The sequence below is a fragment of the Rissa tridactyla genome, chromosome 4 (assembly GCF_028500815.1).
Source record: "Rissa tridactyla isolate bRisTri1 chromosome 4, bRisTri1.patW.cur.20221130, whole genome shotgun sequence".
Taxonomy (NCBI): Eukaryota; Metazoa; Chordata; class Aves; order Charadriiformes; family Laridae; genus Rissa; species Rissa tridactyla.
Window position 1 is genome coordinate 52645341 of NC_071469.1, and position 140472 is coordinate 52785812.

The 140472-nt window shown below is 44.6% G+C and overlaps 6 protein-coding genes and 1 non-coding gene across 17 annotated transcripts; 4 read left to right on the forward strand and 3 right to left on the reverse strand.

Moving 5' to 3' along the window:
• The first annotated feature begins 4106 nt into the window (after window positions 1-4106).
• On the forward strand, window positions 4107-15728 carry MAPK1IP1L (mitogen-activated protein kinase 1 interacting protein 1 like). Of its 4 annotated transcripts, none has more exons than XM_054199445.1 (4): window positions 4107-4206; window positions 11304-11331; window positions 11871-12584; window positions 13046-15728. In XM_054199445.1, the coding sequence occupies exons 2-4, from the start codon at window positions 11308-11310 to the stop codon at window positions 13055-13057; spliced, it is 750 nt and encodes a 249-aa protein (XP_054055420.1). In that variant the 5' UTR covers window positions 4107-4206; window positions 11304-11307; the 3' UTR covers window positions 13058-15728. The 4 variants fall into 4 exon arrangements, with proteins under 4 accessions (XP_054055420.1, XP_054055421.1, XP_054055417.1 ...); XM_054199446.1 differs by lacking the exon at window positions 4107-4206 and adding an exon at window positions 4374-4447; XM_054199442.1 differs by lacking the exon at window positions 4107-4206 and adding an exon at window positions 4492-4589.
• An 8174-nt stretch (window positions 15729-23902) lies between these two features.
• Window positions 23903-29827, forward strand: LGALS3 (galectin 3). The gene is made up of 7 exons (XM_054199458.1): window positions 23903-23992; window positions 26714-26768; window positions 26899-26921; window positions 27235-27615; window positions 27810-27898; window positions 28160-28328; window positions 29568-29827. Exons 3-7 carry the CDS (start codon window positions 26904-26906, stop codon window positions 29721-29723), a joined length of 813 nt encoding a protein of 270 aa, XP_054055433.1. The 5' UTR covers window positions 23903-23992; window positions 26714-26768; window positions 26899-26903; the 3' UTR covers window positions 29724-29827.
• A 443-nt stretch (window positions 29828-30270) lies between these two features.
• DLGAP5 (DLG associated protein 5) lies at window positions 30271-53345 on the reverse strand. Of its 2 annotated transcripts, XM_054201213.1 has the most exons (19): window positions 53263-53345; window positions 50085-50335; window positions 48558-48766; window positions 48004-48096; window positions 46951-47035; window positions 44806-44910; window positions 43589-43659; window positions 41864-42159; window positions 41325-41446; window positions 41113-41242; window positions 40646-40731; window positions 39867-40027; window positions 38279-38371; window positions 36869-37088; window positions 35472-35718; window positions 35085-35136; window positions 33569-33737; window positions 33134-33183; window positions 30271-32089 (listed from the first exon to the last, which is right to left on the reverse strand). In XM_054201213.1, exons 2-19 carry the CDS (start codon window positions 50323-50325, stop codon window positions 31964-31966), a joined length of 2556 nt encoding a protein of 851 aa, XP_054057188.1. In that variant the 5' UTR covers window positions 50326-50335; window positions 53263-53345; the 3' UTR covers window positions 30271-31963. The 2 variants fall into 2 exon arrangements, with proteins under 2 accessions (XP_054057188.1, XP_054057187.1); XM_054201212.1 differs by lacking the exon at window positions 53263-53345 and having other exon boundaries at window positions 50085-50534.
• Window positions 53346-53577: 232 nt separating this feature from the next.
• FBXO34 (F-box protein 34) lies at window positions 53578-98988 on the forward strand. Of its 7 annotated transcripts, none has more exons than XM_054198297.1 (5): window positions 53578-54117; window positions 57081-57185; window positions 73027-73105; window positions 86979-87178; window positions 96160-98983. In XM_054198297.1, the coding sequence occupies exons 4-5, from the start codon at window positions 87102-87104 to the stop codon at window positions 98345-98347; spliced, it is 2265 nt and encodes a 754-aa protein (XP_054054272.1). In that variant the 5' UTR covers window positions 53578-54117; window positions 57081-57185; window positions 73027-73105; window positions 86979-87101; the 3' UTR covers window positions 98348-98983. The 7 variants fall into 7 exon arrangements, with proteins under 7 accessions (XP_054054272.1, XP_054054271.1, XP_054054270.1 ...); XM_054198296.1 differs by having other exon boundaries at window positions 53578-54038; XM_054198295.1 differs by lacking the exons at window positions 53578-54117; window positions 57081-57185 and adding an exon at window positions 59451-59578.
• A 3515-nt stretch (window positions 98989-102503) lies between these two features.
• On the reverse strand, window positions 102504-122890 carry ATG14 (autophagy related 14). Its single transcript, XM_054198304.1, has 10 exons — window positions 122613-122890; window positions 117187-117249; window positions 117009-117051; window positions 116524-116605; window positions 111030-111267; window positions 110388-110617; window positions 109833-109950; window positions 108670-108760; window positions 108474-108559; window positions 102504-105593 (listed from the first exon to the last, which is right to left on the reverse strand). Exons 1-10 carry the CDS (start codon window positions 122888-122890, stop codon window positions 105287-105289), a joined length of 1536 nt encoding a protein of 511 aa, XP_054054279.1. The 3' UTR covers window positions 102504-105286.
• Window positions 122891-125657: 2767 nt separating this feature from the next.
• Window positions 125658-135511, reverse strand: TBPL2 (TATA-box binding protein like 2). Its single transcript, XM_054199628.1, has 7 exons — window positions 135461-135511; window positions 132100-132506; window positions 131000-131087; window positions 130273-130364; window positions 129215-129382; window positions 127551-127645; window positions 125658-125788 (listed from the first exon to the last, which is right to left on the reverse strand). Exons 1-7 carry the CDS (start codon window positions 135509-135511, stop codon window positions 125709-125711), a joined length of 981 nt encoding a protein of 326 aa, XP_054055603.1. The 3' UTR covers window positions 125658-125708.
• Window positions 135354-135425, forward strand: TRNAG-UCC (transfer RNA glycine (anticodon UCC)). The gene has a single exon. It is a non-coding gene; the product is annotated as a tRNA-Gly (tRNA).
• Window positions 135512-140472: the final 4961 nt, after the last annotated feature.

Consider the following 140472-nt stretch of genomic DNA (forward strand, 5'->3'; position numbering starts at 1 on the left):
GACAGTTCACTTGCTCATAATTTCACAACAAGCAGGCAGCCATGCCTCCTTCCCAGTTCAATCCAGTTTATCTCATCTCCCCGACAGGGCGCATTTGCCATCCCAATGCACTTTGAACCAGTTTTATCATTTTATCTTCATGGCAACAAGCCTCTGCCTTGAGAAAGAGCACTTATTAACTAGAGACAGCATCATTTTCAAAGTGATTTATTTCATGAGAGTTTTGAAATAAATTATCAGTCAGTGATTGGCCATAGGGGAAAAGCATATAAAAGCTTGCCACATGCATTGAACATACCATCTGGTATCCTTTAAAATCTAGCTTCAGGGTGGCTCAGTTAATTCTTCAGAGCACATGATGTTCACAGTGCACAGTGAAGCATGAATATAAAAGCCAAGTGACATCGCCCAGAAAGAATCAACGCTGTAACTGAAGCTTAATATCTTATATCTCACTGTTCTAGCCCATCATCAGAGACTGGCATTTTCTTAACTAAAACTGACATGACATTCCATAATTTTAATCTTGTCAAAAAAAATAAAACCTAATCCTTTTATTTTCTGGTTGGATAGAAAAGGGATGCCTCCACTGTGTCTCGGATTTCCTCCTTCTGACTAGCTGATGTAAAAGCAGGAGGTACAAAAAAGACAGTGTTATTGTTCCTCTGAATTTATTGTTTGTGGCATGTGCAGCCCTCTGGGTGTGATAAAGTTTCCTGCCTCTGATGCTTGTCACATTTCAAGATCTGTGTTATTGTCCCTGAAAAGTACTAAATCGAACAATTTAAGTATTGTCTGTTGGTCTTTTACCCCAAAATTAAGGCTAAGGCAGGTAATTATGTCCAATTCTGCCACTGAAAGACAAGAGAGATGTTGACAAACTGGAGGGATTCAGAGGGGGGCCACTGGTGTGATTGGGGGGCCAGAGCAATGTATGAAGACAGGCTGTGGAAATGGCATTTTTGGGCTAGGACAGAGGGCAGGAGGGACGTCACTGCAGTCTCCAGCCACCCAGAGCGGGGTCACAGAGCAGGCAGATGCTTCACAAAGGTGTATGATGAAAGGACAAGCCGCAACAGTCACGAGTCACAGCGAGGGGAAGTCTGACAAGATGCAAGTAATAATGGTAGTATTCACAGTGACAGTATTTAGGGACTGGACTGAACATCCAGACAGGTTGTGCAATCTCCGTCTTTGGAGACACTCAAAACTCAGCCGGGCAAGGTTTGAAACTAGCCCTGTTTTGAGCCAGAGGTTAGACCAGAGCTTCTTTCCAACCCAAATATTTATATGATGCTGAAGAAAAAACAAAGTGGCCTATACTTATAACATAGAGGCAACAGCACAGACCCTGCAACATGGACCTGTAATGAAGAATTGCCTTCGCATTATCACACCAAACAGCCCTGCTCAATAATTTAAGTAATACCATCGCAGGTCCTACAATGGAGACATGGGAACTAATGCCTCTTCCTAATTGGGAGCCAAATTTCTTTCACACAGCTTCCATTGTCTTCCTTAAGAGCTGCACGCAAGCTCTAAATTTGCCATTTCATCCCAACTTTTTTTCCATTACATAATTTAGAGTGCAAAGTAATGTCTTCCAATAGGATGTGGCCACGGCTTGGTGTTAGGCCCCCCCGAGCCCTAATCCTGGCACTAAGATGGATCAATTGCACACAATTTATGTAAAGCCTGCAGCTTGTTTTACAACCTTCGGCATATACCTACATACAGATGAAGAGCTATGTCTGCCTAAAGCAGGAGAAAGCTGTGTATACAAATAAATATTTCTATAAAAATTCACCATCCTTCCTGCTTCTGCAGAAAGGAGTGTACATTTATTACACATCAGGAGATCCTAACGTCAAGTTTGGCTGGTAAGGCTGTTGATTAAAAGTGCTACCGCAGCCCCAGTTTGCTATTTAAGATGAGACATCATCACCGTCATCGGCCGCATGTGTGCTCATCAATTAAGGTTTCTAAACTACCAGATTGCTCAGGAAGAAACGTCATGCTCTGGGGACTCCTGCTGTCACCACTGGCAGTCCAGGACACGGCAGCAACCACCCACAGCGAGGCCCTTCAAGTGTGGAAAGGCAAAGGTGAGCTGAATCGCTGCACCTGGCTGGGAAGAAGACTGATTTCACTCTTATTTTCTCATTTCTCCCACTAAGGCCACGCCAGAAGTGCTGTTTCTACACCAACTCCCAGTGATCACTGTACTCAGAATTGCAAAAGAACTGTGAAGTCAGCCTAAATTTTCCATGGTGTTTAATTAAATTTGGAACAAGCAGATTAACCGAGTTATCGTGCCATCACAGGACTGGGTCTGCAGCAAATACCCTTTTAGTTTTAGTAGTAATCATTTACGCAAATAAATCAGTAAAAATATTGTGGTTTTATGCCTCTTGCAGCTACCGTAGCGCCTGGGGCCTGCTCCTGCTGCTGATTTTTCCCACTCACTTCAAAAATGGCCAAATAATGACCTTGAAAAGTGAAAATAGATAGGCACCTGCAACGGGAAGGGACAAGACCATCGGCATGTGCTCGCCATCGCTCGCGCCCATGCTTCTGCTGAGTTTAACGGAATTATCTGTGTATGCAAATACTTGCAGGATTAGTGCCATAGCTCGGAGGGGCAGGGCAGGAAAATGGTGCTATATATTTAGTCCTCCTTGCCACGAGGGTCTGAGGATATGAAGGTACACAGGGAAACAGTTCTCTTATGAGAAATCCTGCCAAGTTTTCAGGCATGCTGTCCATCCTTTAGGTCTGAAGTGTGAAAACTGGCCATTTTGGGTAACGCTGAAGTAAAATTTGGTGGGATTTTGTGCTGGCTGAGAGGGAAACCAGCCAGCCAAGACAGTAAATCAGAGAATCATAGAATTGTCTAGGTTGGAAGGGACCTTTAAGATCATCGAGTCCAACCATCAACCTAACACTGACAAAACCACCATTAAATTATGTCCCTCAGCACCACGTCTGCCCATCTTTTAAATACCTCCAGGGATGGCGATTCCACCACTACCCTGGGCAGCCCGTTCCAATGTTTGACAACCCTTTTGGTGAAGAAGTTTTCCCTATTATCCAATCTAAACCTCGCCTGGAACTACTTGAGGCCATTTCCTCTTGTCATAGAATCATTGAATGGTTTGGGTTGGAAGGGACCTTTAAGATCAACTAGTTCCACCCTCCTGCCCTGGGCAGGGACACCTCTCACTAGACCAGGTTGCTCAAAGCCTCATCCAGCCTGGCCTTGAACACCTCCAGGGATGGGGCAGCCACAGCTTCTCTGGGCAACCTGGGACGGGGACTCACCACCCTCACAGCAAAGAATTTCTTCTTAAGAGCTCATCTAAATCTCCCCTCTTTCAGCTTAAAACCGTTCCCCCTCATCCTACCCCTCCAGCCCCTGATCCAGAGTCCCTCCCCAGCTTTCTTGGAGCCCCTTTAGGGACTGGAAGGGGCTCTAAGCCCCGGAGCCTTCTCTTCTCCAGGCTGAACCCCCCCAACTCTCTCAGCCTGTCCTCACAGCAGAAGGGCTCCAGCCCTCGGATCATCTCCGTGCCCTCCTCCGGCCCCGCTCCAACAGGTCCATGTCCTTCTTATGCTGGTGCCCCAGAGCTGGAGGCAGCACTGCAGGTGAGTCTCCCCAGAGCGGAGGGGCAGAATCCCCTCCCTCGCCCTGCTTTTGTCCTACCGCCTGTCACCTGGGAGAAGAGACCGACCCCCCCTGGCTACACCCTCCTTTCAGGGAGCTGTAGAGAGCGAGAAGGTCTCCCCTCAGCCTCCTTTTCTCCAGGCTGAACACCCCCGGCTCCCTCAGCCACTCCTCACAGGAATTGTGCTCCAGACCCCTCACCAGCCTCGGTGTCCTTCTCTGGACACGCTCCAGCACCTCCCGCCGCTGAGAACACCGGTGGGTGGCGGGCGGATCGCACGTTCCCTAACGCTGCCGGGATCGGGGCCCGGCCCGGCGGATCCTGTCAGCGCCGGCCCGAGGTGGGGCGGGAAGGCACCACGTTGTCACGCGGTGTGGGCGGGGCCAAGCGTGTGACCTTCCGTGCGGCGGTGCGGGGGGGTGGTAGGCGTGACCTGTGACGCAGTTCCGCTTCCGCCTGGGCGTAGCGGGTGGCGGTGGTGCTGCGGGCCGCCGCCTCGCTCCGGGCCTGCGCCGCGCCGGGCCGCGCTCCTCCCGCCCAGGTACCCGGTCTGCCGCGCGGCCCGGCCTGACCGCTGCGGGAAGGTGGGGGGAAAGGGAGGGGAGGTTCCATCCCGCACCGCCCCCGGGAGCCGCCGGGCCGCAACTGGCTCTTCCCCCTTCACACCCCCGGGAGAGGCCCTGCCGCCAGCGCCGGGGGTCGCTGGGCTGGAGTGAGGGGCTGGAGCCGGCCTGCCCCGCCCGGAGACCCGCTGCCGCCTGGGGAGGGCGTGTGGCTTCGAGGTGCCGGGGGCGGCCTGGTGGCTGGTGCCGCTTTGGGTTGCGGGGGGGCGGCTTTGCTGATGTCTGCAGGGCAGAGGGGGCTCGATCGTAGCGGATCCCGTTATACTCGGTGTAATGGTGGTAGCTGCTCTGTTTTGACTGGGTAAAACCTTTTGTCGGCTTATGTTTATTCTATATGGTCGTAATCTATAAACGACTGTATCAATGAATGTGGATCATGTATAAGTGGCTTTTTAACTCAAAGATCCTTCACTAAAGAAGGCCTCAGGCAAGTCAATTTTTTGTAGTTTATGAGAAGTTGATTCCTTTTATCAAATGTTAATATGCCTAAGGTAGCTGGTGTACTGGGAAGGCCAGCACTGTGTGGTGTCAAAGGGCACATTTCTTGAAGAGGGAACTACTCATCTGACAGGTTTTATCTCTGAGAGAAAACTTGATTCTAGGTGGATTCCATGGAAAACTCTGTTAATCTGATGCTGTTCAACCTTATTGTCAGTGGATGGAAGAACAAAGGTAGCTTTTTTTTTTTAAAAAAAAAAGAAACAAACCAAAACTGTCACACCCTGAAACTGCCCTCCCCAGCACCTGTGGAGACCAGTGACTGATGCAAAAATTTGTGTTAAATATCAAGCTAGTCCTAGAAAGCACTGTGGATATTCTTGAAGCTTGAGTTCATTCAAGCACATCTTAACAGTGCCAAATCACGATGTGAAAGATGCCATCAGTATCCATGTGGTGAGATTGTATCCCAAAAAGCAGTTATCCTGGAAAAGAGCCTTTGTAAAGGAGCAGGAAGGTGTGTGGTTTTGTTTGTCACTGTTGGGGGTGGAGCTGGAACATGACGCGCAGTTTTAATGTTTTTATTGGTGGGAAGGGAACCCAATTTGATAGTTACTCACACTCAGGGCCAATATGTTTATTTCATCCAAAAGAAATAAAAATAGTTAAGCTGGTAATTCCTGAGTATATAGCTTTCGTAGGAGGAGAACAGAGGTATTCTTTAAATAGCTTTTACAGTTAGATCAGGAAGACTTCTGAAGAATTGATAGTTAGAACCTAAAGCTATAAATGGGGAATAAAGCATACTTTTAAAAATTAAGATGACATGATGAGAACGGGCTCGATAGCTCTCAAGAAAGTTTAGAGGCAACTACGGAAGATATCTTTCAATTATTCTGAGCTGCTGTACTAATATATCTTTTGCAAGATTCACAAGGTAGGATGGTGTGGACAGGAGTAATCTTTGGCAGTGGAGTCTCGCTGTTCTCGGCTGGGATTGTATCACAGCTGGCACACAAACAAGCCACCTCAGAAGTGATATATGTCTGTCGGGTTTGGAACCATCTGGTTGTGATGTGGTGACCATCTGAAGCGATTAGGTCTAGGCTTGGTGGGGAGACAGCTGTGAAACTGAATGGCCCTGTCATGGGTGGAAAACTGGAACAGATTACAGTTCCTTATGGCTTTATATTTTACAGGTCTTGGAAACGGGTAAGATCTCTATTTTGAAGAATTACTTTTTCCGGTAGTTGATAATTTATAGCATGTGCAATGTTTTGGTTGTCAGTCTTAATTAAATCTGTCCTGAAAATCTGAAAACTAAAAATCTGACTTCTGTACTTTTTGTCTGTCAAAACAGACATGGGAAGGGGCAAAAAGATCACCAAATCTCATGTAGCTACTAATAATGTAATTGTTGTTTTTTCCCCTTCAGTCTGTTTACCAATTGTCTTTGTTCTCCCAATGAATAAATGTGTAGGTCAGACTGAATGATTGCACGATACGCAAGTGCATTGGTGCGGCTTTCAAGAAGACATTAAAGATAGGGAAAGGCCAGCTATAAAATGTTGATGCTTAATGCCTGAAGGTAGAAGCTGCAGGAATTTGCATATTTTAGAAAACATTTAGAAGCTGTCAGAGCTTTGGTCTCTTCCATTTTATCTGTATAGCTATGTTGGGTAGTTACACTTATGTGGGCAGAAATCTTGTTGTAGATGAGGTTATGCTGGTAGGTATTAGTCATGTTACAGTGACAAAAGAACCTCTTTGCTGATAGAGGCATGCCACCCAGTGGAAATGCAGCAGAGTCTGTTGCATCTAGAATGCATTTTTTCTGTGTTTGAAAGATGATCTTGGAGACAGGAACTAAATCTGGCACATCAAGTGTTCGAAAAATGTCATACAGCTCAAAAAAATATGAAAGCAGTTGATGCTTAGTTTTGGATAGCTTTAGTCAAAGAAAGAAAAAGTGTTTTGGGCAGCTCGCTAACAGGGTTCTCTAGGGACTGGTGATGGATAAAAGCCAGGGAAGGCAAGAGCATGGGAAAAAATGCTGCTACATCTGTCAGTTTCAGTTGGGCTGGATGTGATCGGAAAGGGTCTAGAGCTTAAAAAACACTGTGGAGCTGTTTTATTGTGGAAACTGATGAATTTAGTATGCCATGTGTAGCACCACGCTTCCGGAAACGGGGGTTTTCACTGACCTCTCTGAAAATCACCGCTTGGTCTTGAATGCTGCTGCTAGAATTAGCTTACTGGTGCTGTGTCAAAGTGCTTCTCAACCTTCTTCCAGCCTGCTGTGTGGACCCTGGCAGGATTGCTTGTCTCATCTACCTGCGGTTAATTTTCGGGAGCAGCTCGTGGGTGTCCGGGAGGCCTTGGACTGTGGTCTGAAGATTTTGCTGCGTATGGTTTCTGCGTAGGTGTGATGGATGGAAGTCCTCCATGCCCTCCCATCACTCTTCAGGATAAAGGATGAGAAAGATGCTGCTCCTAGATGCTTTTTTTTTTTTTCCAGACATTGGTCATCTTTCTTCTTCCCTCGCTTTAGTGTCGTGCTTCTGGCCATATGTGTTCTCAGAGGTGGCTGAGAAACGATGCCATGACCAGTGGATCTGGAGCTGGCAGGCTCTGTGCTTCTGGAAAGCAGGGGATGTTTCCAGTGGTGGCGGCCTTCAGAAAACAAAGGAAATCTTATCTTACAGCACAGTGGATGCAAGCAGGACTTTGGTTTGAATGCTGCTGGTTCTGTAGTCTTTCTACTCCCTGCCAAATTGCTTAAATTCCTGAACCCTCCTTCTTCCAGTCACTCTTTCTTCCCCTCAACTCCAGGAAAGAATAATTTGAAGTGGAGTTTAAATGTGGCAAAAGAGACGTCTGTTAGGTGAACCAGCTTTTCTCTACTCATATCAGTGCTTGTGCAGTGCTTTTCTAGGAAAGCTTCAAGAGAAAATGAGAGTCCATTTGTTAACTCTACTGACTCTAAAAATCTAGTCAAAGCACCATTCGGTACACTTTTCTAAAATCTTGAGTCCACGTGTGACCAGTGGGGACTTTAAAATGGAGTTACTTGGAGGTCTTCTGTCTGACAGTATCTCTGACTCTAATTTGTGAGTGTGTGAATGCCTCAGGCAATGCGCTTACAGAAATATCAATTATATTTTTGTAAGGTTTTGATTGAAATTCTTTATACCAGTGTTGAATGACTCAAATGGAATATACATTCTAGATTTAAGGACAAATTAGTTCATATGTTGTCTGAACATGTCTAATGGTAATTTCACCTTCTCTTTTATTAAACGAAGGTGGCAGTACCCAGATTAAATGTGTTTTTAAAAAACATCCCTGAAGTAGGCCATCCTGTCTGCAAGAGGATCCTTGACATGCTTGGCATTGACTCAGTTATGCCAAATGTTGCCAACAAATGTTGCTCTAGTCTGCTTGCCAAAGTAAAAAAGCCACTAAATCTCATTATAAGCTATGCCTAACTACACTTTTTTTTCCCACAAGCCATGCAGCAAAATTGTTTCCTTAATTTTCATGGCACAGAAATATTTTGAAATGATTTGCTGACAAATGTTTGGGATATTTGTTGATGTTTTGCAAGCAGGCCTGTTTCAACTGTATTCATCCACTGCTTTAACTTGAATTTACTACCCTGCACTTCTGTGACAGATCATGGGATTTTCTCCTGAGTTTTCCTGTAGGGCTGTTCCCTTTCTTCCTTCTCTCCCTTGCAGCATATGTTCTAACTTCTTCTCTGGGCTTTTTGTAGATCTGTTTTCAGTCGGTCTTATCCCATCTCTCCATCTAACTAAAGAAAGGATGATTCTCTTGGCCTGTTTTGATGTTGCTTTTTCTAATGTGTTGGGGTTTTTTTGTTATGAATACATTACGTGCACACTTGTGTAGAAAATTACTTTTGTACTTTTCTCTATATTAATGATTAATTTCCTGTATTTTCTGGGTTATATCAAATAGCTTCTGTGTCTGCATAGGTAAGTTGCACTACAGTGCCATTAAGAAGCACGTATCAACTTCTGATTATTATTGAGCATGGTTCATTGCAAAAACTGACAAACTCTTTTAACATAAGAGCTATCTATTGAAGAGGAATGGAACTTTTTCTGGTAGATGTCTCTTGAACGGTTGAGCCATTAATAATGGGAGCAGAAACCACTTTCCTGATGTAGTGCAGTTGGTTTCTCAACTTTAAACAAATAGTCACTGATCCGAACAGTGTACCTCATCTGGCACGAAGATTTAGGTATTTGTACTTACTTGAAGGAACTACTACTGTTATAAGCTAATGTTGGAGCTTCACCAAACCTTCAGATTCATGCAGTTAGCGCCCTGGTGGAAATCAGTGCCTAACTTTTTGGATATGTATTTCTTAAAAGGTTTATTTAAATTATTAGGGGAAACTTGAGAAGTTCACTGTGTTTCCACAGGGGTCTGGGTTGCTCAGTGCGGTCATAAATATCTTGGGAAATGAGATGAACAGTGTCTTGCTGATATGAAGCCATTCAGGAAAGTAAGGATTAGGTAATAAAATGGCAGATATAATTCAATGTCGATAAATCTGATGTAATTCAGAGTAGATAAATGTAGAGTGGTGCATATAATTTCATATATAAAATGATGGGCCGACCCTTAACACAGATGAGTGAAATATTGCCACAAAAGTGTCAGTTCCGTAGTGATCAAAATGGAGATGAAACATTAAGAAGTATTATGAAGGAAATAGAGGACAAACCAGAACATAATTATGAAACTGTATAAATCAATGGTTATCCCACATCTTGGATTCTCTGTGCTTCTTTCTTGTCATTCATCTGAAAAGATACAAAAGAATTGGCAAAGCCTCAAAGAGAGGCAGTGAGAATAATCAAAAGTATGGAATAGCTGCTGCACAAAGGTCAACAAAATAAGCTATAGCTCAGCCTGGAGAAGGAACAGCTAAAAGAAAATGGTAAAAATCTGTAAAATAATGAGCAGCATGAGCAGAGTGGATAAGAATAGATTTGCTCATTTCCTCAGCTGCAAGAATGAAGGACCAACAACTGAATCTAGTAAAATCCAGGTTTAGAATGAAAAAGAAGGTGCTTTTTTGCATAACAAATAGGAGCCCTGTGGAGTTCCTCACCAATGGATATTGTAGGTACAAGCGGGGAAACGAGATGTGTTTGTGGAGAATAAATTATTTCAGGGTTGTTATTCCATAAAAATTGCCTATAACTTAGGAAGTCTCTGAGATTGGAATCGTTGAAGTATTGGGGTGAGTGTCATCCCTGTTCTTGGTCTTCCCTGCTGTCATTGCTGAAGATAAAATGGGATGCTGAGCTAAGCCGCCCCTTGTTCTGATGCAGTACTGTCTTAAAATTAGGAAATTGTGTAGACAGTAATAAACTTACAATACAATTTCAGAGAGGACTCTAGTTGATATGATTTGCATTCTGTAATTTATAATCTAATGGAGTTTATAAGCCTGTTTGTTGGAGGCTATCTATACAAACCTCCGTCCCCAAGACCAATCTTTGTGTAGAAATTCAGATTTTCACCATCAACAAGGAAAAACAAAGATTGTTTTTCATGGGGGTCACCTTGGCAGCAGTATTTGTACTTTTGACTTATATTTTGCATTTTTTCCTCCTCTTATGATGTTCTCTGTCTCCTACGCTCTCCCCTAAAACCTTCTGGCCGCACTGAGGCGTGATGTACACCTATTTCACCTGCTCTTGATCATCCTTTCAAGAGTAGTTCTTCACTTCTAGTCAGTATTTCTTGTCAGTTATGTCATGTCAGTCAAACTGAACATGACAACTGTCCTTTTGTATGGCTAATGAAGATTGACAAAGCCAGTTTTCATTGCGATGAAGCTCTGGAAAGCAATAAGTGAAGTACTTGCCTTCATGCAAAGATAACACCTGACTTACTGGTTCCTGTTTTCAATGTTTCTTGTGTGTGTTGAGAGGTTAGGAGTTAGGTGTGCATTAATGACACCTTGGCTGTGTCTGCAGTGAACGTAAATAACAGCATCCGCTACCTTTAGTGTGTTCTGAAATGGTTGGAGGATAAAGCATCAGCAAACTATAGTTCTTTTATTTCTGACAATAAGATCTGCATGGGGATTTAATTGTGTTTTGTTTTAGATTCATTAACTTCACCTGCAAGCAACCTGCTCTAACTTTTTAGAGTCCCAGTTTAGAACAGACCTTGAATACTTTACAGGCATCACTGTCTGGGTAGGCTGCCTACTCACTCTGAATATTTGAAATATTTTTTTCCTTGGTGTAATGTGACCCATTTACATTATGTGTTGGTCCTGTCTGAGATGAGACAGGTAGAGGCTGAAGACTTTCCTTTTCATGCGGACTTTATCAAGAGGAAAGTATTTGGGTAGCACATACCTGTATGGGCCGGAGTCATTAACAAAAAGTCATTCCTAAGAAGTGCTACCAGTTCAACACTGATTGTGGTTTGAATGAGACAAATGTAGAGTTTGTCTCATGAAGTCTTGCTTGAAATACTTCTATTATTTTCAACAAATTTCACTTTATCTTACCTTACTTTTCAGCAAAATGTCTGGAACTGATGATTTTTCGGTAAGTAACAGTTTTTCTTTCCTGAAGATCAGCCAGTTTTTACTTCATTCTAAAAGCTGACGTACTTTTTCAAGAAGAAGGGGAGCTTACAGTTCAGAGGCGATTTCCTCTGTATTGCAGTTGTGATGGTTTCCTTTTGGGTGGATGTAGCAATCTGTGGACTAAGCGCATGAAGCTGATAGGTGCCTTGTGGGTTCTCTTCTGCTGTGACATTAACAAAGGAGTTGTGTTTTAATACTGTCAGAATACTAATAATAGAAATCTATGAAAATCTTTCTGTATTTGCGCTGAAATTGCTTATTGCTATGTGTGGTAGGTCGCCTTTCATCTTTGGTTTTCTGACTGCAGCATGCCAGAATGCTTCCTTCTACCTTAATGATAGAAGCTGCACAAAAATGAATGTAGTCATCTCTGTGCAGCAACAAAGAGCTCTCTTCCTCCCTTTTTGGCAACTGAAACGTAAACATGTAGTGGCTGAATGTCTGCAACTAGTGAGTCCAGTAGACATTTTATGTTCTCACTGATGCTTTATCTTTTAGTTGGCAGATGCTTTACCAGACCAGTCGCCTGCTAAAACCTCCAAAGTGAGCAGCACAAAACCTGGTCAACAGCCCGGTCAGCCACCGCAGGGTTGGCCAGCTTCAAATCCTTGGAACAACCCAAGCGCTCCCCCTACGGCACCAACCGGACTGCCACCAAATACGTCCGCTTCCAGCGTGCCATTCGGACCTCCACCAACAGGAATGTATCCTTCAATGCCCCCGGGACCGCCTGCTCCATTTCCTCCTCCTCCTACTGGACCCTCTTGCCCTCCTCCTGGTGGTCCATATCCACCCCCAACTGTGCCAGGTCCTGTCCCACCAGGGCAATATCCTCCACCAAATATGCCCTTTCCAGAGCTTCCAAGACCTTATGGTGGTCCAACAGAGCCAGCTGCACCTCCTGCTCCTGTTGGGCCATGGGGATCCATGCCCTCTGGAGCATGGGGACCAACAATGGGAGGGCAGTATCCTGCACCTAGCATGCCATATCCACCCCCAGGGCCATATTCCGCTCCTACCCAGACTCCAGGGGCTGCGCCAACAGTACCATGGGGTACGGTTCCACCTGGAACATGGGGACCTACACCGCCAGGTCCATTTCCTCCACCCACAGGATCATATCCAGCTCCAGGACTATATCCTACACCCCCTAATCCTTTTCAAGTGCCATCTGGTCCTGCTGGTGCTCCATCAATGCCTGGTGGTCCCCATGTGAGTATTTGATTTTGGTCTTGATTTACTCTAAAATGTTATACTCTTAAGCGTGGAAATTCAGTAACATAAGACCTAGTGCAAGTAAGGAATTTCAGCACATCTGTCTTCTTTCTGTAGTCAGTGGAATAATAGCCAACTTCTTCTTAAATATTTAACTAAATATATGAGGACAGTGAAATTATATCAAGTTGGAGTGTGTCTAAGCATCACATTATAGTGGGCTTCCACTACTTGGAAAGCCTTCTCTAAAAGGCAAAAAAGGGGGGAAAGCAGTGTCATAATTTCTGAAAAAGAAAATGTTCTAGTCTCTGCAGTCTGGAGAGATTGCTTCTAGGGCACATAAGGAGGGAATAACAAATTATAAAGGTGATTTTGTTTTTTAATTAAGAATTTTTGTGACTGTGAATTAACTGCTTTGTGAAAAGCCTGTATTGACCATGAATTATTGTCTCTTGCAGCCTTACCGTTGAACACATTCTGGGCAACAAAATACTGTAGCTTTCCACCTTCATCCACTACTTACAGAGATTTTTACAGTTTTTGTTTCAGTAACATTTGGGGCTATGAAGAATACTTGCCTCTTGTATGTGCATTTGAGGTATGAAGGAACAGTTTGCATAAATATACCTTGCTTATATGCTGGCATAATTGTTTGGTTTCATAAAACGAATTACGAAGAGCAGAAATAAAACTAACATCTGTGGTTCTTAACTTTGGCAAGTATTCCTTGGCAAAATGGGAGTTGCCAAGTAAGGATTATAAAGAATCAGGCCCAAGGACTAAAAAAAAAGTTAGTTCTTAAATTTCCATGAATGCTTTAAGTCTTGTTGCCAGACTTGTGCTGGTCACTGAATGGATGGATAGTCATATTTTGTCTATTTTCAGGTTATTCTAAAATGTCAATAAAAAGTGTTTCAAGATATTTGTCAAGAAACCTAATCTTTGAACATGCTACAGTAATTCAAACTATAGAGACAGAGCATGTGAACTTGAAGGTTTTCTCAGCATTTTGTATATACTCAAAACGATTGCTCAGTCTGGGACTACGGAAGAGAAGATAACGCATTTGAAATACTCGGTCTGACTTGTCAGCACACTGTTTGTGTTCACAAACAGGCATTTATGTGCAGATTAAGTAACCTGGATTGCAGTTAACTTTGGATCAACAAATGTGAGTTTTGTGCATGCAAATGAGGACATCGTTTTGCCAGTTCTCATTCTGTGGTGGTTGGAAGTTTGGCTTGATTTATGTAAAGAGAGTCTGATTCCCACTTAGGTAAGGTACTTCCCTATTTCTAACCTGGGTTCTAGTCATTTAAAGTTTGACTTTGCTGCTGGGTTATGTAAACTCAGCAGACTTTTTCAGAGTCCCTGGAAACTGAACTTGAGCTTAAAAGATCAAAAAAAACCCCAACCTGACAATTCCCTTCCTGGCAATTTTTGGCACGGCGTTTAGTTCGATCAGCTACAAAGATCCTTTGTATCGTCCTTATTGCCACAGCTGAGAACGAGGAGGTCTCATCAGGCCTCCGCTGAATATTGTGATTAGGAGAAGTCCTCTGTTCTCGGCTACGTGTCTGCATACCTCACTGAGTAAGTGTAATTAGGATTAATTGAATGTCTAGAAGCCTGCACACTGCTGTCTAGCTGTCCCCCCTCTGAAGGGGTGCTGCAGTAAGTTTTCATATTGCCATATCTGTGCAAAGAGCACGCAAGGGGTTTGCTGCAATGCTGGTTTAGCATTACCAGGACACACAGCCACGTGTCAGTGAGGAGTTCCGGCACTCTTTGAGATACTTCATAGCCTAGGCTTTGACCATGGAGAGTTTGTTTCATCCACAGCTGGGGATATCCCAGCTTAGCCTCTGTAGGTAGAATCGGGAACAAATTTTGCTTAACTTGGTAGCTCATTAGGGAGTCTTCGTATCATGGAACTGTGAAATCGATTTAATTCTCTTCCAGTATCATATCGTGGCGTCCTGCATGCATGTGATGGACTTAAAAACAAGTGGGGTGACCTGGTGGTGATGCTTGTTAGTAGTCTCAGCCTTTATGGCAAAGTCTTGCAATCTTTTTTCCAGAAGAAAGCGGGCAGCCTAGCTGCGGCTGTTTTAATCTAATGTCATGAAAGCTAATAGCAAAGGTACGTGTATCTTTTGTTTTAGGAAGACAATACTGGAGCTGAACAAAAATATGTAACACTTCAGCTTAAAGCCCAGCATCTGTAACCCCAGAAATAGGAACCGAAAGTGCACATTTTATTAACCTTAAACAAGCTCCGGTTGCCCCTCCAAAGAACAGACTTGGCTTAGAACTTGGCAAGACTGATGAAAAATAAACATAGAAGAACATTGACTACATTTGTTCAAGTGCTTTTTTTGATACCTGCAGCCTTAGATTACAAATTGATGTAATGAAAAAAGCCCGCATTTATTCCAAATGAATGGATCATGCAGTAGCAGCCCTCCAGTTTGGAATTGCACTGGCCGTATGTCTTTGCAGGGAATGGGAAGAGGTAGGAAAGGATACAGCAAACGTAGCAAGTAATGATTTTTGGAAAGGGGGATTTGTAAAAGTAACTAGACTTCTAGGTTCTTCCTGAAATAGGCAGGATTTATTACTGGAACATTTAGGCTAAAATTCAGTATATATGGGATGTTTTTCAGTGTATATTCGTATTTCTTGAAGTCATGAAAACTGTTTCATAACCCCTTTGTTTTTGTGAGCAAAGTTCTTTGCATAGCAGTGAAAAGGATATACCTGTTAATCTATTGTGTAAAAACTCAAGTTGTCACTATATACCGTGTAGTAACTTTATCACATGTTATGTCAAGTGTGAGCAACTTCTGGCCTGAAGCTTTTGCAATGGAATTTGTACATTTCTATGCATCATTTGAGTTAAATTGCTGAGAAGTTCGTTTTGACTTGTGCTTTGAGATTGACATACTGCATTTGTTTACAATATGAAATATAAGCAATCACATCTTTAAAGTATAGATTATCACCTGCTGCTGTATTTTCTTTAGATGAAACAAATATTGCTGTATGATAGTGAGAAGCTATAAATACAGGATTTGATATTTTTTTGAAAATGCTGTCACTTTTGTATAAGATTAGACATTAAACGTATTTTCAAGACTGTGGTGTTTACTGTTTTTCAATTACTGCTTTTTGACATGCTTCTGTAGACTTTTGCCTTGAATGAATAGTAAAAATAGGACATCCTTGATTTGCAAAGACTGAATATAAAATCAGAATTATTTGACTTCTGTGAGTGTTTTTCCTCTTCCTTTTGTGATTTTTGCAGCCTGTGCATAAGGCATATTAAGTGTGGGTGCGACTACTGTTGTATTGTAGCACATCAGCCTCCGTTATTGCCTGTTTTCAAACCGCCTTGCTAATTAAGAGAAAAAAAAGATCAGATCTTGCTTGTTCTAGCAGAGGAATGGGACTTATTTTTCACCTGTGCAGAGCGTGGTGTGGGTTTTTTCCTGGCTCTGAACAATTCCTATGCTAGATTGACACATATGGATGTGGTAAGTGACCCGCAAACTGATGTTTTTATATGCTTATCAGGAGTTTGATGGGATAAGGTGTATAATAGCATTTGAGAAACTCTAGGGCTTGGCAGTGGTGTGAACTACAAAGTTTGGGCATCACTCATCGGTACATTTACATTCTGCCTATATAGTGGTTCACACTGAGCTGGCCAATGCTGCTGCCTCTGTTCACACCTTCACCCTTTCAGGAAGGTAAAAATGGCAGCAGTGAGCAGTAAAGAGTGGAAACAAAAATATTTATGCACTTTAAGGCTCAGAAAACAAGCACTTCTTAGACTGTGCACCGAATGTAATCCTTGTGTCTGTTAATAGAACAATGCAATGCGTGGCTAATGCTTTGTCTTGACAGTGTTTTGACTGAGCGATCGTCTGCTTCTCTGGGTTCCTCAAATGAATTGTCTTATGCAACTCTTGCATTGGTAGAGATGAAGCCATGGGTATGCTGATCCAATTATGTTAATTGCTGACTGCCCTGCAGACCCAAAAAACTGTAATCAAATTTTTGGGGAGCACCTGACAAGTGATACCTGCCTAACTCTTAAGGGAGTAGTTTGCAAAATCTCTTCCAGGGATCTTGCAGGATGGTGAGTATGTGCCTGGTTAGATCCGTGGTGCAGGAGATGTTAGTTCTGGTCTGTGTTTGTGAAGGCAGATGCCCAAACTCTCTTCAGGCAAGTTCGGACCCATTTCTGTGCACGGGCATTGATTCACTGCCCAGCCTGTTCAAAACCACCTCCAGGCTGTCTGGAGGGTGGGATGTTGGTGTGAAGGTTTTCTCTAGCTTCTGTGTAGCAAGAGCCCTTTGGCATCTAAGTAAGGACAAAACTTTTCATACATGTTTTTCTTAATAGTGGTTTTCCTATTTCTGAAGTGAAGCACAAAATTCCAATTATTAGAATGCAGTTCTGTACACTTCAAACAGCCGTTATTCACCGGGCATGTTGTAGATTACTGTGTTGTGTCATCTGGCACATCAAGAAATGCAAGTTTCAACTTTAGTTTAAGCTTCTAATCGCCAAGTACGGGCTGCGAGATTTAACTGTTGCTGCATTGCACGATGTGGTGTGCTTACCCTGGGACAGTGGGAGAGGACTTGGGTCGGGTGGTGCTGCGTGGGTGGCCATAGGTGTTTGTGGCGCGGGGAGCGGCGAGCTCCGCACTGGCTGGGCTCTGCCCGCAAATCACCGCTGCTGGGCTGTACGTGCCGCCGCTTGTGCACGGGCGGAGGTCATGGTCTGAAGAGGGATAATGGCTTGATAGACATGATGTTTGCATACTTCATCGTGGCTTTCCGAAATAACATTTTCAAGGTAGTCGCAGTGGGAGGATCAACTGTCACTTGCCCTCTGCCCTCACAGTTCAGCAGAATTTGAGTTAACTTGGCCTAAAAACATGCACACACCCACTAAACTGATAGCAGCAAGGTAAAAACTTTCTTTTTTTGCTCACTCTTGCCTGCAGAATCTCTCAGGTATGTGGGAAGTTGGTGTGGACCGAGGCTGTTGAAAGCAGGTACTCTTGTTTCGGAGATCTGCTGATCAGGTTGACCTGTTTGATGGCAGTGAAGATGGAAGAATGGGGACTTTGTGTCCCTGGTGAAGCAGATCATAAGTTACGGTAAAGTTAAGTTACAAGCTCCACCTAGATAAATAAAAAGGGATAGTCAGTGTAATAGTACAAAGCACTTCAGTTCTGTAGTATGACTTTCCAAAGGGTACCCTACCTGTTAAATGAGAGATTAAGAGATAAAATAGCAATACCAGTGTTCCCTGTCCTCTTTCCAGCTTTCTCATGATGCTCAGCCAGGAAGGGCTGTGCTGTGAAGTCAGTTGCCATTGACACACCTCTGGGTTTACTCCCAGGCCCTGGTTCTGTTGTCTGCACAAGATCTTACCTGCTCTTGCAGATTCATGTTCTTGTGGTGGAGATCAGGGGAGGGACGTCTTGTAGCACTTAACCCTTAAACCCTTGCATCAAGCTGTCCCATCAACCACTGAACTTGTTTCACTTGGCAGTAACGATGGCTTAATATACATCTCCCCATCTCTTCCCTCTGCCACCACCTCAGTTGTCTTTAAACCAGTTATTTCTCTGATAGAATCCCATGTACACCCCACAGACTCTGCTAGTGAATGGGGCAGGGTGGTGGCAATGGGACTGTGACCTTGGTGAGGAGACACTTGTCCTGGGCTGTTGGTCAGTGGGAGGAAGCTTGCCCAGGAGAGGAGCTGGAGCTCATGTCCATTGGACGCTTTTAATTTCATGGTCTGCAGAGGAACTAATTTCTCTGAGCTAGAGGGGGATCCTGAGGAGGATGAGCCATTTAAATTATTAAATGTTGGATCTTTGGGTAGAAGTTGGGTACGCTGCTGTGCCTTACCCTGTTACTAGCTGTTTCTGAGTGAGGTTTAGGCTGGAGCTGGCATTCTCGCGGTGAAATGGAGGCAATTATTTAGGTTTAAAGAGGAAAACTTCCTGCTGCTGGTGGTGGAGACCATATTCCAAAGCAAACACCAGCTCATGTTGCTGCAAAACTGGATGATGGGGTGAATTTAATCAAGAGAGTGTCCTGGTTTGAGGTAAAACAGAACCAATTTTCAGTTCAGTAATTTTAGTTTGCAGCTAAGCCTCTTCTAACTAACAGAATCCAGATCTGGAATCCAGTTCTTGTCCATCACCCAAACCACAACAGAGCCAGACCACCAGCAACAAGGAGAAACTTTTTCAGCATGAGGGCAGTCAAGCATTGGAGCGGGCTGACCAAACTCTCCATCCTTGGAAGTCTTGAAGGCCAGCCTGGATGAAACCCTGAGCAGCCCAGGCTGAGCTCGGAGCTGGTCCTGTTCCGAGCAGAGAGTAGGAACCTTCTCATGTCCCTTCCCACCAGAATCACCCCATGACTCATAAGAAATTCATGCTGTTCCATGTCTGATTAAAAGCAAACATGGAAAATAAATTCAGAAGGTGACAAATGACAGCAGATTTCATTTGTGACTTCTTGGCCTTGCTCTGGCTCATTAATGCAGTGTTGTTCTGGGGTAGATCTATGGCTTCTGGGGGGAACCCAGTGCGTGCTAATGGGCCGATCTCTCAGGATACTCCATTTTACCAAGCTGTTAACGGATAATGAAAAGTAAAACTGTATTATGGTGACTTTTCAAAAGAACGGGCTTAATTTCCATGATGTGAAGAGCTTTATATAGTGCTCTGTACGATAGGAATTGTTTGGAGGGGTTTTGAATCCTGTGCTCTCATTTGCGCCTGCGTTCTCCTCAGTTACAGGGCAATACTCTCCAGCACAGAGAAGGTGGCAGAATATCCTATTTTAAGTTTGCTTAGAAGTGGGAAGAATTAATTCTTTAATATCCTAGTGCTGCTTCTCTCTGTGTGTTGGGCTGTTTAGCGCTGGAATTGGTTGGTGCTCCCCAAGGAGACCACATCAGGGTTGATTATCTTGCAAGCTTTTTAATGCAGGCACTTCTAAGTCTTACCAGCTTCTACTTCATGCTTTCACATTTGCATTTCAACCTTGATGCTGTCCCCATTTTCCTGCTCGGAAAGCCAAGCACAAGCAACACCGTGTCACCTGGAACACAGGGACGATGGCATGAGTGGGTCTTGAGCTGCCGCTGCCACCCTCCTCGCCTTGGTGCTCCCCTGTCGGTCTGCACCGGCTGTCAGAGTGAGTAGCTGCTAAAAAGAGAGCGTCTGCAGAGTGACACCGAGGAGAAAAACGCCCTGAGTTGGTGAAAGAAAAATGAGATGCTGGAAAAAATGAGCTCATGGCTGGTGTGTACAAGCAAAGCCTGGCGCCCTCCCTCTGGTTGCTCTGAGCTGGTGGCTGCAGATCCGCTGTCCCGCTGCCATCAGCAGAGGGCAGCGCCGCTGCTCCCAGCCCTTCCGCCTGCTCTCCTTGCAGATCCTCCCTGCCAGGGGAGGCTGGGTCTGGTTTGATTATTTTTAACATTGAACTTGATTAAAAAAGTGGGGGAAAGCAACCACATTTTAGTGATGTACAGTGCCCTTTGGAGATGGTGTTGTCACTTGCATCCTTGCACAGACTGTGTGAGGTTTGACTTCTACAGGAAGACCGCAAATGCCCTGTACACGAGATTTAATTCTGAGCCCTGTTTAGCGTAAGGATTCATAGGAGAATGAATTTTGGTGCTCTGCAAAAATCTAATATCAAACCCCATGGAGCAGAGAAGGAAAGTCTGCCAACCTGCCCGGGACTCTGACAAAACTCTTCCCTTTCCCACCTCCTCTGGTTTCCTGAGCTACGGTAAAAGCCACCCATTGCGGCTGGACTCAGTGATCTTAAAAGTGTTTTCCAACCTAAGTGATTCTATGATTGCTGTTGTAATAAAGTTATTTTAAAGTAAACTCTCAGAGTGGTTGGTGTTGCAGCTGCCTTGCTACTGGATCGGGCCGAACTCTCCTGTCTCTCTTTGGCCTTCACCTTCCCTTTCCATCTCCCTGTGTTCAGTGCGGTGGTATCACACAGGGCTTCTTCTCTCCTTATCGAGCATCTTTCCCATGCCAAAGCTGTGCCTGGGCCAGCTGGAGGCAAGAAGCCGCCAGGGCTCTCCACCTGCCTGGTGCATCTCCTGGTGCTACACCCAAAGAGACACCAGGATCCCACCTTGGCTTTGCTGCGGGTAGGCTTGGACTGATTCAACCCCTTCCTGCAATGCAGCACTGCTCCTTTTGGATTTTTAGGCTGGATTAGTTTTCTGTAAGGTTGAATGAGTTGGCTGTGTGTTTGGGGAAGCACTGAGCATGGCCAAGTAAAGCACCGGGACCTCGTCTTTTTGGTGGCAACCAAGCCATGGGGGTCCTTCACCCCATCCGCACAGATGTTTGGGATCACTGTAGGCATTTCCCATGCAGTTATTTAATAACATGAGGAGGAGGTAGCTACTATGAAGTTTGAAGCCCAGGGGGGTTTTGAGGGCTTTTGTTGGTGTTAGAAGCCATGTGAAGCTTTCTGGGGGGGGACTTGCCATTCTCCTGGCACTGTCGGAGCAGGAGGGAACTGGAGGAGCTGCCCTTTCACACCAGCTCTGTTTTCTAGGAGAAGGAAGCTGCAAAGGTAGGAGTTTTGCTTTGGCCTTATAAAGAGAGACTAAAAGGGAGCTGCTACAGGACAAAGGCAGCGAGTCCAGACTTGCTCGTACTCGTGAAGGTACATGTGAGCAGCAGGGATGGTGCTGCGAGCATTGATGCTCTCTGTCTGCTGCTTTTGCTTTCTTTACCATCCAACTTGAGTTCTTGAAGTTCTCAACCTTCCTCTGCATTGAATTTTTCACTAGCGCTAGAGCAGGGCCATGTTGGGGGGGGTGTTGGGCAATGCAGCCAAGGAAGCTCTCGGATGGGCCATCTCCCCAAAAAGTGCTGGTTGAGGAGGAGTGGGGCTCCAGTTCTCTGCAGGAAGCTGGTTTCCGAAGTCCTGGGAGGACATGGCAGAGCCTGGCAGGCCATGGAGGACAGTCCCGTTGCCTGCTTTTGCTGCACTGCCCTTTTTGATTGCCGTGGTGAGTCGGAGGTGACTCAGCCACTGGCACGCAGGGCTGGCACCGCAGTGACATCTCGGGGAGGTGCAAAGGCGGCTGGGGCACTCAGATCCTCCTTCCTGTGTCTTGAGAAAGGGAGGTGACATTGTGGCGGTTCCTTTTCCCCCGCCTGGGAGGTTGCAGAGGGAGGAAGGAGAGACAATCGCTGAACTTATCCCCGTGGGATTTGGGGTAGATCTGCCGCCCAGACGTTGCACGTGGTGTTTGCTACCAACCCCACGCACCAGTCAGGCCACAGAAATCACGAGACTGGTAAAATCATCACGCGGGTGTGCGTTGTTCCGCTCTGTAAAGGGGAGCGGATCCCTTGTGCCATCGAGCTTCTTGCTCTCTGGTTTCATTTCCTTCCTGTTAATTTACTGTCAAGAAGACAGTATTGTATGTCAGGGCCCCGGAGATGCTGGGAGGGCTGGAGCCCCTCTGCTGTGAGGACAGGCTGAGAGAGTTGGGGGGGTTCAGCCTGGAGAAGAGAAGGCTCCGGGGAGACCTTGGAGCCCCTTCCAGTCCCTAAAGGGGCTCCAGGAAAGCTGAGGAGGGACTCTGGATCAGGGAGGGGAGCCATAGGACGAGGGGGAATGGTTTTAAACTGAGAGAGGGGAGATTTAGATGAGATACTAGGATGAAATTCTTGGCTGTGAGGGTGGTGAGCCCCTGGCCCAGGTTGCCCAGAGAAGCTGTGGCTGCCCCATCCCTGGAGGTGTTCAAGGCCAGGCTGGATGGGGCTTTGAGCAACCTGGTCTGGTGGGAGGTGTCCCTGCCCAGGGCAGGGGGATGGGAACTAGATGGTCTTTAAGGTCCCTTCCAACCGGAACCATTCTATGATTCTGTGACAAGAGAGAAGCAGCCTTCCATTTATTCATTTCCAATAAGCAGTTTGAAATGATTGCTTTAAAGTTATTTAACTTTATAGAGACACATCACCCACTGGGGTGGGGCCTTTTGCCTCAGAGCCTCGATGTCCGCAAGAACAGAAGGTGCACAGAACATTAACTCCTGACATAAGTCAGCGTAGAGTAAAGGGCAGTGGGACCAAGTACAGGGTCGATAATTCTGAGTTGTAATTGCACCCTGTCATTTTTATACATATTTTTTTGTGTGTATATATATTTTATGTGTATATAGATATATATTTATGTGTCCATATATATATTATATATCTTCTCTTCTCTTCTCTTCTCTTCTCTTCTCTTCTCTTCTCTTCTCTTCTCTTCTCTTCTCTTCTCTTCTCTTCTCTTCTCTTCTCCTCCCAGCAGCACCATGCAGAAGGTCAGAATTTCAGCCTTCAAACACGCCTTTTTCTTTTCTGTTGCTTTAAGCCGTGAAGCCAGCTGAGCAACAGGAGATGATTCACCCTTAACTTGCATGAAAACTTGTTGAAATTATAGCTGCCGCTAACAGCTTTCCAGCACCGGTCCTTTCTGCATCGAGTGAAAACCAAAGCTTTTCCAGCTTCTTTTTTTTTCTTGGCAGTCTCCGGAGAAAACCTTTAACATTTAAAACTAAATTTGTATTTTACTTTATTTTACTTAGTTGTATTTATTTTAGCTTCTAAGGAAAAGGAAAGCCTCTGATGCGGGGAAACAGGCCCCAAGCATGGACATAGACCCGCTCGAGACATAAAACACAAGAAGCCCAAATTTTTTTCCCCGTGTAGTTTTGCCCTTTGGTGAGGTCACCACTTAATAAAGAGGAATAAAATAATCTTCTTTGTGCTGCTAGTGACTTTATGAGCTGAGGGGGACCCCTGGGGATGCCCCAGGAGCCGACGGTTGGTGGTTCCCGGAGCATCCCCCGGAGTCCCCCCCAGCTGCATCTCCTGGGGCATCCACGGGGACCCCACGGCTGCAGCTCCCAGAGCATCCCCCGGGATCCCCGTGGGCAGCATCTCCGGGAGCATCCTTCGGGGATCGCCCAGCTGCATCTCCCAGAGCATCCCTGAGATCCCCCCGGCTGCATCTCCCGGAGCATCCCCTGTGGTCCCCGTGGGCGGCATCTCACGGAGCATCCATGTTATCCCCCCGGCTGCATCTCCCAGAGCATCCCCCGTGGTCCCCGTGGGCTGCATCTCCTGGAGCATCCATGGTTTCCCCCCGCCTGCATCTCCTGGAGCATCCCCCGGGATCCCCGTGGGCGGCATCTCACGGAGCATCCCCGAGGTCCCCGCCCCGTCCCCGCCCCGAGCAGGCGGGGTCCCCGCTGCCGTGTCCGGGCCACCCTTTTCCCGTGGGTTCCCAGTCCCAGGAGCCACCACCGAGAGCCGCCGCACCGCAAGGTGAGTGGACGCATCCCACCCACGGGGGTCCCGAGTGGGAACAGAAGGAGCAGGAGCGGGGTTAAGGCATGTATTGCCTTGCAAAGAAAGGGTTAAGGGTGGGCTTGTCCCCACAGCGCATCACCCGTTGGGGGGTCCCGGGTGGGAGCAGGGGGATAAAGCATGTATTGCCGTGCAAAGAAAGGGTTAAGACTGCGCTTGTCCCCTTTGGCGTGGGAGCGGGAGGTGGGACACCTCCCGGGGCAGCTGTGCCACCGGCTCTGTGGTTAATAACAGCAGCCAGAGCCTATATAAAGCACTCGCTGGCTTTAGGGAGTGCCTGGGTGGATATTCAGGAGCTATTAAGGCTGTTGGCAGCTCACAGGGTGCCGGGGTAGCCCTGCCCGTGTCCCCAAAACCACGCAGAAGCGCCTGGGAGGCTGGAGACATCACAGAAAGTCACTGCAGAAATAGCGCCGAGGGGAAGAAAACTTCTATTTCTTTCCCAAACAGAAGTTCTTCCACTTTGCGTGAATATAGGAAATACTTGGGGTGCTCTATAGACATCTGCCATGGGGTTTTCCTCCGCGGGGTCGGTGAGAGCTCAGAGAGCTGGTGGAGGAATAGCATTTTTTCAAGAGTTTGGTTATAAATATTGGATCTGCCATCCCGGTCCCCACAGGGAGACTCCTGCCACGCCGTCCCGAGGCAATAAAAAACCCATGCAAAGGTGCGAAATTGCTCCAGGGCGAAGATGTGGGGCTGTCCCTTGGCTGTGCCCCCTGGGAGCCGGCATTGCCCCTCGCCGGGGCACCACAAGCCCTGGCAGCCCATACCTGCGGCTCGACCGAAGGCCACGCGGTGGCATCTGTCCCTGGGGCGCCCGCGGGAGCTGCGTGCCCACCCCTGGCTTCACCCTGCCAACAAACCACACACCCAAGGGCTTAAAAATACCCCAGAAGGCAAATAAAAGCTTTGCAAAACACTAGCTGTTCAAACCGTCTGGGCTGCTCCGGCTTAAAAATCCGGCGGGCTCAGCAGGATGAATATTTGCTGGTTGTGAAAACTTGGGAGGTTTTTTTGTTATTCCTCAGGCAGGGCAGCCGGATTTGCTGTGACCTTTGTGCAGACAAATGTTTCTTTCGGAGACAATTTTACTTCTCTGTTTTCAATTTGGAATTTTCCTTTTCTTTCCCCGCTTCTGCCTCTCCCTTTTTTTTTTTTTTTTTTTTTTTTGTGTGGTGTTTTTTCCCCCCTCTTATGAATGCTCTCTTTGATGGGCGGGATCCAGCTCAGGGCCGCGGCTATTCCTGCACGCAAGCGGGTTTGTGGCATGTGGCCCTGCCACGGCCGAGTGGCTCCACAAAACTTTTAAGGCAGCTTTTATCGGCTGGCCCGGAGCAGCTGGTGGCACGTGTGTTGTGTGTCCCTCCTGCCGTGCCCTCCAGCCCACGGTGGGGGACAAAGGGGAACCCCCACCCGGGGGTGCCACCCTTCTCTCGCCTGCTGCAAGCGTCCGTCCCGTGCGTCGTGGGGTGGCTGTGTCCCCCCCGACGTGCTGTGCCGGTTTTGTAGCCCCTCATTTTTTTAGTGGAATCTTCTCCGGGATGACCTTCTCCTGTTCTGGCAGGGGGTTGGACTTGATGGTCTCCAAAGCTCCCTTCCAACCCCCACCATTCTGGGATTCTGTAGGGACACAAAGATGATGAGGGACTGGAGCCCCTCTCTGCTGAGGAAAGGCTGAGAGCCCTGGGGCTGTTCAGCCTGGAGAAGAGGAGAGGGGATCTCATCAATGCTCAACAATACCTACAGGGCGGGGGGAAGAGGATGGGGCCAGACTCTTCTCAGTGGTGCCCAGCGACAGGACAAGGAGCAACGGGCACAGAGTGGAACACATGAAATTCCATCTCAACATGAGGAAAAACTTCTTTACTTGGGGGGTGGCAGAGCACTGGAACAGGCTGCCCAGAGAGGCTGTGGAGTCTCCTGCTCTGGAGATATTCCAAACCCGCCTGGACGCGTTCCTGTGCAGTCTGCTCTGGATGACCCTGCTTTGGCAGGGGGTTGGACAACATGATCTCCAGAGGTCCCTTCCAGGCCCTGTCATTCTGTGACTCTGTGATTCTGTGGTGCTGCCTCGGGGAGGGGAAGTGAACAACGCCAGCCATCGTGCAGGACAAAACCACTACGTGGGTGCGTGCGTCACCCAGTGTCCCGCGCTGGCAGCCAGCACTCCCAGCCAGGGCAGGGAGGTGGCCGTGTGTCTGCTGGAGGCAGCAAGAACAGCTCACCGCTGCCCTTTGGGTTTTTTTTTTCCTTTATAAAAAGTGGTTTAAAGCTGGAATAAATCTTCCTGACTTGGGAGCAGAGCAGACCTGGCACGGGTGGGGTTTTTTGGGGGTAGATCAAATGCGGAGCTCCATGTTGAGCCGTGTTTCTTGGAGGAGGAGAAGGGTGCTGACGTGGTTTGCGATGCAGCGTGAGCAAAGAGCAAAAACCTGGTGAAAAGCCCATGGGGAGGCTGGTGGGAGCCCAGGGGGCTTGGGGCAGAGCAGCCCCAGGTCCCCACAGTCCCGTGTCCTCTTCCATCTTGGCACTGGCGGTGTTGTAAGGTCAACGATGGTGTTGGGTCAACAACAACCCTGCAGCGGCCCATTTCATCCAGGGAGGGGTTTTGGGGCTGGATTCACTCCAAGAGCTGTCCAGGTTGCTTGCGGCAGTGACCCCCGGTTTCTCCCGCAGGTCTCGGACGAAGGTTTGTCCCACGGCACCGGAGCTGTCGGCTCCGCCTGGGCAGGTACGTGATGGGGACTTCCCCGTTTCCAGCCTGTTGCTGCTGTCACCTGTAACTCTTCTACAAAATCTCTATTTTTCGGATGGTGTATGTTAAAAATGACTTCAGCATCTTTTGTCTTTTCCTTTTTCAGGAAAAATGTCAGACGGTTTCTCTGTAAGTATGGCTTGCTTTAGAAAGAAACCCCACACACATATGGGGGCTGTGATTGTTTAATTGCCGTGAAGCAGGGACCTTCAGCAGGGGTGGGAGCATGGCGGCGCCAACCTGCGTGACTCCCCAAATCCCTCCCCCCAGTTACATGGGCGCTTACTGGTTTTCTGGAGACCTCAGCCCAGGTACCCACCTGGGGAGCAGCTGGGGCCTCGGCACGGGCTGTAGGACACAAAAGCTGGGTGTTGGAGGGCTCAGCCTGACCCCAGGGTTCAGGCCACCCACCTAACCCTCCTCCTCTCCCCTCTCTCCCCAGTTGTCTGACGCCTTGTCCCCCGGCAACAACCCGAACCCCTCTGCCCCCCCACCCCAAGGCTGGCCCTCCTGGGGGAACCAGCCGCCGGCTCCGGGGGGGTTCCCGGGCTATCCTGGTCCTCCAGGCACCTATCCTGGCTCTCCAGCAGCACCAGGCGCATACCCAGGAGCACCGGGAGCATATCCTGGAGCACCAGGAGCATACCCTGGAGCACCGGGGCCATATCCCGGAGCACCGGGGCCGTATCCTGGAGGACCAGCAGGATCAGGACCATATCCAGGAGCACCAGCAGGATCAGGACCATATCCCGCCCCCGGGCAACCGCCCAGTGGCCCTGGATTTGGGCCCCACCCTCCGCAGGGGGGACCGGCTCCTCCCATGGTAACGGCTCCATCATATCATAAGGATTTCTGTGTCTTCGCTGCCTGATTTTGCCCGTCCCTGGGAGGACCTGGGGCTGGCTGTCCCTGTGGGGGGGGGGTGGCATGGATGCTCACCGTGTCACGGGGGGCCCCCGGTGTGTTGTCACTTTGGAGGTGGCTTTCTGCTAATAGCAAATCCCCGTTGTCTCCCAGAAAGTCCCCTTCGAGCTGCCCCTGCAGGGAGGACTCGTCCCTCGGACGCTCATAACCATCACAGGCACCATCAACCCCAACCCCAACAGGTATGTGGGGGGGGTGTGTGTGTCCATCGCTGAGGGCAAGGAGGTTCCATCGGGAGCTGGGATGGAGCAAGCGGGGGCTGGAATTTGCTTTCCCTTCCTGAATAACACCTGCCTGGTGTAAAATCAAGTATTACGCTAAATAAACGTGTAAACGCCCTGCTGTCGCCCAGCGGGGCCTGGGGGTTTCGGCAGGTCCTGCAGCAGAGCCCAGGGCTTTGGTAGAAGGAAAAAAAAGCAGCGGATGCGTTATTGCCATTGCAGGTTTTCACTGGATTTCAAGAAAGGGAATGACATCGCCTTCCACTTCAATCCCCGCTTCAAGGAAGACAACAGGAAAGTCATCGTCTGTAACTCCATGTTCCAGAATAACTGGGGAAAGGAGGAGAGGACGGCTCCCAGGTTTCCATTCGAAGCTGGAAGACCCTTCAAGGTAACAAAAAAAACCAACCTTAAAACTCCGTCTTAATGGAGCCTTAATGCCGGGAGGGTTCGGCCAGGGCTGTGTGACAGGACTCGCTGGAAGGACCTTGATGCTTTTGCACAGGAATTGGCTCCCAAAGGTGCTTTTGGGGCAGTTCCCAGCTGTTTCCCTGGTTTCCAGCACAGCAGGTCCCACCGCCCCCCCCCGCACTTCTTACCCCCTCCGGCAGGTCCGGCTCCTTCCCCCCGCTTCTGCTATTCCCATTTGTTATTAAATCCTCCATGTTTACGCTGCAGCTGCAGTTGTTGGGCAGGTTTCTGCACCGCATTTCCCCCGTTAGCAGCTGTTACAGTTTGAGGAACCCACAACTATTTATTGTCGTTTAGACCATTATTCTCTCACCCCATGAACCCTCCCCAGCTGGGAAGGGGAATCGCGGCAAAAGAAGGAAACCTGAGGGCTGAAATATAAACAGATTTAATAGAATAAGACTAAATAATTAACATTAATAATACAAAAGAGCCCATATGTGCAAATGTGGGACGCTGGGAGCACTGTGGCTTTGGGAGGAAGGGAAGGGCTCAGGGCTCTGGTACCGGGGCAAGGAGTGCTCAGGCTGGCAGCCATCAAGGGACAGAGAGAGCGAGGGAGAGAACTCCTCAGCAAACTTTGTAATTTATACTGAATGGGCCATTCGTGGTCTGAAATAATCCTGTTGGCAGCTTGGAGCAAGTGCCCGGGTCTCGCTCCTCTTGAGCGCAGGCTGAGACCTTGGAACCCGCATCTCAGAGCTGGCTATAATGTAAATATTTTCACCATTTCAGACACTTGAGTCTTCTAAAAATGCAGTTTTCCCAAGCAGTAGAAGAGACCTTACTGAAAAGTAAAACTACTGAAAAAGAAGTGTGTGTCTCAAACCAGGCCAGCAGCCCAGGTCTCTTCACCAGCTTTTTCTCCTGCAAAGTAGTTTCACAGGTGGCGAGGACGCAGCGCTCGCCCTCTGAACCGTCAGTCACGAGGAGGCAGAAACCCTGGGCTAAAACACGAAGGAGAAAGAGTACGGCGGGGCTGTGGGGAAGGCAGAGCTCACCCGTGTTTTTGCAGCTGGGAGTCGCTGCGCCGGCTCCTCCACATGCCACCGGGCTGGCAGCAGCCTTTGGCCAGTGCCAACCTGCTCCAGTCCATGGCTTAAAACGTCTTCCTAAAACAAAAACCTGATGGTTATCTTCGGGGGACGTTGTATTTCAGCTCCAGATCCTGTGCGAGGTGGATCACTTCAAGGTGGCGGTGGATGACGCTCACTTGCTGCAGTACAGCTTCCGCGAAAAGAAGGTGAACGAGGTCACCAAACTCTGCATCGCGGGGGACATCACCCTCACCAGCGCCGTGGCCACCACGATATAGCTATGGCGGCCCGATTTTAATGCAAACTTAGTGCTCTTAACATGGCTTAAGTGCCTTCTCACAGGAGTAATTGGAGGTAATAAAACGTACTTTCACAAGTAAAATTTGTTTTCAGTAAGATCTCAAAAGACGCGACCTCCTCCAGCAAGCGGAGCTCAAACATGGGATTCTCTGAATTCTATTTGTTCTGCTCGGTAGAGCAGTTACTCCTTTTTCACTGAGAAAAACAAAATAGCGCAGCAAAAGACTTAAGCTCATCCCTCCAGGGAGGAGCAGGAGGTGCGTGATCAGGCTGTGAACAGGTTGCACGTAATTCCCAAAAGTGTCACTGCACTGGAGGTGTCCTCTAGGGAACACTGGAAAATGGGGAAAACACCAGCCTGCGATCCTGAACCAGAATTAGGTATTTCAAGAGGGGCCTGAGAGCTGGAGGAAGTAAAATCTCTCCCCTAGAGCGTGGCTAGAAAAGTTACCCCTCTCCTTCCTTTCAGAGGCCCATTTGGCGGCACAAATCGGCGTGTCCTGAACACGCTTCCCTCCCCAGGGAGATCCAGTTTATACAAGCGTTATATGCGTTATGTCCTCCGTGGAACGAGTCACGAGCCTTGTGCCTCCCTCCCTTATCGCTTCTGCGTGAGTCAGGACCGGTTTCAAGGGTGGGGAGGTTTATTGGCAACTTCACCTCATGAGTCAGGCTGGTAAAAAAGAAAAAAATAGATGTTCTTTTGGCTGTGAGTCACTCTCCTGGTCTCGTCTGCAAAACAAGACCAGCACAACAGCATCTCTTTGTCATGTCTCATACTCTTTTATAACAGTCGCTTCATTTGTACTTGGAGACGCCGAGTTACAACAAGCAGAGTGTTGAAATTCCCAGCAGACACAGTAGCCTAGACCCCGCACACTGCTAACATCGGCTTAAGTGTATGTGTCAGAAATCCCTCGTTAACCATGATTTATCATGCAGTGTTGAAGGCTGAGCAGAGCAGGCGAGTCGCTAAGAGCTATCTGCTTGAAACGATCCATATAACTGGAATTTAGTGATGAAGAAAGTTGATTCCAGCAAGAGAGTAACACCACATCACATCAGCTTCCTCTGTTTATTTGTCTGCGATCGGCACACAGCTTCCAGGTTAAAACTGAAGGCAGAGGAGCTGCCCCAGCCGCAGCGGCAACGCTTTCGGCTGAGGGATCTGAATTACCTTTGCTTGGTTTAAAATAAACACCAGTGGAAGAATGGGCAGCATTACAAGAAGCAGGCCAGTCAGGTATTTGTTAAAAATATAACTGGAGGTACTGTAATACTACTACTTAAATATAGAGTACATATAATTGGCATGCTTCTTATGCATAAATACATTACAGTCCACATAAGAGAACCCAGAAGGAACAAGATGTGAGAAGAGGCCGAGGTTAACACAAGAAGAAAGGCGGCAAGAGATTTTCACATGAAAAAAGCAAAGAGAGAACAGGGATTGTCTTGAAGGACTTAAAATACTCAGTAGATAACTGTGTCCTTAAACGAAATAATAATCAATGCCTATTTCAATACACTGCCAGGAAAAGATGTTATCTGATTTTGAAATCCCTGTTCTGAGATAGTTCCTACTATTACAAAGCAAGTGGTTATTAAACATCAGCAAGATTCCCACGGGGAAGAATTACACGGACCGAACCCTCCTGTGGCTCAGGCAGAGTTGTGAATGCACAGAATACAGGAGCCCCGGCCTGCAACAGGCCCCCCCCAACAGTGATGGAGCATGAAAGAGTGCTTCGGGGGGGGGGGGCCCTGCAACAGGCCCCCCAAGAAGGCACCCTCACATCAGAAATACGGCACAGGTACAGCTAGTCTGATAGGCATCTTATTACTATTATAATAATTCATGAGGTAAGAACAGGACAGAAAAGCTCAAAGATTAATAGTTTTATAACTTGAAGTAGACAAGAAATATATGAAATGATACAAAAATAAAAATATCTCCAGTTGCAGTAAGAATATGCAATCACTGGATACAGCAGGTAAAACCAACAAACGCTCTGCTACTAATATACAGCGGTACTTGCAGTGCATAATGACCGCACCATAAAACATTACAAAATATTTTAATAAGCTCCATTACAAAACACTACAGGTATTCACGCACTCAGAACACAGTTCAAGGGTAACAGACCGTATTCCAGATAATCTCTGCGGGGTTTTTTTTGTTAATATAGTTTACACATTTTAAATTTCAAGTCACTTTTCATTTTTCCCCAGAGGGAGAAAGGGGAGAAAACACAATCAGGTCACTGAGCGCTTCGGCTGCTGCGAACTTCTGGGCTTGGCTCCTGACCGGAGTGAAGGGAAGAGGCTCAGCATCCAGCATCGGCTGTTGGAGAGATCAGAGTAGGAAGTGAGCGTTCGAGGAACAATCACCCGCTCTGCAATGACACACGAAATAAGCTAGTAGCAAATTCCCCTTTCCCTAATGACATCTGTATAAACACCGGACCGACAGCAATTACTGTCAGGCCACTGCTCACGTATGTCAGGTGCCTGCCTGCTTCAGAGGCCACTGAAACATCACGAGACAAAAGCTAGCAGAAAATGCTAGTTTTGACAAGGGCCAGGAGAAGTGTGTTGTTCTCTTGCCTCTCACTCAGCACTGTGGAGGCATCGCAGCTTTAGAATAAGCAAAGCACCGAGCGATCCGTCAGGCAGATGAGGCAGAGATTCAGCAGATGTAGTAAATATATTAAGATGTGCTCGCTTACATACAATACTGTTTCAAAGCAGCAGCCACAGTTCAAAATCACGTACCACTCTAAGCACCATGACTTTCCTCAGGGAAATTTTGCAAGTTTATTTCCAAACATAAAATAAGAAGTGAGTATGTGGTCCATTTCAAGCAATAATCCATATTTTAAAGAGGATTTTCCACATGAGACCAAGGAAACTGTACACCCAAATTCTTTTAACAATTTGAAAGGTTTTGCACGCCTGCTTTTCCCTGGTGAATCTTACTTCCAGCTCTAAAAGATAAAGCTATAAGAAAAAAAGGGATGGGACAGACCTGGAAAACTCCAAGAAGAAAACAGAAGGAAAAGGCCAGGCCATTCATTATGTTAGTAAATATTTACAGGGAAATTCACCAGAAACATAGTTTAAAGGATCAATCTGGTAGGAATCAGATATTGTTCTGTTACAAATGTCTTGATTGATCCCACACTCATCAAGTGCAATAAGGAATGACAGTGTGAGCCCGAGCAGGGAAACAGGAATCAGGGCTTGGATTTAGAGTAAGTTGCATGAACTGGCTTGATAACATCTTAGAGTTTAATTTACTCTGTGCAGTAACTGATTCTGTAGGAAAGGTTAACAGTACTGTAACGTGCAGATTGTCTTAGTCAAACAAACCTGAAGGTCAACTTACCATATCAAAAGGATTTCGGCCAATGGATGTCAAATCACCACATGAAACATCTGAAAAATAATATTTCATTTTTTTTTAAAAAAGCTAGTCTGATGCTGCCAAAGCTGAAAAAACCAGTATTGCTTTCTGCATTTACTGAAAAAACCCCAAACCCTAAACTGTCTGTATTTCCTTCTACTTCAAGCCTTTTATATTAGCTTTTCTCCTTCACATATGCCACAGAAACTATACAAAAAAATCTGGGGGGCGCTGTTTGCTCATGTGCAACATGTCCTACAGGTAAAGCAGGTGTTGCCAACAGCATACATCGATCAACCAAGCTACAGTGATGGTGATTTCATAAGACTACTATTTAGACTATCATAAAACTTTAGAATAATCCTAAGGCCCCAGCAATCCCACCCAAAATATACAAAGCAGCTTTACGGTATGCACCTGTTTGATGTATTTTTGGTTCTCCAGACTCAGCAAAGTCAGTCTCTGTGCCAGTCTCCTTCTCCGGACTGCGCATGACAATATCTTGTCCTTCTTGTTCTGCAGCAGACAATTCCATCTCTTCCATGCCATCCATTACTTTTAATTCACTGCTAGAATTTTCCAGCACCTGAAAAAGAGGAATTTTAACTGTTCCTAGTCCTCTGAGAAGCCAAGATGTCTGCGGTAGCTACATTTGCTTCCCAGAGAGGCAAAAAGAAAGCATCAGTGAAATCGGACGGACATGAGGCAGCACCTATGACATTAGGAAGTTTCTTCTTTTCTATTTGGTCTGCGGTAAAATTATTATGTTATGTCAAACCAAGTCCATACATCTCATCTGCAGTTTTTATAGACAATTCAGGAGAGATGGGCTTTTAACTCCAGACACTGCACAAAGGACCGGCAGGGCAAGGCTTGCAGCTTAACACAGTGATCCATTTCGCATTAAGTATTTCCCAACCACCCTTGAAAGCTTGATAATCTCTTAGAGAGTATAAAGGAAGTCCTTCCACGTGACAGAAGATTTTGAACTTAAAGTACCAAAAAAACATTCTGAGGATTTTCTCTAGTGAGACTTTACCTCAAGGAAAACCTATCAGCAATACTGAAAGTTAAAGATTACCATAGTTGTCCCCCAGAGAGCAACATCAGCTACAAGCAATTTCTCATTTGACAGGGAAAGGATGAAGTAAAAGGTGTGAGAACAATTTAGTAACCAAGATTATTATTATTATCTTAATATATATTATTATACAGGGAGGTGGAGGGAGGAGACGACTGCCGTAGTCATGCACAGATCCAAGCAGCAACAAATAAAATTAAGATACTCCATTTCCAATGAAAGGCACTAAAGGACGATTAACTGCGAAGCACAAGCTTTCACTGAGTAGCAGTTTCATGTAATCGTAGAATCATCAAGACTATTCTAAACTAAACAGGCCGCATTCCTGTTTTTTTAAGGCTGCTCAAAGATAGGAGTGTCACCAAGTACTCAGAAGTTTCCGGGCATGAATTCCTGAACTCCAATACAAGTATTAGTTACACTCTGCTCTTGCTATACCTTTAAACAGCTTTAACAGCCCAATGCGCTGCTATGGCAGCTCTCTGGGCCCTCCTGCTAAATACTACTGTTGCCTTTAGTCATGGTCCCCAAATGCAAAAGCATTTTAAAAAAATTCACACCAGAAAACAGGTAGTGGACTTTAAAGGACCATTGTTTGCCCAAGCGACAAGTGTCCTCATACAGCAGCCAACAAAAGATAGCTCCCAAAGAGCTGGACGAGGTCCCCAAACCGCAGCAGTCCCTATCTATGTTTATACGGAGAAGGAAAAATGACCAGCCTGAGGAATACAGAAGATACCACAATGGGGATTTTATCAGAAATCCAAGTGTCTGGGGCTAATAAAAAGAACTTTTTTTTGTTAATAATAAATAAAATATTTAAAGCACATAAATGAACTATGCATGAATTACCTTAGTTCCCTCTGCTGTGCCAGCAACAGGACTGTGGTGTTCTACAGAAATGCTGGAAGAGAAACCAAAATGTTTTCATTCTTCTCAATCACCTTCAATCATCTTCCGACTTAGCCAACTGATCATACAATTTGTTCTGCAATCTTGCTTGTTTGGCACTGGTCAGCTACATCGTTTTCTGGGTAAAAAATAAACTTCTACCCCTGCAGCAAAATTACATTTGGGCAAAGCTCTTAATATTTGCTTGAGGGAAGGAAAAGACACAAGGACTTTGCAACCTTTATCACTGTCAAATTGGAAGGTATGTTTAATGGGTATTAATTCTTTCAGTTAAAACTATCAAATTATTTGTACAAAGTGAATTAAAAGCTGCCTTAACGTGTCTACCTTTGTTCAAGAAAAACACCGGGGAGTTCTTCCAGTGGGGGAGTTTTTTCAGTGGGAAATTGGTGCATTTTCAAATTTTGTGCTGGGTGGAAGCCTTTGAGCACTGGCGTTTGTTTCACAGTTGCATCCTCAGGGTTACGAAGCATAGAAGGCGTGCTCTGAACCAAAGCTCTACTGGATGATTTTGGAGTTGCCAGTTTTTCAGAAGTCCGCTGGGAAGATCTGTGAGGTGTCTTTGAAAGCAAGCCTGAAAAAGTGTGTTTAATATTTCATTACTACAGCAGTTTCCAGAAGATGAAATAAACAGTTTGTTTGGATTCTAGCTAGGAACACTATTGCTTTCTGCTTGCTGGATCATTATACAAATATTATATTGAAATCTTATATACACTGCAAGACGAATTTCAAAACAGGTCACAAGAGTACGTCAATTTAAGCTAAGTAATTTAGTAATGACTATCCCTTCACAAAGAACCTGGAATAGCGAGTCTTGCTGTTCTTATTAAAAAGTCCAGCTGGTGAAAGCTGTCATTAATTTCCATCTTTCACATCAGATAATTTTAATAGAATTAAAAGGACACAGATTCAGAATCAATTCTTACAAAAGATTCTCTGCTAGCGCTTGCTTAAGCCCAGTCTTGCTCAAAGCTTTTCAGAAGGTCTCCTCTAACAACATGAGACATGAAAAAACTGCTAGTATTGTGATGAAGAAAGAGATCTACACAAAAAAATAAACTGGGAAATTCAAAGTCAAATTATGAGCTAGAAATGGGAGAGAACCCGAATGGCTCCCAAAGAATCAAGGATTAGTGGAAATACTGGCTTCACATAGATTGCAATAAGATAGGTACTGAAAATAAAGTTTTATTTTGAACGTCTGGTCAAAAAAACCCTAATAAACAGCTTTTACAGTAGACTGAAATTATGTTACAAACTTGTTGAACACAAATACAGATTACAGGTCTACTTTATTTGCAGCTTTGAAGACAGCACTGCAAGAGATTTAGTTTAAAAAAAAAACCAAAACATAAAATCCCAGTTCCTGTCTTACAAGCAGAGGCCATCAGCCTGCGCTGACATTGAGCACGTTTGCCAGCTAAGCCTGGGAACAGTCAGATTAAAACTTCATTGTTAAACACACGCTGAAAAAACATGAACCAGCCGCTTTTACCTCTCTAAGCAGAGATTTCATGTTGCCATTATCATTCAAATCAGTACATTCATGTAGAACAGTTTACTTTGGATCCCCGATGTAATTAACCACTAGTTGAAATATTAATCGTGTCCAGTACTGGAGGTGTATCCATATAAACAGCATAATTCCCCTCCTCATTGGGATTGGTTAAACTCTCTTCAATGCTTTCAGATCACAGAAATCATGATTAAGCTTCACCCACCTGCAAAAGTTTTCACAGGGCTTTCAATTCTGAAAAATCCTGCGTCAAAAACCACTTTTTCTACTTCTGGCAGTTTCTCCTGATGTGTACAATCGTCATCTCCGTCATGCTTCATTTTATCCCTCATAGCTGCTTTTATAGCAGCAAGCCGGCTTCGGGCAGCAGTTCTTCCAGCTGCTCCCAGCTTTGGTTTAGACACTCCATTTGAAATAGTCTTTTTCTGAAATTTAAGAAAGTCTCGGTCGCATCTGGAAGCTTTGGACAGATGCAGCTGCACAGGAACATCAATGCCGCTGGTGGCCACGCACAGAGACAGCAACAGGCAAGAGACATGCTGGAGACAAGGTCTCCCTTCATCTCCAGAATCTCTTGGACTACCACTCAGCTATTAAGGTTAGTCTGTTATGACCATATTAAGGATTTTTCATATTAAGTCTGCAGCTCAGAAATACTCAGTACAGCTTTTTTCTACCAAATACAGTTGATGTTTTAAATAGTGGGATACAGGGACTCCTAGTGGCAGGCAGATAAAGTAACCGCAGGACAGACGCCAGTTAGCCAGTGAAATCTCCCCTGGCATTCAGTTTTTCAAAGGAAACTCTGTGTCTTGGACCATCTGTAGGGTTCTGACATTTATGGGCAGCTCACACAGACTACGTTCCCTCCAGTTTCCTGTGCGTGGAGTTTCTTACTGACCTTCATATCGTTTTTATGATTAGTTGAACAGCCTCGAGGAACTGAGAGGAGTTTAGGCAATGCGAATATGACTTGATACTCAGTCATTGGAAGCAATTCTATATTCCAAACCCAAGAGTAGATAACATAGCTTACATTAAAGCTTATTTTAAAATAAGCAATAATTTCTTTTGGATAGCGTCAGACCCATTGATGCTTAGAGAATTAGTAGTTTAATGCTACCCATGATTCTGTCTTAATGGGACACCATTATAGTTTAGCACTCAAGGCTCAAAACTGGCAGTCACTGCCAAACTCCTGTGTAGTTTCCTTTTCCAACAGCAGTGGCCCAGTGAAAATATTCTACATCTGACAGGTAAGCATCTCTCCTACATTTAACAAACTTGCCTTACTAGCAAAGAGTCCAATGACTCCAAAAGAGTCATTGTTAATTCTTAGTTCTAATCTTTCCAGCCAAAAGAGGTAACTAACATTACAAAAACCAACTAATACAAGCGCACTTGGGAGAGGCAAGGCAGAAGGGTGCATATTGAGAGGAATTTCACTGAACATTTAAACATTAACATCTAAAGAAGCCAGATGAGTGGGGCTTTAGAAGGAATTGCTGCTTAAGAAGAGTATTCATTACTGCAATAGCAGCTTACTATTTTCGATATCTCAACACACTGTTTCATCTAGATGCCTTAGCAGACAGGCTTTAGGGGCTATTCATACCTTGACAATTGCTTTGCTTGGGACATCAAGTGGTTGCCACTCATTGTCTTGAAGCTTCTTCAGATTATCAAATTTTTTATTCACATCTTCTATCTATTGGAAATCCCAGAAAAGTACAGGTTTAATTTTGAAGACTTACCAAATTCACAATAGAACAGTGTTTCATAAAATCAAGTACTAAATTTAAGCAGAGCTATGCATTTAGATATTTCAACGGATATTGAGCACTAAACATTCTCATACAGTTGAGATGAAGGTTACACTAACATACCCAAGCTTTGGATTAGATGACAAGGCTGGTCTCATTTCTGTAGTTTAAAGGTTAGTAGGGGAGGTACCAAATCATTCGGTAAGATTTAACATCTAAAATGAAGGAGCTGGTTCTTGTGCTGAACTTAAGCACTTTGACAACGGTTGCATTTCAGGAATGCAAAAGAACACATTGCGTAATAGTCTTTATGCAAAAAAAGCACAAGTCTTCCATTATGTAGGAAACACGTCGTGCAAGCTTGTTTGCTCTTTTAAACTGCTGGCCTCAACAGCTTCCTGATGCAGTCTGTGCTCGTTCGGGACAAACTAGCTGTGCAGCATTGCCTCCTCCCTGACTGACACTCAATACAACAGCTCTCCTTAGGGTTTGTAATGGGGAGTCTTGCCTCGTTTACTGGTAAGGCCACAGAAGGCTTCATTACGCACAGCAGACCAGTCACTGGAGTGACAAGTCCTTTCCATCCTCCCTGAAACTCAGAAGACACAAACAAAAAACAAATGCAAAAAGGGGCAGAGTTAGCAATTCTGCTACTACAGGTTTATCTAAAGCAAAAGGTGGGGATGCTCAGGAGAAACTAGGAGCTGCTCCCAGGTAAGCATAGGTAAACCCTGTTTTTCAAGTTACTGGTTCTAGCAAAGTTCCCCTCAAATATCTCTGATGTGTAAGCTGGTCAAATCCTTACGCTTTATGGAGGGAATTATAGACCTATGACTAGGGCTTTAACAATAAATCGATCTTTGTGTGTGATTTAACTAGTTATAAGTCCTTTTGCTGAATCCTGATTTACAAATACTGTTGAGAGCTATTTTGATAATTTAGAATATTATATTTCATTCTGAAACCAATGGAAGCATCAACAGAGAAAGGGAGACGAAGGTTTTCTACCATCTAAGCTCACCCCTACATAAGTTTATTGTAGTTTCTGCATTATTCTCATACTGAAGCATGGAACCTCTACTTTTCAGGTGAGCTCCAGGAATTTTCCAAAAGCTCCCAGCTTTTGGTCCAGGTAGACATCGTGACTGTATCCCCAACTCCAAACCAAAATAAGACTTGGCTACATGCCTTCATTCCAGAGAAAAACAAGATGCAGAGAACACAAGAAGACACAACAGATGAACGCATCCACCAATTACAAATTGTAGTATACCAGCTGGTACTATTCAGTATCAGAAAGTGTTAAACAGGGACCTGAATTTTTTATGTAAAAAAAAAATCAGACGTTGAATATTCGAAAAACAGAAGAGAAGTTTCAATCCATTGCTTGTAAATAGCCCCATCAACTTTATTCTAGTAGGTTAATATGCAAGTACATACCTGAAAATTAACCATGTCCCAAAATCCATCTAAGTCTGCACATGTTGTTTCTTTTTCACCCCGTTTAAATTCACAATTATCCACCAGTCCTTCAAACTGCTTAAACCTTTCTGCTATGAGCAGTCTTGTCTGACCAATTGTGGTGCGAATAAGATCTTTAGCTGATAGCAACAAGAAAACAATAAAGAAAGTACATCTTTGAATAATCCATCATTTCACAATTGATTTAAATAAGTATTTGGAGAGTCTGGAATTTATTTATTGATTGAACTATGTTCATCTATTGCAGATGTGCAATACAATTCAGATGGAGAACAGCTATCCATTGAACTGCTCTAAACTTGCTTCTTTCAAAAAAATAAGTGCTACTGCCTCTTTAAGTCTTTAAGATAAGCACTGATGACTGATCTTAATTTTCCCAGCTAAGGACACATATTCTATGCTAAAATCTAATTTTATTTTTTAAAATCAGCTTGTTTAAAGTGCATACATGTAAAAACACTTAAAACTGACAACAGAAAAACTATTTCAAGATGCACTTTGTTCACTTCAGTGTCAAGGACTATCACGTCAAGTACTACACTTAAGTTTTAGTATTAGGAGATAAAGCATGCCTTTTTGTCTTCAGGCAGACACAACTCCAACCTTTATCTAATACAATTTTTAATAAGTGCTGTAGACAGTGCTATTTTGCAAATATATTCAGATACACCTACTTCCCTCTGCCCCCTTCAGTTACCATAACACCCCTTCTAGTGCCTATTACAGTTCAGTCTTACCATCCTCTGGAATGTCCAGCTTGAATTTTCCATCCCACTGGAGGCACTGAGACATCAGCCTCTCTGTCTCAGACCGAACAATATTTCTAAACATAAAGGAAGAGTGAAAAAATATGTTTTTGGAGAATATTCTAACTGCTGTCACTGCTTGTGACTGTAAATGATTACTATCCTTTTGCTTTCAGAAAAGGTACACTGTCTTTGAGGAGAAGCCATGAGACTGTTAGTTTGCTGACTACCCAACGTGTAATTTCTTTTCTACTGCTTTCAAGCTTGTGTTCCTTAGAATAAGGTGTTAGTCTCCAAAATTGTATATTCTTTACTTGCACTAACAATACAAAAGGGAAGATAGGAATGTGTGCCTACTCAGGTCACTGCTGCCAGACACCAACCATCGTCAGTTAATCTTTACAAGATGTCTCTTAACTCGTGTTAAGGACCTCTGAATGAAACAAATGAACATAAACCTGAAATAGGGCACATCATGCTCTTTCTCTCCTATATCATCTGACTTCGTTTCCAGTGCTGTTGTATCTGTAGAGACAGGAATTGTTTCACTTGATCTCTGAATGGAAGTTTTCTCATCTGATTCACTTGCTGAAAAATATGAAAGGCATTTGTTCAGAATCTGGTGAAAACTAAAAACATTAGAACAATAAACTAGATGTGAACTTCCTACCTTTTTCTCCTTTCAAACTTGTAGTGGTTTGCTGTTCTTGAATATCTTTACCAGCAGGTGAAACCGGACTTTTTAAATTAAGCTCTTGTGCCTTAGTTTCATTGGGCTTCTCAATTACATTTCTGGAAACAAACAAAAAAACACATTAAGAGTTAAGATACATTGAGAAACTGACATCAAATACAGCCAGATATACAGAAATGCCCCATTTGGTAGGCTATCTTACATTCAACACTAGATAATGCAAGCAATTCCTATTAAAATTAATAAATCTGTGTATAGATATATATGCCACAAGTCCCTGATATCTGGAGCTGCTTTACTTTAAAGCATAGACAGGATTATAGATCATATAGCTTTCTTCGCTGTTATATTAAGTCCACATTTGATTAAGCAATGGTAACAACCACAATGATCTGGTGTTTCAACATCACAAGAGTTTGTTACACAGGGCATCTCTCTATAGAAAGATGATGTTTTTCTCTATCATGACAGAGAGGTTCACTTGCATTTTAGGCCATTAGAAGAAAGAATCTTACACTGGAGATTTCGAAAAATCCCAGAAGGCATCAGGTGTCAAAAATGCATTTGCCCTAGAAGGAGTCATGGGTGTAACTTTGTAGGTCGCTAATCCACTTAATGGCTGAAACACAAAGTTTTGAGGTGCAAAAGAGCGTGTTCTGGGTCTCCCTGAAGCAGAATTGGTTTTGTCTTCCACTGAGGTTTGGTCCTGCTGAAGTTCTACTAAAACTGAATGTTTAGAATCAGATGTGGAATCTTCCATCACTGGATCCAGTTGAGCATTTTTATCCACTTCATGTTTAGAAGGAATTACCTATAACAGCACAAATAGACAAAACAAACGCTATGTTACCAAATCAGTAAAACATTTGCTATTAGGCATGGGCTGAATTACAGCATGACTCTCTGAAAGCCATCAGGAAGGGAACAGTTTCAGGTAAGTTGCTTTCTACAATAGTATACATGTTCAGAAGTCATGATTTACCAATAAGCCCTACTGGTTTTGACACCTGCAAGCCATTGTAGCAACAGGGAGAGCACTTCACTATAAAGAATGCAACAACCCACTGATGGAGCTAAAGTAGTAGAACACCTCACCTACCAAAAAAGTAATTAAAATCAGCAAATGCTTGCTCACACTACTAGAAAAAAACGCTTTAAGGGGATAAGAGCAGAGTTACAAGCTCCAAATCCAACTAGGCCAGCTGAATAATCACAGTTTATACACATACTGTAATCCAAAGACAGAAGAACAAGCTAAAATAAGCTGATAACTGAGGAATGCAGCCCGAGACAAGAATACAAGTGCAGTTAGGACCACAGAATGTCGTTCAAAGAGGAGAAAAAGTTAATCAATACATTAAGTCCACATTCCTATGAGATGAATGACTAGATACGCGTTCTGTAGAAGTTCGAGATACCTGTAACTGAGATATTGTTAGCTCAAACCAGCCAAAACAGCCTAGAATGTTTTTCCAGAAAATATGCATCTTCAGTCCACTGAAAGTCTTGTTATAGTTTAGATATCTCTGCTTGGAATGCAAGCCTTGAATTCAACTTTTAACACACTTCTTGTAATGAGATGACTGAGGTTACAGCAAGAGTTTGCCAACTGGCAGCACAAAGCAACTCCTGCCTATGAAGAGGTACTTACCTAAGCAAAGATAAAGTGCCTCTTACCTCCTGTTAGTGTTGTGCACCATTGCACCAGTTTTAAGAGACTACTAGAGCACAGCTGCAATTACGGAAACAGGAATGGAGATGGAAGGCATGAGGGAAACATGAGGTGAGAGAGAATAGTAGAGTGCAAAGAAAGAGAAATATCATTGATGATTTTTGCACAGGACTGTCAGCGCATGAAGGCACATGCAAATTGTTTGGGAACCTGGATTGGAGGGCTGTGAGGAATTCACATGCTGCTGTCTCTATATAGAGGTAGAAAAGTTTTTTATAGCAGTGACGCTAAGAACCACAATGACTGCCTTTAATTCCCATAAATCACATCTACCTTGCAGATAGAATAACATTTTCAGCTTTATTTTTTGGTGGTTCAAAACCTAAAAATGCCATTTATTTCTTAGCTTCTAGACTCTCATATCTTTATCCCAGCAGGAAAAGGACACATTCAGAGTATGTTTCAAAAAGTAATGAACTGCACAAAATTTACAAACGCGAGATAAAAACAGCAAACTAAGCAGGCCTTTTTTTTTATTATTTTCCATTTCGACCATTAAATGACCTACCTCCGTGATGTCAGGTTTGACTGCTTGCTTCTGCTTTCCTGCATTTGCTGTCTTTCTCTGTGACTGGTTACCTAGAATAAGAGAAACTCCCAAAGGTCAAAAAGGCATCTGATTAAGACAGTCTTTCACCAAAAGATTGCTATAAAAGTCCAGCGGTTAAAGACAGGGAGAGACTGTTTTGGTTTTGAGTGGGAGGTGGCTAGAGGGCAGACAACTAATTGCAAAAGTTAATTCAAAAGAAAACCTGGCCTAGGATTTAATATCGTTTAAGAGATGTATCACCAAGAAAACAGATTAAGTCATTAGTCTTTAGATGTTGTCATACACTAAAAATAAAAGTCATCTTATTTCCTTAAAGGCTGACAAGATAACTGTCAAGCCAATTTGAGTTCAGATTTTTAATTTCTATATGGCATAGGATTTCTATGGGTGAGTTGAAACCAATACTAACACAGCTGTGCTTTCAGACTAGGGGTTAAATTCTTTCACCTATAATACAAGAGACACTCCAAAACGTTCTACAGAATATCCTGAGAGCAAAAATATATATTAAAAATTTCCCCTTCAGTATCCATCATGTTCCCCTATTCTAGTAAACAGAGAAACGTGGATGAAGAACATAGGCTCTCATCTCTTCCAGAGGTATCTGTTCCTGATCACAGGCTTAATAATCTTAAATCCTTAAACAGCGATACACCAAGGTGGCAAATCTTTACCAGCTCTCAGGTGTTGTTCTTTCAGTTTATAATTACTATATGGATATTGATGCTCCACACTGATGGATTTTATGGGAAACTGTCCAACGTTGGTTTCAATATCTTGATTTAAATATTGGAATAGAGTTCCAGATGAGAGTCTAAGTGATGTAGTATTTAGTCCTTTCCTTACATGACAATTTGGCATGATTTACCATATGGTCTATCTATCCAGAGGAGGTGGTTACACAGCAGAATGTAGTGTTCTAAGACAGTTAGAAGAAGCTGTATCTCTACAGCACAACAGAGTGCCTGAGATATAAGCAAGATCCTAAAGACAACAGAACTGTCTTAGTGTATCATTTAACAGTGAGTCTAACAGCAGCATATAAACATACATATGTTGTTTCCAGTCCTCGCTTACCCAGTACTAGATGGTATCTCTTTACAGCACACTGTTCCAAATACCTACATATCAGGCTTGAGCTACACAAGCAGGACTGTATTCACTGCCTCCCTTACCAGTAGTAACTGCAGCAGCTGTGGTTTTCAGCATCTGCCTCGCAGCAGAGGAGGCTGCTCTGGTGATTCTTGCATTTGAGGTTGTCTGGACAGCAGGCTGCAACACTGTAAGAAATGTTAATTCCAGAGATTTCAAAGCTTAATAAGAATCTGCATTCAGATGACATAATTGAAAGTTTATGTTTGGTCAAAATCAGAAAAGTGCACTAAAAATTATTAGTTGGATTAGTTCGCTAGAATTAATGTGTTGGTTTTTTTATCAGTTCAGTGCAAGCAGTGCTAAATACGAACAGAACAGCTCAGCCCTGGTGTCAAGGCAATGCTCTGAAGGATCTTGATTAAAGATGGTTTTGTTGTACAGTAGTACCTCCAGGACCTAGTACTATCAAGGCACCAGTGTGCTCGATGTCATGTACAAAGCGTAAGGAACCTTTCTCAATGTCCCCTGCAATCAGAGTCAACATCCTCCCCATTTTACATGATGAAGCTTTCTGGAGTAATAACTTGCCATGGTTATTTGCTCAGTTGGAAGCTTAAGCAAACCATCTGTACAAGAAAGTGATGCCCTGGTCATTAAATTAAAGTATTCTAAGGTCTGAATTTAATGTAATCTAATAAAGTATTCTTAAAATTAATAGAATCCCACCTGAGGTATTTTATAAAATCAGGTTAAGATGTATTACCCATCTTAATGATTTTCATCTTTGTATTTTAGTACTGGTTTTAGTACTGAATGATAGCATTCTCCTGCACAGAAAAAAAATTTAACCAGAGCTCTTTATTTCACACCCTCCCTTTCTATATCTACTTGAAATCTAGTTACTGTTAACACCATTTGCGTTTTTAATGTCATTGTAGCTTCTACAGAATTGCAGCTTGACAAGTTGGGAAAAAAATTACTAGATAAATAACTATAACATTTGATTTATCCAAACATTCACTTCCCTAACACATTTATACTAGTGTTTAAATACATACAATGTGTATTCTTGATTCAGCAAAAACCATTATCAAGTCTAGTGGATGATAATTTAAAAAAAAGTTTTAATCGTTACATCAAACACCGATAATAGATCTTTTAAGTATTCGTTAAAGGCATGACTGAAATTTATTTAAATTAAGGTCTACTGCTTGCTGATTTAATTAAGTTAACAATGCGAGAGTCATTTCACTGTAAATTACTGAATATCTTGCATTAATATCAGTATTTCACATGACTTAGCTGTATCTACTTAAGGCATGGATCTCACTGTGCTATCAGGAAGAATTTCTAATCAAAGGTATTCTACTCCCTTAAACAAAGGTGTCATGGGTTGGGATTTTTTTTTGTTTTGTTTTCTTAAGAAACATATGCAATTGTCACATCGAAGATACAAAAGGGGCTGTTGTAAAATATGAAAACAAAAGATTGTGCCTGTCATTTATAAAGAAGACAATCACACATTTACTCAGTTGCATTAGTGTGAATCAGAAGTTCGGTGTCCTATCTCACACATTAAATATATATGCTGATGTGCTTTACCAGAAGGCTATCCTTTTCCAGACCTTTTTCAATGCTGAATTACAGAAGCAGTTTTATTTAGAAACCACAGATAATAGCATGTCTGCTGATAAGACAGAAGAAAGGCTTCACTGAAAATATTACAGCTATGTTCCATGTTACCCACAATACCAAGGAAAATTCATATTTTACTTATATCAGCTATTCTTCATCTTTCCAGGTGAAGCATTTGCTCTTCTGTAACAGCAGCAGCTACTATATGTGATATTCTTCTTAGAGACATACAGGAAGCTCTGCACAGCTCCAAATGCTGAAGCATCAGCCATGTAATTCTACCTACTGACCTTTTTCTTTTCCCTCTCCTAGGGTGAATAACCAGTAACCAGGACAGCATTAAGTATCCTGCACTCTTTTCCCAGCCCATAGTGGCAACAAGTACACGCAACACTCAGAGACACACACTTGATAATCTGTCAGCTGCTGCCCTTGTCATAGTCGGTAGGAATGGCCATCCTAAGAACTCCTTATTTCGTACACCCAAAAATTTACTGTGGATCTCTCTCAAAGATGTTCCTTGCCTCCCTCCCATAATGTCACAACTACTGACTCAGAAAAACACAGATTCAGATGTACTACTTTCATACCTTTCTTGTTTTCAGCCGCTTTGTCTGTACTCATCTGTTTACGTCCTGCTTCTGTAGAGCGCACACCATGCCCATTGGCAGAGACCTACAAAAGAAGAACATTTTTTGTGAAATATCACATTTCCAGAAAAGCAGCCGCCTAATTTCTTTTCTCATCTTTCTATCTTAGGCTCCAGTAAAACAAATGGTCAAATAATTTGGCACAGAGGGCTTTAAAAAAAAAAAAAAAGAGAAATTAAGGGTAAATTAAATAGCTCATTTTAGGCGTGTGTGAACATGCATTATCCAGCTAAAAATTTGTCAGAAGAAGAACAAAGAAAAATATTTAAGAAACAGTTTCAGTTTATTATGAAACTAGGTGCCAACTACTGCCACATCTTAGTACATATTACATGTTGTAATAATCATTTTTCAGAATATTAACGTAGTTGTCCCTTTGTAAAGTTATGACTGAAAATCCCTCAAACGCATTCAAGTTTCATGAGGCAAGATTGCTAGATTCAAAATATAGCTTTTACAGATTATTGCTGGTGAAATTCCTCAAAAAAACCTACTTTTTTATACAAGTAATAGCAGAAGGGACTGCCAAGATTCACAGTAAAAACACACCAACATTGAAGAGATTTTTGAGTGAAGAAGGAACTGACTCTTTATAATCTGCATTCATGACAGATTTTCTGCATTCAAGTTCCTCCAAGCCAAAACCAAAGCACGTAAGATTCAATCTCACTACTACCTCTACTCTAATTTGCAGTCCTTGCTGACTACAACGTTTTGTACTGAAAAACTGATCCAGAAGAGCTGTGCACTTTTTTCAGTTTGTACTGACCTAATCAAAGTCTCTGTAGTTCAGCTCAGAACAATGCTCAAACGAGCATAATAAGGTCTATTAGCTTGCTGAAAGCTTTTCTCATCTAATTTGTCTTTCTCACCAGCAAAACCTCCTTTGAGGCAGCACTCAACTTATAAGCATACAATCCTGAGTTATGGTCTGAAGGATGATTGCATCCTTTTCTCTAAATTTATTTGCTGAAGTTTATATAAAGAACAAACCGTAGAGTGCTTCAATGCAGTTGGTATCACAGTTTTTTCTTCTTGGTTCTTGGCCTTTGATCGAGTAATCCTCCCAGAGTAAGCAGGAGCTGCCTGGAAACATCCCCAAGGAAACAAGAGTCAACATACTCCTTTCCCCTCACAATCACTGTTAAGAGTGGGCAAGAATCCTAAGTGTCAAAAGCAACATGCCCGTGCAAAATGCGTCAAATGTGTAATTTGAAAAACTTTCAAAGTCAAGTGTACTAAAAAGGAACAAGATACCAGTTCTAAAATAACTTAGCTGTTTCATTTGCGGCTGAATCATTCCGTTTTTTGAACTGAGAATATAGTCATAAATACAAAAATCAACATATCACTAGTACCATTTCCAGCTTTGTTTTTTAAAAAATGAGTTAAATTACTCCCTTACTGTTCCTTATTATAAAATAAATATTTATAAAGTATTTACAAAATAAACGGTTAATTTAGCATAACATACACATAATTTTGTATACAAGCAGAAATTTTAATATCATATACTACATTCCAATATTTAATATTACTCTTATCACCTTCTCTCTTGGCTTCACTATCGCTGGTTCTTCAGGTACAAGTGAAAGAAATCCAGGCGCAGTTGGTCTATATAAGCCAACTTTAAACACACCCTTTTTTGCTTTCTCTCTCTGCTCTCTCAGTTTTCGAAGTTCCTTTTCTTCTTTATAGCGCTGGAGCATTTCCTTGCGTTCATTCATTCTCTTGGTGGCTGCATTTGTAGGTTGTTCTGAAGCAAAGATGGCAGACAAACATGTTATAAAATCTTTAAGATACTTTTCAGACAAGAATAAGCAAGTTGGAAAATTTCAAAAAACTTTTTGAAGATAGAAGAGCAACATGCTAAGTCAAAGAGCAGAAGACCGCGTGGAATCTGTGCCTCCAAGTTTCAATTAAATTCTTACAATGCAAATATGTGTGATCTATTAGCTTGCTAAAAGCTTAAATTCTCTTAGTTGTTTTAACCCTTCCCACTAAAAGAGTATTCAACTGGCAAATTTCAACTGGCAAATACATCTCCCCAAATCTGCACTTGAGGGATACTGTAAATTCATATCCATTTTACATTGTACAGGCTGTTCCTGCAAGGTTACTAATACTAAAGTTAGCACTTTAACTACTTATTTAGTGTATTTGTATCAGTTTCTCTATTCAATCACATGTAATGTCATTGAAAGCCAAAGTCTAGGTCAGCTTTAGATACCAAAGTCTGCCTCAGGCTGAAAATAAAGGAGGCAGAAGTTATATGAAAGAATAAAACCTTAAGATGATGCCAAACTTGAATTATGTGTCTATCTGAAAAATTAGTATCTACTTAAAGTTAAAATTTATTGAAGATAATCAAGATATAAATTTCTTAAATTTCATATTTGACATGATTACATATGGATTGACCTCCTTCCTCCAATGGTCATCTGCTATCAAAATACTGAAGGTGAAAATATTTCTAAAGAAACCTTTTCACATTTTTAAAAGACTAACTTAATTCCCTAGGCCATAAGAATCCAGGAGGGCCAGGGAGGCAGAATTCAGTATATATGCAGGGCTTATTTTCTGTGAGGAAAGGTAAGTTGTCAAAAACCAGCAATTTTTAAAATAAAATCATACCATGCATTTAGCCATTTATAATTATATATACTCAATTATAATATACAATTACCCATTTCTAAACATATTTTAAGCACATGACAGACACCAGTTATATATTAGAGGAGATTTTTAAATCAGGGTTTTTCACTTCTTGAACGACAACGCAATCATTAAGAGACTTCCTGTTGAATATTAATAGCAAAATGCATTTTTTCCTTTAGCTGCTGCAGACAAATCAGGGCAAAGCCTCATTCTTACTACTGGAGCAATAAGGAGGATAAAGCTGTAGTAAGACTATTTTCTGGATTTTCTTAACATTTAGAACAGGTAATCATTGCTTTTTAAACCTTAAACCTTTTCTTCAAATTAAGACATTGACCACAAATAGGTTCCTTTGATAATGTTTAAAGACATTTTTAACAATTAAAAAGAAGGCTTTATAATCAGTCTTTACTTACTCTGTTTCACCCTGCTGTTCTCTTGAGAGCACGTTTCACTTGTCTCATTTAGCTGAGAAATTCCCCTCTCTTTTGGGCGCTGAACATTGACATCTGCCAGTCCAAACTGTCTGCCCTTTTCGAACAACTTGTGTCTGTTCTCCTTTTGAAGCACTGATTTTCTGCGAGCAACTTTTACTCTGAGGGTTTCTGTACTCAAATCCTTTTTGTATCGACTGACAAACTGGGAAGTTGCAGCCATCTTGATGACCCTAGACAAAAATCATCATGATTAGGAAAAAATCTGTCATGTTTTGGTTTGCCCTTTTCATTAGGATTTACATGCTAGGAACAAAGAAAGCCCTAAGTTCTTCATTTCTGTATGTGTACCAGAGCAAACACAAATGACAATTTCAGTAGAGTCTTCGTTATTTATTTTATGCATTCAAGGGACTAGTTTGTTTGTTAATGGTCAAGGAGTCTGACACAGAATTAAGTAAAGGACACTGTGTCACTGCCAGAGACTGTCCCGCTGGTCTGTTTTCAACGCAGATGTTTTTCATGTTAAGGAGACAAGCAAGTAAATGACAAGGTTGTAGGACAATACTTGGAAGCAACCTTGCCACTGAGCATTTAGATTATACCCTATCTGATGGCAAGGCATTTTTGTCGTGCATCAGAGTACTTGGCACCGCTTCCCAACCAAGTTTCCAGGATGCAACTGCAATACAATAGCGTTTATTTCAAGCAGGATTTCTCTGTACTTTTTTTAACCTGAGGAAGACTGAATGCAAACGTCAGTTGGGCTGTACGTGCTGTGCTAACAGCAATGTCAAAAGCTCCCTCCCCTGCATCCTGCTGAAGCCTGTCTTGTCAAGGGTTTTCATGCTTTCTTTCAGGAGAGAGGTCAGGAGCAGTTCTTGGAATTGGTCTTACTCTGCCATCTCAAACAGAGTCTTCTAGAAATCTCATCTTCCATTACTTATAGGAAACAGCTTTACAGTAAAGAGGGTGATAGAACTAAAACGAATAGTCAACAGTTATTCATCGACCAGTAAATTGGTCATTTACTGAGATTCTTAATTTCAAGACAGCAAGTTTTGATCAAGTTACTGGAATCATCAGTGAACTGGACTGAAAAGATCAGCCTTGATTACGGCTGTACAGGATTTCTTAAAGTCAATTCCCTCCGCCTCCATTTGCTACCAAAAGCCAAAACCACCACCAGAAGCCTAACTGAAAATTCCGAATGTCAGAAGAAAAAGAGTACCAAAATAAACAGTAAGAGCACAGAAATAAATACCAATGTACTCTTAAACTGTATATACTTATGGAAAAAGCAAGCAAGGAGACAATCTGAGACGCTGTAAGAAGGAATACAGAAGAAGTCTGTTCAGATACCACCACTGCTGTCAGTGGCAGCCCCTTGTGTGCCAGTTCATGGCAGTATTCATGTACTGAGTAATTTGCACAGCACCAACAGTACCTGCACAGCCATCTGGAAGCGCCTGGAATAGTCACTGGAGACAACATGAGTCAGAAATCTAAATGGGTGTATTTCACTTCTTTTTTCCCCAATACGTTCAGTGCTGCAGGAGAGCTAAGTCATCCGTGGAAGTGTAAATGAGCAAATGGGAATAAAAAGCTAAACTCTGCTTGAAGCACTCAAATCAGAGACAGGGGCTCTCCACAGAATCCTGGAATAGGTGGTGCATGTCAGCATCACCTGATTTGTGAACATCTCGCCTTTCATCCTGCATCTCACTTTTAAGCTTTCAGAAAGGGATTAAAGGTGCCAGTTAATAATGATTGCAAAGGATTAGACTAACTTTACCGTAGTTCATAGGTCATATTTACCTTGCTTTACATTTAAGTCGTTAAGGAAGGTAAATTCATGAGCATCTCCAATAACCATCTTTGAACTGATCTTGCTAGTAATTCCCACAGTATTACAGAAAGCCATGAAGAAAAGTTAGTGGGAATATATCTCTGTTACCTACCTCCTAGAAGAAGCGGGCTTTTTGAGCCCAGTGGATGAAAATCCTTCCTAAAAGCAGCAGCTAGCATCAAGTGTCTACATCCACCCTTTGCAGACTTGCAGGACCCTAAATTTACCTTAGCCATGTTCTTTAAATACAGCCACAGTCCTTTCAGAGTGCATGCGCAATTTTTTATTTAGTGCCTTGACAGAAGGTAACTTATCCTATACCCACTGTTATTTATGAGACGAGCTTACAGAAAGCTGCATTTGCCTTAAACACTGATAAAAATGTAACACATTTAAAGGATTTTTATGCTCTACCTTCTACTTCGAACAATATTTTCCTAGTTACTGCAGTATAAGTTCACTTAAGGCCTTCTCCCATGAATAAGCCTCAAGAGCAAGTGATCTACCTTTCAGCAAGTAATCCTGCAGCAGAATTGATCTAAAACATGAAGGCAAATATAACGTAAGCAGAGATACAGAGAGAGCTTTCTACAAAGCTGTTATTAACTCATAGCCCACATCTCTTTGGGCTCATTAAAAACGTATGGCATGCTCAATATCCTAAACATCTTTTTAGGACAAAAATACCCGTGTCCTTTTCTTTCCAGATTATGGTTTCTGAGGAGTGCCTTGCCCAAACAGGAGTCTAGAGGATTAACTGGAACTTAAATTAGCATAAATTCAAGTAAAGACGAGTAGTAGGAAAGGGACAAAGGAGTTAAATTAAAGACTTGGGACTGGCTAACATATACTACCAAAATTAACGATGAAAATTTATAGGATTGTTTTTTATAAGAGAACAGTGAGGGAAAATAACCTCTTTTGACCAGCAATACCACAAGAACTAAAGGAATAACATGGACAAACAATTAGGTGCTCGGTTAGCATTTTTGACCAAATAACAACAAAGTAGAGCAGGATCTGCAAACATCGCTATTTTTAAAGCGGGAACCCGTCGAGTTTAGGGACTGACCAAGGCCTCGACTCAGTGGTTTCGAGACGTGGGCCGGGGGTCACGATAAGCTGAACCCCACCTTCCAGCCCCCTGCTTCCCATGGCGGCTCTGAAGGGCCGCCACAGGGCTGGACCCTCGGTCCCTTCTCCGCCAACGCTGCCAGGACCAGACCCCGGGGACCGTTACCGGAACCGTTCCCACCCCGGCCGGCCGGCCGCCCCCCCCCCCCCCCCCCAAGTCCCCCGACCCCGCCATACCTGCACCAACGCTACAGTCTCCTCAGCGTTGCCCGCCTCGCCTCACTTTCAAATCTCACCCGCCAACGCTCATTGGCCACTCGCGGCCCGCCCGCAGGCTCTCATTGGCCCGTTCACGGACGACCGTTGACGGGCGGAGCCGAAATCACGGAGCGGGCTGTTTATTGGTCACCCGTATCGCCACGCTTGAGTCTCACTGGCTGCGCTGAGCATTTCTTCCCCTCTCATTGGCCGGCAGGGTGCGGGAGGCGGGGCCCGCCGGGCGCGGAGGGCTGTCCCTTGCCGTCCCGCCCGCCGCGGGGGCGCCTCTCTAAAATGGCGGCGGGGGCAGCGGCTCAGCTTAGGTCCTGGCTACACCTTGGGCCGCGGCCCAGGCCGTGGGGCCCTCACGGTGACTCGGGAGTAGGTCGAGGGGACCGCGGGCCTCCTACCGCCGTCCTGGCGCCCAGATAAGCCTATGTCCGTGCCTCAGCGACCGCGCTGTGCCGCCTCCTGAGGAACAGAGGCCGGGTTTACACAGGCCTGAGGTTGTGCCGAGGTTTGCTGCCCCTCTTCCCTCCTGTATTTGCATCGTACCGAGCCTCCGGTTTGCTGGGGTCGGTTGTGTTTAATGCGATTGTCATCCTCAGGACAGTTTGTTCTGAGTTTGTTTATAAACATCTGCCAAAATTAAAATGCTCATGAAGAGCCCAGCCACTTGGTGGCACTGCAAAAATGTCGACGGCTTTTGAAAAAAAAAGTATTGCCAACCGGGAAACTGCTGAGCAGGCATGATGGTAAGCGGTGGAGGACAGACATACCTTGTAAACAGCCTAAAAATGCAGGACCTCCATGCGGCAGGACAGTAAACTGTTGGTAAATATCTATATAAGCGTGATTACAGCAGATGATGAGGGCAATAAATGGATTAAAGACATTAGTATAGAGCGGTTTCCCCACAGCACTGATCAGTTTTGCATCTTTGGAGATCTAGCAATCGGAGAAACGTCACCCCCTGGTTCCCTATACAGACTGACAGGGGTTACAGAAAAGATTTGCAAACTTTGAACATCTGGACTAATCCTAAAGTCATTAATTTACTATAAGATAAGAGATTTGTATGGAGGTTATTGACTGCTGTCGGGTTCTCCAATGGTATGAAAAAGATCCAATTAAACAGCAGAGATACAGGAGTTTGTAGACTGCCCACAGAGTCCAATCCATTGCAGTCCTCGGTGTCTGCTAGTTTTGCCTGTTCTCCTTTTTCTCCCAAATCAGTGGAATTTGAGGGCATTCAGCAGTTCCACCTTGTGATACCGGGTTATAGTCCAATGATGTGAGCCATGCTGAACTACTCGGGGAAAAATGAGTTCAGGAGCATCTTCCTTCCAACCAAAAATATTTTTTTCTTCTTGTATACCTGCATTTAAAGGATTCCTTCATGCTGAAACAATACTTGTTTGCTCCTTGGAGCATCTAGGCTGGTGCGTTTGCTAATTTCCACTTATATGGTTGTTGATGCTGAATTTAGGAAGCGTGGCTGTACTTTAGCCAGGGCTTTAATCTCACTAGCTCAGATAACAACATAAGCAGTAACGCAGTGGTACATGCTTCAGGGCAGATTGGTAAACTGAGTACTTAACTTGAGTCCTTGGCAGGCTGAGGCTCTGCTGTGCACCGTCGTTGGCTGTTACCTGAACTAGATTAAAGCCAGAATGGGTTTCCTTAACACGCTGCAGTGACACCTTCCACTAACAGTATCTAGGTCACCGCAAGGATCTTGGTGGATTTGAATAATGCCATGATTTGAAAGTATTGCAATGTCATTTTAAGATAAAACATAGTAATATTTATTTTCAGCCAAATTCCTGACTGCTGCTGATTTTATTGCATTAAGAGGAACAAACATAACACCATTTAAGAGATAAAGAAGAAATATGAATATATAAGCTCATTAGCTGGTACAGATATTATACATGCCTGAAAGATGAACCGTGTCATTCTCATACAGTCCTGATGATTTTATGATAATATGCCTGCATTTTAACCACTGAAGCTTTGAGAACCAATTTGAATTTATCTATTTCTTGATAATACAACTGTTATTATCAGATGCATTTTGTGCCGAGGAAATCTGCTAACTTGCTCATTCTACTCTTCACTTGTTCACATGGGATATTGTTCTTTGTGAGGGTAATTCTTCCTGCCCTGGCATAAATGCACCTTACCCGAGAGCAATATGGAACATGTAGGGAAACCTATCTCCAAATTTAGCCCTGAAACATTTACAATTTCTGAATATATTTTTGGTGAAAGCTCAGGCTAATGGAGTTGTGAAGCTGTAGCCCACAGTGCCACATACTTGTATGGAGTCAAAGAAAAGCCTCTGTAGGCAAACTACTGTATGTGGAGCCTGGCATGATGCTGCAGAGAGTCCTGCCAAATTTAACTGATAACCTCTTGATCAAGTGTTTGTGCAGCATTACGGCGCATTGGCTGTCGTTCCCACTTCTGCTTACGCTTTTCATCCAAAGTGGTCGCTAGTTTAAAAACCAGAACAAATTACAGGAGCAGAAAATAGAAGCTAAATTCCTGCCTTGCAACAGCTAGGAAACACAGTTATGCCTTCTGCTGCATTTTCTTGCTCTGCTCTTCAGGTTTCATTTTGCACAGCAGCATGTTTTTAACAGGGGTGTGAGACAGCCACCCACCAAGCCTCAGCCTGTAGGCTGGGAGGAGGGCATGGGCCCAACAGGTAGAAGATGACAGACATTTGGATTCTCACCAGGATGAGCTTGGAGGGCGTCTTGCCGTTCCTTTGCTCTACCACCTAGATTAGCACATACAACAAACCACATGCAGCAGCCCACGGTGTTAAAATGAAATCGGTAACCTTGCTCTGTTCCTTCAAGGAGCACTTTACAGATGCCTAAACCCCAGATGTGTGGGCCCGGGATCCCGAGCTGATGGAAACACCTACACGCTGGCTATGCAAAGCAAGTCTCCTACATCCCTTGTTTGATGTTTCGTGCAAGCAGGTCTCTCTGCTCAGGAGGCGGGAGGTTCCACTCGCCCTTGGGAGGTGTCTAACACTCTCTGCGCTATAAATAGAAAGACGAGGTACCCGACTCTGGGTATTATATTGCACTCTGGCAGCCTGACACCTAATAGCTAGATGTTGTAGCACATTTATAAGCTCCCAGCTTTCACTGGAGCTAGTCTAAAATGCAAACTAGCAACCTTCTAATGCAAAGTACAGTTGGAAACAAAGCCTGAGTAGTTTTTCTCTCAGCATATCTTTACATCCTGTTATTTACGATGCATTTACACCGAATGTTCCCTGCTGTTACAGATTTCAGTCAAAAACCTGCTCCAGCAGTACAGGTTAAAGCATCCTGCAGCTGGTTTCGTCCTCCAAGGCCCAAAGTCGCATTCTTGAGGAATTCACATTTCCTTCCGAACAGACTCAAACCTTGCTGGTTTTCTTCCAGGGGGAAGAGGGGAGTGGGAATTAACCCAAGAACAAATGCCGGATTCAGCCATAAGCTGCTGCTGAGTTGAGAGCAAACATTTTGTTGTTTCCAGGGATTTTGGAGTGGGTTACTTTGGGTGAATTGTACTTTTACCCCCTTTAGCAAAAGCAGATGAAGAAGCACTTAGTGTGGTGGTACTAGATGATGTTTTAGCAGCATTAAGTAGGTTTCTAATAGATTTAGGCCAGGACCATTGCATTTTCATTTTAAAAGAGCATACTTTTCCCTAGCTTAGACAAGACTTTTAGTAATTTTTTTATTTTAGGGATGTAGGTGGTTTAAAACCTGTCTGTATTTTTTTCTCAGCATGCATCTCCTTTGTGTCATCATTGCCCAGAAGTAGAACATCTCGTGTGGAAGTTGGATGCGACTGCTGGAGTTAAGTGTTTCACAGCTAAAGCAAATACAAAGGTGATAAGGAACAGCCTGGTTTAGAGAATATAACACAAAGCTTTGAGGAATATGACCGTTAATTAAGATGGAAACTATAAAAGAGCTATAATGCCTTGGTTAATCCTATGTACTCTGAGAAAGTTAAACTTCTCCAGGTCTCGGATAAGATAGGACTGGTTTTCTTTATCTATTGTTTTTTTAATGTTCAAGGCTACCGAAATGCAAAAGTGCCAGATGGCCATGTAAGCTAAACAATGTGCAAAATCTTTCTTGTATTATCACTAAATGCCTCGGGGGGCTGGGGGGAGAAAGGTTATTTAATCATTAGAGTCACTTAGCAGCAAATGGCATTTAGCTGTCTTTATCAACTTGCAACAAAAGATTGGGTCCATACAGTTTGGGGCCTTTTGCTAATATGACAGGGCACATATTTCAATCCTCTTTAAGTCATCTGGCAGTATCTTGTGTGTCAGTGGGTGGTACCAGGCTAGTAAATAGTTTTGTTTTTTTTTTTTCCACGTGCACAAAAAAAATCACCATGGACCTATACCAAAATACAGAATTTTCCCCTGGAACACATGAAGCTACTGTGTCAGCAGCAGCTAAATCCTGGTGTTGTTCTAGGGTTTTGTTACAGTCCAGAGGAGAAAGTACTGGAGGGATGAGGAACTGTAGGTTCTGCTTTCCATCCTCTCACTGATCTGATATTTGACCTTCAGCAACTCATTTTACCTCTGTCTCCCCTCCCATCCTTACTTTGTCTTCACATATAGTGGTCGTAGTCAACAGGGACTGCAGAGACTTTGGGAGATTCATCTCAGCCATCTGAGACGCCATGTTAATGTGGTCCTGTGCCTTGGCTAATTAGCTCTGCCCCTGGTCAGGACTACTGCGGCACAGCGCTGTGCTGACACACTTATATTGCTTTTTAGCTGGAAAATGGTCTCAAGGATCTTCTCACTGTATTGCATTACACAGAGCAAGCAGTGTCTCCACTGCCGCTCTCCTGCAGGTCAGAGAAACCAGGCCTTTTCACTTTGCTTGCCCTGCTGTCACCCTGGGTCATCTGTGGTCCCCATGGGGACCTGCATCCCTCCCCGCTTCCCTCTCAGCAGAAACAAACTGCTGAAATCTTTTGAGGAGAGGGGAGGCTCTTCCTTGCAGAAACCCCTTAGGCTTGAGCTACCATCTGGTGCCACCACTTAATTCCCCTTTTCCTTCCCTTTGCGTTTCGCTCTTGTCCTCAATGCCTTTGGTTTTGGAGGACGTCTCTGGTGCCCGTCTCTTTCTCCCTGCAGGCTGAGGGTTTTGCGGGGATGGCATGGAGAAGGTGGCTGGGGTGATACTCGTGTGACCAACCACCACCATGTACCGTAGGGTACATCTACACTGGGAACAGCAGCTCGTGTGTTCCTCTGCAAGGGCAGCAACTGCACGGATGAAGGCAAAGGGTATTTAGTGATTGTGCTGGTGTGGCAATGTTGTCGAAAGGCTAGCTGGTAGGGCTGGCATGGCGCTGGTGGGGCTCCAGTACCCTGAACCTGAAGGACAACCCCTTCACCCTTCCAGTAACCTCCCAGCAGCTCTTCTGTCCCTGCAGTCAGGAGTTAAGTCGATTTTAAAGCCAGAAGGTCTATCAGATGGGTTTCTTTGGCCTCCTGCAGAGGTCCATAGGGATTTTTAGCCTGGTATCAGCGTATTAAATCCACTCCTAACCTGGCGGGCTGGGAGCTGGCATCCCCCTTGCTTTCAGTGCCACGTAGGTGGCTAAACCTCACAGCAACCGGCACTGAGCTCAGAGCCTTGAGACACCATGGCGGCACCGACTCTGAGCTCTGAGCCTGGAGACACCATGGTGCACGAGGCTGCGGGGCCCCCAGGCCTGACAGCGCCGGGACTATGGGGGGACCTCGACCCTGCGGCTCCCCGGCGCCGGGCTCTGCCTTGCAAACGTCCCCGGCCTTCAACCTGCCGGCCAGGACCCGCTCAGAGCCCGACCCGGCCCCGAGGAGACCGCTGAGGCCCTGAGGAGAGCTCCGGTGGCGGGAAGGGCCGTGGCGGGCAGCCCTGAGGGGAGCTGCGGGCCCTAAGGAGACCCGAGAGGCCCCGAGTCGGGCCCCCGCTGTGCCCGCCCGGCTCTGCCTGGCGGGGCGGCCGGTGCCTGGCACGGCGCGGGGGCGGTCGGCGGTGCCGCGGCCCTTCCCCGGCGGGCCCGGGCCCGTCCCGCTCCGTCCCGCCCCGGGCGCCGATTGGCGCGGCCGGCTCGGCCCCTCCCGCCGCCGCGGCTGAGGCGCTGGGGGGGGATCCGGCCGCGCCGCGCCGAGCTCAGCACGGCGGCTCCGCGCAGCTCGCCACCGCCGCCGGGACGTTCCCCCCTCCTCCCCGCGGGAGCGCGGCCGGCCCCGCTCCGGGTAGGCTTCTCTCGGGGCGGCGGGGCCGGGGCTGGGAAGGGTGAGGGCGGCCACGGGGTTCGCGCAGGTGGGCGGCGAGCAGGCCCCGCACGCACCGCCCGCTCTCCTGGCCGGCCATGGCGGCGGCGGGGGCCGCCGAGGGGCCGCTGGCCGCCCGCCGGACGGGGCTGCGCGGCGTCGGGCCCTGCCGAGGGCACCGGGCCTCCTCGCTACCCCGCCGTCGCCTCCTCTCGGGTTTATTTAATTTGATTTTATTCCCGGTGCTCCCCTCGCTGAGGCCGGGGGGCCGCCTCCCCGGGGGGTTCCCCCGTCTTGCCCCCTCCGCGGCGCCGCTGGCAGCGCTCCCCCGGCGGGTCTGACAGCGGGGCCGGGGCTCCTCCGCACCGCCCCCGCCTGCGGGTCTCCTCCTGGGCCTGCGAGCAAGCATGAAGGGTTTTTCTCTAAAAAAACAACCCCAAAACATGTTTTTCCCCAAATTTTGTTCTTCTGAGCGCTGTCACTTCTGACGGTGTTTTTCTGCACGGCTTACCCCCTGCTTGCTACATCTGAGCCTTTTGGAGGAGGGGTTGTGAAGCTCGATAAACAGCGATCCGAAAAGAAACCTTTAATCATTATTAGATATTGTGGATAATACTTCTACTAATGTGCTCATGCGGGGATGGTGTAAGAAGCTAAGGAAAGGTTAAAAGTACAACGACAGTGGAAGTGATTTCTTCTCAAAATTACTTCCTCCAAGGCCTTACTCGAAACAATAAGCGTAGCTTTTAATTTCTTCAGTAAACTGAGGTTATTGACTTGTGCCGTGTGGCTTCCAGTTGGGGAAAAAATAAATCTTCTTGTGTCAGCCAGAGGAGTGGGTCCGACACCCGTCCTGCGAGGTGTTTTGTGCAACGCCCAGCAGCAGCGTACGTCTCCCTGCTCTGCTTTTAAATAACCAGGTCGGATGGGGCTGTGAAGCGCAGCCACAGCAGCTCAGGCTTCGTTTCGGGCTGCAAAACCCGCCTGCGAAGCTGTGTAAATACTCAGGTGGTTAACCCTGCTGTGCCACATGCTATCTTGGCTGTGCCATAGCTCTCGGTATCCAGTTTTGGTCGCTGGAGATATCCAGGCAAGCTTTGAAACCAGCTAACATGCGGTGCAGACTTGAGTTGCGAGTCTTAATGAGTGTTTTGCGTAGTGCTTCGTGTTTTCTCGGATGAAAGGTTTTGCATAATTGGCCATTATAAATGTCTGTCACCCCTAGGGAAGAGCCCCCAAAAAAATAATAAGTGTGGAGGTAGGCAGTTGTTTTGGAAGTCTGAAGTCTAAACCCGTAAGTGCCTGTAGGTTGTTAATGTTGTTACCGCTTAACGTGGAGGCAGCAAAATGACTAAAAAAAAAAAAAACATCTCTTGTCTTTTTGAGCCGTTTGATCAGCATCGTCTGCACAAATGACATCCTGCTTACTTTTGAGCTACTTGTTCTTCAGTGCCCAGAAGAATTCCTAATGCGACTCCAGTTGCACCAGAGTTGAGTTGGTTTTTTTTACCCTTGAAATCTTAACTGGAAGCCTTTTACAGTGTTTTGATTCCTTTTTAATAAATGGCTAATCCCTTGCTGCAGGGGATGGGAGTGTTTTTGAATGAGGCGTTTTTGGGTCCTTAGGGGAGGGGGAAGGGAGCGCCTTGTATTGCTTTCCAGCAGCCACCCGCCTTCCCTGGGCCCGAGTGAAAGAGCCTTATTGACTGGTTTTGAAGGTAACGTGCCCAATTCTCCTCTTACATGCTAAAACCCATAAATTTGCTGTAGCGCAGAGCCTTTGAGGGAAAGAAGTGGTATGTCAAGGAGCCTGGGCTTCATCACGAGCAGCCTGGTTACAAAGGCGCTGTCTGTTAATTGCATCACGCTTATCAAAATCTCCCCTTCTAATGACAAAGTTCCATTTTAATAGGTGTGAGAAGTTGTGGGCTTTGATTTAATACCAGCGTCTTAAAATCATCTTGCATGTTCTGTATGACTAAGTTGTCTCTTTCATATTTAATTGGAGAACGAGCAGAGGCTGAGGAGGAAGCTGTGTTCGTTTCACTTGCACTAAATGCTCTTTAAAATTTTTTCTCCATTTAGATAAGGACCATGAAGAAGCGTGAGTGACTTGTCAAGCGTTAAGCTGCAACTAATTTTCTTATAGGTGTATAAAACATCTTTCTGTGTCCCTTAAAATTGGAAGCTGGTCTTGTGGCGTGACGAGGACGTGTACCACAGGGTTGGTAAGCTTTCTGCCGGCTTGAATAGCAGCTGGCAGCGAGAACGTGTGGTCATAGAGACTGGCCTGTGGTTCCCTTGACAGGATAGGCTGCGGTTTTGGGGTACAGGGGTGCCAAGGTTGATTTTTGGTACTGTGAAGTTGAATACTGTGTAGTAGATACTACCTAGGTACTAACTGGAGCTTCCAGGTGTCAACATGTTCATGATAACGTGTTATTTTCACTTCTTGCTGCCCTGTAGCATAGCAAAGCAAGCAATTCAGTATAATCCTCAAACACCGCTTGCATTATTACCAGAAGATACGGCATATTTCGGTATTCCTGTTGCAGGTTTGAGATCTGGTTTCAGAGAAGATAGCAGTTTTTCTCGTAGCCGGTGGTTGAGTCTGTAAGGACAACATAGGACTGGTCTTAAACCTATGATTAAAGATAATGTAGTTCTGGAAGAATGCATCTCTTGTTCTTGTCTGCTGCTTTTTTTGGCTCTTGTGGATTATTTGGTTATTGGATGTGTTACTAGGTGTTCCTATCCATACATTTAAGCTTTTGAAGGAGATCTTAGGTTAGTGAAAGTGGCTGGTTAGAGATCAGCTTCCCAGCTCTGTAAGCTCTGCAGTAAGGAGGGCACAGGAATGCTGCTTTGGTATGTGTGGCTGCTTGGTTTTTATTTGTACCATATTTTACTGGATTTTGATGCTATTAGCTTATTAAAGTTAGAATCTATTAAAGTCAGTGTGACAGACTTTTTTTGAAGTGTGAATGTTGTCCTTTTTTTAAATGTCATTTTTCTGCCCTCCCAAAAATATGAATCGGGATAAATGCCTGTAGTGCGGATACCGGCTGTAGTTGTGTGATTTGTATTTGGAACTTGTAGTTGTGGAATTTGTGTTTATTCCCCAAATAACTTTTCCTTTTTGTCTTGTTGTGGAAGGGGAATATCTGCTGTATCACTTGCTAATCCTGCTGTTGCAGTCTTATGCCTAGAGCACAACTGGAGAGGTATTTATCACTGTAGGCATAGTGGTTAGTTTTAATCTAGCTATTTTGGGTATCAAACACAGAGAAATCACAGCGGGAATGGCTTTGGTATAGGGTGGGCTTGGACAGCCAGTTCGTGGCAAAACCTAGGTGTCTGCAGTGTCATTGTAATGGGTGTCAGAGGCAGGTAGATTAAATATAGCTCAGATATGCCTAAACATGTTGCAGTTGCACCTCCTATTGCAGTACAGACGTAATGTGAATGTTTACATAGATCACCCTCCTACACATCGGAGGTTCAACTCCATCTGATAGTGAGTTGCTGCTGGACAGCCACATGACTAATTGATACTGTTTTGAGAGGAAAAATATACTACAGAGGGATGCATAAATGGCTCTTAAGAACATGTCAGCTTTTTTTTTAAAAAAAAATGTCATTAAGAAATGGCTGATTGGTATCTTGGGGTGCAGAAAGTAGTTTTATTTTCCATGTTATTAAAAAAATAATAAAATAACCTTGCTGTGTCTGCAATTTGTAGCAAAGTAATGGCATTTAGGCAGCACAGAGTCTGAATTTCTGCCAGTTAAAATCTTGCTGTCCTAATGTGCCATTCTGCACGGTGCTTGGAAGCTAAGATGCAATGTTCTTCTGCCTTGCAGCAAAACAACTAGCGATTAAAAATTCAGCAGATGTTGTGGTTCACTTAACTACTTGTTCTTGCATCATTCAGGTCATATCACACAATTAATGTTGCTAATGTTCAATCTAGCTTTTTTTGTTCTAAGAATGGAAATTATCTGAACTACCATGGGATTTATGGAACTGTTTTGGCAGGAACTGGGCTGTGCAAAGTAAATTATTCAGAACTGTTTTCATTCTTCCCCTAACTTGGAGAATCTCCTTTTGATTTCTCAAATATTACTTGTTCGTGCCAGACAGGGCTTTCATTTTCTGCAGCTTTTCTCGCATTAAAAATCGAAGTGTTTTCTTCCGATTGCTTTGAGATAAACGAGACTCCCTGGTTGAGAAGAGGTGGGGGGAAAGAATAGTGGGGGGAAAGATAAGGATAAGTGCTTCCTTTCTTACTTATACTTCTGTGGCCAAATGAAATAGTGAGTTTTCTTGTATGAGAATTCTCATTTTGTTTCGGGCAGGGTTTCTATTGCTTTCCATACATCTACTTTTAATTTGCACAATTTTAGTTAATAGTATTCAATCCAGCGTGTCACTTACTTGATTTTTAAATTAGAGTTAAACTTTACTTCCCCTTCCTTATGTTCCTTTAATTATGTAGTTTTGGGGTTCTTTCTGTAGCACACACAGGTTCTGGAAACCTTTTCTAGGCTACTTGGAGCTACAAAAAGCAAGGCTTGTGGCTTGTTTTCACTTCTTCCACCAGTTTTCTGTTGGGAAGCTGGTGCCTGTACTGCAAAAGAAGAAGCCTATCCTCTTCCTTCGAGATCAGTGCAGTGACTGTGGTTTTGGTTGACCTCTTTCCACCTTCTCAAGACTCACCTCCTGATGCTTGCAGGAGGAGATTGATGCTCCTAGGTGGATGCCCCCTAAATTGGATGCATGCATTGATGTACATCTTTATGGATGGTGCTGTTACAAGCACGATAAAGGCAGGCTAACAATGGAGAAAAGTTGCTGGGTCTTTCAAGGTCTTTGAGAGAAACTTGCTATACTGGGGCAGCTCTTGGCTCCAGTGCTTAAGAGAAACTAAATTCAGAATGTGGAACACGGGTGGAGTATTTTGGTCAAGGGCACGCGCGAGGTTCAGCCATCGCTCAGCGCATTGCTGCAGGTAGGTTGAGAACAACAGGGCTTAGGAGAAGGATGTATCCTAAGCATGAAGCAAATGACAAATTGGTAATAGCAATGGAAAAGCTGGATTTCTGCGTTACAGTGTATGGTATACAATATGTGATGGAGACACCTGTAAAACAGCTTTTGGAGAAGTAATGGGGAAAAACTGGAGACTTCCAGTTCATGCATGTTGTTTGAACTTGCAATTTGGACGACTTTTTGCGATATGTCAATTAGCACTTCAAGAGGATGTATTTTTAGTCAAGGCAGATATTTTTCTTCGGAAAAACCTGCTTGGACTATTAATGCTAATGTACTTTGAGAGAACTTGTTTCAGCTAAATTGTCAGCAGATAGTCAATCGGTTTGAAAAATGAAGTCTTAAATATGTAAACCCTCCCCCAGCCTCCTTAGTGACCTGTTTAGAATGATGGAAAAGAAGGATTCAAATTGGGTTTTGCGTATTCCTGATACCATGTATGGATGTATCCAATATGCTGTACTAGCAGAATTGATATTCAGGATAATATGTTTAATCTCCAATTGCAAAAAAATAACTTCACATGCAGCTAATTCCATCTGCTGGAAAAATAAGAGCGAGGCTAACTTCATCACTTATTTGGGACCTGCTTTTTTCTGTGCTAATTACTATGTATGAACTTTAGAAATTTGCATAATTTTTTGGCAAAGCAAAACGGCAGCCATTTAATTTAGAATTTTATTAACTTTAAACATCCCTCGCAACTGCTAAGTTACTTCTAGTTCATTTTGTGCTTTTGGTGTTTTACATGCTTTGACTTAGTAAGCTTCAGTAACATTTTTTTTTCTTCTTGCCATGACTTTATATATGTATCTATATGAAAAACAGCATCTTGCTGTCATTTCCAGAAACTTTCAACTGCAATCTAAAGCAAAATTTCTTCTGTCATTCAAATAAAAAAAAGTGTTGAAATTAAATTCTTGTCAAATGAATACTAAACCAGTAAAATTAGAAGTAAGGTTTTGGTCTCTCTCTTGCAGTGTGAGAAGAGCACTTGAAATATTTTAAGTGTAGATGGTTTTCAGAAAGTAACCTTGGGGAAACTGGGGCGTGTCAAGTCTGGTCTTAATTCTGCTAAAAGCTGGTCTCATGATGTGAATTCTTAAGATGCAAAGAGTTTGGATATAAAATGATCATTGCAGATAGCTACTAAATGTTCTCTCTTACTAAAAGGCTGGGGTTTGACACATTTTCAGCTTCTCAAGATGCCTACCAATGTCTTTTCCACTTGGTTTTGCTTTTGTTCTTGTACACTCCTGCTTTTACTGATTTTCCTGGTTGGCAGTTAATGGAGGCGTATAATCTGTAAAATATTAAAACAGTTGGAATTTTATAGGAAAAAATACTGTCTGCTTTATTGGAATGTTGTTATTTACTGGCTACTTTTGGATGCAATAGACTGAATGAATTTTAAAATTTGAACTGTTTTTCCTTCGTTACTGCCTTAGCCTGCTTTCTGTCTCAGCCTGCTTTCTGTCTCAGTACCATAAGAAACTTCCTATTTTGCTGTGTGAAGCTGCAGTCCCATGTCATTGTCCCTCTTTCCTCCTCCTCCTTATTCTGTTGATCACTTAATGCAGTTTCTTCCTTGGGATGAACAGGGTTATATTGCTAGGCTCTTTAATTCTTCTCTAATTGGCAGAAAGCCAAGCATAAAATCTTGTTCATAAGTCACTCTAGAGATTTCTTTGTACATGCTATTATTTTCTTTGCATGCTAACATCACTGAAAAGACATTTTGTTTTTTTTTCCCCCAAGTCTAGACCAGGCATAATTATGTTCGTGTGTATGTGTAGGCTTGGGTGTTGCTGTTTGAAGTCCTTGGGCAGTTTAAGACCAAAATTTCTTGTAGCATCAAAGGCAGCAGCTATCCCTCTGCATCTGGGTAGATGAAATAATTTTCGGCTGTATCTAAACTTCAAAGACTAACTCGTGGCTTGTGCCTGTGGTTTGGCTTTCTGCAATGTGTCATACTGGAGGCTATATTTTAAAAAAAAGAGTTTGGACACTGGGTTGAAACAGGACTTGCTGTGTGTTGAGTGGTAGTAGCTAGTGTTGAATTGGGGTCTGTGTTCACTGGCTTATGCACTTCCAGAGGCAGCCCGGTTCCCTGTTGATTTATAAAGCTTTTAATTGAGGTCTTTGTCCTGAACTTTGTCTCACCTAAGTCTTTATTGCAAAGCATAAAAATCCTTTCCATCGTGAAGCCTCCATTCTAGCGTTGGGACTGCAGTCTTGGTGTATTTATGTCTTCAAACCTTCTGTGCTTCCTCGTGTCTTTGACTCCTGAGGTTGAGAGAAGCTCCCTGTAAAGATGTACGCAGAGCTGCCCCTTCTCCTGCTGCTCTTGCTTTGATATTGTGCTGCCTGTTGCTGTGACTGCGATTTTCTCATTCGTTTGCCTTCCTGATCACCCGCATACGTCCTTGTCCTGCAGAGAGGAGGGATGTTCCAGTGCAGGGCACTTGAGCCCTGGCAATCCACTGCTGAATAGCCAGGGCGTGCAAGGCGTGGTAGCTTGGGACAAAGTCAGGGACTTGGTAAGTGGACTCTAAAAAAAAAAAAAAAAAAAAAAGCCAACAAACCCTTTAAGGAAAGCCTGTCCTCTGGAAATTGTTTCTAGACCTCAGTTTAGCCATCAGGGCACCAGAGCTTGCCGTCAAGTGTGGGACGGGCTGTTGGTTTCTCACTTTTTTTTCATTTAATTTCCTTTCTAAAGAAGGATGGCACTCTACCTTCATTTTTTTTAATGAGGTAACTTTATCTTAATAAACACATGAATGAAATGATGCAAAGAGTGCTTGTTTATGCATCTGAAATGTAAGTAAATCTGCCACTGCTTCAGGAATTTGAGCTGTGGGAGGCTGACTGATAGCAATGAATCCGTCTTCCATGGTGTTAAGAAAAAATCCTTGTGTTTCTCTTAGAATGCTTGTGAATTTTTTTTTAGATGCGGTAGGACTGCAGATGTAGTCATATTAAAATGTATAATAACTTGCTTTGAATTGGTGTTGAAGCAGAAGCAGTTAGAGACGTGACTTTGGTACAGTTTACTGGGAATTCTCTTTAATGCAGCTTTACAGCCTGTGCTATGATCAGGAGCTCAGAGCCCTCTGAGTCACGCTCTTTCCATGGATGGTGCATGGGATGCCACCAACAGTGGACTAAACCAGTTTTCCTAATGATTGCTTTGTTAGGCTTTAACAGTTTATGGGATTGTTAAAATGGTGTCTGCTGATGTGTCAGCTGTAGACTTCGGGGGAAATTGTAGGATAAATAGTAGTAGTTTACATACCTTTGGAGCAAATGTCTCTGCAGCATTCTACATACTGTTCTTGCCTTAGAAGTTCTTTTTTCTTTTCCCCGTTTTCCTCTTTTGGATCGGTAGATATAGCCAGTGAGGAAAGGATTGTGTGTGGATTTTGTGAAGTTAACACAACTTCATCCCTGGCCTGACCGAATCTAAGAAAGCGAAGGCACGGGAGTGTCCTGCAGGGGTGGCCCATTCATTTATGGGAAAATATTTTTAAGAGGTTGGGAAGAACTTAACTCATAAAAAAGTCAAGGGACTTAGTCTGAGTGTAAAATTGTTGTATCCATAGCGGAGCTATACAGAGTAAGTTCATTGATATTGCTAGTTTCATTAATACTGGTTGTGTGTGTTTGTTTGTTTTAAATTAATTTTTAAGGGCTGGGGGAATCCACCTTTCCCCCAGCCCTCCCTTTCGTTACTTGGGTCACAGTGCACCAGCAAACAATTGTTTTTTATCAGGTGTCTGTCCAGACAGAATGAAGGCAATTAAGGACTGAGGAGTCTGTCAGACTGCTTTCTATTTGAGCATGGAGATTTTTAAAAAACCCCCAAAATGTAAATGTAGAAGTCGGTGATCACAGATAGAGAAACTTCACTGGGGTATACGTGAGGCAGAGGCTGTTGGGAGAGGGCATGTCTTTAATTAGACCAACTGGTATCGCTGGGGTGGAGGGGAGGATGAATGAGCTTTTGAGCATGAATAAATGTCAACATACATTTTATCAGAATTGCAGTTTGCAAGCAGGGATTTACTGTGAGTTGCCATTTGGCTTTGGAGCGTCTGGGGCCTTTCTGTGTCTTCCATGTATTAGCCGCAGTTATGGAAGAAGCTGTGTATTGTATACCACTTTACAGACATAAAGCGTGACTCTCTAAGGGAAGGTAGGGTGGAAATTGCTCGGGTAAAATGAGCCAGCGTTTTCAGGCTGGAGTCAGTAAAGCTAGACAGAGTGCCAGCAAGCGATACCTGTGTCCTGAGCTTAATATATTCACTTCACAGTGCCCAGGAGGATTAGCGAGAGATGCTTTAACTTAAAGCTAGTAGGAACAGCCATGCTTTTTTCCTCTGAAAAGTGGTGTGCTTTTACTGGAATAGTTAAATGCAGGCATGTTAAGCTTAATATATGCATGTGTGGGTACCTGAGAAAACATCCCATTAGGTAAACCAGTAATTTTTTCTGGGGAGATGCTGAGAATATCACCTTTGCTGCCTTGTCAGGGCCAAGCCAGGCTTGTTAACAGCTTGTAAGCGACAGCTCTACTTCGCTTTATAGGCATTTTAAGTGATGAGGGTAGCAGAGCCAGAGGGAGAGGTGATAACGTCTTTGCTGGGTTTTTTTTCTTTCTGGGGGGGGAGGAGGAGATGGGACTAATTGCATACCTTCCAATTCCAGTTACTTCATTACTGAATAATCATTGGAGCAGCCCAGCAATCTCCTCTGATAGCAGATAAGTGGCGTGGCTTGCAGCACTTCAATCTAAACAAAACTTAAGTGCTTTTTCCTTTTTTTCCCCTAGAGTGAAACTGTAATTTCGTTATATGAATGTTAGCCAGGACATAGTTGTTTTTGCAGCTGTCATGATGCTTCCCTGGGCTATGTGCATGTTAGAGGTGCGTCCCCAGTGTATGTAGCAAAAATATCCTAAAATCCTGCATTCCCTTACCTGGCAGCTTCAGCTGAAGGCTCTCCAAGTAGTCTGCCAGGTGAGGATCTGGTTAGCTTTGACGTTGGATGTCTCAAAGGGTTTAGATATAAACCAATGAACGTTTGGATTGTATTTCCTTTCCATAGTGATACATGTTAATTAGTTTCTTGAACAGTGAAGTAAACCAGCCTGAGCACACCTCTGCTACTGAGTCTGCTGCTTCAGAATATAAATCCCTGCGGTGAGAGTGGTCACGTTGACGAGGCTGTAGCAGAATTGCGTAGTTTCAGTTCCCCAGTGTAGAAATTGCATTATATGCAACCCATATGATGCCAAAAAGAACTGTTGGGCAGAGCTTCAGAGAGATGTTTTTTCTGTTTTTGAAAGAGGATAAAAGTGCTTTGGTGCATCAGGTTCAATCCTGATAAAATACCTTCTTGGAACTGATGTTTCTGAAAGGTGATCATTTTGAGGTACTGGCTTAAGCCCATGAAAGTACAAGAGACAAGTGCTTGGATTTTGCATAGCGTAGTGCTGGGTGAAGCTTAAACTCTTGTCAGACTAACTCTTTCTGGTCTGCCATAGAACTGTTAAACCTGATCTGGTCCTAGAAAGGCAGCTGACTGTGCAGTCTGAGCTGCATACTTTGTCTCTGCTTTTGACTTGAATGGAAAAGTAGTTTGTTTTCGCATTAAATCGAACTCAACTGTCGCTGCCCCAAAGGGGTTCTGTTCTTGCAGGCTCTGTTTGGGCTCAGGCAGAACGCTCTTGGCTCTCGCTGTTTTTTGCTGTAAACACGGTAACTCAAGCCAGGGTGATGGGAGGATGGTAACCCACTATGAGAGACAGTTGTTGACAGGTGAAACATTTTGGGAAGGAAAACTTGGGGTCTTGCCTGTATAGAGTGGCTTTCAGAGGTAAAAACCCAAACATGCTTTGCAAACTAGCCTGTACATTGTGCACTGGAGTGGATCTGTGCTTTGATAAGAACAATATGATTTCTTTTAATGAGACTAATCGCATCACCTTTTTTTTAAGGAGGTATTTATTTATTCGTATGGAGGGAAAATATTTTATTCCTGTGATAATCTAGCTGATCAGAGGAGGGGTCTGCAAAGCACAGCTCCTTCCTACAAGTGGGTGAAGCTCTTCCACCTGTCTGCTGATGGTGAAGGTAAGCACTGCTGCTTAGAGCAAGAGCTTTGCCTCTCCTGTGCTGAGGTGGACGGCTGGCTGGTAAAAAGATGTCACTCACAGATGTCTCAAACCCACAGTAATGGATTTTGCTTTGTTAGTTGTTGAACGGTTGTGTGTGGTTGTGTTCCCTTTCTCCACTGAAAAAAAGCTAATCCTACATCTCAAAATGGTCTGTTTGCTATCTCAGCACTGCACTTAGTGTTTTGGAATTGCCTTGGGGTCTGTGCAAGTTGACCAGGCTCTTGTGGCCGTTTGGGATGATGAAGTTGCCTTCCCCATGCTCTGCTTCTCCTCTTGAAGTTTGTTAGCTCAGCTTCCACGGCAGCCACCCAGCCTTGGCACTCCTCCAGCCTTTATTTACCTCTTAATACTTGAAGCGTGCCTCAATACTTCCTTCCACTCTTTCTTGAGTTTGGCCTCGGGGTTTGATCGCCCCTCTGAAGCAACGCAGGGTTGCTTGAATTGGCAGGAATGACTGGGAGGGGAGATGATGAGTGTCCACAGGTCTTTGCACTGATGTGTTCATGAGCTGGGATTGGTGCACTGGGGCTGCTCGTGTTCTACAATATCCAGTAATTAGTTATGATCCATCTTGACGGTAGAAAATGAATTGAAGACAAATTACCCAGTACTGGAGACTTTTCTGGGGAAAATGTCTAATGAGCACCTGAAGGGCCACAATCCTGTAGATTGTGTGTGGTGTAGCTGTGAACAAGTTTTCCTTATTGCAGAAGCTGGATTGATTCCTCGGGGCTGGAGAGCATCTGATCTTGGTGCAGAGGGAGGGGAAAAAGCTGTCTGACTTTAATCTGAATTTACTAGGTAGTTAATAGGAAAGACCTCTGCCCTTAGTAACTTTTTCAGCCTATGTTATGTTGCAGGAGCTCCATGGAGATGAAGCCTGCTGGCTTTATTTTGCTCTGAAATCCATTTGGCTTAAAGTTGCCTCCGGAATCGCAGCCCCTGCAGTACTTCAGGCTTGCAACTGGGTAACCTGCTGGATATTTTAATGGCTGAGGTTGGGGCAAAGCCTGGATGCTTTGGTGGTTGAGAGGTGACATTGGCATGTGGAACTTGTCATTTGGGTGTCTTCATGCTGAGTGTGGTGTGCATCTTGCCTGTTTCTTCTTCCCTTTATAATTTGCAATTTGTTTTTAAAAGCAGGGGGATTTAATTTTTGTTTTCTTTGCAGTTGTGGTCGTGGGAGCAATTAGCTGTCGTGATGTTTGGCACTGGGGCTGCCTATGGTGGCTAATTGCGTAAGCTGGTATCGCTAAAGCGAGCAAAGGTATTTGCACCAGTCATTTAGAAACTGGTATAATTCAGGTCTCTGAATCAAGCTCAGGCTCAAACAGGTTGTGGAATTTATTTATACAACGCCACTGGGGTGTGTGGCATTGCACAGACAAATAAACAATGGTTCCCAGCCCTGAGGCTTGTGTTCGGTATTAGATAACCAGGCATGGGGTAATTATAGCCAGGGACCTGGGTGGAGGGGTTAGGAGACGGTGAGGGTTACATCCGTGTAGAGAACATGAAATGTTCCTTGTTGTGCCTGCAGCTTGTTAATGGCACTGTGAAGAAATTGTGGGTGCGTCTGAGGTTATAGGATGGAGGTCAACTTTGCAGAAGGAAGCGTTGAGTGAGTTATAGGAGATGTGTGGATTAATAAGAGAAAGCGGAAGGAGATGAACTGAAACTAGTGAAGCGTACGGGGAGTGGCTGGGTTTACACAGAGGCTGAACACGTAGAAGCAATGGCACTCTAGGGTCTTGAGGAATTTAGGTATTAGAGCAGTGACTGGGAATCCGCACCCAGACCCCTAAACACGTGTGCCTGATGAGAATGGAGCAACAGGTAAAGAAGGGGTCCAGCATGGCTACTGGGATCTTTGTGGTCTCTCCTCTTTGCTGTCCCTGTAGCCTGGGCTCCCACGATGGCAAAGCAGCTTCTGCCCAGCCACCCGGCAGCGGGACTTCTTGTGGCAGGGCAGCCGCCTTCGACTGTAGTTGCTGGACTCTTTTCAGGGTGTACTCGGTCAGTCGGCAGTGACGATCTGCTGGAACTGGTGGTGCTCCACGTCAGCTGTGCATTGACTGTTGTTCCTGCATGCCCTTTGCACTGGGCAAACCGGATCTTTTGGGTTTTAAGAGCTGGTTAGTAGTTGTAACACCGTTACTGTGTCACTAATTTCCTTTTTCCTTCCCTTTTTGCCCTTCAGAAATGCCATTCTCGTGAGTGTGCAAGGAACCTACAGAACTGTAATGTCTAACCCTACATGGAATAACAACTCTTTGAAGGTACCACCCTTTTTTAACTACGTGGCTTTGTTATAGGTTGGGTTAATGATGGGTCTTTGCTTCAAAGCTCGAAATTGAAGAACCATGTCTTATGTAATGCTGTCCCTTACAAAGGGGTGACAGTGCTGTGACACTCCAGTCTCTGTTTTCCAGAAAAACTGCATGCAACCCAGCACTTGATCCGGGGTGCCAAGGGGCCATCCCTGTTTCTCTGGGAACAATCTCTGTAGGCAGGTCTGGTGTTGCCTTAGGAACAGATGGTGGTTTCTATTCAGAGAGCTGAGCTAAGCTTTCTTCATACTTGGTGGCCATCCTTGGAAACATATTGCCCTTCTTTTTAGTGACGTATGATGGCTTGCCTGTTTGTCTTCAACTTAATGACCTTCTGGATCGTCTTTCCTGATGAGAGGCTTCTAGTCAGAGGCTTTGTATTTATGAAGAATATTATGAAAAAGTGCAGTTACACTTTAACGTTTAGATTGAAAAGTCTTAGCTGTTTGTGCTGCATTAACCAGCTCTCAGCCGTTGGCTTTGCTCTGCTGTCTGATCCTGCAGTGATGCCATAATACTGAATTTTGGACTGCCCTGTACATTACCATGGCAACAGACTGATGTCACAGACTCAAGGACATGACTTCAGCGTATGATCATGCAGAGGCACGATCAGATTTGTGAAGGAGAAAGCTGAGTAATGCACATCTCAAAAGCAAACAAGGGGAATGCAGGTTACAGCTGACCAAGCAAGGTGCTTCAGTATGAAAATTCCCCTCTTAGAGGAGGGGCCGATCGTGTCTTTAAGACAGGAACAGTTGACGCGATGAGCTTCTCTTTACCGTGGATAAGCAGACATCTCACAGGTATCCTCTATCTTAAGCAGGTGGTGTTTTGGGGTGGGGAAATTTGCTCTCTGGTTTCAGAGCTTTGAAAGGGCACTTTCTCGTTCTAATTTTAAAGAACTTCGCAGTGGTCTTGTAGGCATGCTGAGAACACTTCGACTTGCTTAATGTTGTTCAAACAGTTTAATTGGTTTTCCACAGCTTTTATTTTATCCATAACATTGGAAGGTGAAAGGGGAACTCTGCATCTGCATTATGGTCACATTTTCCTATATCCTATTAGCAGATTCCAAGATTGTTTAATGTGATCTCCACCCATTTCATTTGGCTGCAACCTTTGCTCCCATGAAAACAAGGCTGATTGTTCTGAATTGCTGTGTGTATGTGCTTTGGCACAGCATGAAGGTACCTATAATAACACAACCATTGTCTGGAAAAAAAGCAGTTTGCAGTAATAACTACAAATAAAAGGGTGCAGTACTGGGGCAAGACAGATAATGGTCGTTTTCCCAGCCATTACATACAGCAGATTCTCAACATGGTCACCCCTCGGCATGACAGGGATGTGGGCTTTAGCGCAGTATGTGAATATTGGGAATAAGAGACTAAAATACTTGCATTTTGTTCCAAGTTTCTCTTTCCTGGACGCGGTTCCATTGCTCATATCTACGGATGGGGAAACTGAATGACTTTTGCACAATGCGGTATTTTATTTGCATGCTGTGAGCAGTTTAACAAGTGTGTGTGCTAAATGAAGCATTCCCACTTTCAGTTAGCAGCTGACGCACCCTTAAAATAAAAAAAAAAAAGTGCCTTTAGGTTGAACAGTGGGGTTTTGAGGGGTGACATTGTGCTGTGTATTTGAGCGGATGGTCGGTCGTGCCAAGCCTGAATGTTAACTTGAAATGCTGTGGGATTCAGCAAATCACCAACTAAAACTCCTTCGTGCTGAAGTAATTTTTGCTCATCTCTGCACTTTGTGGAATAAAAGCTGTTCTAGCACAAGATTTGGAAGTAACGTAATTGTTTTAAATGCTCAGTGTCACAGGAATTGAGGATATTTAACAGAAACTGGCATTTCTTAGAGCAGTTTGGTTGCCTCCCAGGACAGGAAGCTGCAGAGTGTTAAAAAAGAGGCAGGGAAAGAGTGTAACAACTCTCTCTTTAAATCAGGATGCTTGAATTTGGTGCCTGGCCTTGAGCTGAAAGGGCTGGAAGCTATGCAAGATGCAGTGATTAACACTGCTCTGCAGCAAACAAGAAGATAATGGTGATGGACTATCAAGAAGGCAGCCTTGCTAAAAAGAGAAGTTTTGTGATATGGTAGAGGGGAAGGAAGTCTGGAGAATTCAGAAAAGGAATAGATGTTTTTGAAGGTGGGGGAAAAACATAACTATCCATGTAGTTTGCTCTTGCAGCAGAGCCAGCAGAAGGAATTTGATACCAAACAAAAGTAGGCACACCCAGTATTTAGCACAGGGATCCTGGAAAGTTGCTTTTCGGTGCCGCGATGCTTTTCTGTCGGACAAATACATTGTACAGTGACATCTCACAGAGGCAGAAATGAGTAATATATGCACCCGTGAGTTTGTGCAAGGGTATGTAGAAAAGAGGTTGGAGGTGTTTGGTGCTTCTCTTTAACAACACGGAAAAAAACACCATAACGGATGTATAAAATGGTACTCAAGGCAGGAAGCCAAGAGGGATGCCGTTCCCTGAGAAAGAAATAATGACAGAAGATGCATTAAAAAAGAGGGAGAGGTTGCTTGTAGGGTGTGTTTATGGATTGCGATGATTTGGAAGTGCGATAAAACAGATTGCTGATCCTGTGTATCAAAGTACAAGTGGCAATGAATTTTCAAGTTGTTGAAACTTGCATCAAAAAAAAAATATATTTTGCACTTATTAATAGGTTAATCCACTGTAATTGACTGTGAAATAAACCTGGGGGAATTTTCCCATCTGTATGTGATGCACAGCCTCTTTGCTGTCTACTTGGCATCTGTACCTTCAGATAATTAAAAGCTGTTTTTTTAAATCCACTCATCTTTCAACTGTTGGGTTTTTTTGTTTTATTTTGGGTTTTTTTGCATCTTGCTACTTCTCTGAGAGCCATCAGTCACTCTTCTGGCTAACATGTAAAAAACAAGATAATGTGGTTTTAGGAAAGAAAAACTGCAGATGAATCTTTTTTACTTTTTTTTTTTTTTAAAAAACCAAATCACAAAACCTACAGAGCTAGGTGAATGTGTGAGGCTTTTTAGCATGCGCATCACTGTTCCGTTTCTAAAAAGACTTAACTTGTCCAGTATGGAGAACTGTAAGTTCACTTTGACTTTCTAAGATCTCGTGGCACTTGCCCCTCTAAAATCAATAGCGAAACCTCCATGGCTGTCTTTGCTTGGGAAGCAGTTGTAATTACCCAGAAATTACAGGAGTTGTTCAGCACAGGGATCCTCTGGTTTCAGCACATAGTTTCATTGCTCTGTAGTGTTTTGAGAGGCCGAAGGGTGGGATGCAGCTACAATGAGTTTCCAGATTCCTAACAGTGTGAGGGACTGTTTTTAATAGTGATGATAAAAACAGCTATTCCCAGTTGGAGGTTAGTCAGTGGTACAATTATCAGAGCTATGAAATAGTGCAGGGATGGCTCAGAATGGAAAAAACTAAGGCTTGAAACTTATTTTCTTGAGGGAGCTGTTTGAAACTGTTTCCTGCAAGCTCGTGGAGAATTAGTAAGAGATGCTAAATAGCGTGAGATCAAGCTGATGGGGCTTGGTTATTACTTTGGTAATTTAGTTTTCAGGCTAGCAAGCTTCATCTGGCTTTCGGGAGAGGGATTTGGTAGCAATTTGTTGACGAAAGCCAGCGTGGTGAGTAGGAGTTTGGCACGTTTGATGTGTAAGGTTATGGTCTTCGGCTGTATGGTGTGCTCACACCAGCTGCTCCACTGAGGAGACTAAAAACGTGCTGAGTGTTTTCACAGTAAAGTAACAATCCCTGGCTCAAAATCTGGTTCATTTAAACCATCCTTTTTAAAACACAGTTGTGCATACCTTACTTTACTTTCCTGCTGATTTGGTTCTTCTCATTCATATTTTGTCTTTTTTGTCCAAGAGGAAGAAACCCTTAGAATATAGATTCTACTGGAAGGGGAGCAGCAGGGAATGCTCATTTAGATAGCAGTACGTGTCTTTTTTCTTGTCTGTCTTTCCATTAGTAAATCTAAAAGTAGTGTGAAACAAACCCGAATCTAATGTTTTCAGATGAACTATTAGGAAAGGTCATACTTCTAAAACGGTCGTTAACCTGGAAGGAATTGCACCAGCACTATTTCTAGTGCTCTGTTGTAGGTCCGTGCCGCTGAATTTTGAAGATGAAACATGAAAAGGGAAAGATTTGCAGCAAGAGTTCTCGCAGTTAACAAGGCACTTGAGCGTGCAGACGCTATCCTTTACTGAAACGTAAATGCTATTTTGGTACCTTCCTTTTTTCTTTAAAGAATGAATTACAGCAGAATTCGTGCTATGCTTGGAATTTCTGAAAACTTAATTGTGTTAGTTGCTAGGCTTATCAACTACAAAGCTCTGAAAATATAAAACTATTTTTTACTTCAAGGAACTCTTGAGTTATTAATGGGAAAAAAAATCTTTAAAAATGTAGCCAAAAAAAGATTAAAGATCCACAGAATTGGTAGGTTTCAAAATCAGCTTAGATTCTAGACAGTCTTTTGAAACAATCATGCAGAAAGATACTGTACTAAGTGTGGGTCTGTGCTGCAGTTTACCTGCCAAAAACCCAAGCTTATCTGTAGCTGAGTTAGTTCAGCAGATGTTCTGTGTATGTTCTTTTAAGAATTTGTATAAAACCAAGCAGATACTTTGGCTGGGAAGGGTTTTTAGCATGTCTCTTGCCTGCCTTCTGTCTTCGTCTGAAGCAAATTAGCCTTAGCATGTCACTGGTCACACCCCTGTGCTATTGAGTGTTCCAAAGCCTTTCTGGTCTCTTTGAGCAGGTTCTGTGGTTTGCAGGCTGCAAAGCAGTTTAGTGGTGAGAAACATCCTCCGCATCCAGATGTTGTTTCCCGGATCGTTCACCTGCATTTGTGTGGCCCTGGCTCCGCTCACCGATGCACCGTTTCCTCCCTCTGCCTTCCCCTGCTGAGCTGTATGTGCTTGGATGAGCTCTGCCGTGCGATGGCTGCAAGCGCCTAGCTTTGTGTGATGGATAAGTAGGGGGTCTGCTTTGATTGCAGCGTTGTGCCAAGCGCCGTTGTGAGTCTCATCTGCATTGCTGTGTTATTCCTTCTGTCACTGGTTTGGATCACATCTTTATTTTGCTGGCTTTGACACCCTGCTGTCCTGTTTCCTTGCCACGCACGTGTATGACTTCATGCTGCAGGCCTGGAGCTGTTGGAGCAATGCTAGCACAATGCACCACGGTAGGCAAAAAATATGCTGCGGGATTGAAATGATGGGGCCTCATCCTGCCTGTAGTGAGCAAATGTCTCCGGCACCGTGACAGATTAATCTTCTAATGAAGAGTGAAGATTGGCAGCCTTTGATGTGCAGTCTAATTGAAGATACATGATTCTTGCGTGTGATGTCAGTTAAACAGCACCAGCACTTAATGGCAGAGTCAGAATAACTTTAATTTCTTTAGATTTTTGTGAAAAGCTGTGTGGTGGGTTAGCCTTGGCCAACAGCCAGACACCCACCCAGCTGCTCGCTCACTCCCCATCCTCAGTGGCGCGGGGAGGGGCAATAGGCTTCGAGAACTTAACGGCTGAGATAAAGTCAGGGAGATTACTGATTGCTGTTGCAGGCAAACCAGAAAAGTGGATTTATTGCCGGTTAAATTAGATTTGGTAGCGAGAAATATAAACATTAAACCAACACCTTTCCTCTCCCCTTTCGCTGCAGGGGAATACCTGCCCTGCCATGGTGCACCGCCTCCTGATTTTTCTCTGACCTTGGCAGGTTTTTTACCCCTTTCCTCTCTCTATCAGGTGTTTTTTGCCCTTTCTTAACTATGTCTCCTCAATGGTGCCAGTCACTTGGCTGCTGGGCTCAGCAGTGTACTGTGATGGGTCGTGGTGGAGCTGGATGGAAAGGGTCCAGGGCAGCCGTGACCACCTCCTGCAGAGGCCATGTTAGAACCTGACACTAATGGGTGATTTATGGCTTGGGTTTTTATTGGTCTTAGACTGTAGCCTGTTCTTTGTGGGCTTTTTGTTTTGTTTTATAAGATACCACTGGAAAGAGCAGTGAATCCAAAGCTTGTCGAGAGGGTGTGTGTCGTGGTGTGTCTTGTTTGTTTGTGGGTGGGTTGGTTTTAGATTCTCCTAATTAATCTGTTCTATTGGAAGTTTTCCATCTTCAGCAGATGAAATGATGCACTTTGTTATAAAATATTCTGTGAAAAATAGTTCGAGCTTCCTTTTACCTGAAATCTGTCCTGAAGTTGGGTATATTTAGTATAACTGTTTTCCCAAGTTTGAGGAGTGGATTTTTCTTGTAAACTGCTGACCTATAAATTTGAAATGTCAGAGTTGAGCATTTTTACATTATACTTGAAAGATCATTTTCTGTGAAAGCGTGACGTTGGGGCATCAGCAGTGTCCTAGTTCAAGGAAAAATTTGAAAGGATTTAAGATTTCATGACAAATCATGAAACACTGGTGCAAAAAATTGTGGACGATGCTAGTATGTGAAAACAGGATGGATTCAGGAATATAATAGAGGAACTTGGGCATTTTGAATTACAGAAATATTTGCAACTGGTGGCACAGTTATCTCTAAAATTTTTTTTTTTGACTACTGTTAAATTTAATCTAGTGTTTGTGTTGCTGAACAAGGTTTCTGTTTGTTCAATTTGGTTTTGGAGACCCTTAGGAAAAAATTAGATGCTTTAGAGATGCATAGTGAATATTGTAACCTCTCAGCTCTACAACAGATTGGCAGCATGAATCCATGTGGACAAAATTATGTTGTTCTGCTTTGAATCTTTGTCTGTGTGTGTGGTTTTTGTTTGGTTTTTTTTTTAGGGGGGGAGGGATATTTTTTGTTTTGTGTCTGTGTTTTGTTGGGAAGGTATCCACAGTGGTATGGGACAGAGAAATCCACAACATACCCTTTAACGAAAAGGGGTTAAAGTAGTAAACAAAAATGAATTACCACTTATTTTGCTAAACTCTTTAGGGCTGGACCTGTGATCAGGGTATATGGGGTGGTCTCTGAAAGGAGAACTCTTGGCCCAAAGGCCAGTCCAAACCAGTTAGAGCCATAAAAATCAGTTAAAGCCATATTTATTTCAATGAACTGAGTTTCAAAGCTGATAAATTTAGTGCTTAACATTGGGTCACCTGCTGTGGGGTTTTCCTTATTAGCAAAGTTCTAAATAAGGAACTGTATTTATTTATTTACTGGATATTTAGAAGTTAGCTGTAGGTTTGCTCTCCTGTTTTAGAAGCCATTTAATACCCCACAGGGAGATGTACAGAAGTGATTATTAACGTGCATTATATGCCATGGTGCAGGGGGACTTCTTGCCTATATAGTGTCAAGAATGAGATTTTTGGTTTCCTGCTGACATTTTACTTGGCCAGTACGTGCCAGTAAAATGTTCAGTCCTATGCTGGAGGACCTAGATTCAAAGATACACTTGTTATTACAGTATTGCAAATGGGTTTCTTTTCACAGTGTTATAAGAGCTGCCACAAAACAGGCAGAGGAAACTTTAATTTTAAGAATTAGAGTGGGTTGTTGCGCTGTGCTGCTGGATCGCTAACAAACTATTATGGGTGAACAAGTGAGTAATTACTTTCAGGCGGGCCATGTGATGGTCAGTTTATTAGCTGTCGCAGCAAAACCAAATCTACCGAATGTGTGCCAAAATGAGTCAAGTGGACCTCTGCAGCCAGGATCCCTGACATCCACAGGCGAAACAGGGTGACAAAATTAGTGTTGACTATCCTAATCTGCCATGTCAGTGTTGTAATAATAATCAGGATCTTTAGCAAACTAACATTACGTTCTTGAAAAAGATGGGATTCTTCTTGCTGGTTTTAACTGGCTCTCTCTAAAGGGGGACAGGTTGGCTTTCTATTGGCATTCAAGATGATTTCTTTCATGTAGGCTGTCTGGATTTCTGTCTGTGGTGTTTGTCCTAAAACTCCCCTTAAAGGTCAATTCTGCATCTTGTAGTCATTTCTACCATTCTTTGCATGTACAGGAGCAATCCAACGAGATCTCAGCCTTACAAAATGAGGGCACAACGTCTCCAGAGCTCTGGGAGCACTTCTCTACTATTTTTGGAACCAGCTCTATTGCTTCTATAATAGGAAGGCTTCTGGAAGCTTTCTCCTTCCCCTCGCCCCAAGAAAGTAGCCTTTCAGCTGAGCTTTCATTAATTCAGAATCTGCACAGCAAAAGAAATGTAGTTTTCTACGCTCAATAATTCAGATGTGGCTCACGGATCACGTGCCCTCGAGTTACAGTGAGTACCTTTGCCCGTACTTTGTAACCCGAGGACGCAGCAGCTGTAGCCCCTGCTCAGGGGGTGTTTCACTACCCCCTATTTATCATTCGGGGCACAGGGTGGATTATGTGGTGACAAGGAGTGCCAAAGTAGGTGGTAGCTTTCTAGAAAGCAGAGTAATGTGTGATCTGGGTGCGTTTGTCACCAGCACTGCAAGCAGCATTGGCAAGTAAGGGATTTACTGTTTTTATTTTCCTCTTGAATCAAGCAGAACAAATCTAATGAGCCAGTTCTTAACGTCTTCCCAGTTGAGCAACAGATAATGTCCCTACCCAAATTGTGCAAGACAGCTGAAACCTTTCAGGAATAGTTGAACAAGGGAAACACTTGTGATATTTTTATTTTTTCCCCCAATATTAAAATACAGGATTAACAAGGTGCAGCAGAGCTTATCTTTTCTTTATTTACTTTTTCCCTTGTGAGATTTTCCTTTCGAGGGGAGAGGGGACGATGTAGTCCTTCCAATACTAACCACACCTAGAGGAGAGAAAGAATGAGAGCTACAAATTTGAAGCATTTCATTCTTTATTGACATGATCTTGGAAGGAAGACGGGTTCTCCCTGTAGTGCTTCATTAGAATAAGCATTTCATATGCTTATTGGTACAGCAAGTAGCACTGTTTGACAGCAGTGAAGAGTCAAACGTTGCCTTGGAGCCCTACACGCTTGTTTCCCCACTTCCGAAACGCTCTGTATTTTGCACACTCTGCATTCAAAAATGTTCCTTTCCACTGACTTGAAAGAAGCTAAAAATCACTTTGTGGCAGACGCCTTTCCCAGCACGATTTGCGAAGGTGCGGCTTTGAGACAGCAGAGCCCAGCCCGAGCTGCTCAGAAATTCATCCTGCCGGGCTTTGCTAGTGCGTGACAGGACCGGGGGTAAGTGGGTTCAGGGAGCCAACCTCTTCTGGGTTAATTTTCTCCTAGTTCAGCTCCTTGAGCTGCTTCAGGTGAGAAATCAGACAGGAACCAGTGCTGATACACAGGGGAAGGGCTGGGACGAAGAAAGGGACGAGAATTACTGTGGGGCTGCACAGTGTTTCAGAGCATCCATGGTTCCCTGCTGAGATGGATGCCCAAGCTCAAATTTATGTGGGAATCTTCATATTTCAGTTAAATATCTGCTCCATCTGGTGTTACCCAGGGTACAGAGTATAGATGGGAGCTTGGGGGAGCTTTGGGAAGGGCTGGAGTGAATTTGATGGGGAAATGAGCCAAGGGCAGAGGTAGTGAGGTCCTGCTGCTCGTCCAGCTCTGATTGCCGGTGCCTCGAAGAAGTGATATCAGCAGGTTTTGATGTAGAAGTAGATATGGGAAGCTTACCCCATTTATTCCACCTGGAGCTCCTGTGGCACCTTTATTGCTTTTAGATTAGATAACAGGTCTATGCAAAGTTATACCTTTTGATCATCAAACAGAGGGGAACCTGAGCACACAAGTTTTCACAAGGCAAACGATGTCTGTGGTGGCTCCCGTAGCCTCCTGCTGCAGATGAAAAGGCCAAACTGCAGTTCAGCAGGACTAGGAGAATCTCGTCAGATTGTAGACGTTAATTTTTGCATCTCTTAATGCTTATAAGTTGGATACAGTGTCTTTACTAAATACCTAGTTTCATGTGAGGGTTTGTTGCCAGTTCAGGTGGATGCAAACACAAATGTGAGGGCACTCTGAAACTCTTTATAAAAAGATAGCTTTAGTTAAAACATGCTTGTTTTCTCTTGCTTTGCCTGAGACCGTTTTATTAAATAAAGAAGTAAAACCTAGCTGGTGAACTTAGTGCTAAATAGGTAATTTTTTAAGGTGTTTAAAATAGGTACTACATGAAGAACAGTTAAAAAGAAAGGGTTGTGTTCCTGTAGACGTCTAAGAGGCTGAGGACCTGGTGTGTCATCTCTCTGTCTAACCTAGTCTGAGAGCTGCTGCGGATCCCTGGTTGTTACCATGAAATGTGAATGTTAGGATTAGGGAAAGCTTTCTGCAAAAGCCTCTCGCCTGGGAGCGTCTGGCGCTGTTAGGGGTGTTCCAGGGTGGGTGTTGAGGGAGGGAGGACTGGCTATGCTGGGAAATGGCAGAGTTGCATGTCTGGTGGAATACACTTTTAGAGATGAGTATCATGTAACAACCTAAACTTGAGCTGAGTGGTGGGGGGATGGACATGCAACTCTGTTCTTGCAAGAAAACAAAAAAAACCTGTGGAGATTCCTATTATAAGGCCTCAGCACTGGCATTTTGTTATTTTTAAGATTACCTGTCCTTCATAGAGACTGGTTTTAGGTACTAACTCTTCCGTGTTCCCCTCTGAAATCCTTGCCATTGCTTTTTCCTGTGTCCTGGATGTGCTGGTGCTCTTTGCCCAGCTGATGCAGCGCCATGGCCCTGCAGGGCATCCTGAAGGTAGCCCTGTGTGGAGCTGGGCTGGTCAAATGTGCTTTTAACAGCAGTGCAACTGCTGCTCAGAACCAGTCCCAAGGCCACGGCCTCCTTCCTAGAAAGCAAATTTTCTGAAAGGATGAGCCCATCCTTTGAACTCATTTGTTTATCAGTTACTGTTGCTACTGTTGAAAACACACTTGCTCTTGCAGCAAAGCTTTAGCTATCGAAATATCAAAAGCTGTAGATATTGCTGCACAGATGAAGAGACCTTGATCCCGCTTCATCCACTCTGGTTGAGTTAATACATTTATTTTCCTCAACTGCAGCAGCGTTCAGAACTGCCAATCAGTTTTGTGGGACCATTCAGCTAATGGCTGCCCATTGCTGAGAGGATGTGATGCTACTGCTGCCAAAATCTGAGTTCTTCCCACATCTTATGCATAAAAGCATATGTTTGGGGGTGGTTTCAGGAAGAGAGGATGACACAATTAGGTTTTTAACTTTCTCTTCTGTTTTGTTTCTGTATGCATCTATATTTCAGTTTTCGAGCTGTACCCAGCTCTGTGCAAAATTAACAAATCAGCTGAAGCATCTGCTGATAAGGATCAGCCTTGGTAAAGAAACACAGTGGTAGTTAAAAGGCAGTAAGTATTTCTGTGCTAGCTTGGATGCTGATTTTTTTCTTTTTTAATTCTCAAGCAGAGCTTTTTACTGCTTGCACAGTAGAAATTTGTCAGTAGCTCACTGGCATTAATAGTCTATTTCAGTTCTTTTCTATAGCCCAGCAGCGTGAGGAGGGGAAAAAGCAGGCTTTGTATGGATCTGTGCTGCAGTGCCCATCTGAACTTGTCTGTGTCTATTTTGTCAGCTTTTGCTTTCCTCTGGTAGGTGCTAGTCCCTTCTTAAATGCGTGATATCCCACCATAGGATGCCTGTTGGATCTGGGTTGTGGCTGTCCCTGACCTGAACGAGTTCGCTTGTTGGTTTTACTTCTGAAGCTCTTTACTGCAAACAAGATGATACTTTGGTTTCAGTTTTTTTTTTTGTTGGGCGTTTCATTGTTTATTTCTCAATTGATCTGCAAAAGAGTAGGACTAGGACAACACATCTGGTGCTGCTAAGCAGGAATACATGGAGAGAGTTCTAGCTATTGAAAAAGTGACTGTCATTCTTGTAGTGGTATGGTTGCATTTATTTGCGTGTGGATATAATCATGTTTCTGTGATACAGTTCCTGCTGAGTCTGAAACGCTAGTGTCAGTAAAGCCAGAAGGAGAAGCCAGACAAAAGCTTGGATAAAAGTCAGAATTTCAGTGCCTCTGACTGACAGTTCATGGGAAGGTAATGATTTTGTGTTTAACTTTTGATTTTCATAAAGCACTAGGCATATGCTTTTTTCCCTCTGAATTGCTATTAGTGAATATATATTTTACAGCCCACAAAACATCAGAAATAGCCCATTTCTGTGCCTAGGTTTCACTCTTGCAGGTATACCCTTGTTATACTCTGGGCAGTCTAATGAAAGTGGTGTTTAACTACAAAGTTTTGATTTTTGCTGCCGTTAACCATGGCAGCCTAATTCCTTGTCTTCCTGAGCTCCTGGAGTAGAGGGCATGCTCTCATCCTCCAGCTCTGCCAGTGCAGTGCCTCTGTCTTCTCCATCCAGTGTGTTTCTTTGCCTTATGTAGAGCTCAGCAGAGATTTCTTCATGAAGACTGGAATGTGTTTATATAATATTTTATATATTATTTTAGGCTCCTTCTTACTCAAATGTAGGCAAATGATTAACCTCTTATTCACAATCACTAGAGGAATTGTGAGATTGCTTTAGCAGGTACCAAGTCAACTGGATCTAAACCAGTTTCTATTTTGCCTGCCTGGAAAGACATCCTTCATCACTTTCTCACCAAGTGTGGCTACCAAGTTAGAGCGGGCTTTCCAGGCCAGGAGTGTTTACTGGCAGCGCTGAGTTGTAAACCACATTGGTCAAGCACTGATTAACTGAGCCCTGCATAGGCAGGGGCTCTTTTCATGGGAGTTTTTTCTCTGGCAGGTGTTGTGAAAGGGGTGATGCGAGAGGCTCTATCTCTATGAAAACTTGGCCGCTGGCAAGCACAAGCCTCCAGTGGGTGCCTCTGCCAGGCTGTGCTCTGGAAATGCCGCTGTAGGAACAGGGCAGCGGTAAGAGCACTGGGCAAAGCTGCTGAAAAGGAGAGAACAACCTGCTGCACTAAATCACAAATCCCCTGGGGACGCAGCTCTATAGTTAGCATCTTCAAATGGCATTCCTTTATTATGGCATCATTGTGCACGGTCCTCTAGAGAGGAAGCAAACGATCTTTAAAACAATCTGCTGGCAACTCAGGCTTGAGGATTTGAGCTTTTCCAGGGCTCTTTTGCTGTGTCACTCTTTCCTTTTATGTTCCAACTCGAAGGTTGTTGTTCTTTCACCACTGAAGTACGTTAAAGCACTGGTAATAGTGTCTACTCCAAGGACAAGGCGTAGAAGGCAGCAACCTAGTGCGAACGAGAGATACTGCAGAACAGTTTTGTTTTGGTGAAATCTGCTGCCTTATCTGTATGTGATGCAAAGACGGGGCAGTTTTCACAAGGCTTGGAGGCTGCATGGTGGCATGTTTTTTGTCCTTTTTGAAATCCGCCACGTTATTTTGATTAGAACACTAACGTAACTCCTGGCAGCATCCAATCTTACTGCTAGCAGCGATTTCCCTCCAAAGCTTGATGCGGTGCTAACAAGCAGAAAGATCTTGTGCGTCCTGTTTGCACAGAACTTGGAGGACAGCGTGTTCCACAGGAGGTGCCAAGGTAGTGCTGCAACCGTATATAAGGTGAAAAAGTGTTTTATGTGCAGACAGGCTGTTGTGCGGGGCATTAATTTGTATTTTAATGGTGTTCAGAAACTCTAGCTGCAATGATGACATGATGATGTTAAGTTCTTTCATATTTTTTTATATATATTTTATATATATGTGTATGTATATGCATATATGTGTGTATATATATTTATTTTTTCTCTCATGGTAAAGACGACTTGTCCTGATCATCTGGGATTCAGTCGCTGCTGTACTTCAACATGATCTTCTTATGTACCTCTTGTTTGTTCAGTTTCTAGGTGGCAGAGGCACGGTGAAGCTCTGCGTGGGGCGAGGAAAGCTGATGGGGGAGCCTTGCGCGTAGCCCAGGATGGACTGGCTGTGACGGCGTGCCTTAGCTGGAGAGGTAGTTACGATGAAGAGTTCCTGCAGAGCTGGCCTCCACAGGGAACCACTGAATTCTGCATCCTCCACCTTCCATCAAGTCAAACGGTATGAAGGGTCGGGCTGGTCTTCCTCTAGTTAAGTATTTAGCACCTATTTAGCCTTCTCCTTTCCTATTGTCTTGCGTGTCACTCAAATGTTTGGTCTAAATTTTTACTTTTGGGTAGTGTTTTAGTGAAATGTTGTAACGGCTTAAGGGCAGACATGTTCTTTGACATTTTTATTTGATAATGACAACTACAGATTCACTGCAGTTGCTACTGTACTTGGAGAAATCTGGGGGTTTTCGCAACAGCTGTAAATTAATTTGGGAACATGGCCTTTGAAGTAAAATTTAATTGGAGAATGGCTTGTCATAGTAGGCTTTAAAACATGCAGTCAGCTTAAAGCAAGTAGAAATACTGGCAGTTGTTGCAGTTTTGTTTTACTATGGAGTAAGTAATTAGATTAGTTTAAGCTCAGATTTTGTATTGCTCACTCTCCTGTGTCTCTTATTAAGAAGAAATGCACGATTGATTTCAAACACTTGTGCTTATGTGACAATTAAGTGTATGCCTCTCACTGTGTCTTGTTATAGAAACACCGTACAGAACAACTTGTCCTTATGCAAATGCGAGAACATGCCAGTTTGTTCAAATTCGAGCTACTTGAAAATATATGGGGTTTTTTTTTCCTTTTTCTGAAACCAAGACTCTTAAACTTCCTCAATCTGGAGGAAGAGAGCCAATTTTCTGGTTTCCAAAAGCTGTGTGAGTTTAAAGCAAACTTTAACCTTTGTTCTTCGTGGTTGTGTAGACAGCATATACTTGCTATGTCAGTCTCATGGTAATTTACCGCTGGAAAAGACTTCCTCGGTCATCCGGCTCCTTGCTTTCCCAAGTGGTATCTCGTAATCCCTTTTGTAAATTTAGAAGTCCAGCCTAAAAACAATTACATCTTTTCGTCTCTCCTCCTGTAGATTAATCCATTACTGAAGATGACAAATCTATCTGTGTGATTAGGAACCTTCTTTGGATTCCCAGGCTGTAGCTGCCTCATCCCTGGAGGTGTTCAAGGCCAGGCTGGATGGGCCTTTGAGCAACCTGGTCTAGTGGGAGGTGTCCCTGCCCAGGGCAGGGGACTTGGAATGAGATGGTCTTTAAAGTCTGTTCCAACCGAAACCATTCTATGATTCTATGAACGTTCATGCCAGTTTATATACTTGTTTGAGCTTGTGTTCCTTCTTTTTGCGTAAGGACTGCTTCTTATTTTCAGTGGTTTACCTCTTTTGCTGTATTCTGTGAAATATGACTGTGTACCCTCACCTGTGGTTCTGCTGTGCTAAATGACCCAAGCGTTATCTAGTAGCTTCTCAAATGATGTCTGTCGTCATCATTCTCAGTCTGGGTGAGTCTTCTCTGAGTCATGACAAAAAGCGTATGCTGCACTCCAGAGCAGATCTGGCTTTTCACTGCTGCCTTGAATGTATCCCGGAATCACCTCTGCTTCCTTCTCTTTCACAGATGTGTCTGTGGTGGCCAATTCACCTTTCTTAGTTACCTCCAAAACTTCTTGGTGTTTGGCTGGTGTGTCACCATCTGTACTTTAAAACTCTCCTCCATTTCTGTTACTCGGTGCTTTGTGCCTCTGCTGTTCTGGAAACGCCTTCATTTCTGTGGGGGCACCTGTAGTATTTGTGCTGAGGTTATTCCTAACAAAATCAGAGTGTTCCCAAGGCTGATTCTTTGAGGCACATCTTTGGTTTCCAGGCTGGTATTTTCTTATTCAGCATCACCTGGAGCTGTCTGCTGCAAAGCCAGCTCCTTTGTCTGTTTTCCCATTCCTCTGCCAATTTGTTTTAACTGGTAGATCTCTTTCTGAAGTCCATGTGAGTAAAATACAGTACATTTGTCTAAAAAGATCACTTTTTTGGAGAATCTTCAGGTTGGTCTAGCGTATTGAACTATTCCCTCTTCCCCCTTTTTCTCTGTCTCGCCTTAATCCTCTTTGCTTGCGAAGTACCTTCCTGTTGAAGGCAGACTACCAGGTCTGGAGAGGCTGCGATCTCTCTCCCTTTTGTTTCTGCCATGCAGTGCCACCTCCAATGTGCCACATGTTTTATTAACTCATATTGTTGCTTTTCAAGAGGTTTATAAATCTTGCTTCTTGGCCTGCAGTTCACGAGCCTATCTTTTGGATTCTAAAACTGAGACGAGCCACTCCTTGCAACTTTTATGAAGATTCTTAATCCTCCCTCTGCCAGTGTTCTTGTTCAAATTAACCCCTGGGCTTTTGCCCTCGTGATTACCCTTATCACCCCTCTTTAAAAACAATGCAAAGTCAAATGTAGTATTTTGTGCTGTGCCTAGAGTACTCTTAATCTCTGCTCTGACCTTGCTTGCAGCCCTTTTTCTCTCTCTGTCCTTTCTCACAAACTGAAGAACCTTTTACTATTTCTTTGTTATAAATATCTTTGTAGGGACTTAATGCTGCACCAGTTCTCATGTTTATTCCTAGACTTTTTGATCTCTAAAATAAAACTTTCCAAGTGACTTGAAACCTGTGCCTCCTTCTTGTATTCCTTCCCCAAGCAGGAACGTGTTCAGTTGGAGTTTCTTCTGTTCTTGTTTGGGATGTGTTCTTAATAATGGAAACACCTCTTGACTCCTGGAGAATGCCTGCTGGGTTGCGCTGTCCGCAGCGAAATCCTCTGCGCCCCAGTGCAGCTGACTTCGCGAACCAGTTCCTTTCGGTCGTGGGTTTCAAAAGAACAGCCCGGTGACTTGCCTTCACATCTACTTTTGTTTATTCTTTCTTTTGAACTCCAAGTCTCTTAATGATAGTGCAGTCCAAGGTTAATTTCTACGACCTTTCATGTGTTCTCATTATGTATGCACAAAAATTAAAACTAAATAGCATCACTTTGTGTTGGTTCATTAGCTGCTTGAAGAAATTTGTTGCGCTGTGATATCCAGAAGGATCTTGGTCCTCTTGCAGTTAATAAATTAGAAAATAACTGTAAAATCAAGGAAGATAAAATGTTTCCAGAAGGAAACCTGTCACTATCTCTTTGTCTGTGCTGTTCTGAGCAGCTTTCAGCAGAAGTCCTATAAAACCACCACTCTTTGGTCTCTTTTTTACTGTCCTTCCAAATGACTTGTGTGATTCCGTCTCACCTTAGCCTGTTCCACCAGGCACATGTGCCATCCCATCATCTTTGAGCTACATGTTTTTGGAGCAGCTTAACCTTGAATACCAAATCTTTCAGTTGATTTTGTTTTCCTCTGCTTTTTGTCATCCCTGTGTCATCTGTAGTGTGGCTGGGAAGTTTGAACAGGGGTTTGAGCTTCCTCAGGCTCAACAAGAATTGAGTCTACGTCATTCGCTTCATGGTAAGTGCTTTTATACAAAAGACTGGCAAAGCAACGGGACTTCTTCCTGTCCAAGATTTAGAAAGAAGCTGAGACTGCTCTGCCTTATGCTGAAGGGTGTGTGTCTGTTAACTTGAAAATGTGTTAGAAACTTATTAATGGGCGGGAGCCCTCAAACCGGAGTAGTCTGTGCGTGTTGGGCTTGGATGTGCTATTTGTCACCCGAAACCTCTGCCTGGTGGAGATGATGGATTTTATAGCTGCTCCCGTGTGCAGCTATGTTTGGGTGTCGTCTCCCCCAAAGTCAGGTTATTTGAACACCTGACATGGGTGAACAAGCGGTGGGGGATCCAAAGTTAAGAGTTTTTAGGTGCCTACTTTGCATTTAGCTCCTCAGCTCTGCCTTATGCTCCCGCTTCCCCCCAGGCTGGCTGCTCGAGCAGAGAATGCTGCTTCAGCAGTCCAATACCTTCTGTTTACCTTCAAAGCCCACGATAATCCTCGCTTGCTCTCCAATTGATGCAAGAGGCACTTTCACAGGCGTTGGGAGGTGGGTCAGGAGCGGTTGCTTTAATCTGAAGTTATTGCTGCAAGGGAGTGGGTTTTCTAGAAATCGGATGCTTCCGCAGCTGCTGAAGTTGAACCTGCCCCTGGTCTGGAGCATCGTGCTTCCCAAGCCGCCTTTCTCCCAGCTTGGACACTTGCCACACACCAGAACAAACTCCAGTGACTAGCAGAGCATCGTCGTCCATCCCGGCTGCTCGGCTGGGACTTTCCCGCCCTGGTAGAATCCGTGGAATGCCTTTGAAGCAGCTCTCTGTCTGCTTTGCCTTGCCCCGGCAGTGCAAAGGGGATGGAAATGGTACTGGAGATTGAGCCCAAAGGACCCACCAAATCCTTCCAGAAATAACAAGTGGTTGACCATAGTTTAACTTGCATTCAGTACTGAGTCCTTTATAATTGTCAGTGTCCTTTACAGAGGAGCTAAGCTCTATAGCCAGAGAAATGGGATGCCAGGGAAGAGAAATGCCTTGCCAGAGGTTATGCTTGGTGTGTGTTTTTATTGTTGTTGGTTGTTTTCTTTTTCTTTCTTTTTTTTTTTTTTTGGCTTCTGCCTTTTGTTAGTATGTCCTGAGGGTTTTTTCAGAGTTGTAGTTGGCACTGCATGTGCAGTCAGCAATGCTAGGAACTTTTGTCGACTGGAGTTAGTGTTTACAAAAAGAAATCCACAGGAAACTTTGGGGTTTTAATTGAAATTTTCGCCTTAATAAAACCTTCCGGTGCTTTGCACAGAAAACTTACAGTGTGAATATGCTGTTTGAGCAGATTAGACTTTTTTGTTGTTGTTGTTGCTGTTCTTCCTGTCTGGAGAAAATCTCTTGGCTTCACAGGGCATCGTGAGAGTCCCTGACCTGGGTGCAGCGAGGGGCATCTAAGCTTTCTGTGGACCCTCAAAAGGAGTTGTGAAAATTGAGCCTTTTCTACCAGTTTCTCCTCCAACTTTGGAGCATATTTATTTATTTATTTATATTATTTTTTTTTTAGGCTGCTGTGACTTAGAAGGTATATAAATACAAAAGGATGCAGAAAGATTTTTGGCCAGCTTGGCATAGTAGCTTATGGGTCTTCCCTTCAGTAGGGAGGGGAGGGGTGCGTGCATGTCCGCACATGTATAAGGGTATATATTTCTATATCAATCCCCTGGGGTAACAAACTTAATAAAACAGTAGTGGAAACAAGCTGTAGTTACGACTTGTAAAAACAGCAGTGTCGTTCCAGCAGTGTAAGTATCCTGTTTTTCAGACGCGGCTGACTAGAAATAGAAAAACTGGACTTTTTATTTCATCAACTTAAGGATGGAATAACAGTGTAAAGGCAGCACTGCTAGTCGTTTCAGTGCTGATGGTTCCTGGCAGAATTATCTCTTATCAGCAATTCAAAACCACACGTTTGGGACTGAAAACCTTTTATGCTTACTCCATGAACTGCTGAAGAATCATTGTCTCTAAAGATAAAATTAGAAAGCTTGATAACTCAAAGGGTGGAGGAAAGCAAACAGAATTATGCTGGAATTAAGTACGATAGGGAATTGTCAGTGACTTCACCTTTTAACAGCTATTTTTGGTGGTTTTAAATATTGAAAAACTTACCTGCAGCTGCCACAATTCTCCGCTTGCCAGCACTGAGGTGTTGCAGAAATAAGGTAGTCTGTGGGTGGGGACTGGGCTCTGGTTCATCTTCAAAGCAGTTTCTGCTGGGAAGCCTTGTTCTAATTCTAGGAGCTAGGAATGAAATGTGCTGCTGACGTGCAGGGAAGGCACTATGTTTGCTTAAAAGTTCTTCTTTCTTAATGTTCACAGCAAAGTGTGTGTGGGGTGAGGGCTTTTTTTCTCCATTTCAGGTAAGGTCCATTACTAACATCCTTTTTAAGATGGAAATTCTCTTCCCCACTGCCCAGAAACTGGGAGGCAGGTGGCACAGTGATTCAGCTGGTCAGGTGGAGTTAGCAGGACTCCTTTATAGCTGTCTCAAGTTGTTAAATTAAGGTTTTCTTTAAAACTGGATCCATTAAAACAGTGCAATGGACTAAACACTGAATTCAAATGAGGCAATTATTCTGGCAGTAAAACTTCTGACTAAGGCATAATTTTGTTATGTAAATTATAACTTTTCAACCTTAAATGGTATTGTTGGCCGAGCCAGAGACTAACTGAAACACAGGAGGAAATATAACCTTAAACAAGAAATCCGTAATAGGTGCGGCATAACTCTACCCTTTGTCTTTCTCCATAGACGAGAAATAGCTGGGAGCAGCTGAACCAACTTTGCTGGCTAAACGTGTCCTCTGAGCATGTTGGGGTAACCAGTTTGGTCCTGTTTTCATTCGTATAATACCTGGTCTCACCTTCGTTTGCAGCTTCTCTTAATGAAGGGTGTTGAACCGATTGTCCTGCTGGATTCCTGAAAACTGCTTGAAGAAAGCCTTTTATAACCACGTCCAGCTCATCTTTCAAACACCCTGGCATGAAAACTCATGAATGAAATTCGATCTTCTGCTCCTGGCTCATGAGATTTCAACATGCAAAGTCGTGTATTTAATTGTATTCACCTCTTCTCCCCGGGGTGCGGTGGCAGGCAGCCATCGGAGCTTTTCTCTCTCTAGTCTGAAAAGCACAGCTCCAAAATGCCCTTCTGGCTGGGGAAGGGAGGGCTGCAGGCGCCGTTCTCTGCAGCAGTTTCACTGCAGTGCTTCACCTGCTGCTCTTCTGGGCTGGGCTATGGCCCTAGCACATCAGTGACCTGACCCTGCTTAGCTATAAAATACAACCGAGATGAGGCAGACCCTCTGGAAAATGAGGCTGAAACAAACTACAGCAGCCTTGATTTCCTGTATTCTCTTTCTTCATCTGTTTCAGCACCCTGAAGTTCTGTTTTTATCAGATTATTTTCGTTTTTAGCATCCAACTGAGAAGGCAAACAAAATAGCTCAGTTGCATTTTGCAGAGGAGACCTAAATTGGGAGGTGACCCAGTTCCAACAAGAGCTGGAATCAGCAGGCAGAAGGCACGGGGAGAGAATTAACCCAGGATCTAGGGTAGGCGTATCTGCAGTACGGGGAGCTCTCTTATACCTCCAGCCTATAGGGGAAGTGCAGGTGGTTTTAGCACTGTCTGGTTGGAAGAGCGAGGTGATGATCCTTATAAAATTGGGAGGGGAGAGAATGTAACAGCATCCTTGGCAGTGGCTGCCTCCTGGCCTTCAGAGCACTGCAGGGGACCAAAGGGGTCCCCTAAGTTTTATGCACACTTGTAGAAAGGTGAACTAATCCCTTTTCCTTGATCTATCTCCCCAAAACTTCTCTGCCGCCACTTCTCACCCATCCCCTCACTGGTTATCACCAGGGCTAGAAGGAGGAACCAAAGCCTCAGGGGAAGGCAATGGTTAAGCAGCATAGCTGCTTCCAGTGCAGGAGGCTTCCTCTGCTTGGACGGCGCAGGAGGTGCCTGGCCGAGGTTTTACCCTCGTGTGTGTTGTGTTGGCAGCTGGAAGTGGAGCATCTTGCTTTCAAAGCCTTCCCTTGGCTGGCTCCAGTGCTCTCTGGCTCAGCTCTCCCTTCTGCCATCAGTTACTCTGGAGGGTCTACAGCCCTGGCTCGTCCATGGGGCCGGGTCACCTGGCAGGTCCCCAGGCTGCGCTCCAGGTTGCTCATACGACACATCGATGTGCGTTCTTGGTCAGCGTCTGCTGTTAGGACTTCTTACAGTGGTCCTGTGCACTCTGGTGCGTCTGCTCGAGGGGTGGGTGAGCTGGGTGCACTCCTCCTCCTATGCCAGCCCCAAGAGTGCCCTGTGTAGCATCGGCTAGGGCGTCTCAAGGTAGTCGTGTGTCCTGATGGCACTGCAGCACGGCAGGGCAGAGACCAGTGGGACTCTGGCTGTGTCTGTCTGATACAAACCTATCGTGTGTGTTCACTGCAGGTCTTGCAGCTATAGATTTGTCCAACTTTATAGATGTTATGGCCTGAGGTTTTTAATTAAAAGCTATTTTTAGGCTAGAAACACAATAATAGAGCAACTGTTTTGGTGGTGGCTGTCAAGGGAAACATATTCAGTGTCTGAATGTGTCCATATCAGCTCATGATAAATGTGGCAGTGAACCTGCTGTTCTTAAACTAGCAAGCATGGATTATCCCCGTTTCAAAAAGGAGGCTTTTTAATGTAACAATTCAAAGATTACCATGGAAACATAATCTATAGTTAGTTCTGTAATATGCTTATGTGATACTCCTGGGAGAAGAGCCTGAAGTCTCCTGATAATTGCATCCTATGTGGCAGTGCCCTGGGCTTTTTGTGTTTTTGAGCTTTGAATTGAAGATTATTGCGAAGGTGTAAGAGAAAGGAGGAGTCGAGTGGCGGGGACTGTTGCAGGAGTGGTGCTGCTGCTGTAATGTCAGCGGCATCCAAGCGTCTCCTTCACAGCTCTTAAAATTCTTAAGCATAAAACCACGTCCCTGAAAGTGGTTCTGTTCAGCTGTACGTGATGCTTCTGTCACTTTGGGGGGTGGTGTGGCACCTGATGTACAGCATAAGGACCTTTATGGGAAAGTAGACAAAATTTGCCATTATTGATATACTAAAGAATAGGTTTCATTTTGGGTGGTGTGAGGAGATTAGATACCTGCTGGGATCTCTGATGAATATAACTACACTTGCTAATTTCCCTTTTCAGCTTTAACCGTACTTTATTTACTAAAAAGAAAATATAAATATATGGTAGCTAATGTCAAGGTAAACCCTTGGACCTACCTGTACCTTACAGCTGGCTGTATGAAATGAACAGGCAGAAGGATGTCTTTGACTCTAGAATGAACCTCTATCTACATTTGTACAACGCATAGAACTTAACTGTTAGGATTTCTCCTTGCAACTCCCTGGATACAGATTTCTCTAACAGGAAGATCTCTGCTGTCCTTAAGATCAAAATCCTATTGCAAGAAGTTCTCCAAGGGTGGCTGTTGCAGCCTCAGTTGCTCCTTTTCCTTTCTCCTGTGGTTCCTTTTGAGGTATGGGCTGCTTGACGTAGAGTAGGAGACACGCTGGTGCCTACTCTGGGCCACCTCCTCTTAATTCCAGGCAGGCATATTTTGCAACTATAACTTCTCCCTTTTCTGTTTTCTAGGGTTTCTGGTATGCACTTAAAGCCATATCTCAAGTTACAGAAGAAAGAGCGATCTCCAGAAATAAGCCAGGATTCCCTGAGAGGCCAACCTATGAGCCATCAGAGATCAGCACAAGAAGAAAAATACACCAACTGCACCAAACTGAGCGTTTTCCCAAAACCCTCCCTTGTGACTCCATCTCGTAAGCTTCTGGGAATTATTTATCCGAATACTATGTGCAATATGAGTGGGAAAGGTCCAGCGGATGGTCCAAGCGGAAGGGAAAAGAAGAACGCCTTGTCTGCAACCATCCACCAGGGAGAAGAAGGGGAAGGGCCGCTGGATGTCTGGGCTGTGGTGAAACCTGGCAATACAAAGGAGAAGATCGCGTTCTTTGCAGCCCAGCAATGCAGCAGCAACAACCGGCTCGGGTCGATGAAAATTAAAAGCACGTGGGATATCGATGGAAGAACAGCTAAACGCAGGAAAAAATCGGTTGATCTTAAAAAAGCCAAAATTCAACTGGAAAGAATGAGGGAGGCGAACGTCAGGTGCTCCCAGCCGGAGCCTTTTGCCTGCGGCATCGAGCACTGTTCGGTGCATTACGTGAATGACAACGGTGAGGGTGTGTTCCCAGGCCGATCCCTCTCGGTGATAGAGATGGTGGCCTTTCTGGAGCAACGAGCAAGGGCTTTACTGGTGGACTGTGCTAAAACCTGCATGCCTGCTTCTACTACGAGGCTGAGCGCTCAGCCTAAAGGTGCACTTCCCAGCTCAGACCCCTTCTCCGCTGCCGGGGCGTGCGAGGTGCATGCGGAGAGGGGACCTTGTGGCAGTAGCGAGCAGCAGCAGAGCGAGCCCGTGCGAGTGCTGGACATGGTGGCCAAGCTGGAATCGGAGTGCCTGAAGCGCCAGAGCGAGCGGGAGGCCGGGAGCCTTTCGCGGAACAACAGCTTCCGTAGAAACGTTGGGAGGGTGCTCCTGGCGAACGGCACCCAACCCGAGGGAGAGGCGGGGAAGGTGTCCTCGGGGGTCCTGGCGCCGGGGGATGGCTTGGAGGAGGCAGGGGTAGCAGATGCTGGGTACGGAGGACAGTGCAGTCCTCTGGGTGACACGGAGTTGTGGGATGGCGCAGCCTCCGCTCGGCAGCCTTTTCCTTCAGGGCTGGATACTCGGATGGGGAATGTGAATTCAGGACTTGCTCATGCAGTGTTGGCGATAACCGCTGGCAGGAGTGATTCTGAAATGCGACTTGAGCCTCCCAGACCTCTGCCATCTGCGTGTCCAGCTGCTGCCAGGTTGCCACCGGATTCCTTGCAAAGCAAGAACACGACTGTTGATTGTACATCGAAAGAGGCTGTAATTTTCCCAAAGCAGAGTCTGCACCCCGTTAGGAAGGAGCCCTTATGCATCAGTATATCGGTCACCAAGACCGAGAAAGGATGCAGGAAAGAGCAGCTCTCTAACTCCAGTTTGAGTGAAGATCCGCTCCCAGGGAGGCTGTTTTTTCTCCAGGCTGACCAGCCTGCTGCTCATGGGCAACAACCACTACGGGAAAGTACCCAAGAAAAGCCAGGAGAAGTAGTTCAAAATGAGGATGAGGATGCTTTGGCATCTGACAGATCATGCGTCAGAAACAGTGTCCCTACAGAGCCATCTGCCCTTTCTGTCCCTCCGACAGAAGGGTCTTTGCAAGTACTTGATGCTTCCTGCTTAAAAAGGCAGGTGTCGCATGACTTTCTGGAGACCAGGTTTAAAATTCAGCAGCTTTTGGAGCCTCAGCAGTATATGGCCTTTCTGCCTCACCACATCATAGTGAAGATTTTTGGATTGCTTCCTACGAGGAGTCTGGTTGCCCTAAAATGCACTTGCTACTACTTCAAATTCATCATTGAGTACTACAACATCAGGCCGGCAGACTCCCGCTGGGTCCGCGATCCCCGCTACAGAGAAGACCCTTGCAAGCAGTGCAAGAAGAAGTACGTGAAAGGGGATGTATCGCTGTGCCGGTGGCATCCCAAACCATACTGTCAAGCTTTACCCTACGGGCCTGGGTACTGGATGTGCTGTCACCGGTCTCAGAAGGGCATCCCGGGCTGTAAGTTAGGTCTTCATGACAATCACTGGGTTCCTGCCTGCCACAGCTTTAACCGTGCTATTCATAAGAAAACCAGAGGAGCGGGAGCCGAAGCGGAAGAGGAATATTAGTGCACATACACTTTCCTGCGAGATTGTTTGGGGTAGGAGGAGATTCTCATGCCTTGTGCTGTTTACAGTGTATATAATTGTCGTGTTTTGTTTTTTTTTTTTTCCACAGGGCTATGAAACTGCACATACTTAAACACAAGAGCCTTTACCTTTTAGATTAAAGATAGCTTTTAGTCCATCTATGTAAATAACACTATAAAAACTAATTGTACATACAGAGTCTACAGCTGGCTGAACAACGTAATCACTACAATGCAGCTATGATAGTGTTGCGGCTATAGTTGTGTGTGTTTTTAAGTGTCTTGTTTCAAAATCTGTATATCCTGTATAATATATGAATGTTTCTGAGAAGAAACTCTAAATAGGTAAAGGTCAACTTGTTTAAAGAAATCTTCAGACAACTTAACTGGACAACCTTAAAATTAGACTTAGAGCAGATCCATTATAGTAGCGTGGCAGTGGATAAAAAGAGAGGAATATTATTGTATAGTCAGAATATAAAAAGTTCTTGGCTACCTTACCCATGTTGTCTGGTTGGTTTTTTTTTTTTTACTTAAATAAAATGTGCATTCTAGGTCTGCCTTACCTGATTTTCTCTTGTAAAACTCTTGCCCCAAAATAAAAATACTGTAAAACTTGTGGCAGAAACTTGGTGCTGTGATGTAGTTCAGACTTGCAGTGTGCTTCCTCTAGAGAAATAATCCTCTAAAAATGAAACAAACACGACGACCCCTCCAAACCTGTATTACTTGGAGAATTCCCTGCTGTAATAGTCACAAATTCCAGCTTTTCCTTTCCCTCCCAGAAGCTCCTGTTCTCCGGAAAGCTGGTACTAGGTGTGAAAACCAGGGGCTCTCTGGTGTGAGTCCTTCTCAGCTCTTGCGGCAGCCCCTCAGCCGGGCACTGGATGCTCGTGGATGGATTGTGGGCCCAGCAGGGTGAAAGCAGAGTTGCCTCGGCTCGGTGATGTGCTGGAAGCTTTGCTGTCTGCTGTATATGGAATTTTTCCCTCTCAAGAAGAATCCTTACCCCACTTCGCCCTGCTCTGCTGCATCCTCTGGCGTCTTGTTTCTGAGGCGTGAGTCAGTGCTTTCCAAGGGGCGTTGTGAAGGTTTGCATCAGAAGTGCAGATGAAGGGCAGTTCCTCAAACTCTGAATGGGAGCTGAGCATGGCATCTACTCGAGTATGTCCTGGAACACATTCCTGTCCTGCAGTGCTTTTTTCCAGAGTCCAGCCCTCCTTGTTCCCAGCTCCCTGCCCAAGGGGTGACAGTTTGGAAGCCTGGGAATGTGCCCTGGAGAACCCAGCAGGAGCAGCAGGCGTGTTGCAGCCAGGTAGAGCGGCGGTTGTGTCTGTGGTTTTTGAGTCCCTGCACTTTGTACTGTGGCTGTTTCTCTGCCCCTTCTCAGAAGGAGAATGGATCCCCGTCAGACGAGATCTCAGAGGTGGTGCCAGCTTCCCTCCTCTGCCCTGCAGCCCCCAGGGGAGTGCCTGGGATGGGGTGAGGGCTCTTCACTGGAGCAGCATCTGGATGGGGCACCCAGCTGGACCTGCTCTCTGATCAGCGAGGTGCGGATGGGCCAGGAGAGCTGCTGGCTGTGGTGGCCAGGCTGGCCCACCCGCCTCCCTCTGCTTCGTCTTTGCTGAAACCGCGGTGGGGCCGCAGGGAGTGAGTCATGTTGTTTTCGAGTATGAGGACAGAGAGGGTTTGAAGGCGTGTGTGTTTATTCTCTCCATTAACAGCGAGAGAAAGAAAACTGAGCCCTTACAACCCAAAGTGTGGGTTTGGTGAGCTCAGGATGGTCACGGTAGATTTAACAGGGATGCTGTTTATTCACCCCAGTCCCTGCTTTACCTGCTTTACCCCTCCCTCGGCCATCCCTGCAACGCAGCAGACATTATGACAACCAGGAGGAATGAAATTAGAAATCTAAAAGGAGGGTGGGGTGGCCTTGTAATCAGCTGTGAAGAGGGAGAGGAAAAGCAGGATCCCTCATTAATTCGGTGACTTCATTCTCATAACGGGACGCAGGCTTCACTCCACTGCGCAGGGACAGGCAGCAAAACAGCTTTTCTGGGAGGAGTTGTCTTGCCGAAGCCATCGGCATCAAAGGCCTTCAGCTTAATTTCAGTTAAGGAAGAGGGGGAAGAAACGGCTTTCCTGCCCCCCACCCAAGACTCTGGAAAACTTGAGATAATGCACAGTGGGCTGACAGCAGCGAGGGACGTCCCTGCGAGGCTGAAATAGAAGCAGCGGAGGAAAATATTTTGTAAGTAGATAAGGGGCCAGTGAGGTCATTTTTTTTTTGGAACAGGGTGTGAGATTTTGGTCACCTTCATTGAACGAGGGGAAAAATAAGAATAAAATAATAGCGGTGGGCTGTTTTGTTGCTTGGAGCAGTTAAAATCAGAGGACAATTTGCTGGCTGAGGAATGTGGGCTGTTTTGTACATCATTTATTATGCTGGTTGCCGGAACTATCGCTGTTGCACAGCATTGCTGGGAAAAAGTGTTTTATGGAACAAACTTTTGCATCCAGAAGTGGGTTGTTTTGAATGTAGCCATGCTGAGCTGCCTGCAAGTTGGGCTTTTTTTTCTCCCTATAAAGTAGTAAAATGCAGATTTCTGTTTCCGTAAGGGCCAGCCCAGGGAGAACCCAAGGTCTGATGAATTTTTTTTTTAAGAGGCAATTAAAAAAAACAAACAGAGGAGTAAAGACTGCGCTGGGTGCTTGACTTCCCTGCCTGGGAGCGGTTGGAGCGTCTGGACTGAGTTTCCAAATCTGCCTGTGAAGCTACTGTAATAACGATTCCATTGTTCGTAAGCTTCCCGTTTTCATCAAGCTCTGGGGGGAGGGATGCTCCCGATGTGGATGCCACTGAAAAAGCCACCCGTGGCTGAGGCTGGTGGTTGGGCTCCCGCTCCATCCTGCCTGTTTCTCCCGCAGCTTTCCCCCTTGGCCGCATCCCTGCGGCGATGCTTTGCGATGCTCTGTTGGAGCTCAGCTCCCTTGCATTGTCCCCAGGTCACGGCTGCCCCCGTGCCAGCCCCCAGAACCATCATCTCACACTGCACTGATGTGTCCCACCTCCATCTTGAGTCCTGCTTCTTGCAGGGTGGGAATGGTGCTGAAGCCTCACCCAGGGCTGTTTCTCCTCCCCAATGTGCCTTGGGCTGCTCTGAGCAACCCTGGAGTAGGGACAGGACTCAGGGCATTAAGGGGCTCAAAATGGTTTGGGTTGTAGAGGACCTTAAAGACCATCTCATTCTACCCCCCTGCCCTGGGCAGGGACACCTCCCACCAGACCAGGTTGCTCAAAGCCCCGTCCAGCCTGGCCTTGAACACCTCCAGGGATGGGGCAGCCACAGCTTCTCTGGGCAACTCTCCTGCCACAAACCAGTGCTGGCAGAGGACGAACCCTCCTGCTGCTGGCACTGCTTGAGCACAAGTAACTTAAGGAACCCGTGGGCAGGAGCTGAGCTTGGAGCCAGGCTTGGCTTTGGGCAGGGGCTGTTTTCCTGCAGGGCCGTGACCAAACTGCTCCCTAGTGTGCAGCAGATAGGAATCATGGGGCATCACTCCTCCCCACCAGAGAGCTGCTGCAAAAAAATTAAGCAGGATGAGTTTTTTCTTCTCCATTGCTCCCCAGCCAGTAAACCACAGTCTGCCAGGCCACCAGGTCCTGAAGGCAGAGCCTGCCTCTTGCTCCCTTTCCCATCCCTGTCGCTCAGATACGCAGTGGTTCACTTTAATAGTTACCTCCTCCAGAAGACACACACGTCCTGAAACAGCCTTCTAAGGAGGAGCATCTTCCCTTGTACGCAGAGTCCTCCAGGCTCCCCCCGGCAGAAACAACCCTGGCCCTGTAGCAGAGCAGCTCAAAGCCAGGCTTACACGAGAGATTTATCCCTTTACAGCTACATGCAGGGACACGTGTGTGTGTGTTTTGCAGGACTCCTCTACCTGCTCCAAAGGAGATGCAGTTATTTTATGTAAAAGTATTTTTTTAGGATGGGTATTGCTTGTTCCAGGGCTGTGTGATGGCACCGTAACAGCTCCGGTCCCCCCGGGACGCTCTGAAGGCTGGAAATTCTCAGGTTACAAACCAACCACACAGAAGTAACAATTATAAATATACAACTTTAAAAAAAATATTACTGTTAAAGATTTATTGCAATAATACAATAAAATTTAGAAAAAAACCACAAACAAACCCAAAAGATTTGTATTTAGTTACATCTAGTTGGGAAGTTGCAGAGAGAGGCTGTGAGTTTTTGCAGGTGATGAGCAGCCCTGGGGTGTCCCCCTCCAGCCCTCACCAAGGCACCCCATTTCCAGGGGAGGGGTACGCTCTGGAAATGGAGTTTTTCCCCTGGAAGCTCAGGTTGAACACCCCAGAACACCGGTCACGGACAAAAGTCACAGCCTAAACTGAAATTCCCGCATTCGCGCTATGCAAAAGTGTTTTGTGAACTCTCAGCCGGCTGCCTTCAAATATCTATAATTACAGATATTCCTGTGCTCCCGCCCCCCAAAACAACCGGGAAAATTCATCCTGGCCATTGCACTCGAGGTTTGGACACACGTGGTTCTTCCTTAGCTACACACGTGCAAAACACTTTTTAAAAAACAAAAACAAAACAAAAACAAACCACAATCTGTATTCTGTTACAAAAACATCCCGGAAAAAGACCTGTCCCAATGCATTTTAACCCCCTGGCAGGGCCGTTGTGCACTTTCAGAATACAACATGGTTGCAAATAAATTATTTGGAAAATGTTATGGTGATGAAATATATGGCTTAAAAAGGTTTTTGTGTTGTTTTTTTTCCTAACGGAAAGGAGAGCGTACAGAGCAGAATCACAGCCTGACCTTTAGGGGGTTCAAAGTAGCACAAAGGCAGCGATGAGAGAGCAAAACGCGTATTAACATAATTAGAAAAAAAGAAAAAAAGAGAAGATACATGGCGGGGTCCAGTGCAAAATAAAGGGGGAACCAGAGGGGGCTGTGCGGTGCTAAGAGCCCAGTATACAGTACTGGTGTGTGCTGGTTGCTCAGAGGATGCGAGAGCTGCAAGGGAGTAAAGTGCTGTGAGGGGAGCAGCGACCAGACCCCCCCGGCCCCTCCAGGCTGTGGGGGGGACTGCAGGAACCCTCCCCCATCGGGCTGCAGTAGTCAAGGGAGTCTTGGCGGTTCTCTTAAAATTAACCCAACTGCTGGATTTCGACCCAAAGAGTGGCAGGACCGAGGGCGTCTTCATCTAACGACGGGTGGGATGTTAGCGTGGAGTTAAGGGTCTTTGGTTTAAAAACAAGAAATAAAAATTAAAAGAAACTACCAACACGAGATGCCCGTCCCCGAGGCCAAAGAGAAAGAGCTGCCGTAGGAGAGGGGCTGGGGGAGGCCATGCTCAGCTGCACCCCCGATGTGGGGCTCACCGGCCTTGGTGCCACAACCGCTTTCCCGCCCGCGGCGCGGTGCAGACAGGAGGCAGCGCTGGCCGAGACGGGGAGGAATGGAGCAAAACCATCACCCACCATTCCGCGACGCGGCTGGGCCAGCCGCCCCGCAGCCGGGAACTGGGACACGCAGGAGGACGCTGCCCGATGACAGGGACGTGGCTTGGGCATCGCTCACGCAGCCTCGCCATGTCCCCTGTGGCAGAAACCTCCCCTCCCGGGGGGACGGGAGCCTGCTTTTGTGTTCGTTTGCCCCGTGGAGAAGTACAACGTCCCAACTCCATAAAATGTAAACCATACGTTGGAAGCCTCACTGAGCGAACCCGTCTTTAAGCAATACCTACCGCAAGGCGGAGGAAGCGGAGGAGCACGTGTTAATGAACGCGTGAGCATTGACGAAGCTGTCAGCGTCGCACCTCCTGGCGTTTTACAAGCCAGCCAGCTGCGCTGGGAGCATCTCTGCAGTGAAATCAGATCAACTTCTTGGCATTCAGTAAATAAAAAAAGAACAAAAAAAAAAAAACCACCAAAACACCCCACCAGAAACATAAAACTGAACAGTTTAAAAATGCATGTAGTGTGGAGACCGCGTGATTCCATTAAACTAGCTTGAAATGAGGTTTTTCTACTATGAAAAAGTGGCAACGTGGTGTTGGAACCGATGAATATTATTATTGCAACAACGCAATCCTGTATCGGCGTCAAATGTGGGTCTAGCTAAGAGAACGTCCAGTGTTTCTTTGGTGTATGATATTAAAAGAGCCTGTGTGCTTTGGACAGCACAACACGAAAACTTCTAGACTACCTACCGGTGGAAACAGCATGAAACCAGCCAGTTTTCTACGGCAAAACTGGGTCAAGATTCACAACCAAATCTAAACTAAGAGCAATTTGCTGTGTGAATTCCTGTCCACGCTGATTCTTTGTATTAAAAATATGGCAACAGAGATTAGAAAACATGTTAAAAATGCATAATTTTCATGTCCTGAATGAAAAAAATTTAGAAATATGCATTTTTGCATTATGCAAGACAGATTTAAAACACACACAAACGAAAAACCCTGTAAGGAGAGTTAAGAAAATGTGAACTGCATTTGCACCACTGTCCAGACTGCGCAGGGAGCAGCCTCCTCTCCGTACTCATCCCGATCCAGGCACTCTAAAATCTGTTTCTTCTTCAGAAAGTAGAGCTGGAGGCTACCGGGTCCTTTTTTTTTTTTTTGTTACTCAACAATGCAGACAGAACCAAGACACAAAGTGCCGTCCCAGAATCCGTCAGAAGTACGTAGCTAGCTAATTTACAAAATGGTACCATCACAGTCATCTTGGGTAAATAAAAAGGTTTTTTCTGGTTTACAAAATGAAAGTCCAACCTTTTCTTTGTTCCAGGCACTACTTAACCGAATACGTAAGGTTTACTACAGCACTGACGGGGAGGGATTCCTTCCGCAAATCCTACGACGCTCTTCCCGTGCTCGTTAGCGATGTCCAGTGTACGCCTTCAGCCAGGAGGTGACGGAGGCGGCGGCAGAGGAGATCATTCCGCCAGCGCTGCTGCTGGCGATGGGCTGAGACACCTGGCTGCTCTGGCTCTGCAGCATCTCCACCTGCTGAGAGGGGATGTCGCAGAACCTGGGGCTTGGCAGATTCTCCCAGTCTGTCCCTAGGTCCGTCTCTTCGTCGCTGACGTGCTCATCGCCGCTCTCATCCGTTTCTCCGGTGGCACTGGGATCCACGAACTCCATGGAGTCTTCGAGATCAGCACTGATTTCGAAAGGCCCGGACCTGCGAACACAGACACAATGCCATCGTCAGCCCATGCGGGAGAAGGGCCGTCACTGCGCTGGCGCGAGTCCTCGGCATGCCAAAACACCCTGCCCTGTCCTCTGCAGGGCACAGAAATTAAAACACCTCTGCGTTTATCGGCTGGCAGAGAGAAACTCGCTGGCTAGGGAGATAACTCCATTATGACAATGGTGAAACACAAACAGTCGGCCAAGGAAGCGATAGCTGGGTTCCAGTCCAGGGAGCAGGAACGGCGGCAGAGCTGTGCTGCTTTGACAGCGGAACACGCACACACAAAAGGAAAACGCTATTGATAATAACTCCCAGCTCTGCCGGTGGAAATCTCAGCTTGATGTGGAACGGGTTTTTATTTTTAACACTCGCTGCGGCCAGGCCCAGCTCTGTCAGCCAGGGGAAAGGGTGTCGCTTACAACTTACAGAACAGGGTTGGCAAAACTCACTCATGGAGACTTCCCAGGGCAGCACCTCACCCTCAGCAACATCTCAAGATCTCTTTTTTTTTTTTTTCTTTTTCACTATGGGGCTGGTGAAACAGGTTGCCCAGAGAGGCTGTGGAGTCTCCATCACTGGAGACATCCAAAACCACACTGGTCCCGAGGAACTTGTTCCAGTTGGCTCTACTTTGAGTGGGGTGATGGGCTGGATCTCCAGAGGTCCCGGCCAAACCCACCTGCGCTGCGACTCTGAGATCCTTGCTACCACTGCCTGGTGGGAGAAACAACTGCATCCCACCCCATCCCACTGCTTTGCCCTGGAGTACGGGCAGCCAAAACCTGAAACACCTTTACTGAGCCAAAGCAGGCAGAGTTGGTGGCCCATGACCCACAGGCAGAGTGCGGGAGGTTTTTCATGGGTTCCCCACAGCAAGCTGAGTCCTTGCCAAAGCTCATTGCAAAGCGCAAAGCTGCTCAGGGAAATGGGAGCAGGAATTTAACATGGGTAAGAGCGTTTCTCCAGCCTCAGTGGGAGAAGGAGCCTGAAGCAGCGGGTTTATCACAGAAAATTTTAATCCAGACAATTAAAGCTTTGTAAAATGACATGCATGTGAAAACAGGAGCTTATAAAGGAGACTATCAGACAACTATAGGCCTAGATATCTAAAGGAAAATAAAGAGAGCTGGTTGCTGCAAACTTTGCAGACAGCTGGGAAATTAAAGGTAAACACTACTCTTTCCTAATCCGGAAAGGAATGGGAGTGCTGCCTTCTGGCAAAGCATTTTGCTTAACGAGGCAACATAAGAGGAGAGTCATCAGGTTTAAGGCCAGAAGGGACCATTAGATCATCTCGAGTGACCTCCTCTATAACAAAGGCCATTATGTTCCACCCGTTCTCCCTGTCCTGAGCCCAGTAACTTCTGCCTGATGAAAGCACCCATTCCAGAAACTCATCCAGCCTCGACAGGATGACATAAGGAAAGAGAGAATCCCCACCTTCATTCTTGCGGCTAATTAAACTCTCTGTCAAGCACACGCGCCTCATTTCAACCTAGCTCAGACTCTTTGCTTCCAGTGGTGTCTACAAAGCCATTCAGTAGCCTGCATTTTATCGCCACAAAGGCAAGGGAATCAAGTCATCTTTGAATCTCATCCCTAGCGAGCTGAGACAGTTTTACAGAGGTTAAACTGTTCCCCTCGCTGGTAGGTCTTTTCTCCAGCTCTTTCCTGTAACCTCTTCTTCTACTGCATGGACCCGACTGATGCATGTGGAGCTCTGAAACCTCTGCCTGGAGAAGCAAGACCCATCTTTCCACTCAGAACTTCTACATCACATTGTGGGGATCCCTCAAGGCTTCGCTTTTTGTCCACTGCGGTGTGTGGATCTTTTACAGCAGCTGCTTTCCAGGACACAGTTTTTCATTCTCTGGGTATTTCCTGCCCTCTCCTTGTTTTCAGACAAGCAGCAGCAAGCACGTAATTTTTTCCAAGCTGAGCTTTGTTACAAAGATTTGGCTCCCAGTGTCTTTGGGATGAATCGGTAGGGATATACCCAAAGAAGAGGAGGGAAGTGGTTAGAGCCATGCATTCAATTCCTCTTAGTGGCACTGCGGGTTTTTAAATACAACTAGTACACGAGAACAGACTTGAAAAGTAGATTTCAGAACATGAGTGTGTTTAAGGGAGAATAAAGCAGCAGTCAGATTAAACAAATATTTGCAGACTGTCTCAGGCACAAGTGATTTGGGACTGGATTATCCCAACGGGAAATCAGTGTTGGTGGCTTTCTTTCTATTTTAGTTGTAAAAAAAAAAAAAAAAAAAAAAAAAAGGAAGATTATTAAACCTGGTGCATGCAGCCCGGAGGAACCGATGTTCTTTTCATCACGTACTAAGTTAACAGAAAAATTGTCTTTAATCTTGATTTACACAGAAATTAATATTATTTGAAGTGTCGACTTTGGTCGAGGGTGTTCATTGGCTGTAATTATTTTGGGAAAGCTTTACCTAGTATTCGTTTTAGGGTTTATATTGCTGGATGCTCTTAGGTATTTACAGGTTGGCAAGATGTGGGTAGGGTCACATTTGGAGCACGGTGAGACTGGCTGGCATATGTGCTGCTGTCCCCTGGAGGGAAGGAGTTCCTGCTTCAGGGCATAGGGGAAACGAGTCTATATCGGCTACAAAGCCTCCATCTGAGCCCATCACACAGCATACAGACATCTTCCAAATCTAATTTCCTACTCAGGATCCGCTTTTTCTGTCCTCTCCTGCCTCCTCCTTGTAACTACCCCGATTTCTGATGCGCTGAGGACTGATCTATAGGTACAGCAGAAGAGAAGAATTTCCTTTATAAGTAACAAGGCAAATGCATCACTTCAAACGGGATTCAGTCACAGGCGAGTCGACATACTGCTTTTCTTACCTGCCCAAGTTCTCAGTGTCTGGGCTGACCAGGTACATAAGGTTCCTGAGCGTATGCAGTGGGTGCAACAGATCTAAATTTACATGCTACCGTGGGGAAGGTAAGAAAAAGACATGATCAGTTATTGGAGGAAACCTGCAGGCACAGTTGATATTTTAAAAGCTATTTAAAGAATCCAAATGCGCATTCCCCCTACCTGAGAGAAGCAAAGGTGAAGGATGTTAGCATTCAGCTTCTTCACTGCCCGCGTGAACCTGTGTCTGCTCAGATTCTCTCCGCAGAACTCGCTGTTGAAACACATATATATACACACATAAAGAAAAATGCTGAGAAAATACACCTACTGGAGACATCGGCATTCTGTGCCTTGGCCTCCCAACAAATCCTGGAGTAAACATCCTCACAGAGAGCACTTGTTTAAACTGTACAGACAGTTTTAGAGTGCTCAGGAGATTAATTTTTCACCTTGCAAGACTGTTAGCATTTCATCAACAAGCCCTGCTTGCCCTGGTCTCACCGGTTTCCACAGGAGAGGTGATGTAAACGGTATGAAACTCAAAGCCAAGCTATTTCTCTCCTTTTAAATCTTGCCTCATTTTCTTTTCCCAACCTCTTCCTTCTGGGAAGACTGAGCACCCAAATAATAGTATAAAAAAAAACCTGCAGAGACCTCACACAACTTTTGTGCCCTCACTTCCACAACCACTACTTTAAACACTTAAAAGAATCTCAGCAGCATATCTGAGACCTCTGGAAGACTGACCAAGTCTACAGCTTCCTCAGTGCTTCTTCTGTACCGATCCCACCAGCTCCACCAAGACATTAAAAACCCAACAGTGCTTTTCATCACAAAAAGGGATTTACTCAATACACTCCCAGGCGTCTGGCAGGCAGGTATGTTCCCCGTTGGTGTTTTGGCTGTCATGCCATACGATAAGGCATGTCCTACAGCACTTAATGTGGCGGAGCTATTCAGGATGACTAAGAGCTGCTGGACCGGGCGAGGATTTTGTAAAGCACAATAGGGTCTCATAAAATGAAAAGTGCTATTCACGCACTGTCATATCTCATTTCTGATTGCAGGATGCTGAACACATCAATTAGAAAGCTGTTATTTTCAACTATGATGGTTGGTCTACGCTCTCAGAAGGTAAAAAAAGGGGCAGGGACTATTAACTGTTGTCTAAAATCCTGCTAGCCCTCCATCCAGAATTAAACTGCACAAAAATCCACGAGCCAACCACCATTACCATGAAAAGGTGTTCCAAGTTAATGACTTCGTTCACAAAACCCAAACTGAATGAAGATCAGTCAAAACTGGTCACTGATTCACCTCCTCGGAGGCTTGCATTTACTTGCCTGTTGCAGAGCTTCTTGGGAAGATTGACATCAAGTATGAGAGACAGAGTGTTAACGAGCTGAGTTGCATAGCACAATGCAGCACTGATGGTATAAGCAGGGTTATTATGTTCCATATCTAAAAGAAATAAAAACATCATGAAAGTCTCATTTTAAATGAAGCCTCAGTGGGTGTGTTAACGTGTTACTGAAGTCTAATCTGGAAAATGTCATTTATAAGTACTGAGAACAGCCTGAATCCAGCAATCATTTACAGTGAAATCTGTCAGAAGTTGGTAGAAAAATAGTAATTCCTGGAATTCCCATTAAAACGACAGCATGTGAACCATGTCAAAACTGTGAATAATTAACTTTACCTCTCTATTACATTGTGCTGTGTCCCAGTGAGCATTTCCTGCAAAAGAGGATTTCAGTGGACTGAAATCTGCTAAATCTGCTATTTATTCCTAACTCAGGTTTGTCTGAGTGAGAAGAAAAGGAACAGGCTACTGCTCCTGGATGTCTTCTGTTGGTTTCTGGAGTACCCCAGATGCCTAATCAGACTTTGCTCCTTACCTGGTCCTTGTGTAGTCTTCTTCTCTTCCACCCAATTGTAATACGCTGAATAGTCTCCGTTATTAGGAAGCGTTATCCAAGGCCCTGTGATACTGATGCTGGTGTCCCCGTTATGATCATCACACACCCATCTCCCAGAGAGATACGTGGTTCTCCTGGCTTCTGCAAGCTTGCTCACAGTGCTAGAGGTCATGGCATTGTCACTCTCAGAAGACACGTCTGCAGGATCTCTGTAGCACCCAAAGAGGAACAGAGCGTTTTTAAAGAAGTTGGAAAAAATATAATCAGCGATGCACTTGGCAGGCACTTAGCCAGATCTCACAAAGAACAAAATGCTTGTAGAAACCCTCCTGCAAAACTCCTTATTGCCAAAACTACTTTCCTTTGTTCTGCGATTTTTGATTATCTATTTCAAGAAAGCTTAACATCGGACACATGGCTCAGATCTCTCAGCAGGGAGATGCTAGCACCTCCAGGTTCTTCTATTCTGGACCCCTGTTTTTGGGTCAGATGCTTTGCCTTTGGGAAACACCTCCTTCTCCCCACAGAGAGTCTCCTAAGCATCTAGCTTAGACCGAGGTGACTCACCTCTGGGTGTCTAAAGCTAAGCAAAATGAGTCCAAATGGGTAAGCCTTCTGTACCTCATACTTGTCTTTACTTCTTCAATGGGAAAAATGACCGATGTTAGCTCCAGGATATGCGTCCGACGAAGATTTGCCAGATGCTCGTACTGGGTTTTCAAGTCATAGGTTTTTTTCTCTACCAATTCTCCCAGCTTGCGGTTATGCTTCTGGATCTTCTCTTTCTTCTCCTGATGCCGCTGAGCCCTGCGATAATGCTTCTGGTTCTCCTCTTTGATTCTCAGAAGCCCCTCTGCATCTGTGAAAACAGCAGCAGATGTTAGTCTTGGAAAAGGAGCTGTGAGGTACTTACAGTAAGCCGGAGAAAAGCATTATTAATATTTATAGAAAACAAGATCTATAGCAGCTTAAAACAGAAAGCCCTGCTTCACTATCAATGTTTTCCAGCTGCTAAGTGGTACAACTTTTTAATCTTTTCCGAAGATCTCCAAAGAGACTGAAATTGGGATTAATCTTTCCCTCTTTTACCCAGCTATTTTTGGATTTGGAGTAGAAAAGCCAAGATTTTGCAGTTTAATTAAACTTCTGAGGTAATCATCATGACAGAAATGGCTTGCCTGTACATGTTTGCATAGTGCTGGCCGAAAAGACATGCACTGCTTGCAGCCAAAAATCATGTGCAGATTAGCATCTTCCTTCACCACCTCTGGCCCCACTGCTGAGATTAGTGTGGGATTAGCTTCCCACTCCCATATGCGCTCTCAAAGTGCTTGGATCCCAAAGGTGCAGGCTTCTTGGTACCACAGGAGAGCACTGACTGTCTCCCTTTCCAGTCCCAAAATGAGAAATGCGCTTATGTCCTGAAGTGCTGCATCTGCCTGAATTTACTCCATGCATCAGGTGCACTGAGGCTTGGAAAAATATCCTTCAAGAGCATCTGTTGATTCTCCTATAAAATAACTGACTGCAGTAATGCTTCCACAAACATACGCTGCTAGAAGGAATGAGTTAGCCACCTCTGGCTTTCAAAAGCATAGGAAAATATTTCTTATACGTGCTCTCCAAACACCGTCTAAAACTCTTACTCTAGTTTGAGGGAGAGCCCCAACTACTAGTCACACTAACAGCGTTAGACAGGTTCTCTTACAGCAAGGCATCACTTTCCTGTCATCAGGAAGTGAGACAACTGTCCCTTGCATGGAAGGGAAGCACTAAACCCTGACATCATTTTACTGATATATTTTTGATTGCAAGGCACAGATGAAACTAGAGCTACAATACGAATATTTGGTGGCTTCTGCTACTCAAAGAAGCTGCATTATATCACAGGATGGTGGCGGTTGGAAGGGACCTCTGGAGATCACCTCATCCAACCCCCTGCCAAAGCAGGGCCACCCAGAGCAGACTGCACAGGAACGCATCCAGGCGGGTCTGGAATATCTCCAGAGCAGGAGACTCCATCACCTCCCTAGGCAGCCTCTTCCAGTGCTCTGCCACCCTCAAAGGAAAGAAGTTTTTCCTCTCGTTCAGAATTTCTCGTGTTCCACTCTGTGCCCGTTGCCCCTTGTCCTGTCGCTGGGCACCACTGAGAAGAGTCTGGCCCCATCCTCTTGCCCCCCGCCCTGTAGGTATTGTTGAGCATTGATGAGATCCCCTCTCCTCTTCTCCAGGCTGAACAGCCCCAGGGCTCTCAGCCTTTCCTCAGCAGAGAGGGGCTCCAGTCCCTCATCATCTCTGTAGCCTCCACTGGCCTCTCTCCAGCAGTTCCTTGTCTGTCTTGACGTGGGGAGACCAGCACTGGCCCCAGTACTGCAGATGTGGCCCCACCAGGGCAGAGGGGGAGGATGACCCCCCTCCACCTGCTGGCCACACTCTTTTTAATGAGCCCCAGGAGACCACTGGCCTTCTTGGCCACAAGGGCACATGGCTGGCTCATGGGCAACCTGTTGTCCACCAGGACTCACAGGTCCTTCTCCTCAGAGTTGAAATCAAGAAAACTTCTAAGTGGTTATAGCTGACTCAAACAACACATTCAGACTGTCGGTCTTCTCAACAGAGGAGCACAAAAACAAAAGGCTACATCCAAAGAATGGGACCTGAGACTGATGACCAGCCATGGGTCTGTGCCCAGCTGTGCCTCACCAGCACACAATACCTACCTAGTCCTGGTTTGCAGGACCGGTTTGCTGGGTATCTCTGGTTTGCTCTGCAAACTCACAGAGCTGGAACCGCACAGACCTCTGGCCGGTCCCTGCTCTGGCAGGGTGGGAGCCCAGAACTGCTGGTACCCCCCTGAGCACATCCGCCCCCACAGACACAGCGTGCACTTTCCCTGAATGTCAGGAATTATTTCTAGTCATCTAACTGATCTGTTGCGACCCATGATGCGTTTGGTAGGAAGGAAGATCTGATACATGGGAGATGCTAAGTCCCAAATTAAAGGTGAGAATAGTTTCTCCGTGCAGGTAAGAACTAGTAATCCTCAGGTTTATAAAATAAGTGACCCCCTGTTAGAGGAACAGTAAAAAAAATTGACTTTTCTCTGAGCAATACCAAGAATCGCCATGTGTCAGCTAGCAATTCAGTTTCCTTTAAGCATTCCTGTAACATCAACAGAAAATCAATTAATGCTTGCATTCATGTTCCCAAACGCTCCCTTTGCATAAAGAATAAGAGACAACAGGAGGAGTAAAATGTCCATCTGTTCAATTTTCACATTCACGTTGTACTTGAAAGGCTCCTTTTTCACAGAGTGAACTCCGTTTTCTGCAGGGCCAACAGCAATTATTGGAGAACATGGAACACTCCTCTTTAGCAGTCCCGGTGCAGAAACAACTGTCCTTTTTATTTTTTTTTTGGCATAGCACTTCTGCTTTATGACCCAGTTTATGAGGTTATTAAAATTTGTCCCCAGAAGTATTTCAGGACACTGCTATGTCCCACGCACCTACATTGCCTGATAAATGCAAGCACAGGCACAACAGAGAGCTATGCCAGATATTTGCAAGATTTTCTCCTTGAACTGTTCTCCATAGACAGAAGGCAAACACACACATTTTAAAACCTTATTTTAAGAAGTGCAAATTATCGAGGTGTCCAGTCAACTGCAAAAGCAGAAGCCCAATGTTCTAGAAATTGTTCTTATTTCAGAAAGCTAAACTATGCCATATCCAAGAGAAGAGAAACAACCTATTTACATGTTCTAATGTGGTCCAAGAGCGAACCAAGTTGAGTTCCTGATCTACTGCCTACTCACGGCAAGAGTTCATTTTGGGTTTACATGCAAGAGCAGCTTTGGGGTAACTGAGCTAACAACACATCAGCTGGGCAATAGTTAGGTCAGTTCATGGGTTAAATCTAATCAAGTTCACTATGAATCATAGGAGCTGCAAAAGCTGCAGATAATACGCTTCACAAAAGAGTAGAAGAGTGGAGGAACTCCCCTCCCCAGTTGGTCCTAACACTTTGCCACCTTCAGACCTGCATTTTCAAACAAGGTGGCTAATTCCTCAAAGTCACATTGACTTCCTCTTCTCCTTTCTTCACAGGCTAAAGAGAAAAAGTTATTATCTCCTTCATAATAATCTTCTGCCTACTGAAAAACTGCTTTTCTTCACCTTCCCCTTCTCTAAACCAAACCAAACACCAATCTTCTTAGCCATTCCTTTTGTTTTATTCGTAATATTCTCTTCCAGACTTTCTCCAGTTGATTTGTATCTTTCTTAAATTGCTAGAATTGGACTTCAGACTTCCACTGAGGCAACACCAATGCTGGGCACAGCAGGACAATTGCTCCCATCTTAAATACGATGCTTACATTAATATAATCTTTCTGAAGCAGCATTAAATTGATAATTTTTATTTAATTTGCAGTTTCCCTGATCCTTTCTTGTCAAATCTCAACACCATCCCCCATTTTGGATTTATATGTTTCTCTTTTCTCAACAACATGCACTCGACTTTGTCCTTTTCAGATGACATTGTCTATTTATCTGCATGATTTTGAATTTGATCCTGTTCTCCACAGCATCCACCTTGGCCTCCTCCATTCCACCTTCCATTCTACCATGCAAGCTATTATGGAAAATATTGAACAGAACTGGGCCAGGAACCGGTTCCTGCTGAGCTCCACCTGTCTCACCTCCTTGGTTTGACAAGTATCACCGCTCTTCGAATGCAGCCTTTCTTTTTAGCCTTTTGTACCAACCTTACAGGAACTACACCCAGAGCAAACATCTTTGCTTACTCATGAGCCAGTCTGGGGTAGTGCCCAACGCTAAGGTATGTTGCATCTTCTGCTTCATCCTCCACTAGACCATTTGACCCCCAGGAGAAGAGGTTGATTTGATATGGCCTATTCTTAACAAAGTGACGCATGTTTTTAATTTCCTTACCTTCCAACTACCTACAAAGTGGTCAAAGGTTTATAATAGGATGACTGTGTCATCAGTTCTGAAAAAAGATGCTGTTCTCACTCCGTTTCCTGGGACATCCTCTCTCCCTCTGTCTTCCCAAGTGCTCCACTGTCTACTTCAGCTTGTTCCTTAAGTTCCAGAAGGTGAATCTCGTGTGGCCTTGCTGACATAATCAAAATAATATTTAGCTGTCTGTTTTCCTTCCTTAGCCTGCAGTCCTGGCTAATCTGGCTAATCACATTTTCTTCGCAAGAAGATGAAGCAAAGGCGGCACTGAATACTTCGGACTTCTCTGCACTGTTATTTCCTTTCTTTCCTGTTAACTAACAGGCTTGCTTACTCCATCTTTTTCTTATTATATATTTCTTGTTGTTACTATCCATCCTCCTTATTAATTGAAAAGCATTTTGCATCTCAGCCTTTTTGATGTTATCACTGCAAGCTTGTGCTGTTCCTTTCTAACTATTCTCAGGTATATGATTCTGCTTCCACTCTCTGTATGGCTCCTCTTGAATTTGAAGTCATAAAAATGCTCCTGATTCAATCAATATGCTTCTGAATATGCTTCCAATCTTTCCTTTGCATGTGGGTTGTAAGGAGTGCTGCATATTCTCTTCTGAAAAATGAGCCCACAAATCTGTAAAACGTTTAGTGAGTTTCAAAACTGAAGCCACTGAATGGTAGCAACTCACCAGCCTATGCCCTACTTCAGTGACTCTTGGTCAAGTAGGATTTTAGGATTTCTAGACAGGTGTGGGTTAAAATTCATCAGTTACATGAAATCCGTTAACAGCTGCAGAGCTGTTTGCTCCTCTTTATCAAGAGGAAGTGATCAGAAACACTACACTGAATAAAGCCATCTCTAGGGACAAAGCCAGAGTCACAGGCTGCTAAAGCATTTACTTTTAAAGCTGTTGCAAAATGATCTCCATCCAGCTGAATAATGCCTACTGTTTGCTAATTAAAACCCAAGCATAAAAAGGCCAAAATCCACTCACCGATTTGCCTTCCAGTTGATTTAAAAAGCCTCAGTTTGGAAATTCACCATTTTTAAAAACTAACACTCAAATTCACATCAATTGATTTTTCACTCTAAGGCACAGAGTTTTCCACATCACAAAAGCACGGGCATTACTCACATCTTGTCATTTCATCATTTTCTTTGCAAATGGTCTGTTTCAGCTGCTCAATCCTCATCTTGCAGGACATTATTTTCCATCTCTGAAAAAGAACATTCAGCAACTCTAGGGCACAAACAACTTCAAACACACTGACTAATGATTAACAACAAAGCCAGCAGCTTTAGTGCAAAAGTAGCAGGATGTTCTTAATTGGATCAGACGAACAAAGAAATATTTCCTATGCTGGTTTGCACAGAGAAGAATGCCACAAACAAACTGAATGCTTAGTCAATCAGTATAGTAAGTTATTGAACAAATATCTAGTATGAAATGAAAAATATTGATGGTTTGGAGCGCTCTGCTTGCAGAGCCAATTACAGTTTTGCTTACAACAGGCTTTTTGGGGAAGTAACACAATGTCCTCAAGGTAAATTGCAACTTAAAAGTATGAGATCCAGGAATTCAGAGAGTTTAAAAACTATGGGACACTTTAAACAACTCACCAGCTGATCAGTTATCTCTTTCCCTTCCATGGCCTTCAAAACACTAGAGGAAAAAACACGATTGAAAGTTTTATGACTATCTGGACTACGTCTGTCTACAGCAACAGTGCATTAGAGAGACTGCTTCATTTTTCTGAGAGTTCTTATAGTTTATTTTCATTTAATAACTACAACTTACTGTTTTTGGAATTCTCTCTGCTTGGTTTTAAGATGCATCAGCCTTTCTTTCTTGTCTGAAAACCTGGAAGAGATTAAATGGTTTTATTGATACTTTGCACAACATGGCATTGTAAGTTGTCTGAAATGATAAAAAGACTGAAGCTTGCGGGAGTCTTTAAACCTCAACTATCCGTCTTAATCTTTGGAAGTAATGGCTAAACGTATAAAACTCTTGCAGAATTCTAGAGCATCTGTCTCACAGGAATTGCAACAGAACCCCTACACATGAGGAAACATCAGCTTGTCCTGTTATCGAACTTGTAAGCAAATTACTTGCTATTTCTAGAAGTTTTATAGCTTAGCAATATCAATATTTACTGTATTAAGAAAAACATATAGTACCCTAAAAACCTTTAGTCACTGGAGAAATTAACAGTACAGTCTCAGATACCATACTGAGCCTGAACTGTGTTATTTCCCAAGCTCTGATGGCATTAGATGAGTCCCCTCAGGTAGTGGGAAATGCAGGATTTCACACACTACGCTCTGCATTTTCTCCCTTCTAACGTGGAATTTTCTCACACTTTATTCATTAATGGGTCCAAATAGGACAGTGCTCGCTCAAGATTTTTACACGACAGCCAAATCTTTCTTGTGTTAGTAACAGCAATTGTCTGCTACTCATTTCTATGAGGCACTTGTAGCCATCACAAGTCCATGACCTAATTGCCTGCCTGAGTTCAGCTTCACTGGATGCCTGAGGTATGAGAACTGCAAAGAACTGATCAGAAAGAAATTTTCTTAGGATTCATCATCCTGTGTTTTCACCCTTTGAATACGCAGCAGCCACGTTCTGCTCCCCTCCACATTGTATTGCGAAACACACTTAAAGAAAATAGCATATGAATGACACATATTGAGAAATTACAGTGAAGCATGAAGTGACAAACCTAACAGTAAGAGCAAACAGCAATAGAGACAGCCAAGAGATTTAGTTGGCATAAAAAATAGCAAATGTGCTTTGTCTTCTGCCAGTGTATGGCTTTCCAACTTTCCTTTCAGCTTCCCATGTTACAGCACCATCCTGATCCACACCTTGGGTTAAGTCCACATATGGAAAAACAATTTGTTAATTTCCCTCTAGAACATGCAGAATGGCCAATTTCAGCCTAACAGAGCTCTAATACTTCACATACAACCCTTGAAGTCCTTTATTTCAGGCGTATCTAAGCTTTATTTAGAAAGAATTATTCAGTAAGCCTTGACAGGATGGCATCTTGGGCCTCTCTCTCTGCTCAGCTCTGGGGGTTTGATTTCAGGAAAAGTTTTTAAATGTTTCATTTCTTTCCTTGAAGTGCTGGGATCTGAAAGCTTGGTGCCTAACTCGGGGTTCAGAAAGCATGTAATCACCCTTCCAGATGACATCAGAATCATAGAATGGTTTGGGTTGGAAGGGATGTTAAATCTCATCCAGTTCCACCCCCCTGCCCTGGGCAGGGACACCTCCCACTAGACCAGGCTGCTCAAAGCCCTGTGCAGCCTTAGCATTAAAACAATTACAAAACTACTGGCTGCTGCCTTCGTAGTCAACAAAAAAAAAAAAAAAAAAAAAAATCTGTTTTCCTTCCAAAACAAACCAAAACCAAATGCGGGAACTCAGCATAAAAGCCAGAGGCCACGCGTGAGCCGGAGGAATGTTGTGCAACTGGAGCCCAGCTGCTCAACCCGGCGCTTTCCTTCTTCCTCCGTGTCCTCACCCCAGCAGTCACCATGGAAGTGACAAAAGTGCACTGTACCAGACTCCTGCTTACCGCAGGGTAATGCACACCTACTGTACCCCCGACCTTTGGCTGCAACCAAAAATAACTTGGCCCAGAAACACACCACTCAGCAGTCGCGCAAGGGAAGAGAGGTGGGGAGATTTGGCAATTCTTGTTTTCCAAGCTGGATTAATGGGCACAGAGTCTGACTAAACGCAATTACCCAAATGACGTCCATCACATCAGCGAAAAGCTGAATGGTCTGTCAAGAATCCGAGGCTAAATTAAGTTCTTACCGGGGAGGGAAGGCAGAAATATTTGTGAAAGCCTGCAAAAATTACAGCTCACCACGCACTTCAGCAACTATGTCAAACAGCTCCTACAAACTTCTTTAGCAGGTTTCTCCTGAGCAAACATTTCCATTTCTTTATATAGCCCAATTTTAATTGCATCGCATCATGTAACTGATTTTTCTCTATGTATCTACAGCCATTCAATTTGGCAAAGAAACAAAACTTCAGATGAACTATTACAGGGACTCCCATAAAACGTAAACTGAGAGAAGGAGCGAACTCAACATCTCAAGTTATCCATTAAATGTTTCTCTTTCCTCAAGTCTTATCACATTAAGCTACGACTTTTCTATGGTTACCTGGCTTATTTCCACATGTTCATAATTAGAGAGAAGGAGGAGGAGGACTTCCTAATCTACAGGAACTGATTAATGCTGAAGGAGTTGAGGACAGCAATAGGTGCATCCATTACTGCACCTATTCACCATAATAAAACTCCATTGCTGCAAAAAGTCACTATTCTTAATCACAACCCACAGCTCAGAGAAGTCAGACAGGCTTAGACGTCACAATTATATTGTCTTTGGCTTTTGCCATCTGCAGACATCTAAAGCAAAGCAAATTTAGTACGCCTGTAAAATACACTCTGAGAATTTATGCATATGACAGGCTAGAGTAAACTCCTGGGAGCAAAGAGAGTCTCCGAGCTGAAACCAGCATCAAGATGCCGGCTTAGCTTTTGAATATACAACACATTACTAATGAAAAGAAGAATGTCAGTGATGATTTTACTGGAGGACTTCCGGACTACTCATCCTTAATTGCAGCTGTACTTCAATAATTAATCTTAACAGCTCCTCAATCTCTCCCCCGCATAGATACAGGGTGTGATTTTTGCCAGACATATGAACAACTTCAGTCTTACTGCAGCTTTTATAAAAATTAGCACACAAAAACAGTCCGACAAAAAGAAAACTGAAAGAATTCTTACTGTTAGAACATGAAGTCACTTATCTTCTTGTAAGGAAAAATCACAAGAAAATTCTAAAAATAAATCATCACTGGATACAAGGGGTAACGCTCACTTTTTTTACTTTTCACAAGAGAAAGAACAACATTTTTCCCCCATCTGTAACGTTTCAAAGAGACAAATGGGAGGCCTGAGTGACCCCATACACTTCCACATTCTGAATTTCTCACACCGCACTTAGAATCGAGTCACGCAGAAAAGCCCTTGTCGTGACCCTGTCGGCCTCCTCCAGCACCGGCCATAAGGTTGATCTAAAATTAACCCAGGTACTACTAGAAGGCATAAAATAAACAAATAAATAACGATGACAGTAAACACAACCTGAAATCCAGCCAGTGAACTGCACCTGTCCCTGCATGACTTTGCCGCGGTGCCTGGTCACTGCCTCTCCCTGCGCTCACATCGCAAGAAATTCATAGAAACCTGCGCACTGCTTACAAAGAAAACCACCTCTGAAGCAACGGGCTCTTTCTCGCTTTTCTATCAGCCATTCCAAGTATTAATTATAGAATGCAGATGAAGTATTTCAAGCACAGTAATTCCAAATAAGTTCCAAATCTTCAATAGAACAAGAAACCCAAGCTTTATGGGGCTCCATCCCTACGTTGAGCGTTCCTGCTGCAATCAAGCACGCTTATGTTATTCACATTGTGTTATTCATATATGTTGCATTGTTCCTTTAATTTATTAATGTGAAGTTGCTGCTTTCAACGAGTTGCACTACTGCTTGGGAAAGTTGTGAGCAGCAGGAGAAACAAAGCCTGGGGAAATTGAGCACACAGAGAGGCCCCAGGAGAACAGAACAGCAGTGATCCCCACAGATGGAACCATGATGTCCAGGCAGAAGCGGGGGGAGGGCGTTGAAGAGACCAAAAAAGGCAAATAAATAAATAAATAAATTCCTGCAGTTAAGAAACACAGTGTAAATATACAGAAGATTTCCTATCCACAGACAAACGGGACAGTTAAAGCATCTCAGGAGGATGCAGTGAAAACTGTCAGACAGAAAAGCTGATCTTGCCTCACGTGAGAAGATACAGGGAAGATAAAAGTTTTTCTTTCCAACAAGCCGTTGTCTTTGGTACTTTGGCTAAGACTGCTTTTTTACAGTTTCATTTTTCTGATGGGCAGAGAAACTTTTAAGCCTTGATTAATAGAGAATGACAGTCCACTATAACAAAGGCTACGATTTCTATATTTTTCTATAATTCTATAATTAAGCCTGATGCTTGGCCAAAATCTTAAAGGCTACAAAAAGGGCAGGAAAAAACCCACTTGGTTTATGTTCCAAACTCCAAATGTAACTTTTTCATGGAAGCTGCAGGTAACACCGAGCAGCCTCACGCAAACAAGTTTTCCATCTATTTTAGAAAGACCAAATACAGTTTGTCGTTCTATGACACAGTTTTTCATGCAAAAACCAAGAAAACCCATCCGGTGGCAGACTAAAGTCTCAATTTTGCGAGCTGTTTCACAACGGCGGATGGCCTGTGCCCCCTCCCACCGATGTCAATGGAAGAAAGACGCCGCCGTCCCCTTGGCCACTCTGATGTTTGGCAAAAGGATGTGAAGAGCCGTCAGGGCGAGGCCCAAAACACACCACACGCTGCTCACCACCTTCCCAAAATAGTCCAAGACATTGCTCCCAACAGCTGCTAACAAAACTACAAACGAAGGACCAAGAACACGGCGGCAGCCAGAAACCGGCGCTGTTCCAGAGAGGGCAAACTTTTCAAGAACCTGGGATGGACAACGCCGTGAGCAACAGCTATGGAGGGGCAATCTGCATCCAAGTCATGTAATGAGGATATTTGCTAATTGACGTAGCATGACCATAGAGCCAACACTTCACACAGAGGAGCAGGAAGGTGCGTGATCAATTCAAGCAGAGCATTTTTCGAAATTCTAAAAGGGGGCCCATGATAAGGACTATTTATATAGACAAGAAAATAATAAAAAAGAAAAGTGCCATTTTCCTCACACCCCCTCCTGATTTTGCTTAATGATTTATAAAACTACCGGTTTAACGCATTCTGCTGAAAAGAGATGCACGTTTACAAATATCAGCTCTCTTTTTGCCCTGAACTGTCTGGAGCTCCTGTGGGCTATGCGGACACGACCGGCTGAGCGCTGCACCTGGCTAAGTGAAAGTCGGGGCGCTGTATTATTAATTATTATTATTATTGGACAAACCGCCCCCTCCCCGCCCCCCCCGGCCCTGAGGGGAGCGGGGGAGGGGCGGCCCAACGGCCGCTGCGCGAGGCGGGGCGGCCCCCCCCCCGGGGTAGGGGAGGGAGAGGGTGTCCCCTTCCCCCCAACACACCCCCGTCCCCGGTCCCCGTCGCCTCAGGGTCGCCGGTACCTCTCGGAGTCGCGTCCGTCGAAGAAGACGAAGTCGCCGCTCTGGACGCACTTGGCGCAGGTGAGGCGGCGGCGGGTGGTGTTGCAGAGGGGGCACCGCTCCACTGCCACGTACAGCCCCTCGGCGTCCTCCTCGGCCCCCCGCAGAGCCGCCGGCCCGGCCCCGGCCCCGGCGCCGCCGCCCTGCCCGCCGGGCTGGGGCCGGCAGCCGCTGGGAGACGCCATGATGGGCTCCCCGCGCCGCCGGTCACGTGGGACTTTGTTTTCGGGCAGGGGCATTGTGGGAAGCGGGCTCTGAGGCGGTGGCGGGAGGGACCGGCCCCGGCCCGGCCCTGAGGGGGAAAGGGGCACCCCGTGCCCCCGCAGGGCGAGGACTGAGGGGAGAAGCCTTAAGAAAAAAAATAAATAAATAACGAACGTTTGGTTTTTCCGTCTCTCGGGCTCGGAGCCCGGCCGCCGGCAGCACCTGCCGGAGGAGAGAGGGCTGCCCCTGCTCGGCTCCCACAGGACAGGGGAGTGAGCAGCGGTGCAGGCCCTGCCCCACAGCTCCGCTGGGCCTGGTGAGGAGAGTGTGTGACTTTTTTTTTTTTCTTCCCTTTGCAACAGGTGAAGTGAAAAAAAACCCCAACCGCAGACAGCCTCCACGGCAGATCTGCCATCATCCTTACAACCATAGGCTGCAGGCTTTAATATTCTGCTTCATGGGGTGCTGGGTGTCCACATGAACCTCCTACAGGCATGGTGAGTCTGTAATCATAGAATGGTTTGCGTTAGAAGGGACCTTAAAGATCATCCAGTGCCACCCTCTGCCTTGGGCAGGGACACCTCTTACTAGACCAGGCTGCTCAAAGCCCCATCCAGCCTGGCCTTGAACACCTCCAGGGATGGGGCATCCACAGCTTCTCTGGGCAACCTGGGCCAAGCTCACCACCCTCAGTGAGAAATTAAGCCAGAATTTTAGGGTTAAATAGATATGATCAGCTAGTATCTAGAAGCAGAGCACCAGTCCCCTGTGTCAGCATACAGTGGGAAACGCCAGGCAATTAGAGAGTCCACACAAACCAGAATAACTTAAAGCAATACCCTACTCTAAAAGAAACAAACAAAACAAACCCCAACAATGCTGCAGTTTAAAAAAAAATTAAATATTCCAGCCTGTATTATTTCCCCTCCGTACTGTATTTAAGCGCTACACAACACTAGTATGAACTGCACTTTGTAGGTAGAACTAAAATAGTTGTTTTTAAGACAAGAGTTACCATAGCAAACATGAAGTTATCAGTAGCCCAGTGAAAAGGCACAGAGCCCACTTCTTATCTTTAAGACTTTACCCATACTTTTAAAGAGCATTAACTTTACTCGTGGAATTGTGTAGCAAGCTCTTAATTAAGAAGCAATTTCTTGAAGAGGGCTCATTTTAGATAAACTTTTTCCAGCATCCCAATAAGAACAGGTTGTTTTTCACTTGCAAAAGATTATTGTAACTCAAAGCTTATCAGCTTTTACAGCTACAGTGCAAATAAGTCCAGCCCATAGCTGTGGAAAGTCTCCAGTGTTAGAAAACAAACAGAAAAGTAAGCCTCTGTTTAGAATAGATTTGAGTGTGGAAATCCACAGTTTGAAATCCACAAAGAAACTGATAACATAGTTAAGACCAGTTTATCATAAGGAAGTGCATGAAGTTTTTCAAACTTTTTTTCCAGAGCAGCAGACAGACAGTTATAAAAGCACTTGAGACATATTACAGGCACAAAAGTTGAAATCACATCCTCACTGAATCAGAAGTAAACTTATGACAGCAAAACTAAGCCCAACAAGACTATGACAACCTGTCCTGTATTAAGCCATTGCCCATGTTGTGTATTTCCATCAAGGACAGAGGTAGCTTATGGCCAGCTAGCCTTTTTTTTTTTTACTTGCACTTAAGTCATCTAACAGCAACCTCTAGTGGCTCAGGGATTTTCCTGACAAATCTGTTCCATCTTCAGGAGGAAGTGAGGAGAGGACACAGAACAAACCCCAGCAGCACCAAAGCCCTGTTCTGGAAAAGACAGTTGCTTCCAGGGAATCATAGAAGGTACCAGGACAGTCAAGGGATAGTTTTTGCACTGTTCCCTGTTACGTCACCAGGGTGGGCATGACACCTTTTGCAAAGGAAGCCTTGAGTTCACTTGGAGATAAAGAACCCCATTGCTTTAGCTGCAAAATTGCCAAGTTTTATGCAGTGCCATTGGCTGAGCTCTGCTTAAGTAATACAGATAATTAAGCCTTGAGCATCCAAGACTCTTTGTATTTTCCTCAAGTCTATTTTAAAGGCAGCTCCGAACCAACATGCTTTTGTCTCAGCCAAGCTACAAACTCCCATCATCTGAGGGGACTTCAGCAATAGAAGTGGGTACCATCTTGTTAAGATCTAATTTATGTCGTGACAAATTAGATAATTTGCTTAGTTACCCCTCCACTCACAGAATTTCTAGGTATGTTCCAGCACTGTCAGGGGCCTTGAATGTCGTCTCTGTAGAAGGAGTACCAACATTCTAACACGTAAGAGTTTATCCAACCGGTAGGATCAGAGGGATTCATCAGATTCCTCTGCAATCACTGTCTTCAAAACACTGAAATTCACAGCTGGATTTTGCAAGCTATATTGTAGACAAAAATATATTTTGAGTTTAAACATGAAAATACAACACCACAGGAGCTAGGTTTTGGTACACTTAAAGCTGAGGATTTTGATAAAGCTAGTCTGAAGTGCAGTGTTGATTCACCTGTTCAACAGGGGAAGAGACACACACTGTTTCTGTTACAAAATACTTACGTGTCACCTTAATATGCATTCTATTAAAAGTACATTCATTTGGCAAATTTTTCAGCTTGACAGGAGTTGTCAGAACTCAAGTGGATTACAGGCAGCTAATCTGAAAGCTAAAAACCATTTCACAAACTATAGAAAGGCATCGGCATTTATAGCATTCAGAATAGCATCATTCGCTTAGTAATCCACAGCGGTGCAATTGGGTCCAGGAATACCCTTGCTTGCATTCCATACACAGTAATACAAACTCATGTATTATTCTTAGTTGCTTTATGGGCCGTGTTATGATGCCTTCTTGAAACCTTTTAGAATGGGGTAGATGTTCTCAAATGCCTCATAGATTTCGGAACGCTCTTTTGCTCCTAGAAAGACATTTAGGAAAAAACAGGTTTAAGAATTAGGAGAGTGTTGAGAATAACTGAATGCAACAAGCCTAATGATAAAATTACAAACCATGAAGAAACACAGGAGTTTAAGAGGAGCTTACTATTGGTTTAAGGCAGAATTTCTATCATACTTCTGCCACCTCACAAAGAACAATTTCTAGCCTGTTTTGCTTTAAGACTAGACAAGTTTTGCTTAATCTGTGGAACCAACAGGAGTTGGCTACTCTTGACAGGTGAAAAAGCATTGGCTTTGAAAAGAAAAAAAACACAAAACAAGGCAACTGAGAACCATGGTGTTACCTGCTTAACAGTAACAGCGCTGCCTGTTGATAAAGTGGAAAGATAGAAACAAGAAGTGAAGGGCATTTATTCCAATACATCCAAGTTGATCTACAGTTTGAGAACTCCCCTTCTCTGGTTCTGAGAAGCTTTTTTATTTTTAAGCTTTGTTAGGTCATCCGCAATTTCAAAGACAGCCTTTTCCACTTTACTGCAAGCAAATCTTTAATACCGAGTCTTGTATGCTGTGTTGCACTAGGCAGGACTGTTCCTTCACAGTGACACTACTCTGCCATGCTAGTGCAACAAACATTAGCTACAAAAAAACAGAATTTAAATGAACTAGCAGTAGGATTAAGTGGCACTCAGGAAGAATGCCTAAACCTTTTCCTCAGAACACACTTGGACATGACTAATTCATGTGCATTACTAAAACTTTTACTTTCAAAAAATAAAGTTACTTTCAAGTTTCTTTCCTGATGAGGGGAAAAATAAAACAACTTTGCAGCTCAGCAAATTCAGTTTTGTCATTGCAGTTGGGCGCAGTGTTCACAGACAAGGACTTACCTTAGTCCTTTTGGGCCTGCTGCACACTCAAGGGTATTGCAATTAGTGTACCCAAAAATGCAACTGTCAGTGGAATAGAACTGGCCAGTATGATTTTACTGGACCCAAGAAGGTGGGAAGCATTTAAGTTTGCACTGAGTGCCCCACTCTTCAGTTAGCTGAGCTCATTTGTGATGCGTGAGAATTTCTGGCTAAAGGCAGGCGCTTCTCTTCTGTCTTTCACGTACCTCAAAGCTGTGTTGTGAATATACATACAGCATTCGGGTCCTCTGGGAACAAGTACCATTTATCTTTCAGTACATCTGAATAAAAGTATTTTCATGATCTTTACAAAAGAGTGTGTTAGGAAATGAAACTTTTTTACATGGGATCTGAGGTACCAATATCTCCTGAGCACACTTAGCAAGCCTTTTGCCTCGTTGAGTGTTTTGCCAAACAGTCTGGAACAAGTTCTTAGATCTCCACCCTTTCCTCTAATAATCCCTACTAAATGTTGTCAGTGAAGTGTTTTAAGAAGTTTGCTTCCTGTCCAAGCAATTTTAAATTGCTTATTGTGGTATTCATCCTTAAGTGATTGAGTAGTTACTAGCATGTCAGCATCCTGTTGGGATTCTGCAGATAGACACATGACATTATGCTTTAAATAAGATAAAGATATTAAAGTTTAACAACATGGAAGTCTGAGACACTATCTGAAGCACTATGAGATTCTAGTGCAACAATACTGACATTGTTATCTGCAGAAAACACAGACAAGCAGCAGTAGGCATTACAAAGATTGCAGAGTGGCTTTACTGTGGCACAATACTAGTTTAGCTAATGTTCAGTTTAAATGCTTTCGCAGAAGATGTGGTAGCACTTGATTACAAATGTACAGAGGGAGACCACTTACCAGTCAGTACAACTTTTCCAGACACAAAGATAAGCAGCACTATCCTTGGTTTGACCATCCTATAAATAAGGCCAGGAAATAGTTCAGGTTCATAGCTGTTTCAAAGCAAGCAGGTAAGATTAGTAAAATGCAAATACTGTTTCAGTGTTTCATGCGTAAAGTGCTCTTTAATTATACTAACAATAGAGTAATTAAACACACAGATTTTAGCTAGCTACCCAGAGAAAGGCAGGTCAGGTTTTAGACATGAAGAGAAACATGGTAATCCCAGCTGGAGCTGGTAAGAGTTCTTCATGCTTACTTTTAAAGATTTCTGAGCCACTTCTGAGTGCGATTTTTCCGTAGCATTGAAACTATTATTGTAATCCCCAAACAGCACCCAAATCCTTCTTAGTCTGCAAAGAGCCCTTATCAGGAAACATCTTGTGCAACTAAGGCAAGATGACAGCCAAGTGAATCTTTAATATATATTTAGTCTGCAAATTAAATGCAAAATATTAGATGCAGTGCTAATAAAAGACACAACTGAATTTTGATTTTATCAGTGCTGAAGTCTTCGTCCTTTCCTCAGTGATGGCAATAAGTAGTTAAGAACAAGCCCATCTCAAAGGCACAGCATGCCCATCAATAAATTGATTAATTAATCAGTTAAATTGATGGCTAGTAGGCATCCAGCGATATCCCAGAAACACACTATACTTTTGGTTCTGTATTTTGCAGTCTGGCTTCATGGCTGATGGTGAGAAACCTTATCCTTGCAGATCGGCATCTGGTTTGCCGGGAGTTAAGAGGCCACTAAGTATTAAAGGTTCACAATGGAGCAAAGGCATAGACCAGGTTCAAGTAGCTTAAGAGCTGCTCCAATTAAACCTGAAGTACTTAATCGAGACTGGTTATTTTCCTGTGGAAAACTACAGTGAAGAAAAATACTAAGGTTTGATATTGCACTTGGCAATAACAGGAGACTAGTAGAATTGTGATCACCAGCACTGCTTAGATTAAGGAAAAATCTCTGGTGCATGTTGCTGTTATGCAGCGACACTGAAGATTGTGTCAGCAATATTCACAGTTAAAGAAAGCTTTTACAAAAGATAATATCTTCATTAACCAACTGAGCAAAGAACACAGGAGCTTCTTGCAGTTCTTCAGCCTTTCTTCTTAACCAGATCTGATTTACCCCAGAAGTGACTGAACACTCATGTACTATGCTGTCAGTTGCAGGGTTTCTAAAGCCTGTGTTTATGGTGTCCCTGCAAGGGGAGAGCTGTGAACAACACACAGGAGGGCAATTTAGAAGAGCCCTTCACTGTTGAATTGTGTCAGTCGTGGTTTCAAGCATTGGAAGCTTTAGTGCTAGTTTGCTGTTCATCATCCTGGCAATTAAGCAGGGGGTTGTTTTGGCTTGTGCCCCACTCAGAACAGGAGTTATTGCAGAAAATAAACTTTACTATCTTTATTGTAACACATGGCATCTACAGCCACTTCACACTTGCTGAACCAGCAAGCACATTTTTTGCTCACCAAAAGACATGCTTGATATTCAGTGTCCAATTAATTATTACCCTGTTTTCCCAGGCTCATGCAGCCTCAGGATTGCGTCTGTTTGCAGCTTACAAAGACACTGCTCCAAGTTGCATGGGGTTGTACCTCTAACTTCCACATACCTGCTGAACTGCTGGTGAGTGAGAACCAAGCCTTCCAGCCGGATGGGGAACCTCACGTCACAGCTCCCGACCATATTTTGTATCTTGAAGTCCAGGAACTTGGCAGGGAACCCAAGCTTCTGCACCACGCGTGCATACTTCCTGGCTGCAAGCCGTGATTGCTCTTCACTGAAGGAAGAGCAGAAGGGGAAAAACAGCTTCGATTAGTGCTCTCTTCTGCTCTCAAGCTGGAAGTTAGTTTGGAGCCACTACCATGCTAATCTGTCCTCCAGAAAAAGACCTGCTACTGCTCAAAATAGCAAGTCTCTCTCCCCAGAACTATTTCAGTGATCTAAAAGGGAAAAGGCACTTTGTCATTCACTTTCCTGTGGTCTATCTGAGCACACTGGAGCATGTTCTGTCACCCAGGAGTTTCCCCTCTCTTTAGGGGTTTCTCAGTTCCTTAAAACACCTTCTCAGGGCTGATCCAAGAGGTAGACTGCAGACACCAGGACAATCATCTAGCTAGTTTGGGATGGTGGTAGGGGTTGGAGAAGAGGTCTCGAGCTGTACGTTTATGCATTCTCATTGGCAGTTTAGGGACATAAAAAAAATAAAATCAAGGGAGCTGCTGAACCTAAGGAAAAGAGCTTCAAAGTACAGAAATAATCTTTGCTTTCCTCCAGTTCCCATTTTCTCGAGGCAGATGTGTTAACTAGTGAGCACAGACACTGAAGAGAGACTTGACAGACACAAGTTATGTCCTAACTCACTTTAAAGTCAGTGAGAAATGCAAATAACCCCTTAACAAGTCATGGTATTTTAGCAGCATTTCTGCTAGTGTCTGCTCAGCTCCATCTATATTCAGGGACAGAAGCACACAATTCAGTAATTACTAAACTGCCATCATGAAGAGAAAGCTAACCATTTTTTGATACCAGTGCTTCATTTTTTTCCCTTGCAATTATGACAGCCCTTTGCTAGATAATTTAAACAGGGTTTTCTGACATTCTTCATCAGAATATAGGCATAGCTGCAAGACCCAGACCTTTAGAGGGAAGGAAAAATAAAAAAGTTACCTTTTTGCTCCTGTGCAGACCATTTTTCCTGAACTGAAGATTAGGGCTGTTGTTCGTGGCTCCCTGATTCTCATGATCACAGCAGCAAACCTCTACAAATTCAAAGGAAGACCTCGCAGTCCAGCTGAGGAATTTAGCTGGTGCTGTATCACTGTTCATTCTTTCAAGAATTGTCACTTTCAAAGCTCAATACAGCATGCATTTGCTTTGCATAAGCGTTCATTTACCACCCTGAAGTTATTTTCCACCCACTTAGGACTATGGGGCTTAAAACTACAGTCACAGGACCACTACCTCGTCCCTTACAGAAACCCAGTCTATTCCCAGTAAGTTTCTGCAGTCTAGGCCACTTGTTAGAAGTGTCACATAATACCACTCTGACTCCAGTAATTCTCTTCAATTCAAACAGGAGTTTTAACCCCCCCTAGTAAGGGCTGCTTGAGCCCTTTCAGCTGGAGGTAGCTGGCCCAGGTGGGAGGGTTCATCTAATTTCTTAAACAGCTTGGTAATTGCTAGGGTTTTATTCAAAGAAAAAAATAAAATTCTTATGGTCCCCTGTGTATCTTTTAATTTAACAGGCCCAAATTGCAGAATTTTATGACTTTCCCCTGTGGGTCAAACCAGTGCTATTAGAAGAGGGACAAAGCTCATGGTGAATTTGTATATTAGAATCCAGCAGCACCAAGAAAGGGGAGTGCAAGTAAAGCTTTGAGTCCTTAAGATTTACCTTTGGGTTATACTCTGCATTTCTGGCATGCAGAGCTATGTTCTTCAGATCTAGTTTACAAGCCAAGTTTACAGTCGACACGATATTCCTGAGGAATGAGAGGGGAATTTTGTTATTGCAAAAGCAATCCACTGCAGACCCAACCCCCAACATTATTAGCTTAATGAGAAGTCACACTCCAATTAATAATTGCCATCAACTAATTTCCTGCCTCTTTCCCACTCTAGCATTAAGCTACTTCTGGCAAAACTTGAGTAATTCAATACCAAAATTACAGTTTCTCACAGGAGGAGATATAACGAGGTATGAAATTATTAGTCCCTGAGCACTAAGTTTGTGTGTCTTCCAAGAACTACATCACTGAAGCCTTTCACAGCTTTGAATTGAGCCACTACTGAGTGTTTACAGAGTCCCTACAGCACTCTTGAAGTAGATAAGAGTATGTCATTCTCTACAGGTATAAACTACTCCATCATTGCTCTAGCCTAGACAGGACAAGATCTTTTAACAAGGCCAGAATTTCTCTCACTTCTTTTCATGCCCCTTTCCCTTGCTCAGTTCAGACTCTTTCTGTGCTCAGAAAAGCAGACTGACATCTTTAAACCTCTTTGAGTCTGCCATTATCCTTAACATTCTCCTTGCTGGAAGAAATCCTCCTTTTCAAGTATTTTTGTCATTTCGTCCTGTGGAATGAATTAGCTAGCAGTACATACTCTATATAAATAGTTTCTACCAAACATTTCTCCCATGGAGAGACTTCATCTCCTGTCTCCCAGAAGAAACTTTTCCCCCTTAACAAGCCAGAAGCATTTTGGGTACTCACTCAGCATGTTTATCAGGTCCACTCTCCCCCGTTTTGCTAAGCTGGGTGTTGTTCTGTGCCACTTTATGTTGCACAGGATCCAGTTGCCTTCCAATATTGGCAGTCCATTTGCTCCACCTCTCCTCAAAGAGGAACAGCTGCCTGTCTAGTCTTTTATGTGGCCTTATTTAAGGCCAAACCATGCTTGCCACATTCTTTGAGAATTCAGAGCATTACCTTGCAGTTTAAGCAAAACTATTACTATTATATATGCTACATATATAATACATTAACTCACTGTAACTGAGGAACTATGCCAGAGCTTTCCGATGCGGGTGTCACCGGGGTCATAGGAGTCATTGGTGTCAGAGGAGGACATGTGCCAGATGCTTCAGGGGACGGCTGAGTTGTATCTGGACATGACAAGCTGCTTTCATCCCTGAAGATACCACTCTCCTCATTTCTTGATATTGACCCATCAAGCTCTTTTTGCATTTCATGGCCATCTTCAGATAAATTTTGTTCTTTGTTGTCTTGGGTAATATCTGGAAGAAAGCTGAGGTCCACAGAGGAGAAGTCTGTAGGAAGTTCTTTGGGCTGATTAAGTTGAGAACCAAACAACACATCTTCAGTTGTTTGAATTGGAAGGTCTACATCATAAGGGCTCATGGGAGAAAACAGCTGAGGACTAGTAGAAAGGTCATCCTGGAATTAAGAAAAAGTGTCATTAAGGATCTTGTATTAAAACATTTACTTTAACTGTGATACTACATTAGGATTAATCTTCAATGTGGAAGTTTCAATCTTTTTCCCCCCCGCCCATACATATTATAGCAAAGAATAGTCTTAAGATTTGAAAGTGCATCCTCTGCTTGTCTGTCAGCATATAAAAATCCAGATAACTTCTATAGTAGAAATATGCATTTTCCCCCCACACCTCAGAGGCAGTCTGGAGTACTCCTGTAATACCACAAACAGCAAAATACTGTGAACCTTCCGCAGTGACTGGAGGAACAATGCTGGCCCTTTGCCCTTCACAGCCATTGTCGTGCCTCAGTTACACACGTAACCAACATAATTGCTCGTGAGTTTTTCCAAGGAAGACAGCTGGCATTTTCTGGATGGGTTTAGCTCCCACTCACTATATTACTAGCTCCTCTCCCTGCTACCAGGAGACAGTGTCAGTGTTGTGTTGGATTTGTGCAACAGAGGGCAGCAGCTCACAGAATCCCGAGCAGTTTATTCTTTTCAGCTGCTGGAGGTCACCAGCTTAATTTAAGTGAGACAGAGTCAGCAAATCCAGCATCCATTCCCAGATCAAGCATGCGACATATCTGCAAGCAAGGTCCTGCATACTAATATCCTTCTTTATCAGCTGTTTATTATTAAAAGCTATTTAAACGGCATCATAATATGATGAGGCAAGAGTTTAGGGAAGGATTTATTCCCTTCTCCATTAGGGCATAGACCTCTAGTTAGTAGAGAGCTTCTTCCCAGAAGGCGGTTTCTGCCAACGCCCACATCAGGTGACAGCTTGGACTACATGATCCATACAAGGGGTTTTGTGTTCATTTAGGCATTTTTGGGCTGGAGAGCCAAAAGGACTTGAGAAGTCCGAGCACAAATCAGAACAGGGAACCATGCACAAGACTGAGGCCCTGGAGTCGGCAGCTCCTGCCCGAGCTCCAGCGGGAGCAGGGTTTCCAGATCAATGCTTTCCAGCCCTGAGCCAGGGCTGCTCTGTGTTCTGCGCTAATCAGCTCACTTAGCAACGCAGCCATGCACACAGGCAGATCTCTGCTCCTACTTACTCTGCAGTATATTTGCCTGGAGACACTTCGAAAACTCTTACTAAGTGACAAATCCTCCCAGAGAACCCTTTCTAGCTTGAATAAGTTTATCTCTGAAAGCATCATGAACACCTAAGTTCAAAATTGTTTCCAAAACTGACTTATAGGTGCAGAGCCCCATATGAGATCAGCTGGGGCAGGGTCCTACTGAATAAGACTGGGTACTCCTTAACCCCATGGCTCTTTGGAAGGCAGGATCCAAGAGCACTGTCTGAGAATTAAGAGGTCAGATACAAAGGTATCAGCAGTTACAAATAACAATATACTATGGAATAACTAAAATACATCTGTTTTAAACAGATATTTTTCAAGTTTGCAACAGAGGAAGGCAGGCACAGTCTCTGCAAGACCTCCAGTGGGCTAAGGCTTAGCTGTACAGGAGCTAATTTTTGTATTAATTATGATGCAGAGAAAATGGTACAAAAAAGCCGCATCACTGCGAGCCTGTAGGACCGCTCACACATCATGCTAAGGGGCATCAGAGTGTGCAATATATATAACAGTCAAAACTCTTCCCCCTCCAGTTTGTGGCACAGCTCAAAGGAAGAAGCTGATGGATAAATGAGTGGTATATGAGGCTGGAAGTATTAAACAGCTGTAAAACAAGTAAAAAAAAAGTAACAGAAAGGGAACCGCATAGAGTAGGTAGAAACAGAAAGCAAATCTTCTTTTCTTATCAGGTTTACATATAACTAGTTTGGAATAAAGCCCTTACAGGGTTAAAAGCGCTGGGGAAAATTGCCTTCTTAGGCAGATGCTCAGAGGCTGTGAAAGGGGGCACAAGACCATGTTTATATTGGGCTGGCTGCCAGGGGTTATTGCTATAGACTCGAGGTTAATTAACTTCACTGAAGGCCCCATCAACAGCATAGCTTTGGACATCTCCCAGCAGCTCCAGCAAGGATATTTCACACATAGATCCTGCCTGAGATCACTAAGTTTGGGGCAGCTTGAGGGGAAACAGCCATTTTCACTTCCACTGGAGTAATTCCTGCAACCCAGGTACACATAAATCAAATCCAGCTGCTTTAAACAACTGGCTTGGATTTTTTTTTTTCCTTTCTGCAGTGATATCTCACAAATCTGCTATTATCAAGTATCCCAGCAAGTCTGAAACACAAAAAGCTCTGTAGCATTTGTAAAACCCTGGTTATACCTCATCACATTATATACTTTATGCGGCCATATTCTGAGGGCTTTACTGAATGTCTCTGGATTTAAGCAGCCCATTTTCTGAGCTGAAAAAGTAGTTTACAACAGGATGCAGAAGAAGGAGTTGTGTTCCTTGGGTGAAGATGATGCCCAGCTGAGAAGCCCTGCCCTCTACTAGTTCCTCACCCTGTGGTCTCTGCAACCACCTGAGCCCAGGAAGACTATTCTAAATACCAGGAAAAAGAATTTTTTTGCAAGTATTTCCCAACCAGCATGAAGAGATCTGAGCCCCCTTCTCCCTCAGTACCAACACACCCCACTACGCAGGCTGTCCCTCGCAGAGAGCGAGTTTGAACACAAGCAGTGCTCCTCTCGCAGCACTTGAGGACAACCTCCCCCAGCAGCTCTGGACCATTATAGCTCAGTAGTCCCCTACTCAGGCCCGGGCTGGAGATGGTAGCCAGACCACCTGGGACACAAAAAATCCGCGGACGACAGAGCCCCGGGGCCACCGTACTTGAGACGCGGACGGAAAACTTTGTGCAGCGCGGCGTTGGTGGTATAGTGGTGAGCATAGCTGCCTTCCAAGCAGTTGACCCGGGTTCGATTCCCGGCCAACGCAGCTTTTTCTTTTTTTTTCCCCCCCTCCCTTTTTACCTGCCCGCCGCAACGCTCCAGGTACTGCTCCAGCGGCGAGATACCATCCATGAGCACAAGCAACCCCCCGATACCCCCTCGGCCCCGCTTTTATCCCCGAGGGGGCGGTACCGGGGGCAGGTGCAGCTCATCAGGGAGCGGAGCCCAGTGCAGCTGGTTTTAAATAGGCGAGGGCTGCGGGTCCCTCTGGGCTGCGATTTTTACCCCCATCAAACAGCCTCTAAGCCTCTCACCTGCCCTTGGCAGGGCTGTCCACAGGGATTTGCTCCATCCTGGGGGAAGCCTAGAGAAATCAGGCGGTTTTACTGGAGCCTACAAACATAAGCTGCTCCCCAAGCTCCCCTGAGCCTGCTCCCTCCGCAGGGCTGCAGCTTAGACCTTGTGAACATAAAGCACCTCTAGCTGGTGCTTTGGAGCCAGCAAGTGTTAATGTGCCCTTAATTTCTCCCACCTGCCTCATCAAGTGCAATAAGGCACATCTGGTCCTTTGAGAGCAGCCCCAGTCCAAAATTATCAACCTCAAACTCAAGGCATTGCAATGAAATGGCCTAATCTCAGCTGGGCCACTGCTGCTAATGAGGCTAAGAGAGAGGAAGCCATTACTCCTTACAGTCCCTGCTGTCCTCCCCTTGCAGATGTTTTCCACGCTGCTGTCTCTGTTTCCACTCCCCATGAGTGATGATTTAAGGCCATTCCCATCTCAAAACACTCATGTGTGGAGAGTCCAGGTGTGAGGTGGTGTGTTCCCAGGAGGGAGTTTGTGTTGTGCCGACGTAGCTCAGCTCGGGCGCTGCTTGACATGACACCAGCGGTTGCTGACTCGTTCCTTCTCTTCTGTCCTGTCACCGTGTGGTGATGGATGGATGGATAAATGGATGGATGGATGAGTTTCTGCAAAGGCACAGCTGGGGACATGTCCTTGTCCCTGTCTGGGCTGGTGGATGTGCTGACTGCCATGATCAATGTACCTGTTGCTCTGCTAGACAGGGCTTCGCTTTCCGCTATAAGATTTGCTTGCAAATAGGAGGGTGAGCTGAAAAAAACCCTTTGGAAGAATATGTCACAACCCAGGCATGCAGCAGGTCTTTGGGAGGTGCTGCCAGGCTCTTCTTGCTGCCTCAGAGGTGGCAAGGATTAGATTTGCATCCTTTATCCGTGGGGCAGAATGTACATGGTTGAGGAGCATCCTTCCCTCCTCAGCGCAGCCTGCTGGGCTGGTTTCCTGGTATTTCTGGGACTCACCTTGCCCCAGCGCTTTACAGGTGCCAAATCCCCCCCAGCCCCAGAAAAATTCAGCCTACAGCAGGTTGATTTACATCATGCTGCCCATCCCCGAGCAGCCAGGAGGCAAGTCGAGCAGCAAAGAGAGGAGAAGATTCTCTGCTGGGTTGCAGCTTGAATTACAGAGGCTGGTGGAGCTAAGCTCGGACCAGTTCAGGTTGGTTAAAACTAACACGTCCTGTTTAGAGTTGGCGGGTGACTGGGAGGGTTGCAGACAGCTCCATGGCCTCAGCTGCTTTTGCCAGCACAATGGGATGGGGTACCAAGGGCTGTGGTGGGGGACCCTGATCCCACTGGCAGCAGCAAGCCCAGCCCTCGCAGGCTCCTTCATGACAGCGTGGGTCTGCGTTGCCCACAGGAGTCACTGAATTCAGTGCAGGGATTGCACTGGATTCGTTTTGTCCTCGCAGGGGCATCCCACGGAGACAGGAGATTGGTGCTCCCACAGTGTGTGAACGCTGTTGCTGTGCTTAAGTTGGGAAGCTGGAGTATTGTGGTGGTCACGGTGTTTCCCTGGTGTGGCCCTGCCTCTAGCACTGCAGCTTTAGTGCGATGAGTTTCCTTGACTAATTAATCTGTCATTGCGCTGCAGAACGCCCCTGGAAATGAGATAGGTTCATCCTGCAGCTCCTGGGGACTGATTTTTCTGCATTTTTTGAACCTGAGATGGAGAGGTCAAACCCTAGTGTTCAAGTGAGAGAGGCTACATCAGAGATGAACATAAAATACAAATCTCTTAATATTGGTGTTGCTTCTTGTCTTGGATAGGGGCATCCTGCAAATGGCAGTGAGAAGCAATGTGATTTTGGGTAAGCCATGAAGTTTGGTGCCTCTTCTGTTAAATGTGTGTATGATTGTTTACCCATCTTGAGGCGGAGAAGAAGGGAAGATGTTTAGAAAGCTGCGAGACGATCAGAGGAGTCATGAGTCACATTGTGCGGGTGATTCAAGCTCTCGGGGTTGCTTTGACCTAGAGGAAGGGTCTGCTGGATGCTGCCCAAGGGAGGGGGGCCATGCTGTGCCTCGGGATGTCTCTGTGCTCGCAGCCTCCTCGAGGCCAGGCATCCACTCACGGAGGGTCAGTGAGTGGGGTGCCCAGTGATGGGGAGCCCCAGTGAGCGGAGGTGCAGGTGGTGGGAGGTCCGGAGAGCGGCGATCCAGCGAGCAGGAGGCACTGAGTCCCTGGGCTTCCCCCTCCCTGAGTCTCCCAGTCTCTGGGTCTCCCCTTCTTAGTCATCAGAGGCATCATCCTCTCTGTGCTGCAAGGTAGCGTTCTTCCTTCCTTCTTCAGCAGGAGACTCTGACCACCGTCATCAGCTGGAAAGACGTTAATTTAAAATGTGTCACTTGGAACTCATGAGACTTATCTGCTGGGTTTCTGATCATCCAGGTCCAATAATATTAGAAAGGGCAACTAGTTTTCTTCCAGCTTAAAAAAGATCATTCCTATCTCAAGCTGCCTTCTTTTTTTTGGTTTTGGTTTTTTTTCTCCCTTTATTTTCAGATTTTAATTCCCTTTGGGAAGCAGCAGCCACCCGGAGCCAGGCCGAGGTGACTCAGGAGCAGGAGTGCTTGGAACAGGGAAGGAGCCAGGCTCCCCCCCAACACGCTGGAGGCAGCCACGACGCACGTCCCCAAGCGGCGGGAGCCAGTTACGGTGAATCATCACATAGTTACTGTAATGGTGAATTGTCATGAGTCTTAATTAGCAAATTGGTTAATTTTACTTAGAAAGTTGATGATTAGTACAGCAATAAGTGCTTTGTGCATTCTTTGTAAGCCATTCAATATCGGTCTTCCTTGGATAACTAATTGGAGAAGACTATTCCACAGAGCTTCTGCTGGCATTCCTGCATCGGTCTCTTAAACATTTCTGCAGCAGACATTCCTGCGTTACCTGGATGCTGTAGCCTGGTTATGGGACAGGACTGATCACAGGAGACTTCCAAAAACCTGGAAGGGACAAGGAGCAAGTCAGTAAGGAAGCTCTACCTGTTTTACTCATTAATGCTCTCACAGCTGCCTTCTATTCCAGCATGCTGTAAATGCCTTGCTGCTTGCTTTGAAGTTGGTTATGCTGGTTTTGGCTTTATCTTATCTTTTTCAGGAGCCAGTTTGAGAATTAAAAGCTCATGATTGGCAACGTTCTGCTTTCTGCTTTCCTGAGCTTTATGCTAAACTCTTACAGTTGTAATTGTCTCAGGTGTAGCTTACATCTCCTGGTGCCCTCACTGCCTGCAGCATTAAAGCCCTGCCTTTGGAGGAGGTAGAGGAGCAACCGAGAGCAGGATCGTGTTCAAAGAAGAGAGTAATACATTATGCACAAGATGTCTTTTGAGCGCAGCACCTTCCAATTACCCCAGGCCTCTACGCTTCTCTGTCAACAGCAGAATCTAAGTCTTGTTGTGAAGGTGATTCCTTCTGTTGGTTTAGCCCTGTTTTGGTCCCTGTACCTTGATTCCCTTCTTGCCAGGGACGTAAAGAGAGGGAGGTGCTGAGGAGGACCCCCAAGGGAGGTCAGAGAGAGGAGCAGGTGAGCTGCAGAGAGGTCAGTGGGCTCTGCGGGAGCAAAGGACCTGCATGGAGCTGGCAAGGCTCTCGAGAAGCAGCTGCAGCCCAAAAGGCAACTTAGAGGTAGATACCGGAGTGCATTCGGTCTGACAAGTGTGACCATCACTCTCTGACGCTTACTTATCCCATAATACTCCGTTCTATACCTGTTCAATGCTTGTACAGCGTCAATAGATACTGGATTTATTGCCAGGGAAAGAAAGAAGCCGCCGTGACTACTCAATGAGTAATAGTGAGTAATTTGACTTTTAATTGACTTATTAAGTGTATCATCATTAGGTTATGCTGGTGTAAATACGAACAGAATCAGGTCCATTAGATTTGATATTTTGTTCCAACTTGCCCCTGTGTAAGTCAGGAGTAACCCTCTTATGGAAGTGAGGTTACAGTGATTTGTTGGGTCAGAATGATTTGGTTTTCCAGTTTTTCTGGGTGATGGGAAGAAGGGCTGTAACTTCCCGTTTTCCCCCTAGTGCTGTGTTTCCCTCCCTGTATCGGCTGATGCAGCCCAGGTCGCACAGTGGTAAGACTGCCTCTTCTTTGTCCCAGTTAAACTGGGGCTCTCTTATTCCCTGGAGAGGACAGTTATAGGGGATTTGGGTACTCTTTGCAAACATTAGTGGACTCTCAGCATTTGTCTGCTAATGCATCCGCCTTCCATCCTTGCTGGCAGAGACCGGTGTGAGGTCAGTGCTCGGCAAGCATTGACTTCTGGACCAGGGAAGAAAGTCACTCCTGTCAGATGGAAAAGGGGTAGACTGGCTAGAAAAGAGACATTTTTTTCTGGCTTCTACAGCCTTATTATGTGCAATGAAGACACTAACTGCCCCCATGTCAGAGAATTGCTGAGAACCAGACCCAGAGAGGATTGCCAAATCCTCCGCTGAATGCCAGAGGAAGCACTGTGAGTAAAAGCCATCTGTCTCAACTGAAAGGCTGAATGGTGACTTGAAAACTGTACAGTTAACTTCATTTATTTTTCCTATCTATGCAAAGCAATGCACTGATTAAACGAAGGCGCTCTGTATGTTGTTTGCATAGAAATCCACTCGTCCTGGCCCAGTCACGCTCTTAAGCCTTGTTCTGCGCTGTGGGGGAGAGCACATCAGTCTATTTTTATTTTTCATTCTATGTTGCATTTAAAATAGGGACAGAAAAGG

What these genes read in the sequence shown, in the direction of transcription:
- ATG14 (XM_054198304.1), bottom strand. Translation starts at nt 122,890, where the DNA reads ATGCCCCTGCCCGAAAACAAAGTCCCACGTGACCGGCGGCGCGGGGAG. An exon ending in AAGAGATAACTGATCAGCTG is followed by an intron (nt 116,606 to 117,008) that starts GTGAGTTGTTTA and finishes GTTCTTTTTCAG; the next exon opens with AGATGGAAAATAATGTCCTG. An exon ending in GAAGACTACACAAGGACCAG is followed by an intron (nt 109,951 to 110,387) that starts GTAAGGAGCAAA and finishes TATTTCTTTTAG; the next exon opens with ATATGGAACATAATAACCCT.
- MAPK1IP1L (XM_054199442.1), top strand. Translation starts at nt 4,507, where the DNA reads ATGTCTGCAGGGCAGAGGGGGCTCGATCGTAGCGGATCCCGTTATACT. An exon ending in AGCTGCTCTGTTTTGACTGG is followed by an intron (nt 4,590 to 11,303) that starts GTAAAACCTTTT and finishes CTTACTTTTCAG; the next exon opens with CAAAATGTCTGGAACTGATG. An exon ending in CTGGAACTGATGATTTTTCG is followed by an intron (nt 11,332 to 11,870) that starts GTAAGTAACAGT and finishes TTTATCTTTTAG; the next exon opens with TTGGCAGATGCTTTACCAGA.
- DLGAP5 (XM_054201213.1), bottom strand. Translation starts at nt 50,325, where the DNA reads ATGGCTGCAACTTCCCAGTTTGTCAGTCGATACAAAAAGGATTTGAGT. An exon ending in TCAAACCTGACATCACGGAG is followed by an intron (nt 42,160 to 43,588) that starts GTAGGTCATTTA and finishes GTGCTGTTATAG; the next exon opens with GTAATTCCTTCTAAACATGA. An exon ending in AAGTTTGAAAGGAGAAAAAG is followed by an intron (nt 41,243 to 41,324) that starts GTAGGAAGTTCA and finishes CATATTTTTCAG; the next exon opens with CAAGTGAATCAGATGAGAAA.
- FBXO34 (XM_054198303.1), top strand. Translation starts at nt 90,927, where the DNA reads ATGCTGCTTCAGCAGTCCAATACCTTCTGTTTACCTTCAAAGCCCACG. An exon ending in ACTTTCACAGGCGTTGGGAG is followed by an intron (nt 91,031 to 96,159) that starts GTGGGTCAGGAG and finishes TCTGTTTTCTAG; the next exon opens with GGTTTCTGGTATGCACTTAA.
- TBPL2 (XM_054199628.1), bottom strand. Translation starts at nt 135,511, where the DNA reads ATGGATGGTATCTCGCCGCTGGAGCAGTACCTGGAGCGTTGCGGCGGG. An exon ending in ATGCAGAGTATAACCCAAAG is followed by an intron (nt 130,365 to 130,999) that starts GTAAATCTTAAG and finishes TTGAATTTGTAG; the next exon opens with AGGTTTGCTGCTGTGATCAT. An exon ending in TGGAAAAGTTGTACTGACTG is followed by an intron (nt 125,789 to 127,550) that starts GTAAGTGGTCTC and finishes ATGTCTTTCTAG; the next exon opens with GAGCAAAAGAGCGTTCCGAA.
- LGALS3 (XM_054199458.1), top strand. An exon ending in GGGGACCGGCTCCTCCCATG is followed by an intron (nt 27,616 to 27,809) that starts GTAACGGCTCCA and finishes GTTGTCTCCCAG; the next exon opens with AAAGTCCCCTTCGAGCTGCC. An exon ending in AAGCTGGAAGACCCTTCAAG is followed by an intron (nt 28,329 to 29,567) that starts GTAACAAAAAAA and finishes GTTGTATTTCAG; the next exon opens with CTCCAGATCCTGTGCGAGGT.